General features: G+C 44.6%; 2 protein-coding genes and 1 long non-coding RNA gene across 4 annotated transcripts in view; 2 read left to right on the top strand and 1 right to left on the bottom strand.

The window, feature by feature from the left end:
• The window catches only part of arnt2 (aryl-hydrocarbon receptor nuclear translocator 2), a 106994-nt gene extending 85797 nt beyond the window's left edge, over positions 1-21197 (top strand). For both annotated transcript variants that reach the window (XM_034109052.2, XM_034109043.2), the window contains exons 16-19: positions 3840-3978; positions 10974-11124; positions 19964-20109; positions 20928-21197. In XM_034109052.2, the coding sequence (XP_033964943.1) occupies positions 3840-3978; positions 10974-11124; positions 19964-20109; positions 20928-21026 (535 nt within the window). In that variant the 3' untranslated portion in view covers positions 21027-21197. The remainder of the gene's footprint in view (positions 1-3839; positions 3979-10973; positions 11125-19963; positions 20110-20927) is intronic.
• LOC139435393 (uncharacterized) overlaps positions 1-21276 on the bottom strand; it is a 22035-nt gene extending 759 nt beyond the window's left edge. Inside the window, exons 1-3 of the long non-coding RNA XR_011644664.1 lie at positions 21191-21276; positions 684-763; positions 1-107 (exon numbers count right to left, since the gene is read on the bottom strand). The exon at positions 1-107 is cut by the window's left edge and continues 759 nt beyond it. This is a non-coding gene — a long non-coding RNA (uncharacterized lncRNA). The remainder of the gene's footprint in view (positions 108-683; positions 764-21190) is intronic.
• Positions 21277-69863: 48587 nt separating this feature from the next.
• On the top strand, positions 69864-130289 carry abhd17c (abhydrolase domain containing 17C, depalmitoylase). Its single transcript, XM_034107995.1, has 3 exons — positions 69864-70732; positions 100860-101039; positions 127782-130289. The coding sequence occupies exons 1-3, from the start codon at positions 70248-70250 to the stop codon at positions 127999-128001; spliced, it is 885 nt and encodes a 294-aa protein (XP_033963886.1). The 5' UTR covers positions 69864-70247; the 3' UTR covers positions 128002-130289.
• The last annotated feature ends 13890 nt before the right edge of the window (positions 130290-144179 follow it).

Genomic DNA, 144179 nt, shown 5'->3' with positions numbered 1-144179 from the left:
GTACTGGTCTTAAAATCTCATAACATCAGCTTTTAATGTTCCTCTTGGATGTTCTTCTTGACCCTCAGAGAAGGAGAAAATGTCGTGTCTTCCAGGCATGTCCTTTCCTAACAAAAATGACAGGAAACATAAAACATATTATTGCAGAACAAGTGTGTTATTTATGAAAGCGGTGTGTTTGTGTGTTTAGGGGCTGTAGATATCATTATTTTGTAATTGTAATGTTTTTTTAAATTTCAACAGTGAGCTACAAAGACAATCAAATTATGAATGAACAGTATGAAGTTCATCAACATTGAAATATATGTTATTATCAAAATAATATGTAACTGTTATCAAAAACGTAGTGCAACTGTAGAAGCTTGCTCTGTTGTCTCACTGAAAGAATAACTTTTACCACGTTTTTTACAGACAATATTGAGAGATAAATAGTAGCAGTTCTCACTATGTGTTAAATATCTTTGCCTTCAATACATTAAATTAGAAAGCTGACAGTCATATTGCTAAATATCTAAATGTAACCTTTTGCATGGAAAAAACTCAACTTAACTGATGTGTAGGTGATCTAGTATTTAGTATTGTTTAATGGAATGTATATCAGTGTATTCAAGTCAATACTTCATTTATTTAAACCAATATCTTTCTTGATTCTTTGTACAGTATGAAAAAAAGAGTCTTTGTACCTGTGCTGAAGTTCACTGCTGTGAGGAGTCCAGTTCTGTCTCTCACTCTCTGGTCCAGCCTGCCTGCATCACCTGGACACCTTAAACAAACAGATATATATGTAAAGTACCATGTGTACAAACAATATAACTGATTCTCTTCTGTTGAACATGTTGGATTGTGTATTGTCCGAGTCAGGGTCCTTTTTATTTCACTGTAACTTTGGAAGTTGTGTTACCAATGCTTACTGTTTATTTGATACCCATTTGGTAATGCAATTAATAAAAACAACAAGGTTTGGGTTCGTTCTTCAGATGACTGTGACGTTAACGTGTAAGCTCAATAATGAACTCCAGCTCAACCAACCATATTGTAATATCTAAGTAATCATCTTGAAATATGACATTAATAATTGTAATATACACACATCTTATTGTGAGGTTGATTTCACATACACTACTTCGACGTTAGCTTGTCTACATACTTAAGCATAGCCAATTTAAATTAACCTTAGCGATGCATACAGTTCCTACCTACATAATAAAATATCTCTAAGTTACAAGGATGACCTTATTTTATAAACCTCAAACAGAAGCCGTTTGTTGTACAGTATTATCCCACTTAACGCTTGTCTATTTCGTTTTAACCTTTATATATATATAGTCTATGATTTTAACTTGGAGGCTACTATTAGCATCGTTAGTACCGATGTAGCTACCACTCGCTTACACACTAACCCAGCGTTTCTCAAAGTGTGGGGCGTGCCCCACTGGTGGGGCGCAGAGATATGATTGGTGGGTCGTGAAAATAAAAAAATAATTAAAAAAAATAATAATTACAATAATTTTTTTCCCACACTGGTGGAATATCAAAACAATGGCCCGCCCGGGTGCAAAACGCATCAATGAAAGTGACCCTCTACCACACAAAACAACACCTGTAGATAACCCAATTTGTGTTCTTTGAAATTGAAAAGGATATTGTGTTTGTTAATTTCGTTGCAGTTGTATGTCTTAAGTGTAATTTGGCATGCTTTTATTTTGAAGGCGAGTTTACGCTGTTGACAGTTGTTGTTGCTATGGAAACAAGAAACGTTTCACAGCGGGAGGAACTTGTCATAAAGTCTGCGATAATAAAGCCCACCCATTTAGAGGGAAGATATGAATATGATTGGTCAATTGTACTGTCATTTGACATTACTCTCTCGTTCAGTTACTATAGCTGGCCCTCTGTGAATTCATAGCTGGCCGTCCAATCAGCTCCTGTCTTCACAGACTCGCAGAGAGGAGCTTCTTTCATTTAACCCTTCATATTCAAACAGAAACTGAATAGGCAGATTCAAAGGATTTATTTCTTTGGAAATGTTATTTTAAATACAATTTAATCAAGTTATTTTTGGTAAAACTTATGACAAATATTACTAAAAACATATTTTAAAAAAATATATAAAGAAAAATATAATTTGTTTTAATGTTTTTAAATATTATTTTGTAGAATATCTTAGGCCCTCAGAGACAGGCTCGTCACTGGTAAAAATCTCTCATACACACATGTGAAAGGCTCTCACAGACACACACAACAGCGTTGCAGTCGGGAAGAAAAGCAATGTGGAGCGAGAGAGAGAGAGAGAGAGAGAGCAAGAGAGAGAGAGCACACCTTTATCTATTTAATAAAGTTGTAAAAAATAAAGTAAGAAATCATTCCAATGTGTACTATAGGACAGTAAAAAGTTTAAAAGGGGAGGGATTAGTCAAATATGCATAAATAAAAAGAAAGAATGCTAACTAGGTAACATAAGATAAGAATAAACAAGTTTAAATTATTTGTTGTGATCATATTCTAAAGATGTTTGGATTATTGAAAAGTATACAGCTCCCTTTCATCTGAGTGTTGAGAGCTGTTTCCATAAATTCATGTTGGGCTCAAAGTAGGGCTGCTCGATTATGGCAAAAATCATAATCTCGATTATTTGGGTCAATAATTGATATCACGATTATTAAAAATGATTAACCATTTACTTTGAAAAACATCAATTTATTGAAGAAAATAATTTGAAAAGTATGTTTTTAACAGTTGATTACCCTGAACTTTAAGTATAATTCAACTGAAAAACCTATTTAAAAAAAATATAAAATCGTTTTATTTCGATTATGTTGTTTTCATAATCGTTGCAAGCCAAAATCGTAATTGCGATTAAAATACGATTAATTGAGCAGCCCTAGCTCAAAGTGCACCAGATTGATGCATTTAACTTCAACATTTAAAATAAATCTTCCTGGGGGTGCATGCCCCCGGACCCCCCTAGAGGATGTGACGTCCACCACCAAATAAAGCAGGTTAAAATAATTAAATTGCATACATTTTATTTTAGTAAACACTGAAAACGGGTCCCACAGACCCAAACAGCACTCAAAGGTTAAAGGTAGCATTATAATAATGTTAAAATGTGCTAAATATATACACTGCAAAAAAACAAAAAAGAGGAGTAAAAGTAGCTCACGACTTGTTTTATTTTTGAAATAAAAAGGTTGGAGACCCCTGTTATAGAACGATACATTTGACAATTTTAAGCTTGGCCTACCATTTTATTGGAGCGATGAGGAACAGGTGGGGCTTGAAAAGGCCCACCTGTTCAAAGTGGGGAATGACAGAAAAAGTTTGAGAACCACTGCACTAACCCAAGCCTTAACATTCATTACGTAGCTGATTAAAATCATTAACACATAAATAAAGTACTCGAATTTCACTTACCGCAAAACCGCATTCATGCACCGTCTGTTTTAACCGCAGAGCCAGTCACAATAGTCCGATATATAAGCATGAAGAACAAACAACCACGGCCGGCTTCAAATTGTGTTTCCTGGATGAACTGAGTAGGCAGAGTCCCTGTAGCTTCACGGACCAGCTAGCAGAGAGACAAGAAGCTAGCAGCAGCAGTCACTTGACAGAGCCGTCACTCAATGTGACCACACCCTAATATATGCATAACTTTAAGGCTTAATATTATATATATAATAACTCTTTTTTTTTTCGAGGGAAGGGCTTGGGAGTCAGAGGGCCTATGTATAAAAGTCACGGTTCACCACTGTGATGATGTCAGGCCTCAGCTGGGGTAGCACTGGAGGAAATATCATATTTCATATTTGTCTTGTGTGGGTCTCTCTTTGTGAACACAGCTCCTCAGTGATCCATGTCCCCGGTGTCAACGACATACAGCCATCAGGCTCGTCCAATCAGAATCTAGCTCAGATCTCCAGACAGCTAAACCCAGGGCAGGTGGCATGGTCAGGCAACCGCCCCCCCTTCTCTGGACAGGTAACACACACACACACACACACACACACACACACACATGAACACACAAACACCAGTGATAATACTGCATTCATTCAGCAACTCATTTTCTCCTGAAATTCTCTCTGGTGCCTGTTAGCAGACGTCCAGATCAAACCTATTAGTTATGTTTTAGATGTTGGTCAGGTTTTCAACATTTTCAATGTCCCGACAAATATGAGAAATTCTGATCAAACATTATGCAGATGATATAAAGAATGAGGCATTTCAGACTGTACCTTTATCGACTCCAACTGTGAGCCACCTCACATTGTCTATGAAGTCAAAAAACATTTCAGGTACTTTTTAACCTGGTTCTTAACTTTCATATGAATGGGAAAAAAGTATGTAATAGATATGTGCAACCAAACATTCTTGTCCATTATTCTATTCACCAAGTGTTTCAGTATAATATATTGTGTTAAATGTTGTATTTTGTCCCGAAACAAAACACATGTCCCCCTTTTTAGTTTTGAACACAGGCATGATTACAAGGTGAACACACGCTATGGGTTCTATTTCGTCCCTACTGACCGCCAGAGGCGGTGCTTTAGCACTGGATATGTCCATCGCGCGCATGCGCAGCTCGAGTACCAATAACAACAAAGTCACCTGTGACCCACGTGACACCGGCTATATCAGCCGGTATTGTCAGAGGATCTGTTCCTTTTCATCTTCTCGCTGCGCGAGGGTACCGTGGCTACGTTTTCGTAGCCTACAGCGTTCAGGTTTGAACGTTTGATCGGAGGGATTTCTCTGCAAACAGCTGGCCGCGTGAAGATTCGCGACTGACAGTCGGGGCTACGGGTCGCTAGACGCGTCCTCCAGGAGCTGCGCCGGCTGTGCAGAGCCTCGACAGACAGGTTTGTGTCAGCTTGTTGCTGGTGATGGCTGTGTTTCCACACCCGCTCCCAGCCAAGTTGTCCTGATTACCGTCTTATTGTTTGTGGCTTAGACTTTCTGGTGACGACAGTGTTCCCGCTTCCTCTCCCATAAAGTTGCCCTTATGCTCTTTTGAAAGTTCTGCTTGTGGCGTTGTGCCCGAGCTATCATTAGCATTTGAGTCCCAGCTTTGGCTGCGTCCCTCATTCGATTTAGTATGGAAAGCCAAGAGTGTCATACTTTAAACCCGTTTTTCGTTTAGATGCAGAAAGTAAGGTAAGTACTTTCTATTTTCTAGAAGCTATTATCTGGTCTTAACATTTGTGTTCTGACTTGGTCGCTTGATTGTTAGCAGCAGCCGCTTGGCTAACACCTTGCTGTTGAGCTTAACTATTAACTCAGGGCAGTGCTCCCGCTCCCTGTAGCATAGGGTTTGATTGCAGTAGCGCTAGTTCGTTGTATTACTGCTCCTAGTACTAGACTCCTAGCACTAGGATGATATGCAGAGAACATCTTCACGGCGGGTGCTGTGTGCTCGGCATGTGCGGTTACTACTGTAACCAGACACGGTTCTATGCGGGCTGTTCTCTTTCTTAGAAGCTAATTATCTGGTCTTAACATTGTGTTCTGACTTGGTTGCTTGATTGTTAGCAGCAGCCGCTTGGCTAACACCTTGCATGTACGGTTAAGCTTCATTATTTAACTCAGCCGGTGAGGGCAGTGCTCTCGCTGCCGCTCCCGGTAAACGCATGGTATGGTTGCAGTAGCGCTATATCGTGGTATTTACTGCTCCTAGTACTAGACTCCTAGCACTAGGACGATATGCAGAGAACAATCTTCACTGTGTGTGCCGTGTGCTCTGCATGTATGGCCATTAAGGAGGATTTCATCCTCCCAATATTATATTGTCTAGTGGGCAGCCGTTGGCTGACACTTTTAGGCACCGGCCACAGTTACTATTGTAACTAAGGTTCTAAGCCGTAAGTACTGGCCATAATTACTACTGTAACTACGGTTCCAAGCTGTGTAAGTACTGGCCATAGTTAATACTGTAACTACGGGGTTAAGCCGTAAGTACTGGCCATAGTTACTACTGTAACTACGGTTCCAAGCCGTGCACGTACTGGCCATAGGCAATAATGTAACTACGGCTCTATGCCGTGTAAGTACTGGCCATAGTTACTACTGTAACTACGGTTCTAAACCATGTAAGTACTGGCCATAGTTACTACTGTAACTACGGTTCCAAGCCGTGCAAGTACTGGCCAGAGTTACTACTGTAACTACGGCTCTATGCTGTGTAAGTATCCAAGCCGTGCAAGTACTGGCCAGAGTTACGACTGTAACTACGGTTCTAAGCCGTGTAAGTACTGGCCATAGTTACTACTGTAACTACGGTTAGATGCCGTGTGAGCCCTGGCCATGGTTACTGCTGTAACTACGGCTCTGTGCTATTCTATTCTTTAGAAGCTAGTTATCTGGTCTTAAACATGTGTGTTATTTGACTTGATCTCGCTTGATCATTAGCAGCAGCCGCTCGGCTAACGTCTTGCGTATACTGTTAGCTTCTTTATTTTACCCAGCTAGGTGAAGGCAGTGCTCTCGCTCCCGCTCCCTCTACCGGTAATGCGGATGTAGCTACATCCCTTTTTCTGTTCGGCGAGTAGTAGCACCACTCTACTCTTCCCGTTCAGCAGGTAGCCGGTGAAGGCTGTGTTCCCGCACCCGCTCCCGGTTACACTGCATCTGGCGTTCGACTCTAACTTAACCAGTGAAGGCAGTTCTCGCCCCCACTCCTGGTAGACGCCAAACGGCCTCGTTTTTCCGTTAAGCAGGTAGCCGGTGAAGGCTGTGTTCCCGCACCTGCTCCCAGTTACACTGCATCTGGCATTCGTCTCTAACTCAACCAGTGAAGGCAGTTCTCGCCCCCGCTCCTGGTAAACGCCGAACGGCCTCGTTTTTCCGTTAAGCAGGTAGCCGGTGAAGGCTGTGTTCCCGCACCCGCTCCCGGTTACACTGCATCTGGCATTCGTCTCTAACTCAACCAGTGAAGGCAGTTCTCGCCCCCGCTCCTGGTAGACGCGGAACTGCCTTGTTTCTCCGTTAAGCAGGTAGCCGGTGAAGACTGTGTTCCCGCACCCGCTCCCAGTTACACTGCATCTGGCATTCGTCTCTAACTCAACCAGTGAAGGCAGTTCTCGCCCCCGCTCCTGGTAGACGCCAAACTGCCTTGTTTTTCTGTTAAGCAGGTAGCTGGTGAAGGCTGTGTTCCCGCACCCGCTCCCGGTTACACTGCATCTGGCATTCGTCTCTAACTCAACCAGTGAAGGCAGTTCTCGCCCCCGCTCCTGGTAGACGCCAAACTGCCTTGTTTTTCTGTTAAGCAGGTAGCTGGTGAAGGCTGTGTTCCCGCACCCGCTCCCGGTTACGCTGCATCTGGCATTCGTCTCTAACTCAACCAGTGAAGGCAGTGTTCTCGCCCCCGCTCCTGGTAGACGCTCAACTGCCTTGTTTATTCTGTTAAGCAGGTAGCTGGTGAAGGCTGTGTTCCCGCACCCGCTCCCGGTTACGCTGCATCTGGCATTCGTCTTAATTTAACCAGTGAAGGCAGTGTTCTCGCCCCCGCTCCTGGTAGACGCTAAACTGCCTGGTTCCGTTAAGCAGGTAGCTGGTGAAGGCTGTGTTCCCGCACCCGCTCCCGGTTACGCTGCATCTGGCACTCGCCTCTAGCTCAGCCAGTGAAGGCAGTGTTTTCGCCCCCGCTCTTGGTAAACTGCCTTACTTACTAATCCAGCTAGGTGAAGGCAGTGATCTCGCTCCCGCTCCCTCTGCCGTAACGTGGGTGTAATTACATCCCTCTTTCTGTTCGGCGAGTAGCAGCAACGCTCTACTCTTTCCATTAAGCAGGTAGCTGGTGAAGGCTGTGTTCCCGCACCCGCTCCCGGCTACGCTGCATCTGGCTACCTACAGAATGGTTCATTCATGTAGCGCCTGTAGGGTTTCTCTTGAGCCCGAGGACGGCCACGACCTCTGCCCCTCCTGCCTCGGCCGCTTCTGGCGGTCAGTGGGGACGAAATTCGAGCATCTGAGGGAGGTTCTCACGGTAAACGCCTGCAGGAGCTGTAGCTGCATGCCTCGGGTGCTCAGAGTGGCTCGAATCACTGAGGTGGAACGTCTGGCAGCAGCCAACAGACACCTCTCCTTGTCACGTACTCCTCCAGATCAATTCGGCCGTTCCCGGCGACTTGAGGGAGCGATGGCTTTGTGTGCTCCCCCCAATAGAAGGACTAGAAATAGGCTGTCCTCTAAAGTGGATCGGCTAGCTGCCGATAGGGGCATGATGAAGTCGCCTCTTGGCCCTTCAGCCTGGGCCCGGTGTAGGGGCTGCTAGCGGGCCCCCAGTCGAGCCAGGGGAGCTGTTTAGATCAGCTGCCCTGGAGGCACGGGAGTGTGCCGCCCAAGCTAGGCAGACCAGGCAGCAGCACTCGGGTCCTCGCAGACCTGTGCCCACTCCCAGCAGGCCCAGGGGCCGCTCTAGCAGCCGCACTCAGCCGCTGGATTACAGGGGTGGTCTGCAGAGGTCTTAGCGGCCCACTCAACCGCCTCCCAATGATTTTCGTGCCCCATGTCGCCCGCCTTCCAGGCGGCCTCGTGCCCCAGAGCCTTACCGGAACCCCCCAAGAGGCTCCAGGGTCCGGGGGGCTGGGCTCTGGAATCCCGGGGGTGGTCGGCGGCTGCTTTCCCAGCAGCAGCTCAGTTTCTGGGCAGTCTGTACTTCCGTCCCTTGGGTGGTTTTCACCTTAACCCAGGGATACGGACCGCAGCTCCGGCCCCTAGCCTTCGGCTGGGTCTAATTGACAGTCGTCAGCGATCCGGCAGGGGCCCTACCTCTGGGCCAAGAGTTGTCCGTCCTTTTGTCCAAGGACGCAATCAACCCAGTAAGACCCTCTGCTTAGCCAGGGGGTTCTACTCGGCATACTTTCTCGTGAGCAAGAAAGTCGGCGGATTTCGCCCGATCTTGGACCTCAGAGGAATCAACAGATTCCTGAAGGTGCTGCCATTCTATATGCTGACTACTGCATACGCACAGGTGGAGTGGTTCCCAACCGAGGGATGCCTACTTCCACGTGGGCCGGACAAGAGGGTGCCTTATATTCAGTTCCTCCGGCCCTTGGGCAGACTGGCAGCTGCCTCGGCCGCTGGGCCCTTAGGCCCGCTGTCGTTGTGCCCCATGCAGATGTGGCTGAACAGCCTTCACTTGGACGCCAAGTGGCACAGGCACAGTGAAGTCAGGGTGTCGCAGCATTGCTCCACTCTCCGTCACGCTGGAGGGGCAGGGCCTATCTCTGGTAGGCGTGCCCATGGGCGCCATCCCATCCCGCCAGGAGACCATCACCATAGGTGCATGTCTCTCAGGGTGGGGTGCAGTGCGGCAGGGCAGGACCGTTCAGGGTCAGTGGTCTGCCCAGCAGAGTGCGCGCCGGGTCAACGTGCTAGAGCTTCGGGCCGTGCAGCTTGCACTCACGCACTTTCTACCCCAACTCGGGGGCAAGAATGTGCGTGTTCCTTGGGGACAGCATGTACATTGTTGCTTAGACAACAGTCCCTTCTAGATAGTGGACTTTCTCACTCCACTCTGAATTTATGTGGCTGCGATTCTGCCCAACATGTTCGGGTCGACGGCGCCACGGCGGGGTGCCACAGGTCGGTGTCCCTCTTTATGAGAGGGGCTTTACGGCAGCGTCCCCCTTGCACCCCGAGGGCTCCGGCTTGGGACCTGCCCTTGCTGCCGGATGCCCTATCACCTCCTCCCTTCGAGCCCCTGGCCCAGGTGGGGCTTAGGTGGCTGCCCACAAAGGCAGCATTTCTGCTTGCCATAGCCTCAGGGAAGTGAGTCGGGGAGTTGCATGTCCTCTCCATAAACAATACATGCCCGAGGTGGGACTCTCATGCGTTGCCCTTTGGGCAAATGTGGCATTCCCGCCCGGGGTCCTTCCACAAACTCACTTCAATCAGCCTGCCCAGCTGGCACGCTTTGACATTCAGGAGTACAGCACATCGAAGTTGCTGTGCCCGGGGGGTGCCCAAAGGGCGTATATCAAGGCTACTGCCTGTATACGGCAGGAGGAGCAACTCTTGATTTTGCCCTGGTGGCACTAAAGGAGGTTAGGCCCTCTAACCAGTGGCTTCCCCACTGGGTTGTCGATACCATCTCACAGGCTTACGGGGCCAGTGGCCGCCCCCTGCCACCAGGCTGAGATGCCACTCTACAAAGAGCATCTCAACATATTGGGCTGCCCTGAGAGGGGTGCCCCTGGAGACCATCTGCGCCGCGGCGTCGTGGGCGTCTTCTGGCACATTCTCCAGTTGTCATCAGGTCAATGTCGCCACTCCCCATTCTTTGGGCGTGGTCCTTTTGCCGAGCTCCGCTGCTTCCAGTGGTGAGCAAGGGGCTTGGATTCTTCATGACATTGTTGGTATAGGTCATCCAGTGCTAAAGCACCGCCTCTGGCGGTCAGTAGGGACGAAATAGAACGATAGTTACGGCTGTAACTACGGTTCTATGAGTCCCGGATGACCGCCAGAGTTCCCTGTCACTCAGAATTCTTGTGTGCTCGCGAGAAGATTCGGGGAACAGATCCTCTGACAATACCGGCTGATATAGCCGGTGTCACGTGGGTCACAGGTGACTGTTGTTATTGGTACTCGAGCTGCGCATGCGCGCGATGGACATATCCAGTGCTAAAGCACCGCCTCTGGCGGTCATCCGGGACTCATAGAACCGTAGTTACAGCCGTAACTATCGTTATCTTACTCTGGTTTTGCCACCTTCATTATAGAGAGTCAGGGAACGACCCCCCCCCCCCCTGGATTAGATTTTAGATGTTTTGAGTTTACTGCTTCTGGGTTGAGCAGATGGACCAAGATAATTTATTATAATTATTTTCATGTGAATAAAAAAATGAATTTTAACATCACTAACATTTTTGCCTTTTTTGTCAGGTACCCCAATAAAGACTAATGAGAGTGCACTGAGTGGTGAACCCTGTATCTTGTGTGATGCTAACCTCTGTGTATCCACCCTGTGTATGCAGTCCAGTAAAGCCCAGTCCAGCCCCTTTGGGATTGGTTCTGGCCACAGCTACCAGACGGACCCCGCCTCCTACAGCCCGCTGTCGTCTCCGGCCACTTCCTCCCCGAGCGGCAACGCCTACTCAGGACTGACCAACCGCAGCACAGCTTTTGGTGAGCCTCTCTCTCTTCGTTCTTATAAGCAGGGGTGCACATAACTTTCTTAGTGAGTTACTCAAATGAGTACCAGGAGACAATGTTTGGTACTCAGGGCTGCCCACGCAAGGTTATGTGTTCAGCCCATCTGTTTCGCGAACGTCGACGGGGGGGTTTGGCTGGGGGTGTGGTATTGAACGTTGATGGGAGGGGTGGGCGCTAGTGGAACATTCGCGTGGAACTCGCGCCAGAAGTTGTGGCACAATTCCGTTGTACACACCGACGTTAACAGCAGCCCCGTCTGTGTGCACGGCAACCGGCTCTGTCGTCCAGTGATCGAAGCGCCTTCTGGAAATGCTTCACAAGTCCGCCGGTACGCAAATGCACTTGGTGAGACAAGTGACGGTACGCATTTCAGATGTTTGCCGCACATGCGTACCTGCGTACCAGTTATGTGCACCCCTGATAATAAGACAGATACAAAATAAAGAAAAAAATCATTACAAACAACTAATAAACAAACAGAAAGAGTTATATCAATAATATCAACCATAAAACAATGAAACATGAACAGTGGTACCACTAAAATTACCTCAAATTAAAAGCCAAATTAAAAGATAGGTCTTTCTTTTACTTTTGCAAACTCCAATGGAGTTTGCTGTTCAAAGATCCAAGATTGTGAAATACTTTAGGCATTGGAGTTGTAGGTGTGCAAAATGAAAGGCGGTCCCTGATGTATGGAGGGTCCAGGTTCTGTAAAGCCTTGTAAATCATTAAAGCACTTTAAAATCAGTTCTGAAAGACAACGGTAACCAGCACAGGGGGAAAATGTGATACCTTTTTTTTGTGTTTGTTAAAATCCTGGCCGCAGCGTTCTGAATTAATTGCAATTTCTATAAATATTTTTTGGGGGGACAATAGTAATTAATTTATTTATATAATTTATTATTTTATTTATTTTGTTCTCTCCGTTTGGAAGTTTAACACTAAAATGTCCCAAACAAAGACTTTAAATGTTAAAATGTAAATCATTATTAAGTTTATTTACTAAGTCCACCTGATTACTAAACATGTACAGATCTGTTGTGGCAGGCAGTTATTTCTTAGTGAATGTTGTGTATCATAAACATAGTGTCCAGCATTTACTGTTGCAGGTCTACTTTAGACACAAAACAGCTGACTCACGAACCCCCTTACTCACATAAACGCTTCATCTCACACATTCCTTTTTAATCCCAACATTGAATTAAAGTTCTGCCATGAAGTTGACCTAAAAAAAGTCTGACTCTTTCTTGAATTATTATTTCTTGACAGTTTTTCCTTTTCTTAATCTATGCAAGTCATCGGACAGTTTTAGACAACCATTAGCAAACAAATAGCATAGATCTATCTTGTACATGGGTTAGGGTTTGAATGATGTTTGAAAGATAAAGCAGGTTTGTATATTTATTTCCCTTCTTACAAAGTAGACACAGTACTCATCGTTCAGTTAACAAATTGTGTTTACCACCCCAGCCCTACTCGTCCTGTGGGCACTGCTCATGTCTGTCCCAGTGTCCACACACCTGTGGAGCAGAAACACTTGGTCAAAACATGTATAGGTCAATATTTGATGACAGATTAAACAACATCACGAGTAGGGATGGGTATCGTTAAGGTTTTAACGGTACTACTACATGTATCGATATCGCTTATCGGTCCGGTCCTTTTAACAGTACTTTTATCGGTTCTTTCGGAGAACAAAATAATATAAACTAACTAAACAATTGTGAACAAAACTAACATTGCTTTTTATTAAATTAAATACATAATATTTCACATCAAAAGGAACAACAACGTTTTAACAAATGGTATTAAATAATCTGATGACAGAATTGTAAACAGAATAGCTGAAAACTTTAACAAAAATAAAGAATAACTCAGTTTCCTCTAATCATTAACCCATGTTGTATAATGTAGTTAACTCCGTGTGTTTGCTGCTAGCATACAGAACACCTGACCTTGGAAACCTTACTCGTGGACGGGGCTACAGAGCTGCCTAGACAAGACAGTGAAACCCGGTAGCATTCCTTCTCCGTCTGAATGTGGTGCACTTTTGATAAATGTTTAGACAAATTGCTCGTGTTACTGCCAATTGCTTCAGTGTTTGTAAAAGCAAAATAAATCATCATTTATTCCAAAAAGTACGTTCTATACCCTGCTTCACGTCGACATAAGGAACCTGTTTTCATTACCAACCCTACACCCGGTGATTCAATCGCTCTGTGGTTCCATGTGTTCTTCACTTATGAACAGTTGTGTTTTCTGCCTTATCTTGTAAGCTTTCCACTCGATGTGTTCAGCCTCCTTGTAAATGACATTCCTCCTCTGTGTCGTATCCTTCTGCTTCAGCGCCTCTGCCTCTCTGAGTGCGTGCTGATGAGATGAGCTTTATTATTGTGAAACGGCAGAATTGTTCCTCTGCAGGGGGGGGGGGGGGCAGACAGCTTATCAATCTGCTTCCAGATCCGAATACATTCCTGTTTTCTCTTTGAGAGTTTTCTTTGAGAGCTCTATTTCTGTTCACAAAAATGTTCAAAAAGAGTTAACCACAAAGCGATATATTAACTGAAAATACTAGGGAAATGTTTACAAAGAATGTTTTCTTCCACACTTTGCCCTGCTAACATCTCAGTAAATGAGCTAGGAGATCATATTTCATTCAAAATAAAAAAATGTATAGATGCCATTGCTCCAACTAGGGTAAAGAAGTGACTGGCAAGAAAATATCTCCATGGAGAAAGGCCATGACCGAGAGAACAGAGAACAGAGAACAGAGAATATAGAAAAGCTGAACGTAGGTGGCGAAAAACAAATCTCCAGCTTCACTTTGAAATCTATAAAGAGAGACTTGGCCTTTATAATTTGGAATTGAAAAACGCACGACAGTCTTTCTTCTCTGATATCATTGCCAAAAACAAAAACAACGCACGTGCCTTGTTTGCTACCGTCGACAGACTAACTAACCCCCCAGTGTCAGTAGTCTCTGAATTTCTATCCACAGGGCGTGCAATGATTTGCCTTCTTCACTGACAAAATTCAGAAAATCAGACAGCAGTCAGTGCCTCTGCATCAGGAACAGCAAATGTGTTGTCCCTATGTCCACCTAATATCAATTCAGACATCATGCCACAATTCCATCAGATTAATGATAAAAACCTAGAGGACATTATACAACTTCTGAAATCCTCCTCCTGCTGCCTTGATATTATTCCAACAGGGTTTTTCAAAAATGTTTTTCCTTGCATGGCCTCAGAACTACTTCATATAGTAAACAAATCTCTTCACTCTGGTATTTTTCTACAGGCCCTGAAAACTGCAATCATTAAACCGCTCTTAAAAAATAACAATCTAGATGCTTCAGTAATGAACAATTACAGGCCCATATCAAACCTCCCATTTCTAGGTAAAATCATTGAAAAAGTTGTTTTTCAACAATTTCTTGCATTTAAATAACTGTTTCGATGTGTTCCAGTCAGGCTTTCGTCCAAACCACAGCACTGAGACTGCTCTTGTAAAGGTCTTTAACGACATCCACTTAAACACAGACAGTGGCAGAACTTCAGTGTTAGTATTATTAGATCTCAGTGCTGCGTTTGACACTGTTGACCACAGCATATTACTAGACCGACTGGAAAACTGGGTGGGACTTTCGGAAACAGTTCTAAATTGGTTTGAAATCCTACTTAAAGGACAGAAACAACTTTGTTTCTATAGGTAAATACACATCTGAGTTGACAAATATGACAATGTGGGGTACCTCAAGGCCTCCATCTTGGGGCCTCTTCTCTTTAACATCTACATGCTACCACTGGCTCAGATAATGAAGAACAACAAAATAAGTTACCATAGCTATGCAGATGACACACAAATCTACGTAACAATTTCACCAGAAGACTATGCTCCAATTCAAACACTGAGTAAGTGCATTGAACAAATCAATGACTAGATGTGTCAGAACCGAAAAAAAAACACTGGTTCTTTCTTCTTTTTTTTGTAAACGTTGTTAATATGTTTTGGATGCATAGTGTTCTAGTATTTGTTCAGGCTGTTACATACAATTAGTCTCTGTTGCTACCTGCTGGTGAGTAAATATTAAAATCAGTTAAAATTGACAACCAGGATTTCTTTTTTAATGTGTCTGCCGGTCCTTGGCACAATAAAGGTTGGGAACCCCTGCTTCAGATGACACATGCTTTTAGTGGACAGGACTTTCCTCACATTCCCAGTGTTTTTTTTAATAATAACTCATTACCTTTTAGTAATAAGCCTCACTTTTTCTGATCCGGAGGTGTGAAGCATGGGCCGTAAAAAACATTTTGGAGCGGATCCAAATCTCAGTCAGTCAATCAATAAATTGTATATATTAGTGCTGTCAAAATTATCGCGTTAACGGCGGTAATTTTTTTTATTAATTGCGTTAAAATATTTAACGCATGTGCAGAATGGCCCGCCCCATACGTGCCACCAGTGGCAGCGCCAGGGTATGGCTGGGGTAGGCTACACCCATACCAAGAAATGGCTTAGCCCCACCATGAAAAATGATGTTAAAGTAAGCAAAATAAAGTCTGCCAACTCGCGCGGAGTAAATTGCACAGACAGCAGTTAGTAAGATTGATTTCAGTAGCCACGGTTTTGAAAACTTTTGTCACGTAGTGATCGTCTTCTCAATAGAACATCTTTGATAATGTCTTCTGGCCAATCAGAATCAAGATAACGGCGTGGTGTTGTTGCAGGAAGTCCCGACGGAGAATACTCTTGCTGTAGTACAGGGCAGAGCCATATAATAGTAATAATATGGCTCTGGTACAGGGGTGCACATAACTGGTACGCAGGTTATGGCGTAATCTGAAATGCGTACCGTCACTTGTGTCACAAAGCGCATTTGCGTACCGACGTACTTGTGAAGCTTTTCCAGAAGGCGGTTAGATCACCGGACGACAGAGTCGGTCTCCGTGTGCACATACAGGGCTGCTGTTAACGTCAGTCTGTACAACAGAATTGTGCCAAAACTACGCCAACCGGCTGCGGAGGGAGACTCCCCCCCTCTCTGGAGAACTGCGCTAAAACAGCTGATCACAACGTTCACACTCTGTGGTCACGAAGTACTCCACTAGCCGCCGCCGCCCCCCCCCTGTCGACTTTCCTGAAGTACTCCCCCGTTGATAGAACTCAACACGTAATGAATTAAGACCCCACGGTTTGATGATTGATAGGTGTGTGGGTTGTCTTTCATTTTGACATGCAGAAAAATGTTATAATAAACATAGATACTGTAGCGCCAGGAAAAGGGAGTCGGAGGCGGTGTATTCAGAACGGAGTTCCAATCTTTATTATCCATTTAGTTATAGAGAGGTCAACACAACGTCTGCTCTGCTTAACGAGCTAGCAGGAATTAGGGCTAACTCTACAGGTGTTCCCACTAAAAGGTCCGTGTGGCAACACAATAAGAGAGGTGAATTATGTCCAATGACGTGTCACCACACAAGCCCCCCCAGAATTCACGTATAAACAAAATCCGTATGGCGGGGAGGAACAATCCGCCTGCCCCCACGAGACCTGCGCACCGGAGTCGGTACAGCGACCTCCGCCCGTGCGGCCCCTGACAGAGGAGGGACCGGAACAAAAGGTCCACACTCCCTGACAGGAATCAAAGCCGGGGGTCGGCCCCGTCTCGGCGGCCGAGCCAGCACCACCGGCCGGTCCACGTCCAAGTGAGCAGCCTTCACCCGGTCAACCGAGACGTGCTCAGCCTTACCGCCCATGTCGACCACCCGGTGTTTTTCACCGTGTTCCAAAACCCGGAAAGGTCCGTCGTAAGGGGGCTGCAGGGGGCCTCTGTGTGCGTCGTGACGGATGAAGACGTGCCCAGCTGAGCGTAGCTCCGCGGGAACTTGAGACCCCGACGCACCGTGCTGAGTAGTCGGGACTGGAGCGAAAGCCTCCGCCGCGTCACGCAGAAAAACTCGCTGGGCCGTGGCAGACCAGGGAGCTGACGCATTTGGGAGGAAATCCCCCGGAACTCTCAGTGGCTGACCGTAGACCATCTCCGCTGTAGAACACTGCAGATCTTCCTTAGGTGCGGTCCTCAGGCCCAGCATCACCCAGGGCAGCTTGTCGACCCAGTTACCGTCCGTAAGGCCGGCCTTGAGGGACGCCTTCATGGAGCGATGAAAGCGCTCGCAGAGGCCGTTAGCCTGAGGGTGGTAAGCGGTAGTCCTGTGCAGCTTGACCCCCAAACCGCTTGCCACAGCGTTCCAGAGCTCGGACGTGAACTGAGAGCCCCTGTCTGAGGAAATGTCTGATGGGGTGCCAAAACGACAAACCCACGTTGCAATGAAGGCCCGGGCAACGTCTGCGGCTGATGTCGAAACGAGCGGAACTGCCTCCGGCCAACGGGTCGTTCTGTCCACCATGGTGAGGAGGTAGGAAAACCCCTGAGAGGAAGGCAACGGACCCACCAGGTCAATGTTGACATGATCAAACCTCCTCTCAGGCACCAGGAAACGCTCCAACGGGGCCTTCGTGTGGCGGTGCACCTTAGTGCGTTGACAAGCCACGCACTCCCTGGCCCAAGTCCTCACATCCTTTTTCAGCCCATGCCAGACGAACTTCGCGGCCACCAAGCGCACCGAAGGTTTAACGCCGGGGTGTGATAGGCCGTGCACCGCCTCGAACACAGAGCGCCTCCAGCTGGCAGGGACGACAGGCCGCGCCAGGCCCGTGGAAACATCACACAGGAGGGTAATGCCCGCGTCGCCGAACACTACGTCCTCCAAGCGCAGCCCCGCGCCCTCCACCTTCAGAGCCTGGACGCCGGGATCTGTGACCTGGTCCGCCGCCATGCGAGTATAGTCCAGGCCCAACTGGACGGCACCGATGACGACTCTGGAGAGGCAATCAGTGACCAGGTTCGACTTGCCAGCCACGTGCTTAATGTCCGTAGTGAACTCTGATATGTAGGAAAGCTGCCGCTGCTGACGTGCCGACCAAGGCTCCGCCACTTTTGACATGGCGAAGGTGAGCGGCTTGTGGTCGACAAACGCCGTAAATTCATGGCCTTCCAGCATGAAACGGAAGTGCCGCACGGCCAAATAAAGTCCAAGGAGCTCTCGGTCAAAGGCGCTGTACCTGCGTTCCCTGGGCGTCAGCTGGCGGCTGAAAAAGGCGAGCGGCTGCCAAGCGCCCTCCACCCACTGCTCGTGCACTGCGCCGACCGCGTAGTCCAACGCGTCCGTGGTGATGGAGATGGGAGCCGTAGATGATGGGTGTGCCAGCAAAGCCGCCTGAGCCAACGCGGTCTTGACCTCAGCAAAAGCGACGTCCGCCTCTGCTGTCCAGTCGATCGCCTGGACGGGGGTCTTGCCTTTCAAAGCTTCATACAGCGGCCGCATGATGTGTGCGGCCCGGGCGATGAAACGGTGGTAGAAGGTCACCATCCCCAGAAACTCACGGAGCGACCGGGCTGTGAGCGGGCGAGGAAAAGCCGCAACAGCCTCCACCTTCGCTGGCAGAGGTGTCGCACCGCCCTTGTTGACGCGGTGCCCCAGGAAATCAATGTCAGACACCCCGAACTGGCACTTTGCCGGATTGATGATTAATCCGTGTTCGTTAATTTTCCGGAAACTTTCTCGGAAACGTCGGGGTCACCAGTGTAGCGCCAGGAAAAGGGAGTCGGAGGCGGTGTATTCAGAACGGAGTTCCAATCTTTATTATCCATTTAGTTATAGAGAGGTCAACACAACGTCTGCTCTGCTTAACGAGCTAGCAGGAATTAGGGCTAACTCTACAGGTGTTCCCACTAAAAGGTCCGTGTGGCAACACAATAAGAGAGGTGAATTATGTCCAATGACGTGTCACCACAATACTGTGTTAAATGGATATATCCACCTTCTTTCATTTATCTTTCCATTCCCACAACAATATACATAAAGAAATGGCATATTTTGGACATAGTTCGAATGGTGATTAATCTGATTAATTAATTTTAATCGTTTGACAGCCCTAGTATTTATACATCCTAATGTCACAAACTACTCCTGTGTCTCAGGGGGGCCAACAGTGTGAACAGCCTCTGACCCCCTCTGTGCTGAGACCCTCGCAGCATACCAAGCAGCCCCAGACTGAACATCAACACATGTTAGAAACCTCTGGGAGTGAACAGGACACACAGACGGGCATTAGGTGTGTACAGTAGATAGATAGATTAAAAAGATAATTGTCAACATAGTCACCGAAAATAATCCTTTGCTGTGAAGCCCATACAATGACCTCCTGAGACAAAGTTAGTTGTATAAAGTCCCCTGTGTGCACGCGTCACATTATCTCATATAAGCCCCAATCAGGAGTGTGTTGTTCCACAAAAGAAAAAAAAGGTTGCATCTACAAAGTGTTGTTGTGACATGTTGTGAACTTCAACAAATATTACAAATCCATTTAAATGACAGGTTATTATGCAATAAACCAGGGGGGTGAATCGTTTTGCAAGGCACTGTATAATGGAGATTGAGGAATGACTTCCGGGACATGGAAGAATCTGAGGGGCAGTGAATGCACCATGAGCCTTGGCAGAGGTCTATGCTCTCATTCTTCAGATGATGTGGATACATTTCTAACTGGGGGAATACAATCTTTGAAAATGACATGACACAATCAGCTTAAAGTCAGATCTCCCTGCTGCTCTGATTCTCCTGGTGTGACAGTTTCCTGTCTAACAAATGATCTGTAGCCGAGCGCAGAGTGCACACAGCAGGGTGAGATCGGACCTCCGCCTGCTGTGGTTCCTCTGGATGTGTAACAGTCCCTCTGGTGTGTGCAGATGTGTCGGGGGAGGGCAGTCAGAGTGGAGCTCAGTTCCAGGGCCGTCCCAGCGAGGTGTGGTCCCAGTGGCAGAACCAGCACCACAGCCAGCAGGCGGGGGAGCAGCACACACACCCCAACCCCAGCCAGACAGAGGTGTTCCAGGTAAGACACACACGCACACATACACACACACGCGCACACACACACACACACACACTCGGTCACTCACTCACACTGCTGCAGGCTGCAGTTGAAATGCCCTCTGGTACCAATATTTATGTCCCTGATATCAGTGTTGGAAGAAGTACTCAGATCCTTTACTTAAGTACAAGTAATATGGTCTTAATATATTCCACTACAAGTCCTTATTTCAAAATTCTACTCAAGTAAAAGTACAGAAGTAATAGCATCAAAATATACTTAAAGTACAAAAAGTACTCATTCTGCGACCCGTTTCAGAATAATATAAAGTAGTAGTATAATGTCAAGTGTTTTCAGCTAAATATACTTCAGTTTCAACAGTGAAAGTACTTGGCATGCAGAATGGATCTTTTCACAGTCTTTTGTTATTATGGTTCTAATATTATCCTGTTTTTCTACATAGCATTAAAGTTGTACACAACTGCATTAAACCATCAGCAGATATGTGTTATTATGGGACAAAGTAACTGAGTGTTTAAATAAGTGCAGTGGCGTAAAAAGAACTATATTCGCCTCTGAAACGTAGAGAGTCGTTGCATGAAGTACGAATGTGTGGAAAAAGAAAACATTTGATCACCAAAATAAATATTTGATCACCAAAAATGTGTCAACAAAGTACAACACTTATGTAAATGTACTTGGTTACTGTCCACCACTGCCTGATATTACTTGAGTTATTTGCTTTTTTATATATTTCATTTGCATAAATAAGTTATAAAAGCACAGCATGTTGTGAAAGTGAACCTGACCATGTCCCTTTAATGTCTCTGTCTCTGCAGGACATGTTACCCATGGCTGGAGACCCCACCCAGGGAACAGCCAACTACAACATAGAGGATTTTGCTGACCTCGGCATGTTCCCCCCCTTCTCTGAGTAACACCCCCTTCCCACCCCACCCTCAGAACTGGACTGATGTCTCGTCGCTGTCTCATGTTTCTTTATTGCTGCATCCTGATGTGCAGCACAGTGAATGTCTGCGTCTCTTTTCATACACACTTCACTTATCAAGCCTGCAGTCTGTGTCTATGACCATACACATACCTCATCTCTGCAGGCAGGTGGCTTGCACATGCGTTCCTGCATCACTCCCTGTGTGCTGAGGAGCTCCTGCGGTCCAGAGGTCGGAACATTACATATAGCTGTACTCGTCAGACTAGTTTATTACTATTTTACTTCCTAGTTTTCAGATTTGACGAAGCAGAAATTCCAAAAAGATGATGATGAAATCCTTTCAGTCAGCGGTTCATGTCTGCAAGCATCTGCACCGAGAACCAAAATGTACGAGTGTTCCAACAAATAGCCTGCACCCACTGACGTAGACGAGCTCCCCCTGCGGTGCACGTCTGTTCGGAGTACATCATGTTTTCAGGTTTCAATGATAACTCAAACATTTGAAAGAACTCATGTATAAGTCCCTCACGCTGCGTGCTGTGCTGTCACTGACAGAGTGGTGCCGAGCGTTACCATGACACCCAGTCCCTCAGCATGTCCCTACTGACGAACTGATGGTGTTCACGTAGAGCTGGCACTTGCACTGCAACTTTACATTCCATTTCAAAAGGCTGAAGAAAAGAATTTAGAACTCAAGAGAAGTTGCACAAATCTTGCTCAACTGTGTGTGAGGAAACAACATTGGCGTACTCTGCAAATTGAGAAGTGTTCTTAAAGAGGCTCATTCTGCTTCCCTTCCTGCAGTGTGTTCAAAGGTTTGTGTGCATGTTAACGGTCTGCAGAGGATCAAGTCCCTCAGACAGAGGGTGGAAAGAGCAGCTGCAGCACAGGCAGTATGAGACCAATAAAGAGCTTCAGAACATTAAGCATGGAGACATGTAGAGACTACCTGCTGATATGCACCTGAACATCAGCAGGAGAGGACTCTTTAAAGTAGAGACACTACTACATACTGATATACACCTGAACATCAGCAGGAGAGGACTCTTTAAAGTAGAGACACTACATACTGATATACACCTGAACATCAGCAGGAGAGGCCTCTTTAAAGTAGAGAGACTACATACTGATATACACCTGAACATCAGCAGGAGAGGACTCTTTAAAGTAGAGACACTACATACTGATATACACCTGAACATCAGCAGGAGAGGACTCTTTAAAGTAGAGACACTACCTACTGATATACACCTGAACATCAGCAGGAGAGGACTCTTTAAAGTAGAGACACTACATACTGATATACACCTGAACATCAGCAGGAGAGGACTCTTAAAGTAGAGACACTGCATACTGATATACACCTGGACATCAGCAGGAGAGGACTCTTTAAAGTAGAGACACTACATACTGATATACACCTGAACATCAGCAGGAGAGGACTCTTTAAAGTAGAGACACTACATACTGATATACACCTGAACATCAGCAGGAGAGGACTCTTTAAAGTAGAGACACTACATACTGATATACACCTGAACATCAGCAGGAGAGGACTCTTTAAAGTAGAGACACTACTACATACTGATATACACCAGAACATCAGCAGGAGAGGACTCTTTAAAGTAGAGACACTACTACATACTGATATACACCTGAACATCAGCAGGAGAGGACTCTTTAAAGTAGAGACACTACATACTGATATACACCTGAACATCAGCAGGAGAGGACTCTTTAAAGTAGAGACACTGCATACTGATATACACCTGAACATCAGCAGGAGAGGACTCTTTAAAGTAGAGACACTACATACTGATATACACCTGAACATCAGCAGGAGAGGACTCTTTAAAGTAGAGACACTACTACATACTGATATACACCTGAACATCAGCAGGAGAGGACTCTTTAAAGTAGAGACACTACTACATACTGATATACACCTGAACATCAGCAGGAGAGGACTCTTTAAAGTAGAGACTACTACATACTGATATACACCTGAACATCAGCAGGAGAGGACTCTTTAAAGTAGAGACACTACATACTGATATACACCTGAACATCAGCAGGAGAGGACTCTTTAAAGTAGAGACACTACATACTGATATACACCTGCACATCAGCAGGAGAGGACTCTTTAAAGTAGAGACACTACATACTGATATAAACCTGAACATCAGCAGGAGAGGACTCTTTAAAGTAGAGACACTACATACTGATATACACCTGAACATCAGCAGGAGAGGACTCTTTAAAGTAGAGACACTACATACTGATATACACCTGAACATCAGCAGGAGAGGACTCTTTAAAGTAGAGACACTACATACTGATATACACCTGAACATCAGCAGGAGAGGACTCTTTAAAGTAGAGACACTACATACTGATATACACCTGAACATCAGCAGGAGAGGACTCTTTAAAGTAGAGACACTACATACTGATATACACCTGAACATCAGCAGGAGAGGACTCTTTAAAGTAGAGACACTACATACTGATATACACCTGAACATCAGCAGGAGAGGACTCTTTAAAGTAGAGACACTACATACTGATATACACCTGAACATCAGCAGGAGAGGACTCTTTAAAGTAGAGACACTACATACTGATATACACCTGAACATCAGCAGGAGAGGACTCTTTAAAGTAGAGACACTACATGCTGATATGCACCAGAAAAGAGCAGAATATGTCCTCTTTAAAAGAAGAGCTCAAGAGAAGCACTGCAGCTCTACGCCATGCTGAAAGAGCGGAGTATGTGTATCATCACAGTGAAGTATTTGTGTCGCCACTCTTTACTTCTAAGCAGGATTGTGTTACAGTGCTAAGCTAGCATGTTAACACACACACACAACCCACTGAGACACGCATCCTACCTGCTGGGGTCATCAGTCATAGCTCCCATGTCACATCACATGCACAATGTGACAGTGTTACTGAGCGATGTCATCAGAGCCAAAATCATGTTGAATTCAGTCATAAATAACTTGTGTAAACATACTGTATTAACCCACGACAGACAGTCAGCAGTATCAGCCTGCTGAAAGCTAAGTGCAGCCCCCCACAGACCAGCAGCCCCCCACAGACCAGCAGCCCCCACCTCCTCTGCTGATGCCTGCAGTGTTTGTACCGTCAGTTTTGATGTATTGCCAATCCCTGCACTCAGGGGCGTAACAAGGTTGTGATTGGCCCCGGTGCAAATATTGTTCTGGGGCCCCAATCGCCCCAAACATAAGCGCACGCACGGACATACACAAGCACTCAGAAGCGCCACATGTGTAGGCTATCAACAACAGCCTGCCCGGCCTCAGACCGCCACAGCCTGACGACGGCACAGAGAACTAAGACGTGGATTAAACCTGTTTCCTTGATGCTTGTCTCTGGGGAGTGGGCCGGTAGGCCTACATAGACCGGTTGCTATAATATAGCTTTTGATCTTGGCGTCGGGGGTCTCAATAGCGCCATAGAGTCCCCTATCGGTTGGAGCCCTTGGGGGAACTGTTGGACCACCACCGGGCACAGCCAAGTCGATAGCCTGCACTACATGCTGCCACTCACACACAGATGTATGTGATGTTTAAGACGTTGGCCTCCACCTGCCTGCAGCCTCTTCACACCATCGCTGCCAAACAGCAGCAGGGGGGGGGGTCTCCACCTGCTGCTGTCCTCACTCTCCACCCACCTTACTGTGTAAACTGTATGTAGTGATGTCCAGAACTCTGGAGAACCCAATGCCAGTATAGAAGATTCTGTGTATAAATGATAATAAATAAATAATGAAACTCATTGCAGGCCGTTGCTAAGCGAAGGCTTAAAGTGCACTTCATGAAGCTAACGGCTAATCTCACCAGCCTGCTTTAAAGGGAAGAACCGCCATACCGTGGGAGCGAAGCGCAGCGTCTCACCGTGAGTTTGGCCTTCAGCTGGCTACTTGACTTTATTACTTTATAATCTTTTCAACTATTAAGAGACTTAATAATACTTTCTAGCGGGGAGCTTTTACAGTACGGATTGTATAATGTCTCTGAGCGACGGATGGAGAACATGAACAGATATCAGAGCCCTTTTGCTAAAGATCTCAGATTGATGTGTTTTGTAAATAATGTGATTTTTATGTCGACTCGTGTTACTTTCACACAGTACATGTTTTTTGTGTAGGTTTTAATGATTGTGTGCAATGTGAGTACATATTTAAACTATCGGTATTTAGTTAGTCTGTTAATTGTACATTGAGTTCTAGAACCTGTGTAAATGTGACCCAATATTTTTGTGTAACAAATTGTGCTTGTGACATTAAATTCATATTGGTTACATGGCTTCTATTCAAAGTGTATTCTTCAATAACTTAGTCACCGCTTCACCTTCAGATCTGTTTTTGTTGTGCTTCATTCTCACCGACAAGACATATAACAATAATTGTGATGGTTTGTTACTGATTAAACTAACATTATGAAAAGCTGCTACATTTAGCTCCAATTTGACAAAATGAAACGGTACAATTATTGTTCAAGATGAATGCCTCGTAGTAAGGCATTCACAGTGAGTTCATTCGACCCATAATACTTGGTGTATTCTTACTCTAACTCTAGAGGAAGTGTCAAGAGTTGAACATCAAAAGTTCAACATATTTTTGGGAGTACTTATGCACATAATTAATTTATTTATTTAAGGCGGTATCTTTGAATTTATTAGTTTTACTCACAGTTGTGGATTCTGATAATGGCTTCATGTTCACTTGTAGTTAACTCAAATAAAATGAGATTCTTCCCAAACACATTCAACAAAGAAATATTCCCTTACAATAGTCACAAAACAAAAGAGGCAAAACTCAAACCAACTGATAAAAACATTTATCAGTTGGTCACACACACAAGCTGCTGCTGTGTGGACGTACTGTACGGTACGTCCACACAGCAGCTTCAGAAGAATCTTCCACCGTTCCAACGCTTCTTCTCTCCCATTGACTTTGAATGGGGATGACGTCACTTTGCCTCGCTTTTCGCCGAACTGCATTGTGGGGGAGCGAAGCGAAGATTTCCAGGATTTCCAGGATTCCAAGTTGAGCAATGTTCAACTTTTGAAGCTGAGCTGGAAGCGCCAGCCAATCAAACATGTTTTATGCAAATCTGACAGTTAGAAGCGCTAGCCAACAAACCGCGTGCAAGCAGGGAGAACCAGACCGCAGTTAATTTCCTCATATTCCAACGAGAAATTACGGTAGCAAATCACCCGGTTCTTTACGAACTTTTTTTGAAAAGCTGCTGTGTGGATGTACCAGAGATCAACAGCAACCGCCTGCTGACCCATCAGAGCTCAGTGTGCGGAGTTTTTAAAGCGATCAAGTCATATTACATGAGAAAGGAAATACAGAAAAAAGCTGCCGTTGCAGGAAAGACGGCCGGCAAAAATTACCGACTGTGTGAGACGTGAACATTATTAGAATATCACCTCCCATCTTCAGAGCAATCTGACTATTATAACATTAGCGTTAAGAAAGCTTACTTAAATATCTGTCACAACATAAGTATCAGAGTAACATTAGTACAGTCCGCGGCATATCACTCCATAATGTATCATATGTCTCCTGATCTTAGTCAGCTGAGCCGTATCTGGCCGTGCAACACTCAGTGTCACAGACTGGATGCAGAAGTATTATTTTAAGCACACACATTAAAGATGGGGTAGGTAAGTTTGAGAAACCGGCTCGAGATCGCTAGAATTGAAAATACAAAACCGGAGAAAATCCTGCCACTTCCTCACAGAGCCCCTCCTCCAACACACACGAAACGCGCACATGACCAATGAGGGCACAAGATAAGTTTGTGCCCCGATGGAAGGCTGACAGGCAGGTAGGCCATCCAATCCGTTTAGCACACCAGGCCTAAACGGATTGGTTGTACTTTTTACAGTACTACGGCTTCTACAGATGACATTTTTTTATGGATTTTGTTGTCAAAGCACTTCGATTTCATTGCTATCGGGATGTTAAGAGCATTCCATGGAATTATAACAAAAATTGGATCTCGAGCCGGTTTCTGAAACGTACCCCTACCCCATCTTTAAGTTGAGGAAACACTCGAGTCAAATGTAATGAAAGTCAGATGGTGTGTTAGACGGGCAGTGATATCATGAACCTGTTAATGTACGCATTCAAACACTTCTGTTCCCAGCTGTATTCACCTTGCAGGCTTTGATCCTGGATCAAGTGTTTAAGTCATGGATGTTTAAAGTTTAACTTCTTCATATGTCTGATATTATAGTTGACTTTTCATTCAGGAAGTATGACGCTGCGCTGTCAGTACGCTTCTCCATGTTTGTGATTGGTCGAATGCTCCAGATACCACCCCTTTCATGTGAACGCGCACCTAACTAGATAGGACACGGCTGGCTTGAGCGATCCACTTGATAACCCGCGTCGTAGGACCGTTTAGCGAGAGCGCGTATGTTTTGGATTAGGCCAACCGCAGGGGCGGCGGGTGCTGTAGGCTAGGGAAGGCTTAGCCTTCCCTAATATTTTGTCACTGCATCCTGGTAAAATACAAATAATGTGTGTGTCTTTGACATTAGCGCTGCTAGCCACCTGTGCCCTGTACTACGAAGCCAGTTCAACAGACCCTGGATATGTTTGAGTAACAACAAACTAACAACAAACTAACAAACGAGATCTCGCTAAGCGGTCCTACGACGCTGGTTATCAACTCGGTCAATCAAGCCAGAGTTTCTCTCTCCAGCTGAGAGCGCGTTCACGTGAAAGGGGCGGGGTTAGCAACATTTGACCAATCACAAACAGGGACAAGTGTACTGACAGCGCAGCGTCATACTTCATTAATGAAAAGTAAACTAATATTAGACAAATATCAACTTTAAACATCCATGACTTAAACATATAATCCAGGATACAAGCCACATAGTTGCACCTGCAAGGAGAATACAGACAACTGGTTAAAAAAAAAAAACTACCGAGTGTTTGAAAGCGTACAACAGTTTTATGATATCACTGCCCCGCCTAAGACACGAGTGATCTGACTTTAATTACATTTGAGTTGAGTGTTTCGTCAACTTAATGTGTTGCTTAAAATAATACTTCTGCATACAGTCTGTGACACTGTGAGTGTTGCACGGCCAGATACGGCTGGAGAAGCTGACTCAGATAAGGAAATATATGATATATTATATGATCGATGATCTGATTGATGATGTGATATGAATGATAAGTGCGACACGTCGGCGTCTTCTCTGCATACGGCAGTTTAAACTGTATTTCCTTTATCCTGTAATATGACTTGAGAGATTTAAACCCCACGAGACCTGCGCACCGGAGTCGGTACAGCGACCTCCGCCCGTGCGGCCCCTGACAGAGGAGGGACCGGAACAAAAGGTCCACACTCCCTGACAGGAATCAAAGCCGGGGGTCGGCCCCGTCTCGGCGGCCGAGCCAGCACCACCGGCCGGTCCACGTCCAAGTGAGCAGCCTTCACCCGGTCAACCGAGACGTGCTCAGCCTTACCGCCCATGTCGACCACCCGGTGTTTTTCACCGTGTTCCAAAACCCGGAAAGGTCCGTCGTAAGGGGGCTGCAGGGGGCCTCTGTGTGCGTCGTGACGGATGAAGACGTGCCCAGCTGAGCGTAGCTCCGCGGGAACTTGAGACCCCGACGCACCGTGCTGAGTAGTCGGGACTGGAGCGAAAGCCTCCGCCGCGTCACGCAGAAAAACTCGCTGGGCCGTGGCAGACCAGGGAGCTGACGCATTTGGGAGGAAATCCCCCGGAACTCTCAGTGGCTGACCGTAGACCATCTCCGCTGTAGAACACTGCAGATCTTCCTTAGGTGCGGTCCTCAGGCCCAGCATCACCCAGGGCAGCTTGTCGACCCAGTTACCGTCCGTAAGGCCGGCCTTGAGGGACGCCTTCATGGAGCGATGAAAGCGCTCGCAGAGGCCGTTAGCCTGAGGGTGGTAAGCGGTAGTCCTGTGCAGCTTGACCCCCAAACCGCTTGCCACAGCGTTCCAGAGCTCGGACGTGAACTGAGAGCCCCTGTCTGAGGAAATGTCTGATGGGTGCCAAAACGACAAACCCACGTTGCAATGAAGGCCCGGCAACGTCTGCGGCTGATGTCGAAACGAGCGGAACTGCCTCCGGCCAACGGGTCGTTCTGTCCACCATGGTGAGGAGGTAGGAAAACCCCTGAGAGGAAGGCAACGGACCCACCAGGTCAATGTTGACATGATCAAACCTCCTCTCAGGCACCAGGAAACGCTCCAACGGGGCCTTCGTGTGGCGGTGCACCTTAGTGCGTTGACAAGCCACGCACTCCCTGGCCCAAGTCCTCACTCCTTTTTCAGCCCATGCCAGACGAACTTCGCGGCCACCAAGCGCACCGAAGGTTTAACGCCGGGGTGTGATAGGCCGTGCACCGCCTCGAACACAGAGCGCCTCCAGCTGGCAGGGACGACAGGCCGCGCCAGGCCCGTGGAAACATCACACAGGAGGGTAATGCCCGCGTCGCCGAACACTACGTCCTCCAAGCGCAGCCCCGCGCCCTCCACCTTCAGAGCCTGGACGCCGGGATCTGTGACCTGGTCCGCCGCCATGCGAGTATAGTCCAGGCCCAACTGGACGGCACCGATGACGACTCTGGAGAGGCAATCAGTGACCAGGTTCGACTTGCCAGCCACGTGCTTAATGTCCGTAGTGAACTCTGATATGTAGGAAAGCTGCCGCTGCTGACGTGCCGACCAAGGCTCCGCCACTTTTGACATGGCGAATGTGAGCGGCTTGTGGTCGACAAACGCCGTAAATTCATGGCCTTCCAGCATGAAACGGAAGTGCCGCACGGCCAAATAAAGTCCAAGGAGCTCTCGGTCAAAGGCGCTGTACCTGCGTTCCCTGGGCGTCAGCTGGCGGCTGAAAAAGGCGAGCGGCCAAGCGCCCTCCACCCACTGCTCGTGCACTGCGCCGACCGCGTAGTCCAACGCGTCCGTGGTGATGGAGATGGGAGCCGTAGATGATGGGTGTGCCAGCAAAGCCGCCTGAGCCAACGCGGTCTTGACCTCAGCAAAAGCGACGTCCGCCTCTGCTGTCCAGTCGATCGCCTGGACGGGGGTCTTGCCTTTCAAAGCTTCATACAGCGGCCGCATGATGTGTGCGGCCCGGGCGATGAAAACGTGGTAGAAGGTCACCATCCCCAGAAACTCACGGAGCGACCGGGCTGTGAGCGGGTCTAGGAAAAGCCCGCAACAGCCTCCACCTTCGCTGGCAGAGGTGTCGCACCGCCCTTGTTGACGCGGTTTGCCCCAGGAAATCAATGTCAGACACCCCGAACTGGCACTTTGCCGGATTGATGATTAATCCGTGTTCGTTAATTTTCCGGAAACTTTCTCGGAAACGTCGGGGTCACCAGTGTAGCGCCAGGAAAAGGGTCGGAGGCGGTGTATTCAGAACGGAGTTCCAATCTTTATTATCCATTTAGTTATAGAGAGGTCAACACAACGTCTGCTCTGCTTAACGAGCTAGCAGGAATTAGGGCTAACTCTACAGGTGTTCCCACTAAAAGGTCCGTGTGGCAACACAATAAGAGAGGTGAATTATGTCCAATGACGTGTCACCACAATACTGTGTTAAATGGATATATCCACCTTCTTTCATTTATCTTTCCATTCCCACAACTATACATAAAGAAATGGCATATTTTGGACATAGTTCGAATGGTGATTAATCTGATTAATTAATTTTAATCGTTTGACACAGCCCTAGTATTTATACATCCTAATGTCACAAACTACTCCTGTGTCTCAGGGGGGCCAACAGTCGTGTGAACAGCCTCTGCCCCCTCTGTGCTGAGACCCTCGCAGCATACCAAGCAGCCCCAGACTGAACATCAACACATGTTAGAAACCTCTGGAGTGAACAGGACACACAGACGGCATTAGGTGTGTACAGTCGATAGATAGATTAAAAGATAATTGTCAACATAGTCACCGAAATAAATCCTTGCTGTGAAGCCCATACAATGACCTCCTGAGACAAAGTTAGTTGTATAAAGTCCCCTGTGTGCACGCGTCACATTATCTCATATAAGCCCCAATCAGGAGTGTGTTGTTCCACAAAGAAAAAAAAGGTTGCATCTACAAAGTGTTGTTTGTGACATGTTGTGAACTTCAAACAAATATTACAAATCATTTAAATGACAGGTTATTATGCAATAAACCAGGGGGGGTGATCGTTTTGCAAGGCACTGCTATACTGGAGATTGAGGAATGACTTCCGGGACATGGAAGAATCTGCGGGGCCAGTGAAGCACCATGAGCCTTGGCAGAGGTCTATGCTCTCATTCTTCAGATGATGTGGATACATTTCTAACTGGGGGAATACAATCTTTGAAAATGACATGACACAATCAGCTTCTTAAAGTCAGATCTCCCTGCTGCTCTGATTCTCCTGGTTTGTGACAGGTTTCCTGTCTAACAAATGATATGTAGCCGAGCGCAGAGTGCACACAGCAGGGTGAGATCGGACCTCCGCCTGCTGTGGTTCCTCTGGATGTGTAACAGTCCCTCTGGTGTGTGCAGATGTGTCGGGGGAGGGCAGTCAGAGTGGATGCTCAGTTCCAGGGCCGTCCCAGCGAGGTGTGGTCCCCAGTGGCAGAACCAGGCACCACAGCCAGCAGGCGGGGGAGCAGCACACACACCCCAACCCCAGCCAGGACAGAGGTGTTCCAGGTAAGACACACACGCACACATACACACAACACGCGCAACACACACACACACCACTCGGTCACTCACTCACACTGCGCAGGCTGCAGTTGAAATGCCCCTCTGGTACCAATATTTATGTCCCTGATATCAGGTGTTGGAAGAAGTACTCAGATCCTTTACTTAAGTACAAGTAATATGGTCTTAATATATTCCACTACAAGTCCTCTTATTTCAAAATTCTACTCAAGTAAAAGTACAGAAGTAATAGCATCAAAATATACTTAAAGTACAAAAAGTACTCATTCTGCGACCCGTTTCAGAATCATATAAAGTAGTAGTATAATGTCAAGTGTTTTCAGCTAATATACTTCAGTTTCAACAGTGAAAGTACTTGGCATGCAGAATGGATCTTTTCACAGTCTTTGTTATTATGGTTCTAATATTATCCTGTTTTTCTACCATAGCATTAAAGTTGTACACAACTGCATTAAACCATCAGCAGATATGTGTTATTATGGGACAAAGTAAACTGAGTGTTTAAATAAGTGCAGTGGCGTAAAAAGAACTATATTCGCCTCTGAAACGTAGAGAGTCGTTGCATGAAGTACGAATGTGTGGAAAAAGAAAACATTTGATCACCAAATAATATTTGATCACCAAAAATGTGTCAACAAAGTACAACACTTATGTAAATGTACTTGGTTACTGTCCACCACTGCCTGATATTACTTGAGTTATTTGCTTTTTTTATATATTTCATTTGCATAAATAAGTTATAAAGCACAGCATGTTGTGAAAGTGAACCTGACCATGTCCCTTTAATGTCTCTGGTCTCTGCAGGACATGTTACCCATGGCTGGAGACCCCCACCCAGGGAACAGCCAACTACAACATAGAGGATTTTGCTGACCTCGGCCTGTTCCCCCCCTTCTCTGGAGTAACACCCCCTTCCCACACCCACCCTCAGAACTGGACTGATGTCTCGTCGGCTGTCTCATGTTTCTTTATTGCTGCATCCTGATGTGCAGCACAGTGAATGTCTGCGTCTCTTTCATACACACTTCACTTATCAAGCCTGCAGTCGTGTCTATGACCATACACATACCTCATCTCTGCAGGCAGGTGGCTTGCACATGCGTTCCTGCATCACTCCCTGTGTGCTGAGGAGCTCCTGCGGTCCAGAGGTCGGAAACATTACATATAGCTGTACTCGTCAGACTAGTTTATTACTATTTTACTTCCTAGTTTTCAGATTTGACGAAGCAGAAATTCCAAAAAGATGATGATGAAATCCTTTCAGTCAGCGGTTCATGTCTGCAAGCATCTGCACCGAGAACCAAATGTACGAGTGTTCCAAACAAATAGCCTGCACCCACTGACGTAGACGAGCTCCCCCTGCGGTGCACGTCTGTTCGGAGTACATCATGTTTTCAGGTTTCAATGATAACTCAAACATTTGAAAGAACTCATGTATAAGTCCCTCACGCTGCGTGCTGTGCTGTCACTGACAGAGTGGTGCCGAGCGTTACCATGACACCCAGTCCCTCAGCATGTCCCTACTGACGAACTGATGGTGTTCACGTAGAGCTGGCACTTGCACTGCAACTTACATTCCATTTCAAAAGGCTGAAGAAAAGAATTTAGAACTCAAGAGAAGTTGCACAAATCTTGCTCAACTGTGTGTGTGAGGAAACAACATTGGCGTACTCTGCAAATTGAGAAGTGTTCTTAAAGAGGCTCATTCTGCTTCCCTTCCTGCAGTGTGTTCAAAGGTTTGTGTGCATGTTAACGGTCTGCAGAGGATCAAGTCCCTCAGACAGAGGGTGGAAAGAGCAGCTGCAGCACAGGCAGTATGAGACCAATAAAGAGCTTCAGAACATTAAGCATGGAGACATGTAGAGACTACCTGCTGATATGCACCTGAACATCAGCAGGAGAGGACTCTTTAAAGTAGGAGACACTACTACATACTGATATACACCTGAACATCAGCAGGAGAGGACTCTTTAAAGTAGAGACACTACATACTGATATACACCTGAACATCAGCAGGAGAGGCCTCTTTAAAGTAGAGAGACTACATACTGATATACACCTGAACATCAGCAGGAGAGGACTCTTTAAAGTAGAGACACTACATACTGATATACACCTGAACATCAGCAGGAGAGGACTCTTTAAAGTAGAGACACTACCTACTGATATACACCTGAACATCAGCAGGAGAGGACTCTTTAAAGTAGAGACACTACATACTGATATACACCTGAACATCAGCAGGAGAGGACTCTTTAAAGTAGAGACACTTGCATACTGATATACACCTGGACATCAGCAGGAGAGGACTCTTTAAAGTAGAGACACTACATACTGATATACACCTGAACATCAGCAGGAGAGGACTCTTTAAAGTAGAGACACTACATACTGATATACACCTGAACATCAGCAGGAGAGGACTCTTTAAAGTAGAGACACTACATACTGATATACACCTGAACATCAGCAGGAGAGGACTCTTTAAAGTAGAGACACTACTACATACTGATATACACCAGAACATCAGCAGGAGAGGACTCTTTAAAGTAGAGACACTACTACATACTGATATACACCTGAACATCAGCAGGAGAGGACTCTTTAAAGTAGAGACACTACATACTGATATACACCTGAACATCAGCAGGAGAGGACTCTTTAAAGTAGAGACACTGCATACTGATATACACCTGAACATCAGCAGGAGAGGACTCTTTAAAGTAGAGACACTACATACTGATATACACCTGAACATCAGCAGGAGAGGACTCTTTAAAGTAGAGACACTACTACATACTGATATACACCTGAACATCAGCAGGAGAGGACTCTTTAAAGTAGAGACACTACTACATACTGATATACACCTGAACATCAGCAGGAGAGGACTCTTTAAAGTAGAGACTACTACATACTGATATACACCTGAACATCAGCAGGAGAGGACTCTTTAAAGTAGAGACACTACATACTGATATACACCTGAACATCAGCAGGAGAGGACTCTTTAAAGTAGAGACACTACATACTGATATACACCTGCACATCAGCAGGAGAGGACTCTTTAAAGTAGAGACACTACATACTGATATAAACCTGAACATCAGCAGGAGAGGACTCTTTAAAGTAGAGACACTACATACTGATATACACCTGAACATCAGCAGGAGAGGACTCTTTAAAGTAGAGACACTACATACTGATATACACCTGAACATCAGCAGGAGAGGACTCTTTAAAGTAGAGACACTACATACTGATATACACCTGAACATCAGCAGGAGAGGACTCTTTAAAGTAGAGACACTACATACTGATATACACCTGAACATCAGCAGGAGAGGACTCTTTAAAGTAGAGACACTACATACTGATATACACCTGAACATCAGCAGGAGAGGACTCTTTAAAGTAGAGACACTACATACTGATATACACCTGAACATCAGCAGGAGAGGACTCTTTAAAGTAGAGACACTACATACTGATATACACCTGAACATCAGCAGGAGAGGACTCTTTAAAGTAGAGACACTACATACTGATATACACCTGAACATCAGCAGGAGAGGACTCTTTAAAGTAGAGACACTACATGCTGATATGCACCAGAAAAGAGCAGAATATGTCCTCTTTAAAAGAAGAGCTCAAGAGAAGCACTGCAGCTCTACGCCATGCTGAAAGAGCGGAGTATGTGTATCATCACAGTGAAGTATTTGTGTCGCCACTCTTTACTTCTAAGCAGGATTGTGTTACAGTGCTAAGCTAGCATGTTAACACACACACACAACCCACTGAGACACGCATCCTACCTGCTGGGGTCATCAGTCATAGCTCCCATGTCACATCACATGCACAATGTGACAGTGTTACTGAGCGATGTCATCAGAGCCAAAATCATGTTGAATTCAGTCATAAATAACTTGTGTAAACATACTGTATTAACCCACGACAGACAGTCAGCAGTATCAGCCTGCTGAAAGCTAAGTGCAGCCCCCCACAGACCAGCAGCCCCCCACAGACCAGCAGCCCCACCTCCTCTGCTGATGCCTGCAGTGTTTTGTACCGTCAGTTTTGATGTATTGCCAATCCCTGCACTCAGGGGCGTAACAAGGTTGTGATTGGCCCCGGTGCAAATATTGTTCTGGGGCCCCAATCGCCCCAAACATAAGCGCACGCACGGACATACACAAGCACTCAGAAGCGCCACATGTGTAGGCTATCAACAACAGCCTGCCCGGCCTCAGACCGCCACAGCCTGACGACGGCACAGAGAACTAAGACGTGGATTAAACCTGTTTCCTTGATGCTTGTCTCTGGGGAGTGGGCCGGTAGGCCTACATAGACCGGTTGCTATAATATAGCTTTTGATCTTGGCGTCGGGGGTCTCAATAGCGCCATAGAGTCCCCTATCGGTTGGAGCCCTTGGGGGAACTGTTGGACCACCACCGGGCACAGCCAAGTCGATAGCCTGCACTACATGCTGCCACTCACACACAGATGTATGTGATGTTTAAGACGTTGGCCTCCACCTGCCTGCAGCCTCTTCACACCATCGCTGCCAAACAGCAGCAGGGGGGGGGGTCTCCACCTGCTGCTGTCCTCACTCTCCACCCACCTTACTGTGTAAACTGTATGTAGTGATGTCCAGAACTCTGGAGAACCCAATGCCAGTATAGAAGATTCTGTGTATAAATGATAATAAATAAATAATGAAAACTCATTGCAGGCCGTTGCTAAGCGAAGGCTTAAAGTGCACTTCATGAAGCTAACGGCTAATCTCACCAGCCTGCTTTAAAGGGAAGAACCGCCATACCGTGGGAGCGAAGCGCAGCGTCTCACCGTGAGTTTGGCCTTCAGCTGGCTACTTGACTTTATTACTTTATAATCTTTTCAACTATTAAGAGACTTAATAATACTTTCTAGCGGGGAGCTTTTACAGTACGGATTGTATAATGTCTCTGAGCGACGGATGGAGAACATGAACAGATATCAGAGCCCTTTTGCTAAAGATCTCAGATTGATGTGTTTTGTAAATAATGTGATTTTTATGTCGACTCGTGTTACTTTCACACAGTACATGTTTTTTGTGTAGGTTTTAATGATTGTGTGCAATGTGAGTACATATTTAACTATCGGTATTTAGTTAGTCTGTTAATTGTACATTGAGTTCTAGACCTGTGTAAATGTGACCCAATATTTTTGTGTAACAAATTGTGCTTGTGACATTAAATTCATATTGGTTACATGGCTTCTATTCAAAGTGTATTCTTCAATAACTTAGTCACGCTTCACCTTCAGATCTGTTTTTGTTGTGCTTCATTCTCACCGACAAGACATATAACAATAATTGTGATGGTTTGTTACTGATTAAACTAACATTATGAAAAGCTGCTACATTTAGCTCCAATTTGACAAAATGAAACGGTACAATTATTGTTCAAGATGAATGCCTCGTAGTAAGGCATTCACAGTGAGTTCATTCGACCCATAATACTTGGTGTATTCTTACTCTAACTCTAGAGGAAGTGTCAAGAGTTGAACATCAAAAGTTCAACATATTTTTGGGAGTACTTATGCACATAATTAATTTATTTATTTAAGGCGGTATCTTTGAATTTATTAGTTTTACTCACAGTTGTGGATTCTGATAATGGCTTCATGTTCACTTGTAGTTAACTCAAATAAAATGAGATTCTTCCCAAACACATTCAACAAAGAAAATATTCCCTTACAATAGTCACAAAACAAAAGAGGCAAAACTCAAACCAACTGATAAAAACATTTATCAGTTGGTCACACACACAAGCTGCTGCTGTGTGGACGTACTGTACGGTACGTCCACACAGCAGCTTCAGAAGAATCTTCCACCGCTTCCAACGCTTCTCTCCCCATTGACTTTGAATGGGGATGACGTCACTTTGCCTCGCTTTTCGCCGAACTGCATTGTGGGGGAGCGAAGCGAAGATTTCCAGGATTTCCAGGATTCCAAAGTTGAGCAATGTTCAACTTTTGAAGCTGAGCTGGAAGCGCCAGCCAATCAAACATGTTTATGCAAATCTGACAGTAGAAGCGCTAGCCAATCAAACCGCGTGCAAGCAGGGAGAACCAGACCGCAGTTAATTTCCTCATATTCCAAACGAGAAATTACGGTAGCAAATCACCCGGTTCTTTACGACTTTTTTGAAAAGCTGCTGTGTGGATGTACCAGAGATCAACAGCACCGCCTGCTGACCAATCAGAGCTCAGTGTGCGGAGTTTAAAGCGATCAAGTCATATTACAGGAGAAAGGAAATACAGAAAAGCTGCCGTTGCAGGAAAGACGGCCGGCAAAAATTACCGACTGTGTGAACGTGAACATTATTAGAATATCACCTCCCATCTTCAGAGCAATCTGACTATTATAACATTAGCGTTAAGAAAGCTTACTTAAATATCTGTCACAACATAAGTATCAGAGTAACATTAAGTACAGTCCGCGGCATATCACTCCATAATGTATCATATGTCTCCTGATCTGAGTCAGCTGAGCCGTATCTGGCCGTGCAACACTCAGTGTCACAGACTGGATGCAGAAGTATTATTTTAAGCAACACATTAAAGATGGGGTAGGTAAGTTTGAGAAACCGGCTCGAGATCGCTAGAATTTGAAAATACAAAACCGGAGAAAATCTGCCACTTCCTCACAGAGCCCCTCCTCCAACACACACGAACGCGCACATGACCAATGAGGGCACAAGATAAGTTTGTGCCCCGATGGAAGGCTGACAGGCAGGTAGGCCATCCAATCCGTTTAGCACCAGGCTAAACGGATTGGTTGTACTTTTTACAGTACTACGGCTTCTACAGATGACATTTTTTTATGGATTTGTTGTCAAAGCACTTCAGATATTCATTGCTATCGGGATGTTAAGAGCATTCCATGGAATATAACAAAAATTGGATCTCGAGCCGGTTTCTGAAACGTACCTACCCCATCTTTAAGTTGAGGAAACACTCGAGTCAAATGTAATGAAAGTCAGATGGTGTGTTAGACGGGCAGTGATATCATGAACCTGTTAATGTACGCATTCAAACACTTCTGTTCCCAGCTGTATTCACCTTGCAGGCTTTGATCCTGGATCAAGTGTTTAAGTCATGGATGTTTAAAGTTTAACTTCTTCATATGTCTGATATTATAGTTGACTTTTCATTCAGGAAGTATGACGCTGCGCTGTCAGTACGCTTCTCCATGTTTGTGATTGGTCGAATGCTCCAGATACCACCCCTTTCATGTGAACGCGCACCTAACTAGATAGGACACGGCTGGCTTGAGCGATCCACTTGATAACCCGCGTCGTAGGACCGTTTAGCGAGAGCGCGTATGTTTTGGATTAGGCCAACCGCAGGGGCGGCGGGTGCTGTAGGCTAGGGAAGGCTAAGCCTTCCCAAATATTTTTGTCACTGCATCCTGGTAAAATACAAATATAATGTGTGTGTCTTTGACATTAGCGCTGCTAGCCACCTGTGCCCTGTACTACGAAGCCAGTTCAACAGACCCTGGATATGTTTGAGTAACAAACAAACTAACAACAAACTAACAAACGAGATCTCGCTAAGCGGTCCTACGACGCTGGTTATCAACTCGGTCAATCAAGCCAGAGTTTCTCTCTCCAGCTGAGAGCGCGTTCACGTGAAAGGGGCGGGGTTAGCAACATTTGACCAATCACAAACAGGGACAAGTGTACTGACAGCGCAGCGTCATACTTCATTAATGAAAAGTAAACTAATATTAGACAAATATCAACTTTAAACATCCATGACTTAAACATATAATCCAGGATACAAGCCACATAGTTGCACCTGCAAGGAGAATACAGAACAACTGGTTAAAAAAAAAAAACTACCGAGTGTTTGAAAGCGTACAACAGTTTTATGATATCACTGCCCCGCCTAAGACACGAGTGATCTGACTTTAATTACATTTGAGTTGAGTGTTTCGTCAACTTAATGTGTTGCTTAAAATAATACTTCTGCATACAGTCTGTGACACTGTGAGTGTTGCACGGCCAGATACGGCTGGAGAAGCTGACTCAGATAAGGAAATATATGATATATTATATGATCGATGATCTGATTGATGATGTGATATGAATGATAAGTGCGACACGTCGGCGTCTTCTCTGCATACGGCAGTTTAAACTGTATTTCCTTTATCCTGTAATATGACTTGAGAGATTTAAACTCTGCACACTGAGCTCTGATTGATACGATGGGCTCGTAAGAACTCAGATGCTCGATTCCGTTGCTTGGTAATATTCTTTATTATAAAGAAACCAAAGCTATCAATAATGACTTCTAGGTTCTACTAGGACTCTCCATAGAATCACTAGGTTCTACTAGGTAATGTAATATAGATCTCTGGCAAACAGGCATGGATATAACGATAACACAAAACGAACCAACACCAGACAAAGGGAGAGAAGGACTAAATATACATATTAGGTAATGGGGCACAGGTGGACACAATCAGGGGCGGGAACAACAATCAGTCTAGCAGGTGCCACACGGACAGGAAGTGCCGACACCTGGAGAGAGAGAGAGAGTATAGTAATTATCATCAACAGACCGATAGACAAAACACTAAAACACAACAGCTAACAGCATACTAGCACTAAACCCTGACAGTACCCCCCCTTTTACGGACGGCTCCAGACGTCCCTGAATAGTGAGACCGTAGTCTGTCAAAATCTGTGATAAGGGACTTGTCGACAATGAAGCTGCCCGGGATCCAGCATCTTTCCTCTATTCCATACCCTACCCAGTCGACCAGGAACTGTCTCCCTCTACCCCGCTTTCTTTCTGACAGAATCTTTTTTACTGTATAGACGATACCTCCGTCGATGACCCGGGGAGGTGGAGGTGGTGTGGAGGGGGGAACCAGTCTGCTCTCTAAAACTGGTTTCAGCTTGCTGACATGGAACGTGGGGTGGACCTTGAGGGACTTTGGGAGACATAGGCGAACAGCAACAGGATTAATCACTTTTGAAATGGGATATGGACCAACGAACCGAGGAGCCAGTTTCCTGGAGGGGACGTGCAGAGGAAGATCCTTGGTGGACAACCACACTCGTTGACCGACCTTGTATCTAGGAGATGGACGTCGCTTTCGGTCAGCCAACCTCTTCATGCCGGTCGCACTTCTGTGCAGCATCTGGCGAACTCCCTTCCATACCCGGCGACAGCGGCGAACCAGAGCATGTGCTGATGGTACGATAACTTCCTGCTCGAGCTCCGAGAACAATGGACACGGATGAAGTTTGTTGTCCCCCGCTGATTTCTGGGACAGTATAGCTCCAACGCCGTCGCTGGAGGCGTCCACTTCCACCACAAACTTTCGACTGTACCTGTCAACATCAGGTACAGTCAGGATGGGGGCTGTGGTGAACCTCCTCTTCAATTCCAGGAAAGATTTCTCTGCCTGTGGATTCTACACAAACTGAACATGGGGAGAGGTAAGGGCATGGAGAGGAGAGGCAATAGCACTGAAATTGCGTATGAAACGTCTGTAAAAGTTAGCAAACCCCAAAAATTGCTGAACTTTCTTTCTATTGTCTGGTGTTGGCCAATTAGCCACGTCTCTGACCTTAGCTGGGTCCATTTCCACCTTGTTAGGGGAAATCACAAAGCCCAAAAATGACACTGAGTTGACATGAAGCTCACATTTTTCGGCTTTCACAAACAAATGGTTAGCCAGGAGTCTTTGAAGTACCAGGTGAACATGGTTCACATGAGTATTCTCATGTGGAGAAAAGATGAGAATATCATCGAGATACACAAAACAGAAAACATTCAGAAAATCTCTTAACACATCATTAATGAGGGCTTGGAAAACAGCAGGTGCATTACAAAGTCCAAAAGGCATCACCAAATATTCGTAATGTCCCGTAGGTGTATTGAAACCTGTTTTCCACTCATCCCCCTCCCGGATGCACACAAGGTGATAAGCATTCCTTAAGTCAAGCTTGGTGAATATCTTGGCTCCCTGTAACAGTTTGAATGCCGTAGAGATGAGTGGAAGGGGATATCTGTTCTTAACTGTGATCTGATTTAGTGGACTGTAGTCAATACAGGGCCTCAATGTCCCGTCCTTTTTCCCCACGAAAAAGAAACCTGCCGCTGCTGGGGATGAAGATGTCCGAATCAAACCAGCCTTGAGTGAAGAATCGATATATTCCTTCATGGCCTCCCTTTCTGGCCCAGAAAGAGAGTACAACCGTCCCTTGGGAATAGTAGAGCCCGACAGAAGGTCTATGGGGCAATCGTACGGTCTATGGGGTGGCAAAGAAGTAGCTCGTGTTTTATTAAACACTTCCTTGATGTCTAAATAACACGCCGGAATTTTAGCCAAATCAGGAAAGTCAGAAGGCTTAGAAAAAGTGTCAGTGTTATTGCCTGACCCCTGCTTAGAGTTACTAGATCTATGCAATTTACTCAACCCTGTTTTACTGGTTAAACATGAACGAGAGCACTCAACTCCCCACCCTTTAACCTTTCCTGTCTGCCAGTCAACGTGAGGGTTGTGTTTAACAAGCCAGGGGTACCCCAAAATGATAGGATGTTGAGCAGAGTTAAATAAATGAAAACTTATTTGCTCACGATGTTCCTGATCTATGACTAATACCATGGGCTCAGTGCGATGAGTAATAGTACATAAAAGGCGGCCGTCCAAGGCACTAGCCTCTAAGGGTTGATCTAAAAGAACGACCTTTAAGTTTAAACTTTTAGCCAACTCCCAGTCTAACAAACTCTCATCAGCCCCAGAATCGACTAATGCATCCTGAGTCATAGTATTATCACCAAGTTTGATTTGTACCTGCATTCATTTTCTGACTGGAGAGTCGAAGGAAGTCACTCGGCTCACCAGCATCCTCCTTCCCGCTGATGAGCCCGATCTTTTACCGAACAGGCTGCCGAAACATGACCCTGCTGGCCGCAGTAGAAGCATCGCCGTTCCCGTAGACGGCGCTGACGCTCCTCCGGAGTGAGTCTGGCTCTACCGAGCTGCATCGGTTCCTCCGCAGCGATAGGGGGCGCTGGTCGCTCTGGAAATGAAGACTGGGAATTCCTCTGCCAAGCGTAGTATTCCCTCGGTAATTCCTGTCTGAAAGGTGGAGTGGATCCTGTATTCCTTCCTTTCTCCCGCTCTCTTTCAGCTAGACGTTGATCAACCCGGATAGCCATGGCGATGAGCGAGTCCACATCTTCGGGCAGCTGTAATGGAGCCAACTGATCCTTTATGGGATCCGATAATCCATGCAGGAAGGCATCAAAGAGAGCCGCTGAGTTCCACCCACTCTCCGCTGCCAAAGTACGGAACTCGATTGCGTAATCCATCACTCTCCTCTGCCGCTGCTTAATGTTCACCAGGGCTCTCGCTGCCTCTCTCCCGGGTGATGTCAAATCAAAAATCTTGCTCATGGTCTCCAAAAACAGTCTTAATGACTGACAAACAGGCGAGTTCCGGGACCACTCCGCTGTTGCCCAGGCTTCCGCTCTCCCCGTCAGATGAGAAACAATAAAATCTATCTTAGCTTGATCGGTGGGAAATGCTGCGGGCTGGTGTTTGAAGTGGAGATCGCACTGCACCAGGAAAGGACGACAGTTTCCAGATTCTCCGGAGAATTTCTCTGGCGAAGCGAGGCGGATCGTAGGCGAATGTACGGGGACTTGAATGGGAATATCAGCAGACCCGACCCCCGCTGGACCGGAAAACTGTGCCGCAGGAACACCAGGATTTGCCACGAGGTGAGTGAGTACTTCCCGCATCTTCTCAGCCAGTAGGTTTATTTCCGTTGACACGGTAGCTTGAAGGTTGTCTTGACGAACATTCAAACCCTGGACCCCTTGGTTAATTGCTGACAGCTGTTCCTCATGCTGATGAAGGAGTCTACCCTGCACCTGCAGGGCCGTTTTTAGCGTTGTAGAATCGGCTGAGTCCATCTTGTTAGGTTGGTTCGTTCTGATAAGATGGGCTCGTAAGAACTCAGATGCTCGATTCCGTTGCTTGGTAATATTCTTTATTATAAAGAAACCAAAAGCTATCAATAATGACTTCTAGGTTCTACTAGGACTCTCCATAGAATCACTAGGTTCTACTAGGTAATGTAATATAGATCTCTGGCAAACAGACATGGATATAACGATAACACAAAACGAACCAACACCAGACAAAGGGAGAGAAGGACTAAATATACATATTAGGTAATGGGGCACAGGTGGACACAATCAGGGGCGGGAACAACAATCAGTCTAGCAGGTGCCACACGGACAGGAAGTGCCGACACCTGGAGAGAGAGAGAGTATAGTAATTATCATCAACAGACCGATAGACAAAACACTAAAACACAACAGCTAACAGCATACTAGCACTAAACCCTGACACTGATTGGTCAGCAGGCGGTGCTTTCACTGAGTTGATCTCTTTTCTATAGACGCCGGAGCCGGGCAGCGTCAGGTAAAAAAAGTAATTTAGTCTTCCCAAACCTGAGCCTCACGCGCCGCCTATGGCCAACCGGCTAACTCAAACATATCCAGGTTAGGCAAGGCAAGGCAAGGCAAGGCAAGGCAAGGCAAGGCAAGGCAAGGCGCTTTACAAAAAATGAAAGACATTAAGAAAATGGCAGGTTAGGTTGAACCAGCTTCGTAGTACAGGCCTCTGGTCTCTGCTGCCCGGGTCCCCAGCATTAGCTAGCTGCGTGCTAGCGCCACTTCACCGGATCATGCCGCCACTCTACTCCCTGTCAGATCTCCACTCCTTTAATAACCGCCTGCGTCCGGACTGCATGGACATCCTCGCAGATAATGAAATACTCCGCTAACGGCGTCCCCCACACAGAGGCTCTGGCCGTAAGTTTTTATTTCATTCCACGTCTCCACACTCCATCCCGTCCATTCGGTCCTGTCACTCGCCCACACTACGCCATCACAACAAACAACATGTGAATCTGACCAATCTCCTTCCACTCCCCCGGTCCACACAACCCCTCCCAATGCAACGTCACCTCAGAGCAGCCCTGCTCAACACACGCTCCATCCACAATAAAAGCCACATTCTGAATGAATTCATTAAAGACAATAACCTGGACTTTCTGTATCTGACCGAAACATGGCAAAAACTATTTTTCTTTTTATCAAATCACCCCAGCAGGATTCACATACAAACCTCGCCCACAAGGGCGGGTGGTATAGCTGCTATTATCAGAAAGGAAATAAAGGCTACCATAATCCCCATCCCTGATGTTTCTTCATTTGAACACCTGATCTTTAAATTCTCTCTCTCTGGTCCCACTCCCCTGGTCACAGCCATCATCTACCGTCCCCCGACGCCAAACCCCTCCTTTCTCTCCGACCTCTCTGACATTCTCACTCAGCTTTCTGCCATATCCCTATCTGTTCTCCTCTTAGGTGATTTTAACATTCATGTTGACGACCCGACCTGCAAATGTGCCTCTGAATTTAAGGAAACCCTTCACTGCTGCAACTTCACTCAACACATCGACTTCCCAACACACAGCCGTGGTCACATCCTGGACTTGGTCTGCTCCACTGGTCTCACCATCCATCATCTGTCCAGCCTCAATCTCCACATCTCTGATCACCTGGCCATCATCATGGACATCAACATCCCCATCCCCGCCCAAAAGCAAAAACGCACAATAACCTACAGAAATCTCAAATCCATCTCACCTTCAGCAATCACTGCCTCCATTACCTGCAAGATGTCTGTCCCCCCCCCCCCACTTTCTGAAAACCCATCTGAACTTGTGGACTATTATAACAGCACCCTCTCCTTCTGTCTCAATGAACTGGCCCCCACAAAAACAAAAAATGTCTCTTTCATACACTCCGCCACCTGGTATACCCCCGAACTCCGCCAAATGGAATCAAGGAAACGTCAACTTGAACGCCAACACAAGAAAACCACACTAACAGTCCATCTTCAAATCTACAAAGACTGTCTCCAGCAGTACAGTAACGCACTCAAAGCAGCCCGGTCTAATTACTACTCACAACTCATTCAGTCTGGCTCCAGCAACCCCAAGCGTCTGTTCTCCACCATCAGCAAACTTCTCAAACCCTGTGACAACGCCACCTCGTCCTTCACCACCGAACAGTGCAACTCCTTCCTCTCGTTTTTACAAACCAAACATTTACAGCAATCTGACACCCTCATCAGCACCCCCACCTCCCCTCCTGGCTCCCCCCCTTCACCTCACAGCCCCTGTCCCACTTCTCCCCTGTGACCCCCATGCAACTGTCCGACTTCATGACTGGAATTAACTCCACCTGCACACTTGACCCAATGCCCTCCAAATGTGTTAAAGAGAGCCTCCCTGCCATCTCCCAACTCATCGCCACGATCGTTAACTCCTCCCTCAGATCTGGATCAGTTCCCCCCCTCTCTCAAACTGGCTGCTGTCACACCCATTCTCAAAAGACCTGGACTCACACCTAGGGTTGGGTACCGAGAACCAACATTTCGATTCCAACGGCATCATTTAGAAATGTGAATTTCGGTTCCGCTTTTCGATGCCTGAGGAAATGTTTCTCGCCGCTCTCCGTAGCCTACTGTATGACTGCGGCGAGGTGGGAAATGTAGCGTTGTACCTACACTTCCTACAGCGTAACCTGAGACCAGGGCCGGCCCGTTGCACTGGCGTTATAGATGTCTAGGGCGCCAGATCTGTGGAGGCGCTGAGCTGACAGCTCTGGGAGGGAAAACAAATGTTTTGACCGTTGGTGCTCATCCTAATTTTCGGCCTTGATGTAACAACATTCATAATTAAGTAAATGTAACACTCTTTTCACCCCGGTTACACGTTTCATTCGCCCTGTACGATGGGCGCTGCAAGTGATGAAAATGGGGGATGTTGGCTTATCTGGCAACCGCAGCTCACAGCCAAAGTGCGCGTGAGCTAGGGAGAAAGGGAGGGTGCACTGGAACCGGCGCTGTTGTTATTAGCATCTGGTGCTAGCTGCTCTAACGGAAGAGAAGATGTTTCTACAATGATGTGGAGGGAGAGTCCTCTCCAGTCAGACTGAGGCTGATAACTTCAGCTCAGTGAGGTAAAGGACTCTGAGTGTTTAGATAGTTCACTTTAGTCTCTAAGTTATCTCAGTGGGTCTCAAACGTTTTGATCACAATTTATGTAAAGACATATTTCCAAGGCTCTCCTTTATAATTATTGGGATACATTTTTTTAAATATTGAAGTTAAAAGCATCAATCTGGTGCACTTTGAGAGCAACATTAAGAGATCTATGGATACATCTCTCAACACCCATATGAAACAGAACTGTAAACAGATTTTCTATTTCTTTATAGACATTTTACAAATCACTCCCCTTTTAAAACAAACCGTTTGAGACCCACTGAGATAACTAGACTAAAGTTAACTATCTAAACACTGAGAGTCCTTTACTTCACCTGAGCTGAGGTTATCTGAGACTCACCGTCTGACAGGAGAGTTCTCCCTCCACCTTGTTGTTGAAAAAGCTCCTTATATCCGTTAGCTTGGCTAGCTAGCACCAGATGCTAACCACAACGATCTCCGGTAGATACCCACCGGTGCGCTCTCTCTCTCTCTCTCGCTCGCGCGCGCACACAAAATGGCTCGTGCCACACACACACAGAGCAGAGCTTGAATGCAACACAGACACCAGAGAAGCTAATTGTATTCACGAGGCTAGGCTCTTACGATCCATCTTTCACTTTGCTGTTAGCAAATAATTTGGTGCTCTAGCTAACAGGAAGTCACTCAAGTGTCACAAAGTAATTTAGACTATGGGTAGGTCAAAAATCGAATGGGTGCTGGCCATTGGCCTAATCATATCACCTGTGTTGGCTTTATGTTTTTGGTCAAAAATGTGTTTGTTTCACATTTGCATTGATGTAATCAATAATTTTTATAATTTAATAAAAATAATAATAATTTTCCAAAAACATATTTCTTGGGGGTGCTTTGGCAATCTGCTCCACCCTGGCGCCGCCCCTGACCTACAGTGAGATGGTAACAGGCATGTTACATTGGGGTGACGCATTCTGAGTTGAGGCAGAGCTCATCTGTGCCTCACCTCACCCCACAGGAACTGGCTGGAGCGCGCTCACAAAATAAGTGCTCGCGCTAAATTAGTGCCAGCCAGTTGATGTGAGGGCTACGAGAGGCAGAGCTCGTCCCTGCCTCACTTCTCATCGCTCCCCGTAGTTGTAGCAGAGCTCGGCAAATTAGCAGATTTTTACTATAAAAAGCGATTGGAATCAAACAGAAACCACATTTACAACACAGATCAGTGGAGACATTTTATTAGGAAGAGGACAGAGTTTGGTCTGAACAGTTATTGGATTTTATATTTTCACTTTAGACTTCACCTGCGCATTATCAGCGATGTTCTAGAAGCAGCTTGACTCATAAATCATATATAAGTATGAGTCCTGCAGCCCTTCAGCAGCCCACTCAGCTCCTCATAAGCCAGGAGAACTTTCCCTAAAGCTGTCGTGAGTGTGTGGAATGCCAAAGCTCAGATCTGTTTTTCACACCAACACAAACTGGCATCCTCTCCTGCTTGGCACTCTCACACCTTTCTTCAGTCTTGAACAAACTGGATGGTGATTTAACATCAAATAGTTTCCCGCATTCCTTCCTGACATGACATGCACTCCGATTAGCCTCTTGAATTCCCCTCTGACATCTGCAAACAGCTCTGCAGCATTCGTGATGGACTCGCACGGAGCATTTGGTTCCCGGGATGTTTTCATTCTGCGTCTACATGCTCCACGTCTCCTGCTGATTGTCGTAAGCTAAAGGTATTTATTTGACAACTCGAGTGTTGTAGATAGCATTGGAGAGGCATCTGGTCTTTATACAGCGCCCTGCCTCGGGCCCCAAACCATCACACAGACGCTCTGCTGTGTGTGTGTCGGAGTGTGCGTGTGAGATAGTGTTCAATTTGCATAAGCCACTAAGATGTTATGCAATGGGTGTGTGTGTGTGTGTGTGTGTGTGTGTGTGTGTGTGTGTGTGTGTGTGTGTGTGTGTGTGTGTGTGTGTGTGCGCGCATGTGTGTGTGTGTGCGCGCGCATGTGTGTGTGTGGGGGGGGGTGTGTGTGTGCATTGTGGTTGGCAGAGCATAGCTGCATGCTTGTCTACAGTCAGTGTGTCTCCATGCTGACAGCTCTATCTTAAATCACACTGCTGTGAGTCTCCTCCTAACAACAGCATTCAAACCACAGGGAGAGAAAAACAACCCACTGCCAGTTCACCTGCACACACGCACACACACACACACACACACACACACACACACACACACACACACACACACACACACACACACACACACACACACACACACACACACACACACACACACACACACATCACAACCTGATTAATCTCACCCGCTCCATCTTCCCTTCATATTCCCATCATGCCCAGGCAGCGCTCCGTGTCCTGTGGGGTGACAGCTGAGTGTAAGGTGTCTGACCACAGGCCTCATGTAGAAACGCTGAGTATGCTCAATAGCAGGTGAGCGCCAATTTCTCCTGTAATTATTAGACATTACTTACATGTTGTGAAAAGTATTCTCATAAATAATAAGGTTAACAGAAGGACACATTCAGTTTACACTTTACAGAGTGAACTGTCTGACAGGTCAGGCCTATCTCAGCTAACCTTCAGCTATATTTTTTTGTCAGACACACAATAAGTAGCAATATCTGCTTTTCCAAATGTAATGGCATCCATGACTGCACTCATGTTGTTTCTAGCACACCAAGTGAGAATAATTTGCAATCATTAATCCAAAGCATTCTTCATTTGATTAAAATCCTGGACACAATAGCGAATTAACTCATTGCAATTAAATAAATTGCAATACATCTTTACTAGACTTTTTTTTTGTAACTGTTCAGTCATGAGCTATTGCCTAAATGGCTTCCAGTTAGTCGTTGTTATGTGCGGTAGTGGGTGCTGGTGTTTGGGTGTGTGTGTGTGTGTGTGTCTTGTCTCCAGGTGCAGCCTCTCCCTCCAGGTGCAGCTTCTCCTCAGGTGCTCCCAACCAATCAGGGCCTCCATAAAGGACCTGAGAAAAGCTGCAGTCGCTCTAACCTTCTTCTCTGGCTGCTGCATGGTGTCTTGGCTCTGTGTGGGACCTGATTATATTTGTATCTTAATTTGCTTTGCACGTTGGCTGGTGGGCCGTTTTCTGCTTGTCCATCGTTGGTAATTAAACCTCCCTTTGTGGCTTCAGAAGATCAGTTTCCGCACTTTTTTCTCGTGCCTGGTCGTTTCTGTGTTACTTCCCTTCGTACCCCTGGATTAGGAGGGAACGTAACAGTCGTACTGCTAACAAGCTAGCACACAACAGAAGGCTTCTTCTTCAAGGCTTAGGAAAACAGACTGCAGTGCTTAGAGAATCGGCCTGCTATCACAATCAGAAATACTTAAAGGAATGGTATGCTCATGACACTCATTTTTAAAAAATTATCATCCGATAAAACAGACCAGTCTCTGCCAGTCTCTCTTTTTTTTTTTTAATCCGATGACATTATCAGTGATTTTAAACTGATTATATACCGAAATAACATCAACACTGTGGGCGCCGCCATTTCCCGGACGTGACGTAATCCATGCGTTTGGTTTTCGAAGACACGTTGATCTCCATGTTATTTACTATAGTTTCTCTCTTCAAATATGCCTCACTGTATTGCGAAATATTGCCATAATTCGGATAGGAACAATCCACGGAATGCTTAGTTCCATCTGTTGCCAAAAGGTAAGCATAAGAAGTACATTCGGAGGCAGTGGCTAGCGAAATGTGGCCGGCCCGAACCGAGAGATTTACAGGCTCATGTATGCAGCGAACATTTCAAATTTCCGGACGACTACTCTGAGAGTATGATCAAACATAACATGGGATTTAAAGAACAACCATTACTCAATGGAGATGCAGTACCATCGGTCTTTCTGGTGTCATCACCGACCAGGACACCAGTTCGGCCAGTTGAGAAATCGCCCTCTGCAAGTGTGAAGCGACGGAGGAGCAGAAGTAGTGCTCGGAGTAAGAATAAGGTATGTTATAGCGCATTTTGGTGGCCTTTCCATATAGCGTAGTACCGGCTAGTGTGTATTTCCCCCCAGTTTTTCCGGCCCCATAAAATCGTGATTCTATGGCCAGGGACAACGAAGCTGAGTATGCTAAACTAGAGAGGGAATCGCTAGCAAGGGTGGTACTACATGCATACATATAGTATCTTATATCATCTTCCCATTATACACACATGCATTTCCAAACATTTGGACTACCTATGTTGCAAATGTATTATCTTTTCAATTTATACACGGCATCTATTGCACGTCTGTCCGTCCTGGGAGAGGGATCCCTCCTCTGTTGCTCTCCCTGAGGTTTCTCCCATGTTCCCTTTAAACTGTGGGTTTTCTTCGGAAGTTTTTCCTTGTACGATGTGAGGGTCTTAGGACAGAGGGTGTCGTATTGTCATACTGATATGTATGGCTGAATTCCCCCATCCAATCTCTTCACATTGGTCAAAACTTGTTCCTCTGCTGACGAGTCCGAACTGAAATACTCCGCCATGTTTCCGTGTGTTGACAAAGTGAACGCATGGATGACGTCACGACCATCACGTGACTACTGAAAATGGCAAACATGGCGGCGGCCAGACGGAATATACAGGTCTTGATAAAAAAGAGCTATAAAATCATTATTTACCGGGGAATATCGCTGATTTCTTCAGGGTATGGTTTAAACATAACGTTTCACTAAATACTGAAGTTTTGATTAATTATCTAATGAGTGGACCATTCCTTTAAAGAGTCTGTGACACGGTTTTCCCCCATCATCCAAACCCATCAATTTGAGTACATATTGTCCCCTTGAAAACCGTTACTGAACTGATTTTGGATATTTGTACTTTGATAACCATTAATCTGCCTTCAATGTTGACAATTTTCTGGATCTTCTCGCGGATTCTTCAAGTCCCGCCAAATGATGGGTGACGTCATTGCGGGCACAGCGCTCCAGCTGCACCGTCCAGGATCCCAGCATCTGCATGTAAACCTTTATATATATACAGTCAGATGTAAACGCACGACGGCGCACACAGCAGCAAGCTCAGACAGCGATGACAGGTTAATGTTGAACGTGTCTGAGAGCTCATATGAGGCTGAAGGATCGCTTTATGTTGTATCTGTTAGAAGTTTAGGAATGAGGTGCGTCAATATGGGCGATCATACGGTCATGTAGCCAGTGGTGGAATGGGACTACAAATCATCCCAGGACTCTCGACCGGCCCACTTCGGTACCGCTAGTAAATTGTCAACGGGGGGAGCGGGGGATACAAATATAATGTATAATGTCTCTGTCTTTGACATTAGCGCTGCTAGCCACCTGTGCCCTGTACTACGAAGCCAGTTCAACAGACCCTGGATATGTTTGAGTAACAAACAAACTGACAACAAACTAACAAACGAGATCTCGCTAAGCGGTCCGACGACGCTGGTTATCAACTCGGTAAATCAAGCCAGGGTTTCTCTCTCCAGCTGAGAGCGCGTTCACGTCTAAGACACGAGTGGATCTGACTTTAATTACATTTGTCTCGAGTGTTTCGTCAACATAATGTGTTAAATAATACTTCTGCATCCAGTCTGTGACACTGTGAGTGTTGCACGGCCAGATGAGGCTGGAGAAGCTGACTCAGATAAGGAAATATATGATATATTATGATATTATATGATCGATGATCTGATTGATGATGTAATATGAATGATAAGTGCGACACGTCGGCGTCTTCTCTGCATACGGCAGTTTAAACTGTATTTCCTTTATCCTGTAATATGACTTGAGAGATTTAAACTCCGCACACTGAGTTCATCTCTTTTCAATAGACGCCGGAGGCGGGCAGCGTCAGGTAAAAGAAGTTATTTAGCCTTCTCAAACCTGAGCCTCACGCGCCGCCTATGGGGGATGTGCTAGTTACTTATCCGACCGGCCCACTTCGGTACCGGTCCATCGGGATTCGTCCCGATGGCCAGTCCGCCACTGCACCCAGCCCACGTAAACTGTCAACGGGGGGAGCCTCGCTGCGGGGAAACGGTGGACCTAGTGTCCCGATCGGAGTGGGAATAATAATAATAATCCGTGCATTTTATCCATTAATTTCCCCAACATTGTGGTAAAAAACCACACGTTTAATCCACGTTGGTGTACTACAACTACAAAAAGCATCGGTTTGTTTTCTCATCAGTAAATGCAGACCGGCTCAAACAAACGATTTTTAATCATCATCCTCACTCATCATTTAATGTATCATATGTTCGCCGAATTGACATGAAAGCACTAATAAATGTAGTTTCATCCACTTGAGTTTATAACCACAAAAATAATCGATTTGTTAATTTTGTTTTTATATCACATCCGACGGGAGGAAATTCAGCAGCTCTCACTCCCGATTTTTAATCATAATGTAATCATCATCTTCACCACGATCATTTATGTTTATGTCGCCGAATTGACATGAAAGCACTGACAAATATGAATATACTGTAGTCAACTTCATTAAAACGTTATTAACGTGCCTAAACTCAGTAATTCACCATTTCTACACATGACACAACACACTTTGTCCGTGTTTGGCTCTCGAAGCGTTCCCGCATTGACGTCACTTCCGGCTTCCCCCAAAACTTCAAAATGAGTGAAGGAATTTCCCCGCGATGTTCGAAATTATTGATATTTAACGAAACGGTATCGCTTTTTCTTTTTTAAACTGACGGTTCGAGATTACTAGTAGCCCAATATTTCATTGCACAACAGTTGTTGGGATGGTGTCACAGGCTCTTTAAGTTAAGGGAATTTGGGAAATAGATTTTCGTGGCAGCTGTTTCATTTAGGAATAAAATAAAGGGAGAGAGACGTTCAGGTAATTCAGGTGGTCTGAGAAAAAAACTAGACTCCAGCAATTTATCTTTGCTTTGTTTTCAGGATTAAGATAATCTAGGCCATAACAGGAGACTTTGGCTAATCGGAGATCAGTTCAGAAAGGTCCATTCCTATTGGCTGTTTTATTTCTGTGTGTTTTAAATGCAAATACATGTATGTCCCATCCTATTTTATGGTGAACGCAGGACACAACAGAGTAACATCCTGCAGGAAAAGCTGCTATTACAGAATTGGCAACCTAAAAAAGTAAGACTGATATAAAATCGGTGAAGCGTTGGAGATGGAGAGAAAACGTTGCTGATAGTTTAGCCTGATGGAGCTGAGAATGGCTGCCTCTTCCAATTCAATTGCCTATTCCAGAAACTACCCACTGTGCACATTCTGTCCTGGCTGTCTCCCTCACCTAAACGCTCCTGTGGAGAGACTGTTGGTGTCTTTCAAACCAACTCAGGAATGGTATGCCTCTTCAGACCATGAGCTCCCTTTTTATTCATTTCATATGGTTTGGCTGGTTGGATATTGCAGGTATTTGCCACTTGAGCTCATTCATTAAAGTCATGTCGCCTTGCACACCCAGCACCGCCTCACAGGGAGAACACTGAGGGTTCGGATCAGGATGCATTTTGTTTCAGAACCCTCAATAAATCATATCAGAATTAAAAACAGGCTTACAATACTGTTTAATAGTTGTTTTCCACATACAATATATGTAACTTAGTGTAGTGAGAAAGGCTTTGACAAACATATTACAAAGTAGGATATAAACATATGTGAACATTGTGTTTACAGTTAGGATAGAGAATTTAATAATGTAATTATAGAGAGATTTGCAAAGAATGAAAACACTCCAGTAAAGTACACGTATAGATGTAACTGTTTGACCCTGGGATCAGTGTGTGACCAGACGCACACTCACACCGTTGTCCCTTCTGGTCACAAATACACATATCCTGAGATCAGAGCAAACCCAGTTACAAACGATATTCCTAAATGAAAAAACAAACGCACTCTACTGTCCTCTGTGAGTCGATCCTGGTCTGACCTGTCGCTCTCCCCGATTATGTGAAGTCATCATGTTACATATAAACCTATAGACTGAGACTCTTTGACATGTTGACTCTTTGACATGTTGACTCTTTGACATGTTGACTCTTTGACTCTTTGACATGTTGACTCTTTGACATGTTGACTCTTTGACATGTTGACTTGTTGACTCTTTGACTCTTTGACATGTTGACTCTTTGACATGTTAACTCTTTGACATGTTGACTCTTTGACATGTTGACTCTTTGACTTGTTGACTCTTTGACTTGTTGAGTCTTTGACTTGTTGACTCTTTGACATGTTGACTCTTTGACATGTTGACTCTTTGACATGTTGACTCTTTGACTCTTTGACATGTAGTCAACATGTCAAAGAGTCAAAGAGTCAACATGTCAAAGAGTCCTTTGGAAAGATGCTGAACCCAAATTCCAAACTGTATGACATGTTGACTCTTTGACTCTTTGACATGTTGACTCTTTGACATGTTAACTCTTTGACATGTTGACTCTTTGGCATGTTGACTCTTTGACTTGTTGACTCTTTGACTTGTTGACTCTTTGACTTGTTGACTCTTTGACTCTTTGACATGTTGACTCTTTGACATGTATGTCAAAGAGTCAACATGTCAAAGAGTCCTTGGGAAAGATGCTGAACCCAAATTCCAAACTGTATGACATGTTGACTCTTTGACTCTTTGACATGTTGACTCTTTGACATGTTGACCCTTTGACTCTTTGACATGTTGACTCTTTGACATGTGACCCTTTGACTCTTTGACATGTTGACTCTTTGACTCTTTGACATGTTGACTCTTTGACATGTTGACCCTTTGACTCTTTGACATGTTGACTCTTTGACATGTTGACTCTTTGACATGTTGACTCTTTGACTCTTTGACATGTTGACTCTTTGACATGTTGATCCTTTGACTCTTTGACATGTTGACTCTTTGACATGTTGACTCTTTGACTCTTTGACATGTTGACTCTTTGACATGTTGACTCTTTGACATGTTGACTCTTTGACTCTTTGACATGTTGACTCTTTGACATGTTGACCCTTTGACTCTTTGACATGTTGACTCTTTGACATGTTGACCCTTTGACTCTTTGACATGTTGACTCTTTGACTCTTTGACATGTTGACTCTTTGACATGTTGACCCTTTGACTCTTTGACATGTTGACTCTTTGACATGTTGACTCTTTGACATGTTGACTCTTTGACTCTTTGACATGTTGACTCTTTGACATGTTGATCCTTTGACTCTTTGACATGTTGACTCTTTGACATGTTGACTCTTTGACTCTTTGACATGTTGACTCTTTGACATGTTGACTCTTTGACATGTTGACTCTTTGACTCTTTGACATGTTAACTCTTTGACATGTTGACTCTTTGACATGTTGACTATTTGACTCTTTGACATGTTGACTCTTTGATTCTTTGACATGTTGACTCTTTGACTCTTTGACATGTTGACTCTTTGATTCTTTGACATGTTGACTCTTTGACTCTGACTCTTTGACATGTTGACTCTTTGACATGTTGACTCTTTGATATGTTGACTCTTTGACATGTTGACTCTTTGACATGTTGACTCTTTGACATGTTGACTCTTTGACTCTTTGACATGTTGACTCTTTGACATGTTGACTCTTTGACATGTTGACTCGTTGACATGTTGACTCTTTGACATGTTGACTCTTTGACTCTGACTCTTTGACATGTTGACTCTTTGACATGTTGACTCTTTGACATGTTGACTCTTTGACATGTTGACTCTTTGACTCTTTGACATGTTGACTCTTTGACTCTTTGACATGTTGACTCTTTGACATGTTGACTCTTTGACATGTTGACTCTTTGACATGTTGACTCTTTGACTCTTTGACTTGTTGACTCTTTGACATGTTAACTCTTTGACATGTTGACTCTTTGACATGTTGACTCTTTGACTTGTTGACTCTTTGACATGTTGACTCTTTGACTTGTTGACTCTTTGACATGTTAACTCTTTGACATGTTGACTCTTTGACATGTTGACTCTTTGACTTGTTGACTCTTTGACATGTTGACTCTTTGACATGTTGACTCTTTGACATGTTGATTCTTTGACATGTTGACTCTTTGACATGTTGAGTCTTTGACTTGTTGACTCTTTGACATGTTGACTCTTTGACATGTTAACTCTTTGACATGTTAACTCTTTGACATGTTGACTCTTTGACATGTTGACTCTTTGACATGTTGACTGCAGCGGCCGAGATCAAATCCCTGGACCCTTCAATTGGAAGACACTTTCATCCCGACTCTTTTGGACTATGCATGTGTAGCACAAAAATGACTTAGTTTCCATTTTATTTCGCCGCTAAAATGACCATGGACTTTTGTTTTTGTCTACATTTTTCTGTGATTGAATTTTGTCCACATTATGTTTATTGTTAACTGATGCACCCCTTATTGGCCTTTTGGGGATATTGGTCTAAATTCAGTCCATGAGTATTAAGCCATTGGATGTAGGGTGGTGGTTGTTAGGGAAACAAGAGGTAGAGGTACATGGATTATATTCATGAGATTATTAGTTTGTATTTATGTAAAATGATTTCAATTTCGCCTTTTACAACTGAGTTTTTCATGTGTTTTTGCCACTTGTTATGAGTGGTCAGATCAACGCGCCTCCACATTAGTCGTCCATTTAGTCAGCAGTTTATTTAAAAGGAAAAGGATTCTTAGCCTTATAGCGTATCATAGGTAGCTTGTGTTTCATGCAGGTGAAAAGTGTTTGCCCTTCCACTCTTATGGCGCTTTTCCACTGCAGCTTTTTTTGCTTTGCCACCAGTGTTGTGCTAGTTACTTCATTTCAAAAGTAACTCAGTTACTTTACTGTTTACTGATTACTTACACCAAAAAGTAATGCGTTACTGTAAAAAGTAACTTTTTAGTTACTTAAAAAAAGGGCTCCCATTAATGCCCGTATAGCCTTAATTTCAGTACTGTTATTGCATTGGAGAATAATACAATCTGTTGATCAACTTGACATGCATTATATGCAATCTGGATAGCATCGATATTAGCTGGCTTTACATTTTTGTATATTCTTTCTCCAGGTAGTTGGAAAAAGTTTTCCGTCCCATATGCCGTGTGCCGCCCGGACATGGTATCATGCTAACTAGCTCCCTGAAAGCGGGTGACTCCACTGTAGCAATAGCCTGCATGTGTTCTACAACATACCGTGCAATGGCTTTATCGACTTTTTAGTTTAGTTAGTTCAGAACTAAACTAAAATTGCTTTCACCTTTAAAAACTAAATTAAGTTGAACCAACTTAATTTTAATAGTAAAGATGGAGTGATATTAAGTTGCATTTTGTTTAATTTAAGCTATTGCAATTTATTTATTTAAGTCCATACTACTCAAAAATGTCTATGCAAATTGTTACCTTAATTTGTTTGAGTATTAAAAACTCATTTATTTGATTCAAAAACAACATACACATTTAAGTTCCACTTTTTAACAGTTTATTTTAAAATGTTCTTTACACAATGACCTTTTTATAACAAATGTTCTCAAATATGAAAACAAAGTAAATATAAAAATTAAAATAATGGCATGAGCCTGCTTCCAACGTTTTTAACATCTCTTTTAGGTAGTTCAGGTTGAGTGCGTATATTAGCCTGATCAGCATGGCACAGGCTCTTGAGGCATCCAAGATTTGAAGGACTTTTGTTCATTTAATCACTATTCTTGCATCTGCACCCCTGGTCAAGACAGTCTTTAGCAGCAAAAATATATATATACATACTGTATTACATTACATGTTAGACGCTTTTATCCAAAGCGACTTACATACTCAATGCTGTGGGCAATCCCCACAGGAGCACTTTGGGGTGAAGTGTCTCAGGGACACAACGACATGCTGACTGAAGTGGAACTGTGTGCAACTCGATGTTGACAGGAAAGCAACTGGAGACTTCTAGAATTGTGTGAGTAACATTCTGTTTTTAGACTTCTCTGTTTCAGTGTGTGTACTCTGTATCAATGCTCTGTAGTTGATCTGACTGAAATTGTGATTTTAAATCTCAAAACCGCTACAGTATCTGTCAGGCAGAAACTTGGGACAGGTAATTTGACTGAAACACTGAACTAACTGCCTGCTAGGGTTAACTTTGATTTAAACATTTTTAGAATACTAAGAGCTTTAGCGTGTAACTGTATTAAGGGTTAAACTCATAACTTTATAACTTAGGGTTTAATGTAATTGATTTAAAAGACAATAACAAGTCAGGAGGAAGCCAGTCTCGATTTTCTTTTGAGGGCCACCAGCTGCAGAGAGTTAACTAATTAAAGGGACGTGGCCCCACAGCTGTGAGAACTCAGCAATCAGGTGTCCATTTTAGGTAGCACTTTCCTGGAGCGTCAGCGTCAGACAGGCAAAGACAATAGAGTCCTGCGGGAGTAAGACAGGCAAAGACAATAGAGTCCTGCGGGAGTCACGAGGGTGGCAAAGAGGAGGCAAATCCTACTTTGATTGAGCTAAGTATCGCTGGTGTTTTATTTTATTTGGTTGTTTAGTCCCTCATGCTATAATCATGTGTATTTTCTCCATTCCTGTTTATGTGTCTTCTCGCAATTATCACTGGCCCCGTGTATCTCGTAATCGATATAACCGGCCTGCTCTCGTCTATCCCACATGCTCCACTGACATCCAACATCTAGTTTCAGGTGGCCCGTGGAACTGCCAGTCAGCTGTTCCTAAGGCTGACTTCATCTCTGGCTACGCCTCCCTGCAGTCTCTGGATTTCCTTGCTCTCACTGAGACCTGGATTACTTCATCCAACACATCCACCCCAGCAGCTCTCTCCACAGCATATTCCTTCTCCCATACACCCAGACCCACTGGCAGAGGAGGTGGCACTGGTCTCCTGCTCTCTCCCAAATGGAGCTTTTCCCTCTTCAAGCTACCTAACTTCACTCCTTCCACCTTTGAATTCCATGCCGTCACAGTAACCCATCCTATACAATGAACCATTGTTGTTCTCTACCGTCCACCAGGCGCCTTGGGGGACTTCTTGGAGGAATTAGATCATCTCCTCTCACACATCCCTGAATCTGGCCCTCCCGCTGTACTTCTCGGAGACTTCAAACTCCAGACGGGGAAGATAGACGAACTAACATCTCTGTTAACCGCCTTTGCTTTCTCACTGTCTCCGTCCCCACCAACTCATAAAGCTGGCAATGTCCTTGATCTCATATTCTCAAGGAACTGCACTACTTCTAACTTCTCTGTAAACCCGCTCCACACATCCGATCACTTCTTCATTTCATTCTCTCTACCCCTTTCCAAACATAACAAACTAATCTCTTCTCATCCTGCACCTGTCCGCCGTAACCTTCGTTCCCTCTCCCCCTCTACCTTTGCCTCATCAGAGGAAGCCCTCCCTTCCTCTGACTCGTTCCAACTCCTGCCTCCAAACTATGCTGCAGAAACTCTCCTCTCTACTCTCTCATCCTCTCTGGACTCTCTCTGTCCTCTCACATCTCGGCAGGCTCGTCAGTCCCCTCCTGCTCCCTGGCTAAATGACGCACTGCGTGCTAATAGAACCGTCCTTCGGGCAGCAGAGCGGAAACGGTGGAAATCCAAACACCATGACGACCTCCTAACCTATCAGGCTCTCCTCTCCTCTTTCTCTGCTTCGATCTCTCAGGCAAAAAGCACTTTCTTTCAAGATAAGATCCAATCTTCCTATTCCAATCCTAAAAAACTATTTTCCATCTTCTCCTCCCTCCTGGACCCCCCCAAAGCCCCTTCCCCCTCCTCCCTTCTGTCAAGCGACTTTGTTAACCACTTTGAAAAAAAGGTTGATGATATTCGCTCTTCTTTTTCTGACTCACCTTTACTCACCGCTGGGTCACCAGACCCTCCTTCCACCCGCACACTAACCTCCTTTTCCCCTCTCTCTCCAAGTGAGGTTCTTACCCTCATTACCTCTGCCCGCCCTACCACCTGTCCTCTGGACCCTATCCCTTCAAACCTCCTTCAGACTATCGCTCCTGATATTCTACCGTTTCTCACCCATTTCATCAACACTAATCTAACTTCTGGTCACTTTCAAAACAGTCTCAAGGAGGCAAGAGTAAACCCTCTCCTAAAGAAACCCACTCTCAACCCGTCAGATGTTATAGACTACAGGCCTGTCTCTCTCCTCCCGTTCCTGTCTAAAACACTTGAACGCGCTGTCTTTAGACAACTCTCCTGCTATCTCCATCAGAACAACCTTCTGGATCCGCACCAGTCTGGTTTCAAGGCAGGTCACTCCACAGAAACTGCCCTCCTTGCTGTCACTGAGGAACTGCACACTGCTAAAGCAGCCTCCCTCTCCTCTGTCATCATCCTGTTGGACCTGTCTGCTGCATTCGACACGGTGAATCATCAGATCCTCCTTTACACTCTCCAAGAACTTGGAGTTTCAGGCTCTGCACTTTCCCTCCTCACCTCATACCTCAAAGACCGCACCTACAGGGTTACTTGGAGAGGGTCCGAGTCCGACCCTTGTCAATTAACTACAGGGGTCCCTCAGGGCTCTGTTCTTGGTCCCCTCCTCTTCTCCTTGTACACAAACTCGCTCGGATCAGTCATTAGCCCGCATGGTTTTTCATACCACTGCTATGCTGACGACACCCAATTAATTCTGTCCTTCCCCCGCTCAGAGACCCAGGTCGTCGCACGCATCTCTGCTTGTCTAGCTGACATCTCTCAGTGGATGTCTGATCATCACCTCAAGCACAACCTTGACAAGACTGAACTGCTTTTCCTTCCGGGAAAAGATTGTCCCACTCTTGATCTAACAATCAACATCGGCACCTCTGTTGTTTCCCCGACTCAGACTGCAAGGAATCTGGGAGTGACCCTAGATAACAACCTGTCCTTCACTGCAAACATCGCTGCAACAACCCGCTGCTGCAGATACACGCTTTACAACATCAGGAGGATGCGTCCCCAGCTGACCCAGAAAGCGACGCAGGTTCTGGTCCAGGCTCTCGTCATCTCACGCCTAGACTACTGCAACTCCCTCCTGGCTGGTCTACCTGCATGTGCCATCCGACCTCTGCAGCTCATCCAGAATGCAGCGGCTCGTCTGGTCTTCAACCTTCATAAATTCTCCCACACCACGAAGCTCCTCCGCTCCCTCCACTGGCTTCTGGTAACTGCTAGAATCCACTTCAAGACAATGGTACTTGCGTACCATGCTGCGAATGGATCTGGCCCTTCCTACATCCAGGACATGGTTAAACCGTACACCCCAGCGCATGCACTCCGCTCTGCATCAACCAAACGGCTCGCTGCGAAGGGGACCCAAGGGGACCCAAGTTCCCATCAGCAGAAACACGTGGGTTAGCTATCCCGGGTCCAAAATGGTGGAATGAGCTCCCCATTGATATCAGGACAGCAGAAAGCTTACACACCTTCCGGCGCAGACTGAAAACTCATCTCTTTCGACTCCACTTCGAGTGATAGAACTATTAACAAAGCACTTATATACTAATAAAGGACTGGCTTATCTAAAGCCAGTTGAGTAGCACTTGAATTGTTTTTGCTCTATGAAGTAGGGATGCCAACGATTATTCGATTATTCGAATATTCGTTACAGTCTCCATAATCGAATATTATTTTTAAAAATCGATTTTATTTATATATTTTATTTTATTATTTATATTTATATATATATATCCTAATAATAGTAATAGTATTAATAATTGTAAATGGTCATTGGTCACACCACCAGTTTGTTTTACTGTAAACTTGGAGGAAGCCTGCCTGCAGAGCAGACTGCTGCTGCAGCACGCTACACACCAACCCCGCCCCCGCCCCCCCTCTCCCTCACATGTGCGACTAAAGATGAACAAAGGTAAAAAGAGTTCCTAGTGGAACTACTTCGAACATACAAGTCCAAAGGAACTAAAACTGTCGTAAAACTGTTGAAATATAAGATTATGAAAAATACGCAACTAGAAAGACTACAAATCCCAGAGTCGCGTAAGTGATGTCATAACTGATGTCACAATTGTTTTCCTCCGCTAAATATAAGAGATAGCTAAAATAAGATAACTTTAACAAGATGCCTGTGTGCTTCGTACCAGGTTGTTATTATACCAGCAATGGGTCTTGCTCGTTCTTTCGCTTCCCGTCTGATGAAAGGACCAAAAGTGGCTGGATCAAGTTAGCTACCTAGCTAGTAGCAAGCACGTTAGTTAGCATTAGAGCCTTAGCCTTGTCATTTTTATTAGCCTTAACATGAAGTAACATCAAGTAACCCAAAATGTTAAACAGTATGAGTTAGTCATATTTTGTGAACCCTTTGAAGAGTACTGTCACACCGGTGTGATCATTCTATAATGCACCATTTAAGCCCGGGGGAGAAATGCTAATGCTACATTAGCACCGGCGATCTGTTCTACTTCATGCTATCTGCACAAATGGTTGACATTAAACATTAAAAAGATCAGGCAGTTCAGAGAGAATCAAAGGCAGGCAGGCAGCTTTGACATTCTTCTGGACGTGTTTCATGGTGATAGTGAGGGTAGTCAATCACTTTTTTGACAAGACAGTAGTGACGGCCATCTTGGTGACGTGTGTTGTTGTGCGGGACCAGAGATGTAGTTCATTGAGCGTTTCACACAAAAAAAATGTGTTACTTCACAGTTTTACGACACATTTTTTTTTTTTTGACTTGCAATATTATCTTTTAAATTGACACACATCATATGTGTAATTCGTGGCACAATTCAAACGGGATCGAAAGATAATCTTTCTTTCTCCATTGACTTCAATACATAATTTTTCCGAAATAAGGTCCCATGGAGCTCCTCCGGAAGGGGAGGGACTTCGCCACTCTATAGTTATACCCGAGTCACTAAACTGTAATGGGAACGCAGCATAAAGTGAGCCTGGCCTACCAAGGCCTAACCATACCGTACTAAGCCGTGCTAGGTCCTGCAGTGGAAAAGCGGCATTAGTGAACAACTGTTCACCTGTCCTACATTAAAGAGCCAATACCCGCCTACAGCTTCAACACTATCATTCATCGATAATCTAGGTCAGTGGTTCCCAACCTTTTTTCCCAAGAGCCCCCCTAAATGACTCCTGTTGGAAGTTGCGCCCCCCCCCCCTTGTGTTTGTGGGGGGGGGCGGGGTTAATTAAAGTTTCAAAGTCTCAAAATGCTACAACTGCTGTCACAAACTGGATGAATGATCTATTTTGTTAAAGGAGGATGAAAGCGTAATTAAGGAGCACTATTGGAGTGACTTTGATGGTTATTGGACTCAGGATTAATTCATTTGGATTCCCGCTGAATGAAGAAATTATAGGACGGCGCAAGTGGAAACAATTCACAAAGGGATTAAACTGTTTAAAACACATGCTCAAAGTAAGCCGGATTTTGCCGATGTGTTTATGTAGATTCAAAAGTCGTAAATAATCTACAAAATGGAGGAGACCGATCTAATTGGAGCAACTCTGACAAATAATCTGAAACCGGCATGGACAATGATTATGTTTTAAAAATGCGCTTATCCAGACAAGCCCGGTTTAGACACTTAACGCGCAGAAGAAACATTTATATTAAAGAAAAAATTATACATTTCTGTCTTTTTATGCCTATAATAGCTACTAACTTGAATTTGTATTCAAATTAATTAATCAATTATTTTTTATATTTTATTGTAATGTAGAGACAAGGCTTTTAGTGACAATCATGTATTGCGTTACAATTATATGTAAACGTTTTTTTTTTTTAAATAAATCTAAATATGATATTTGACCTCAAATCATCTGAGGCCTGGCGCCCCCCCTGCGATCTTTGGCGCGCCCCCCAGGTTGGGAACCACTGATCTAGGTAATAGCAGCATGAATCGCTACAATAATTAACATCAACACAGGGTCATCCAACATATAATCAGCATAATAAAATATACTACAAGAAATGCATTAGATCTCATCAGAAATAAAGATTAGGCAAATGGCTTCAACACCACTTTGAACACAAGCCAAGGGCCAACTATTTTTATTATATTGGAAAGACAGAAGAGATCTCTACAACTGATATCTCCAACACTCTGCAACTCATACCAAAACTATAGGGATTCATAAATAACACTACATGTAAGAGGGAAAATAACTATCATCCTGGTACAATGTGAACGTATAAAAATAAGGTTTAAAAATGGAGGTAATTACAGATGCTGGATCTTTGGTTGTTGGGTCGGTAGGGTGTGGACGATTGGAAGGGGGAACCTCTGAGTAGACCCTTATTGTTGCGTTCTAATCAAAACTCTTATTAGATTCACAACAGAAGAACAAAGGCGACTGTGGCTGCGAGGGAGTGTGGTCGTCTTTCAACTAGAAGGTTGTGGGTTCGATCCCAGCCCATGCAGTCAACATGTCGATGTATCCTTGGGCAAGATACTTAACCCTGAGTTGCTCCCGATGGCATGGCCATCTGTGTGTGAATGTGTCTGCATGTTAGGTCCTAGACTAGAGTAACATACACTGCTCTGTATGAATGGGTGTGAATGGGTGAAAGACATGTACTGTAGTATGAAAAGCGCTTTGAGGGGTCTTAAAGACTGGATTAAGCATAAGTACAGTCCATTTACCATTTACAAAGGTCTTCCTCTCGTAGTGTTTGATGCAGAGCTGCTGTCTTCTCTCACAGTTACTCAGTTATGATCCTCCCTCCCCTGCTGCTGATCTAAGACACTATGATGACAGAGGAACTGTGTGTGTGTGTGTGTGTGTGTGTGTGCGCCAAAACAGTCAGTAATCCTTGCTCTACGATGATCATAAACTGATGAGTGCTGATCTGCCATATATGCAGAGATGCTTTTATCGCAGCTGACTTGGGTTTAATCTCATTATGCCGATACGGCTGGGGTTATAGCACACATCTGACAGATGATGGAGGTGGACAACATTAAACACTTTAAAGGACAAAACCAAACCCCAGGAAGAGCCCAGGGCTCATACGTGTAAACCTAACTGGTAATAAACCTGTTTCTGATTCTGAAAGTTCACTTTCAGGAGGATTGTACTTCTTTATTTACCTCTATGACATAGTGACATCACTATTGCGGCTTTCACACCAGCGCTTTTCAGTTTCTAGCTCCGAGCGGGAGCTTTTCTGGTTCAGCTCCGGTTTCCCTTTTCAGCTCCCGCTCTGTGCACACCGCCCACTGGCGCCCCAGAGCTGCCCTTGCTGCGTCATGACGTCACCGTTTACATCGCTGATTTGCCCCCCAACGGCAGCCATTACGGCAGCTCACAACAACAACAACTGCGTCGGGTCGATGATCGTGTTGCTTTTAATCACACGAAGTCAGAATAAATTGAATAACGACTTCTCCAACCTTATACTTTTCTCCAGAGTGCCGTGGTTCATTGTTTATTAATGTGTTTCTGCAGCATTTACCGACCGCTGCAGTGCTGCTCTTCCACAGGAGTTTATTCTCCCGTTAGCTCCCGGTTAGCTCACACTGCAGCGGCCGCTCTAAAGTATTCACTGTCCAACTCACACAAGCAGCTGATGCATATCCCCAGTTCCCCTTAGCCTAAGTGAATGTGTGTCAGTCTGAATTGACACTGTTTGGTATCACAACGCTGTTATGAAAGTTTCTCTGGTATAAAACGGGTGATGTTAGCATAGCAACCGAAGCTAAACTGACTACTTGCATCCGATAGCTGCAATAATACAAAACAACACGTCTGTCTCTCTCCACAATGATCGATAACAGCGAACGGAGGGTCAAAGTAAGGCACAAATAAACAGAATCACACGAAGCCTGGTTAGTGTTGCCTGACTTTATAAAGTGTGTTTAGGCACTACTGCTTGTAGGCAGGCATAACAGTCGACCCATGGGAGGTGGGTTTAGTTTCCTGCACGCCTCGACGTAAGAGAGACGTAAGCGACGTCACCTCTTAGCTCCAAAGCTCTTGCCTCTGGACCGACAATTTGGAGCTGGAAATGAAGCGGATTCCGGAGCTAAGAGCCGGCGCAGCTCCGGTGTGAACTGGAAAACCCGGCGCTTTTCAGGCTCTAGCTCCGAGCCGGAGCTGAAAAGGCGCTGGTGTGAAAGGGGCATATGTAACACTCACGCTTCCAGGGGCAAGGGGCGGGACATCTCTAAGTGGTTGACCAATCACAACAGAGCCGACCAGCTAACCAATCAGAGCAGACTGGGCTCTGGTTTCAGACAGAGGGTGGAAAGAGGTGCTGCAGCACAGGCAGTATGAGAAAAATCAAGAGCTTTTTGAACATTAAAGCATGGAGACATGTAGAGACACTACATACTGATATACACCTGAATAGAGCCACCTTCAAATCAACAAGTGTTAAGAGTCCCTTTACTCAATGAAAAAACTATAGGTGATAGTGGTGTAGTTTACTGAACATTTCTTTGGTGTGTGTACATTATGATCCAAAAGGAAGTTCGTTGTGGTGTTAAATCGTGAATTATTTTATCTACACAAAAGAATTTTAGCAATATATTACAGGTCTTACAACATAACAAAATCATCTTTAGTAATGTTAATTTTTACTTACATTATTGATGCATCCACAGTAGCTAAACCTGCATGGCTGGAAAGTGTACTAACTAAAGTTAATAAGGCAAATACAAATCATATATTCGTTTCCTTCTAAATAAACTCTGACAGCAGCATGTCTGAGGCTCTGCTCCAGACTGTGGTACACAATATATCTGCAAGGGTGAGACATAGGTTAGGTGTGAGACTCATAAATATTCTACTAATGCTTGGAAAAAGCTTTACCCTATCTTCGCCAAATATCAGACATATGGTGTCGAGCAATTGGCAATTTATTCTTCTCTACTTGTCTTGAAGCTTGGCACAAACTCCATCTCTGCAGTCTGTTACATTAGAACAGCAGTGATTGCTCCCCCAGGCTATGACAAATGGAGAGGACTCCTGTTTCCATATGGATAGTAGTGACTGTGTAGATCCTCTTCTCCCTCTCAGGTGGCTTTGAAATGCTTCAACAGTCTAACGACACAGGCATCGCATGCCGTTTCCAGTAAAGGTGCAAATGGCCCACTGAAGGCCCAAGGGCAATGATCATATGCAGTCCTGACCTGGATGTAGGAAGAACCGGATCCCTTCACAGCACAGTAGGCCAATAAACGAGTGTCTGGAAGAGGACTCTGGAAGCCACTGGCAGCCAGTGAAAGGAGTGGAGGAGTGGTGTATTGTGGGAGAACTTAGAGATGTTAGAAACCATGAAGCTGCTGCATCCTGAATGGTCTGCAGAGGTTGGATGCCACTTGCAGGTAGAGCAGTCAAGATGGAGTTGCAGTTGTCAGGACGTGAGAGGACAAGAGCTTGGACCAGAACCTGCGTTGCCTATTGTGCAACATATGTGTACTTAGCAACACTACAATTTACATATGTTCCCTAAACGTCACATATGTAGTAGACCATTGTGAGGTCCAGCATTGCAACCTGTGACAAAATACGGCTACTCATATTCAAAGAATACTATAATAGTATTAATCAGAGCACTCATAAGACCTTATTATCAATAACAGAGCATTACTTCTGGGCTGCTGTGGCGCAGTGGACTAGTGCGTTGGTGTTTGGATCAGGTGAGCACATGTTCAAACCCCACTGCAGTCAGCATTTCGTTGTGTCCCTGAGACACTGCACCCCAAATTGCTCCTGTGGGGATTACCCACAGTGTTGAGTATGTGAGTCGCTTTGGATAAAAGAGTCTAACATCATGTAATAATTACCTATGTTTTGAGTTTAAAAGATTATCTAATTTCGAATCCACAGAAAATGTACTACTTCTGATGTTCTGTCAAGTGCTGTGTGCCTCGGGCTAGCTTAAGCTTTTTACCTCTTTAGTTACATGTGATGGCTTCGCTTTCACATTGTTTTTATAAAAGCATTACTTATCCCCAGGCCTCACCCATCTCCTATGCCAGCCCTCCTTAAAGTGGACCTATCATGCTATATTTGAAACATATATTGTAGGGCCATACCTATATAAAGTATATAAATATATATATTTTTTTCAAAATACCAAACAGATCCTGCATGTTAGCCATGCCTCATTTCGCTCTATTTGCTCTTTCCAGCCCTGTTTTTGCAGGGGGCTGATTCTGTGAGCTGCAACTGACCACGCCCCCCTGCAGGAGAGGGGAGTTGGCAGTTACTTTGGCATTAGGGCAGGGATATCTAGATACTTTCCAAGGTTTGACATAATGAATTGTGCTACTTTTAAAGCAAGCAACGATGTTTTCAAATCTGTAATCAAAAAGCTCCTCAAAAACACTATTGAAGCAGTTCCTGCCATTGCCACGTTAGTTCAAACAGTAACAACGGACTATTTTTCTTAGCGGATGCATGTCAATTTAAACCAATACAACTATTTTTTAAATCAATAAAATCATTTTCTAAATCCATAAAAGCATTTAAATTCATATTGGGAGTCATATCGTCACATCTCATACATACATTATTTGTGACATCTTACCACCTGATCAATATAAGGGTTTTGTGTTCTATAACTCACCCTTTTTTCTAATATTGCATCAAAGATATGAACTTGGTTTCTGTTATTTTATTTTTTTCCATTCCATAAATCTCCTTCACTAGATACTTCCACTGTGAGTTAATGAAGCTATTAAGTAATTACATTTTAAACAAATCCTTGTTATTTGTTTAATAATTGCTATTCTTAAAACAAGAAATAATTACGATTTTTTTTTAATTCCCTCTGGTGTTTTCCCAATTAATAAAGTTTGTGGGTTCTTGTTTAGAGACATTTCTCTTGTGTTTCCCAGAAGCCACACAAAACATTTCAAGACCAGAATATATGACAATGGTTTGCCTTCTTCTCACTGTATTCTGTACAGCATTTTGAAGTAGACTTAATGGTATGAAAAGATGCAATTAAGTATTCTAAAATAACATCCATCGACAAAAACCAAACCAATCCGGATATCCGGTTGTAACGGAAGGCCGGCTTCTCTCCATCCCAGAGAAATGGCCGTTCTCATTCTTACAAACACACTAGCAAAATATCTTGACGTTTAGCAGGTAATGCGTTCCAGGGACTGAACTTCTCAACCGACACTCGCCTCGCCGCTTCACCGTGTTGTGCTGTACAATACCGTGAATATAAATGTTGAGTTTTAGGTAAAGTATTTTCCTTAGGAAGGCTAGTTCTGCTGTTAGCTACCTGCCAACCTGCTAGCGTTAGCTCGTTAGCTGCCGAACCACTGGTCATCCTACTCTGCTCGGTATAGTCTGTTAATGGGAAACAAATAGGACCTGAACCACAAGAGGACCGCCTTCCCGTTTTAATAGGAGAGTTAAATCACCGGGTAACCCCGAGACTAAATGCCCGAACAAGGTCCCAGGATGAATGGCTTTTCTCTTGGTGAGCTGTGCTGGTTGTTCTGCTGTCCGCCCTGTCCGAGTCGCATCGCGGCCAAGCTAGCTTTCCTCCCCCCGGAGCCCACGTACTCGGTGCACACTGACACTGAAGGGGCAACTAGCTTACATCTAACCGAGCGGGCGGACTGGCAGTATTCTCAGCGGGAGCTCGATGCGGTGGAGGTGTTTACCACCAGAAGCAGCCGGGGTAACCGGGTCGGGTGCATGTTTGTGCGGTGCGCCCCGAACAGTCGCTACACGCTGCTGTTCTCCCATGGCAACGCCGTGGACCTCGGGCAGATGTGCAGCTTTTACATCGGCCTCGGCTCCAGAATCAACTGCAACGTGTTCTCCTACGATTACTCAGGCTACGGAGTCAGTACAGGGAAGCCTTCTGAGAAGAACCTGTATGCGGACATCGAGGCGGCCTGGCAGGTCTTGAGGAACAAGTGAGTATGAACCGTGTGTGTGGTGCACGAGCAAATGTCCTCCTTTAGTGTTCATACGCTACCCCCTTTACATGCTTATATTGATGAAGATATAAACTAAACTAGGCTCAGATCCCATCCAAACAGTCACTTGACATAGTGATGTTGGTTTTCAATGTAGTGACTCCCAGTGTCATGTGGTCAAATTTGGGCTATATGACAAATTGTGGTTTGCACACACTTTCAGGGCTTACATTTAGCACAGACTAATAGCTAGAAATCTTTTTATCTCTGTGGCAAAAAGTCTAAATCGTCCATCACTATGTGAAGGCGCTGATGGCAGTTCACTGCTGAGCCCGAAAAAAAAGAAAAGTTTTAACAACATGTTTATTTATTGACTTTTCATTCCTGTATAATCATTTTGCGCAAAGTTGGCACTGTTTGTCAGAGCACTTCATCCTTCTGGGATTTCATGAAGAACAGCTCCAACGCCTGTGTGTATGGGAACACCTCTGGTGCTGGTCCATTAACTGCCAGTGTTTCCCACAGATCTGTTAACCACATATCTGAAATAGCGGTAGTGGTGGTAGCGGGGTGAGGTGACGTGATGTGACGTGACGTGCAACAACATTAACCTTTCTGTTGGTCGCTTGTTAGCAGACCCTTCACGCGATGGCAGAGCGAACAGGTACAGGCAGGGCCCATAATGATAGCCCTATAGTTTAAATCTACTACCACACATGAACATATGGAAATGGGTTACTATTTAAAAAAATAAATAAATGTATTTATAAATGTATTTAGGAACCTATCCATGTGATTTTTAGTGGGGGTCGACCTCAAATCCTCTATGGGGGTCCAGGGGCATGCCCCCCGGTAAGATTTTATTTTTTATTTTGGAGTTAAATGCATCAATCTGGTGCATTTTGAGGGGAAAATATAGAGACTAGATCTATGGAAACACCTATATTAAACAGAACTGTATACATTTCAATAATCATAAAATCATGGCCATAACCAATAACATACCATTTCCAATATGAAAAAAACACTGAAACTTGTTTATTAATTTATTTTTGGTTCATTTATAGTTGTGAGTGTGTCTGTGCTCCTGAATCAGCCTCTCGTGTCTCCCTCCTCTCCCCCTGCTCCTCTTTGAGGCAGCAGCAAAGACTAGTTTTCTCTCAACAAGTTTTAAAAGTGTATCTTACCTTTTTTCACCTTAATATGTGTTTACATAACTGGTGACCACATCGTTAAATGTCTCCGGTACCGATAAAAAGACCAATAACGTTGGAGCTTAACGGCGCGTAAAACACATGTGATGACGTCACCAACGAATCGACGACTGAATTAGTTGGCAACTCATTTGGTAATCGATTAAGTCGATTAGTTGTTGCACCCCTACTTTGGAGGTAAAGATCTGTTGCTCAGTTCGCTTGACATTTTGATAATTGCCCATTGATTGTATTGTATTTGTTGTTTATGAAATGACATCTTTCCCATCAGGCTTTAAATAATCCCTTGTTTGTGTTGTAATGCCAGACTGTTCCCTGTAACCTCCAATCGTTTCTAAATGACCACAGTTACAGAGCATCACTGTTAAACAAAGGGATTTGGGTTGCCACGGCATTACAAGAGAGATTGTCTTTGTTGTTGTTGTTATCTTTTTCCCTATCACCATTTAGGTTGAAAAGATAGCTTGTCAATTCTCATGACTTTTTTTGTATCAGTGTTACACATGCCTTTACATCACTGTGAATGTGGGCTTTGTGTTTGAGACTAAGCTTCCTCTGCTTTTATTAGGAGATAAAACTAAAGCATTGCTTCTGTCCGTGTGGCCATGGCTCTGAGTCGGCTAGTGTTGGCCAAACAGGGAGTGTCACACTGCATTGGTGATGTGATCATTCCCAAGTGACCTAAACCAAGATTCCCATGCAATTAGGTATGAGGCTGGTATGCCGGCAGACCCTGACGTAGACAGATTGTTTACCTTGTTCACAGCTTACATGCTGTTTTCCATGAATCCAATTAAATAGAATCCAAAGATTTCAAATCATTCTATTTTTTGAAAGCATTCAACAGAGCATCTTTGGCGTGGCAGTGTTTAGTTGACTAACTCTTCCCTTTTTCTTTTTGCGATTATTGATGTTGGTGATAATGTGCCGTTACTGATTTTATTTTTAGGCAGGGTTGTTTTAAATGAATTTGCACCTGGCTTCACGTCTGAGAATACGGATGCTGTTTCATCGTTCACAAGGTGGCCTCTGGATGCCTCAGGCATTAGTCTGGGCATAGCCACCACCTCAAACTATTCACTCACTTGAATCCAAAGTGAGTTGTAATGCTAATGTCACTTCATTTCTAAAGCCTTTTTATGCAATGCCCCACAAGGCTGAATGAAGCAGCACGATACTGGCCAACCACTGATGATACGTTTCACAATTGAGCCCTTCTCCTGTTCAACTACACTTGAGGCTTTTTTCTATTAATATCAATACATCTGCAGTGTGCGAAAAAGTACACGTCCCACCGTCCGGGACGTGTTATTTACAATATCGGACAAGTAGATCTGTCAATTGACTTGTCCGGCGGACAAGTGACGTTTATTGACAAATTATTGATACATTCTATAACACATAGGTGTGAGCAAGCTCTCTGATTGGTCAATAGGCGTGTTTCATTCCACGATCAAACAGCGGTCAAATAGAACGTGCCTTTTCACAACAAGTCAGTATCCCTCCGCGTCTGAGAAAAACGGTATACCGTTGGGCCGAAAAGCAAACTGCCTGTAGTTTGCTTTTCGAACTGGAACAAGAAAGAAAATGCCCGAATCAGCAAAGGCTTTCTACCACCATCCAAGGAAGTCGGTGAAGCCTGGAGATGCGGTGTGGTATAGCATGGAGCCCTTGGGGGTGAACAGCCTGGGGTCCATGACGACCCGCATTAGTGAAGAGGCTGGCACTGCTACGCGTTACACAAACCATTGCGTCAGAAGCACCTGCATACAGCGGCTGGCGGAGGCAGGGTTGGAGGTCAGAGAAATCATGTCCGTTAGCGGGCATAAAAATGAGTCATCGCTTCGCAGCTACTGGGCTCCATCTCTGGACAACAGAAAGATGTGGAGCAACGCGCTTTTTGCCGGTCCGGGACACGCCATGAAACGGCCACTGGAGGAAAGCTCTTTCGATAACCTACCCGTGAACACCACAGCACACCTGCAAAAAAGTCTGGCATGGAGTTCATGGAGAGCTGTTTCAAAAATTGCACTTTTAATGGCAGCATGAACATCCACCTTCATTCTGAAGCCAAAATGTTAAATATGTAAATAAATAGCCTAATTCAAGAATTGTTGTCAATAAATTGTTTTCAATAAATTGGTTAATAATATATTATTTACTATAATTATATCAATAACTGTAAGCGGGGAAGCAGGAGTGTTCGATTGATCGGCTAGCGTTACCAAGGGAACTACTTTATAGGAACTACTTTCTGACGGAGATTAACTCAAGCAGAAATTCGCAAATTGTACGTGTCCGCCATTGTTCGTTTAGAAATGTTAGTTTCGGTTCTGCTTGTCGATTCCTAAGGAAATGCATCTCGCCGCTTTCTGTACAGTTAGACGGGAGCGGGGTGGGAAGTGTAGCACAGTGGCAGGGTTGGGAAGCAAAACTCGGTTCGGAGTAGGAACAAATAACAATTGTCCGGTACCGGGATTAAGAGTTGTGAGGACAGGAGGCGAGGCCGAGCCCGCGGACTGCAGCTCTCTCTCTCTCTATGCTCCGTATCAGCTGATCGCTGCACGGTGCAACTCAGCGTCTCTCTCTCTCTTTCTACACACAGCGGATCCGCTGCCCGTTTAACAGCCTCATCTTTGTCAAACGTTCTTATGTTCTTTCTCTAACACGTAATGAAGGTTATTAAGCGTTTTAGCTCCTGTGTTGTTAATATTGACCGCCATTTTCTTTATGAAGTGAAGCAGCCTCCCTGTGTGTGTCCTCGCGCTGTCCTCACATCCTCGGACCCCCAGACTCAGAGGAGCACAGGGATGTCAGTATTGTTTATGAAGCAGGGTATAGAAAGTACATTATTGAAATGAAAATACTATTTATTTACTTTTACAAACAGTGAGCAGCTGGGCAGCTGCAGCATGTGTATTGCAGGACATGTGTAAGCGTGCAAGAGTCTTTGAGTTGTAGAAAAGCGCTAGGCCTATAGGCTATAAATATAATTTATTATTATTATTAGGTTATGTCCTATGTGTTGGAGATGTGTGGTTGGACTCTGTCTCACAGGCAGGCTGCAGTGTAACATCAGAGGACACTGGGCCAGTTGTACATTCTCAAACTGCACCACTTAGAACTAACTAAACAATGCATAGATTATTTGTATATAATTGTATTCAATAACTGTAAGAAATTAAACAGTATGAAGTGTTTTGTAAATAGAAATACAGATTTGACTTAATGTTTTCATAAATATATTTTTCTCCCAGTTTGACTTATGTTTACCCTCTCAAAGAACCGGAATCGAGAACCGAAAATAACCGGAATCGAAAAGCAGAACCGGAATCGTTAAAATCCAAACGATATCCAACCCTATGTGTAATGCAGTAAAATCTTACCGCTCACTTACGTTAACGGTGTCGTAAAAAACGTGGAGAATGTAAAATACGATGACGAAGAAGAAGATTCCAGTGGCCCCAATTTTTGTCCATTCTGGACAAGTGATAAATGTATTCGGACAAGTAAATTGCCAAACTCACTTGTCCATGGACAAGTACTCTCTAAAAGCTTTTTCTCACACTGCATCTGTGCACAGAGCATTGAAAGATGTTTCTGTTTTTGAAACATGACTGAAATCATTTCTCAAATGACGCAAACATTAGACTGTTTTGACAGATGGTATTGTTCCCCAAAACACGTGTGACCTATCATCTTGATCGCATACCCCCTCTTAAGTTTTTAATCTGTCTGCAGTGTGTCCGGGTTAGTTTAGCAAGCTTCCTTTTTCAAGACATATTTGTCGCTATTGAGTGTAGCTTGGCATTTTAACTTTAAAGTTGTGTAACACACATGACTATTCTTTCCGACCAATCAGTGTTATTCAGAGTTTTAACCAAGCGGCAAACTCTGGGGAAGAGCCGGGACACCAATACGGAAGTGCCACACTCTGCAGTTCATCTAGTGGCCAGTAGGAGTAGGCTGCAGAAGGGAGCAATTTCCATAGACCCCCATGTTAAAATGCCCAACTTTACAGCAGAAATAAACATGTTTACATCGTGGTTCAAAAAACCATATTCTCTGTATAGTTAGATCCCCCCTTCATGACTACTGTTTGGGGGGTAAATTCTTTCTCAACCCATCTGTTTAATTAATATTAAACCTTAAAGCTTTTGCATAAATTAGGGCGTGGTCACTTTGATGGACATATACATGCCTCACTGTCAGCTAACAGCAACTTGTCCACTCTGCTAGGTAGGGTTGCCAACCGTCCCGTATTAGCCGGGACGCCCCGTATTTGAGCCAAAAGGGGCGTGTCCCGTACGGGACTTTGTTTGTCCCGGACTCCGGTGTAAAGGGAAAAATAAAAAATATTTTTCTGTTTGCGTGCAATGCAGTGTGTCTGGCTGCGTGTTTGTGTGCTGTATGCGAAGGGCTCTAGGACCGCTCAGTTGACAGGGGTGTGTGTGTGTGTGTGTGTGTGTGTGTGTGTGTGTGTGATTAAGTCTAATGATGATGTACCGTGCATGTTCACATCATGTATACTTTGCATTACTTAAAGGTGGGGTAGGTAAGTTTCAGAAACCGGCTCGAGTGCAGTAAAATTTGGAAGTACACAGCCGAAAAGAATCCGCCCCTTCCTTCAGACTTCCTTACAGAGCACCTCCTCCAACACACATGAACGCGCACATGACTTAGGTTGGCTATATAGTTCAGGGGAATTGTAAACCATACAAAACAGATAATTACCTGTCCAAGAGAAAAAGAGCGACCACGGCGTCAGATTTCAACTCGGTGTGTATTAGTGTTAATTTCGTTGACTAAAACTATGACGAAATATGTTCGTCAACGACCTTTTTTTCCATGACGAAAACGAGACGATGACGAGACGGCACCGACGGCAGTAAACAATAACTGTAACGAAATCAACATGCAATATCGTTGACGAAAAGTGACGAGACGGAAATGTAGTTTACTAAATAAAAACTATGCCAAAATCTCTCTTTACTTTCGTTGACGAAAAATGAGGAGAGGAAATATTATCAAAGATAACGTTAAATCTCTGATAGTCAGTTTTTCTCCCAGCAGTTCCATTTCCGGTGCTGCGGCTGGGCAGCAGCTGTGTGTGTGTGTTGCGCGCGGTGGTCTAACTCGTGGTCTAACTCGTGGTCTAACTCGTGGTCTAACTAACCTTATTTAACAGAAAATAAAATGGCAACAACAGGGCTTGGGAGCAATGGTCGCACTCGCGTTAACCGAATACCCCCCGTCAGCGCGAGTGATTGATAAATTGTGCACTCGACGTATAATAATGGATTATGACGGAAATGTTACGATCCTGTCCGTCAAAATGACCGACAACGAAAAAGTCTAAAGCCACCACTGCTTGGGAGAAAGAAACGATGTGATATTTGGGCCCATTTTCGCTACAATGAGGCGGAGAAAAAAAGCGAATGCATTGTTTTATCAGAAGGGAAGCAATGTGGCCATAACACAGCTCGTACAAACACCACACACCTGACCAGATAGTCTCTGCAAAGCTGCTTTCTTAATCATTCAACCTGGGTTTTTCATCAGATAAGGACAAGATTAGGGCTGCAACAAACGACTAATTTGATAGTCGATTAATCTATCGATTAATGAAACGATTAATCGACTATTCGGACTATTACGCCTTGCACAATTTCTCAAGCGCTCTTATTTAGCCATCAACTTTTAGATTTAGCTTGAGGTTGTTTTAGGCATGTGGAAACTAACAATGAAGACAATAAAGATGAATACTTGATTAAAAAAATACATATTATTAAATTAACTAAACAAATTGTTTACAAAATGAACATGGCTTTTCATTTAAATTAAATAAATAATATTTCACATCAAAAGAAACAACAGTGTTTTAGCAAATAATAAATAATGTGATAACAGAACTGTAAACAGAATAGCTGAAACTTTAACAAACTAACTAACTCAGTTTCCTCTAATCATCAACCCATGTTTGTATAATGGAGTTAGCTCCGTGTGTTGCTGCTAGCATACAGAACACCTGACGTGAAAACGTTACTAGTGGACGGGGCTACAGAGCTGCTAGAAAGACAGTCGAACCCGGTGCATTCCTCCGTCTGAATGTGGAGCACTTTTGCTAAATGTTTAGATAAATTGATCGTGTTACCGCCCTTACATGCTAAACTCTTATTGCACTTTTGGCAACGAGCATCAAGACGGATAAAGTTTAACCACACCTCGGAGCGGCGTTCTCTCCGCTGTCTCCGCAGTGTGTTGCTGCATGTAGCAGCCGCGTGTGTGTGAACTGCCCCGCCCCCTCCCACACAGACCAGGGAGAGATCTCGTCTGATCGAAAATACATCATAGACGCATTTGTTTGTCTTTTTGCATATTAGAAACGAGCTGGCCACACTAAGACTGCGATATAATGTTTTTGTATCAATAATACATGACATATATTTTTTAAATGTCCCCAGTACCGATAACGTTGTAGTTTAACGGCGCGTAAAACGCACGTGATGACGTCACCAACGAATCGACGACTGAATTAGTTGGCAACTAATTTGGTAATCGATTAAGTCGATTAGTTGTTGCACCCCTAGACAAGATATAATCTTATTTATATATATATATATACTAAAATGACAAATTATTGGTTTTGGCTAGACTAGTTTGACTGAAATGTTCTAATCTGATGACTAAAAAAGACTCAACCGTTTTCATTGACAAAAAGTAGACTAAAATAATTAGTTTTAGTCGACTAAAATAAGACTAAAATGCTCAGACTTTTAGTCGACTAAAATTTGACTAAATAAAAACAGGATGAAGGTGACTAAATATGACTAAAACTAAAAAGAAAATGTAACACAGGACTAAGACTAAAACTAAATTAAAAAATAGCTGACGAAAGTAACACTAGTGTGTATGGGGGTTATTCCCTATCTTTATTCAAGAGCGTGGTATTTAAATTTGAGAGCATACTTTATTGATTTCCTTCATTCAAACCCTGTCATCGCACCAAAGACAAACCAAAGAGTAACCGCCCTTACAGGACGCTGTAATAAGTAAAGGTGAACGCACCCGCAAGGACACCTGGCCTCCTATTGGTTGAGGGATTTTGACAGGATTGTTGCACAAATGTTTCGAGCACGCACAGAATAAATCTGAGAGCAGAACAAATCTGTAAGCAGCAATATATCTGAGTGCGAGCGTAGAGTTTGAGCAGAAGCAGAGCAAATCTAAGTGCAAGCAGGAACTATTTGAGTGCGAGGACAGGGTTTGAGGGAAATAAATACATAAAGTATGCTCTCAAATTTAAATACCACGCTCTTGAATAAAGATAGGGAATAACCCCCATGTGTTCCATCAGTAGTCGCCATCGTTGAAAAGCAACTCCGATATTGACTCTGGTTTGAATTCTCCTAGTTTCCACTTTGTTTTTGTTCCTAATTTGCTCCGTTACATTATTTCTTTTACCACCAGTAGACAATGTTGAACCTGACTCTGCCTTGGTGAAAGTGGCCGCCTGTTGCTGGCGAGTAATTGAAGTACTGCTGCAATGCACGCCCAATGACGGCACGCCCAATGAGGGCACGAGATACATTTGTGCGTGCACGAGATGGAAGGCTGACAGACAGGGCGGGTTGTACTTTTTACAGTATTACGGCTTCCACAGATGACATTTTTTTATGGCACTAAAGATATTCATTGCTATCGGGATGTTAAGAGCATTCCATGGAATATAACAAAAAGTGTATCTCGAGCCGGTTTCTGAAACGTACCTACCCCACCTTTAATACCATTTTTCAAATATTTTATATTTTAACATTTTGGACAAAATAGCCAATTGTACATCGAGGTGCCCAGATGTCCCTAGTGCCCACCTATCCGATTTGAACATGCTGATGTACAATGTGATGGAGTAGCCTAATGCAGGTGTAAGACCATTGTGTTTGTATTGTGTTATAGGTATGCATAGTTTTCTATGCATTTTGAGGGTTTTGGGGGGTTTGACCTCCAAAAACATTTCCGAACCCTAGTGGCTGGCTCCCCCAAAAGAGTTACATAACATAACCCTAACCCTAAAACCGAAATAAAGTAACAAAAAAAAGTAACTAAATCCGCCAGAAACCCGAAAATCTTCGCAGGCACACGCGTGCGGGGGACACATGCATGTGTCCCGTTCAGTGTTGCCAATTTGGCGACTTTGTCGTTAAATTTGGCGGCTTTCCTAACCCTCCGGCTACTTATTTTTGTCAAAAGCGACTAACGACTGATCTAACGACTTGTAGTGGTGTTATTAGGGACTTTTCTGGTGTTTGGAGACTCACGTATTGCCCCTCAGCCCTCCCATAGTACTCAGAGGCGCGCAGATTTACAGTTGCCTCCCGCAGCAGCTCAGCTGCAGTCAGAGCAGAGAGGAGACAGCCACACTCTCCCGCGTCGAGACAGCTTCAGTCACTTAATCACCTCGTCCACTGTGTGTGTGCCTCTCTGTGACAAGCTAAACATCCATGTAGGTCATCGTGTCACAGTCTAAACTGTATTCACAAAAGTACATAAAGTAGTGGGAATCAAACCCTGAGTTTAAAGGATGGTTGAAGCCATTTATTGGAGATGACACACGGGCATACTATACTGCCTTTATTGTAAGGGAGATTTCTACTAAAAACTACTAAAACTATTTCTATACTTTCTACTTTTTCTAATAGAGACATCTGATCTACTGTCGTCTGGATTTACTCTGGTGGTTTCAAGTTTTGATCCTTGAAGGGGGTGGAACGTTATTTTACCGCCATTACATGATATGCAAATTAGGCGACGGCGCCATTTAGGGACTTCTGGCGACTTTTCGGACAGCCAATAGCTACTTTCCTTACTATGGAGTTGGCAACACTGGTCCCGTTTCTCCATTTCTGGAAGTTGGCAACCCTACTGCTAGGCTACAACCATAGAGGCTACAACGTTAGTTCTATTTCGTCCCTACTGACCGCCAGAGGCGGTGCTTTAGCACTGGATATGTCCATCGCGCGCATGCACAGCTCGAGTACCAATAACAACAAAGTCACCTGTGACCCACGTGACACCGGCTATATCAGCCGGTGTCGTCAGAGGATCTGTTCCTTTCATCTTCTCGCTGCGCGAGGGTACCGTGGCTACATTTTTGTAGCCTACAGCGTTCAGGTTTGAACGTTGTATCTGAGGGATTTCTCTGCAAACAGCTGGCCGCGTGCAGCTTCGCGACTGACAGTCGGAGCTACGGGTCGTTAACGCGTCCTCCAGGAGCTGTGGCCGGCTGTGCGCTGTGCAGAGCCTCGACAGACAGGTTTGTGTCAGCTTGTTGCTGGTGATGGCTGTGTTTCCACACCCTCTCCCAGCCAAGTTGTCCTGACTACCGTCTTATTTTTTGTGGCTTAGACTTTCTGGTGACGACAGTGTTCCCGCTTCCTCTCCCATAAAGTTGCCCTTATGCTCTTTTGAAAGTTCTGCTCGTGGCGTTGTGCCCGAGCTATCATTAGCATTTGAGTCCCAGCTTTGGCTGCGTCCCTCATTCAATTTAGTATGGAAGCCCAGAGGGTCATACTTTAAACCCGTTTTTCGTTTAGATGCAGAAAGTAAGGTAAGTACTTTCTATTTATTAGAAGCTATTATCTGGTTTTAACATTTGTGTTCTGACTTGGTCGCTTGATTGTTAGCAGCAGCCGCTTGGCTAACACCTTGCTGTTGAGCTTAACTATTAACTCAGGGCAGTGCTCCCGTTCCCGGTAGCATAGGGTTTGATTGCAGTAGCGCTAGATCGTTGTATTACTGCTCCTAGTACTAGACTCCTAGCACTAGGATGATATGCAGAGAACATCTTCACGGCGGGTGCTGTGTGCTCGGAATGTGCGGTTACTACTGTAACCAGGCACGGTTTTATGCGGGATGTTCTCTTTCTTAGAAGCTAATTATCTGGTCTTAACATTGTGTTCTGACTTGGTTGCTTGATTGTTAGCAGCAGCCGCTTGGCTAACACCTTGCATGTACTGTTAAGCTTCATTATTTAACTCAGCCGGTGAGGGCAGTGCTCTCGCTCCCGGTAAACGCATGGTATGGTTGCAGTAGCGCTATATCGTTGTATTTACTGCTCCTAGTACGAGACTCCTAGCACTAGGACGATATGCAGAGAACAATCTTCACTGTGTGTGCTGTGTGCTCTGCATGTATGGCCATTAAGGAGGATTTCATCCTCCCAATATTATATTGTCTAGTGGGCAGCCGTTGGCTGACACTTTTAGGCACCGGCCACAGTTACTATTGTAACTACGGTTCTAAGCCGTAAGTACTGGCCATAGTTAATACTGTAACTACGGGGTTAAGCCGTAAGTACTGGCCATAGTTACTACTGTAACTATGGTGCCAAGCCGTGCACGTACTGGCCATAGGCAATACCGTAACTACGGCTCTATGCTGTGTAAGTACTGGCCATAGTTACTACTGTAACTACGGTTCCAAACCTTGCAAGTACTGGCCATAGTTACTACTGTAACTACGGTTCCAAACCTTGCAAGTACTGGCCATAGTTACTACTGTAACTACGGTTCCAAGCCGTGCAAGTACTGGCCAGAGTTACTACTGTAACTACGGCTCTATGCTGTGTAAGTGCTGGCCATAGTTACGACTGTAACTACGGTTCTCAGCCATGTAAGTACTGGCCATAGTTACTACTGTAAATACGGTTAGATGCCGTGTGAGCCCTGGCCATGGTTACTGCTGTAACTACGGCTCTGTCCTGTTCTCTTCTTTAGAAGCTAGTTATCTGGTCTTAAACATGTGTGTTATTTGACTCGATCTCGCTTGATCGTTAGCAGCAGCTGCTCGGCTAACGTCTTGCGTATACTGTTAAGCTTCTTAATTTTACCCAGCTAGGTGAAGGCAGTGCTCTCGCTCCCGCTCCCTCTACCGGTAATGCGGATGTAGCTACATCCCTTTTTCTGCACCACTCTACTCTTCCCGTTCAGCAGGTAGCCGGTGAAGGCTGTGTTCCCGCACCCGCTCCCGGTTACACTGTATCTGGCATTCGTCTCTAACTCAACCAGTGAAGGCAGTTCTCGCCCCCGTTCCTGGTAGACGCCAAACTGCCTCGTTTTTCCATTAAGCAGGTAGCTGGTGAAGGCTATGTTCCCGCACCCGCTCCTGGTTACGCTGCATCTGGCATTCGTCTCTAACTCGACCAGTGAAGGCAGTGTTCTCGCCCCCGCTCCTGGTAGACGCTAAACTGCCTTGTTTATTCCGTTAAGCAGGTAGCTGGTGAAGGCTGTGTTCCCGCACCCGCTCCCGGTTACGCTGCATCTGGCATTCGTCTTTAATTTAACCAGTGAAGGCAGTGTCCTCGCCCCCGCTCCTGGTAGACGCTAAACTGCCTGGTTTCCGTTAAGCAGGTAGCTGGTGAAGGCTGTGTTCCCGCACCCGCTCCCGGTTACGCTGCATCTGGCACTCGCCTCTAGCTCAGCCAGTGAAGGCAGTGTTCTCGCCCCCGCTCCTGGTAAACTGCCTTATTTACCATCTGCCGGTAACGTGGGTGTAATTACATCCCTATTTCTGTTGGGCGAGTAGTGGCGCGGCTCTACTCTTTCCGTTAAGCAGGTAGCTGGTGAAGGCTGTGTTCCCGCACCCGCTCCCGGTTACGCTGCATCTGGCATTCGTCTCTAACTCAACCAGTGAAGGTAGTGTTCTCGCCCCCGCTCCTGGTAGACGTGGAACTGCCCTGTTTTTCCGTTAAGCAGGTAGCGGGTGAAGGCTGTGTTCCCGCACCCGCTCCCGGTTATGCTGCATCTGGCATTCGTCTCTAACTCAGCCGGCAGTGTTCTCGCCCCCGCTCCTGGTAGACGCTGAACTGCCGTGTTTATTAATCCAGCCAGGTGAAGGCAGTGCTCTCGCTCCCGCTCCCTCTGCCGGTAACGTGGGTGTAATTACATCCCTCTTTCTGTTCGGCGAGTAGCAGCAACGCTCTACTCTTTCCATTAAGCAGGTAGCTGGTGAAGGCTGTGTTCCCGCACCCGCTCCCGGTTACGCTGCATCTGGCATTCGTCTCTAACTCAACCAGTGAAGGTAGTGTTCTCGCCCCCGCTCCTGGTAGACGTGGAACTGCCCTGTTTTTCCGTTAAGCAGGTAGCGGGTGAAGGCTGTGTTCCCGCACCCGCTCCCGGTTATGCTGCATCTGGCATTCGTCTCTAACTCAGCCGGCAGTGTTCTCGCCCCCGCTCCTGGTAGACGCTGAATTGCCGTGTTTATTAATCCAGCCAGGTGAAGGCAGTGCTCTCGCTCCCGCTCCCTCTGCCGGTAACGTGGGTGTAATTACATCCCTCTTTCTGTTCGGCGAGTAGCCGCAACGCTCTACTCTTTCCATTAAGCAGGTAGCTGGTGAAGGCTGTGTTCCCGCACCCGCTCCCGGTTACGCTGCATCTGGCATTCGTCTCTAACTCAACCAGTGAAGGTAGTGTTCTCGCCCCCGCTCCTGGTAGACGTGGAACTGCCCTGTTTTTCCGTTAAGCAGGTAGCGGGTGAAGGCTGTGTTCCCGCACCCGCTCCCGGTTATGCTGCATCTGGCATTCGTCTCTAACTCAGCCGGCAGTGTTCTCGCCCCCGCTCCTGGTAGACGCTGAACTGCCGTGTTTATTAATCCAGCCAGGTGAAGGCAGTGCTCTCGCTCCCGCTCCCTCTGCCGGTAACGTGGGTGTAATTACATCCCTCTTTCTGTTCGGCGAGTAGCAGCAACGCTCTACTCTTTCCATTAAGCAGGTAGCTGGTGAAGGCTGTGTTCCCGCACCCGCTCCCGGCTACGCTGCATCTGGCTACTTACAGAATGGTTCATTCATGTAGTGCCTGTATGGCTTCTCTTGAGCCCGAGGACGGCCACGACCGCTGCCCCTCCTGCCTCGGCCGCGGCAGTGAGGACGAAATTCGAGCATCTGAGGGAGGTTCTCACGGTAAACGCCTGCATGAGCTGTAGCTGCATGCCTCGGGTGCTCAGAGTGGCTAGAATCACTGAGGTGGAAAGTCTGGCAGCAGCCAACAGACACCTCTCCTTGTCACATCCTCCTCCAGATCAATTCGGCCGTTCCCGGTGACTTGAGGGAGCGATGGCTATGTGTGCTCCCCCCAATAGAAGGACTAGAAACAGGCTGTCCTCTAAAGTGGATCGGCTAGCTGCCGATAGGGGCATGATGAAGTCGCCTCTTGGCCCTTCAGTCTGGGCCCGGTGTAGGGGCTGCTAGCGGGCCCCCCCCCCCCCCTCCTTCGGTTGGCGCCCCTCCTTCGGTTGGCGCCCCTCCTTCGGCTGACGCACCTCCTTCGGTTGACTGAGAGTCCTCCGTAGCGTACCAGTCGAGCCAGGGGAGCTGTTTAGGTCAGCTGCCCTGGAGGCACTGGAGCGTGCCGCCCAAGCTAGGCAGACCAGGCAGCAGCACTCGGGTCCTCGCAGACCTGTGCCCACTCCCAGCAGGCCCAGGGGCCGCTCTAGCAGCCGCACTCAGCCGCCGGATTACAGGGGTGGTCTGCAGAGGTCTTAGCGGCCCACTCAACCGCCTCCCAATGACTTTCGTGCCCCATGTCGCCCGCCTTCCAGGCGGCCTCGTGCCCCAGAGCCTTACCGGACCCCCCCCAAGAGGCTCCAGGGTCTGGGCCCTGAAATCCCGGGGGTGGTCGGCGGCTGTTTTCCCAGCCGCAACTCAGTTTCTGGGCAGTCTGTACTTCCGTCCCTTGGGTGGTTTTCACCTTAACCCAGGGGTACGGACCGCAGCCCCGGCCCCTAGCCTTCGGCTGGGTCTAATTGACAGTCGTCAGCGATCCGGCAGGGGCCCTACCTCTGGGCCAAGAGTTGTCCGTCCTTCTGTCCAAGGACGCAATCAACCCAGTAAGACCCTCTGCTTAGCCAGGGGATTCTACTCGGCATACTTTCTCGTGAACAAGAAAGTCGGCGGATTTCGCCCGATCTTGGACCTCAGAGGAATCAACAGATTCCTGAAGGTGCTGCCATTCTATATGCTGACTACTGCATACGCACAGGTGGAGTGGTTCTCAACCGAGGGATGCCTACTTCCACGTGGGCCGGGCAAGAGGGTGCCTTATATTCAGTTCCTCCGGCCCTTGGGCAGACTGGCAGCTGCCTCGGCCGCTGGGCCCTTAGGCCCGCTGTCGTTGCGCCCCATGCAGATGTGGCTGAACAGCCTTCACTTGGACACCAAGTGGCACAGGCACAGGGAAGTCAGGGTGTCGCAGCATTGCTCCACTCTCCATCACGCTGGAGGGGCAGGGCCGATCTCCTGGTAGGCGTGCCCATGGGCGCCACCCCATCCCGCCAGGAGACCATCACCATAGGTGCATGTCTCTCAGGGTGGGGTGCAGTGCGGCAGGGGAGGACCGTTCAGGGTCAGCGGTCTGCCCAGCAGAGTGCGCGCCAGGTCAACGTGCTAGAGCTTCGGGCCGTGCAGCTTGCACTCACGCACTTTCTACCCCAACTGGGGGGCAAGCATGTGCGTGTTCCTTGGGGACAGCATGTACATTGTTGCTTAGACAACAGTCCCTTCTAGATAGTAGACGTTCTCACTCCACTCTGAATTTATGTGGCTGCGATTCTGCCCGACATGTTCGGGTCGACGGCGCCACGGCGGGGTGCCACAGGTCGGTGTCCCTCTTTATGAGAGGGGCTTTACGGCAGCGTCCCCCTTGCACCCCGAGGGCTCCGGCTTGGGACCTGCTCTTGCTGCCGGATGCCCTATCATCTCCTCCCTTCGAGCCCCTGGCCCAGGTGGGGCTTAGGTGGCTGCCCACAAAGGCTGCATTTCTGCTTGCCATAGCCTCAGGGAAGCGAGTCGGGGAGGTGCATGTCCTCTCCATAAACAATACATGCCTGAGGTGAGACTCGCAGGCGTGTGGCATTCCCGCCCGGGGTCCTTCCACAAACCCACTTCAATCAGCCTGCCCGGCACGCTTTGACATTCAGGAGTATGGCACGTCGAAGTTGCTGTGCCCTGGGGGTGCCCAAAGGCCGTATATCAAGGCTACTGCCTGTATACGGCAGGAGGAGCAACTCTTGATTTTGCCCTGGCGGCACTAAAGGAGGTTAGGCCCTCTAACCAGTGGCTGCCCCACTGGGTTGTCGATACCATCTCACAGGCTTACGGGCCAGTGGCCGCCCCCTGCCATCAGGCTGAGATGCCACTCTACAAGGAGCATCTCAACATATTGGGCTGCCCTGAGAGGGGTGCCCCTGGAGACCATCTGCGCCGCGGCGTCGTGGGCGTCTTCTGGCACATTCTCCAGTTGTCATCAGGTCAATGTCGCCACTCCCCTTTCTTTGGGCGTGGTCCTTTTGCCGAGCTCCGCTGCTTCCAGTGGTGAGCAAGGGCTTGGATTCTTCATGACATTGTTGGTATAAGTCATCCAGTACTAAAGCACCGCCTCTGGCGGTCAGTAGGGACGAAATAGAACGATAGTTACGGCTGCAACTACGGTTCTATGAGTCCCGGATGACCGCCAGAGTTCCCTGTCACTCAGAATTCTTGTGTGCTCGCGAGAATATTCGGGGAACAGATCCTCTGACGACACCGGCTGATATAGCCGGTGTCACGTGGGTCACAGGTGACTTTGTTGTTATTGGTACTCGAGCTGCGCATGCGCGCGATGGACATATCCAGTGCTAAAGCACCGCCTCTGGCGGTCATCCGGGACTCATAGAACCATAGTTACAGCCGTAACTATCGTTAGTTGTAGTTATTGTACTTGACCCTTTAGCCGTGATTGTGCCTTTTAAGGGAATATTGTTACAAATACCAGACAATTAAAATGTTGTGCTGTGCGCTTGAATGTACTAACAGAACTTCCAAGAAGTCTAAAATGATAATATTATACATGTTAACCCCGTTCGCAGGTGTTTGTGTGCTTGGTAGCTTAGCTTGCTACTCATTAGCCAGCTAAGGACGTAACCCTTTATGCATACATATACATTTTAGTTTATGATTCAGCCTTGGGTAAGACTTTTATAGTCTATGGCTATGACGCCCATAATGCTAAACGGGAGCAAATGTTAATAGGGGACCCGATTATCCCAGTGGTGGCCGCCGGAGCTAACGGAGCCACAGGGGGCTAGCTCCAGCCGGCGTCCCGGAGCTAGACCACTGCGGCTCCGTTAGGTCCGGGCGGTGGAGTCCGTCTTTTCTCAACGTGTGAATGACAAGCATTAAGAATAACAAAATATAGCTAATTCTCTTGCACATTGTCTCATTTGATTATGAATGTAACGTTTATATAGGGGAACTACACTGTTGGCAGTAACGTGGTATGCATGTATTTCATGTTAGCTTAGCTTCTTAGCCTGAGCTAGCTCTGTTTACCTCCAGTTCGGAGGCAGCAGGTCCCGCCTCGGCTCCGCCTCTTTGCCCTTATTTGGAGCAGGCGGGATTAGACTGTGACGTCACAGTCGAGCCGTTAGTGGCCGACTCCGCCTACTAAGGGCTTCTCGGCAACTCTGCAGAATCCTATGGGTGACGTCACGGACACTACGTCCATTTATATATACAGTCTATGGATTTAACCTTTGAAAGCACAGTGCAGTGTCTCTATACAGTATTTGTTGGTGAATACATGCTACAAGATCCTATTAGGGTCTCTGTGTCTTTATCACTTGCTGATAAAAATGAGGCACAAAGCTAGCTTCAACAACGGCTCAGGCTCACCTAAGGTGCAAAACCAGTTATAATGCATTGACAAGCTGCTCACCAGGGCTTCTGCTCATCTGATGTTTTAAAGAAAATCTGCTTTATTCCAGTCTTGCTGAAGCACCCCCAGATCATCAATTAACTCCACTATATCTCTTAGTAGTAGGGATGGGAATTTGAAAGCAAATGTATATTCGACCGAAATGTACATTAGGGGTCGACCGATTATCGGCCAGGCCGATTATCGGGACCGATATTCCTCATTTGACCGATTATCGGTATCGGCCTTTTTTTTATAAAATTGCCGATAACACTTTGGCTCTGATGCGGCCGTTTCTCTGTCTGCAGTCACCACTCTCTGTACACGAGCAATGTCCCGCCCACAGCGCTATCTGATAGGCTATTACTGAAGTGTCAATCAACAAGATTTTCCGGGCGGGAGCCAGCCATAGAGGCGGGACCTTCTCAGATTACAGGCAGGTGCTAAGAACGCAGACACAGACAGAGGCAAGCAGCAGCGCTGAGCGGCAGAGCCATACATGTGTTTCAAAGGTAAATCAGTTGAAAGTCGAAGTTCAATAAACATCCCAATCCCATATGCTGAAGTTGCAAAAATAGCACGATCTATTGATCCAATTCTATCAGCTTCCCAGTTACACAGTGACGCGGGAAGTCAGTCAGCGTGCAGCGTCTCACAGCGGAACTGTGGTGCGGAGGGGGGGCTGCGAGTGAAGCCTCGCAGTTTTTCAGGTTGATATGTGAAGCTCATTAGCTAATGTATTTAGCAAATGTTTAGAAGTGAGGCTACTAGTCTAACGTTAGGTCTACTGTAATAGCCTCACTTTTAATAGTTTGCAAAACATTAGCTAGCACTAGTGTTTTGCAGTTGCTAGCAGTTTATTGGGATTTTATGCTAGACAGACAGGCATTGGTTTGATATAATAAATTAAGCATTATTGTTAGTTAAGCATGTCAGCTTGCAGCCCCACTTCTTGTCTCTCTCTAACTCATAGCAGAAGGCTGCACTAAAGAGAAAGGGCACAGAGAGGAAACCAGTTGTAAGATGTTTAAAAGTTCATTAAACATAATATATGCTTAAATGCATTTCAAAGAAGTTGTGTTGAGTTGTGTTGGAGTTTGTGTTATTCTACATTTTGACACTATAGATTTTCTGATTTTACTGCAAATGTATATCGGTTCCAAATATCGGTTATCGGTCTCCTTGATTACTAATAATCGGTATCGGTATCGGCCTTGAAAAAGCCATATCGGTCGATCCCTAATGTACATATCCTATATAAAAAAAAAAATTAAAAATTGGGTAAAAAATGAAAAATGTTTTTTCCAAAAAAAAAGATTGTTTTACATTTATTTTTGGGGAAATAAATACATGTTCAAATAAGTATAGAAACCAAGTCGAATTTGTCAAATGTATTGAACTGGGGATCACAGTTTGACAGCTATACTGCCCTACAAAGGCAAAAGACCTTAACTCGCCAGAGTGTAGAACTGAGAAAAATGAATTGTAGGCAGAATATTGAAAATGTTGCAATTCTTTGTTTTTTTAATGAAGTTAAATATCTACATAAAAAATCTTGACCTTTTTTCAGAAGTTAATGTACTCTGCCTTTGCATTGTCTGCAAAATAACAAGGGGTAATACCAAGGCAAAAGGCATTAACTTCCATGTAATCGCTCACTTGGTTGCTGATCACAATATAAAATCAGTTTATGTTACTGATAACATCTACATAAAATGTAGTGATCATGGTGCAAATTAGGCTCAATATAATATAAACCTAAATAAAATATAATGCAAATGAGATGGAATTAACATGTATTTGAAGGTGACAAAGTTGCATTACCAACTCACATCATTATGACCTATTTTATAAACCCATTGTTGTATTGAATTGAAACAACACTAACACTCCTCTTCTTATTCCTTAAATTGCAAGTTACATCTGATTCTGCAATAATAGGTAACAATGCCCTAGGTTAAATATCGGTTAACGTTTTCAGATAAAACGTAGAGGGAATAAAACTTGATGATGTAGTGTGTATGTTTTCTAATAGTGTATAAAAGTCACATCCTACAAATACATTCACTTGCATAGAAAGTAAAATGTATAGTATTTAATGCAAATGCTGATGGTATACAAAATTAGAATTCATGTTCTTTCCATAAAGTTCTCTCCCATAAATTAGATAGTAGATTAAATCGAATGTGATGCAAATGCATTATTGGTAACAATTAATCTTATTCATATATTAGTGATGGTTATCCTTCTTGTTCTAACCTCTCATTATTCTTCATCAGTGTTGCTCACATGCAGGGAGCTCCAGAATAGCCTCCTGTTGGGTGGCATGAGGGGACCAAGCTTCTTGAGGATATCCCTCTTCTTGTGGCCTCAAGGTGGTGGGTATCTTTAGCTGACATTTCTTTTGCAGGAAATCCAGTTCTGTGAAGTCTTCCTCCTCATGGGATATTTTCACAAACATACTCCTTAATTTTTTTAGCTCCACCACCTCAACTTTCTTAGAATTAGAGTTTCCCACCACAGAGAGGAAGTCGTCAAAAATCATAGACCACTCCTCCTGGTCTGCTCTTCATCTCCTGCTCCACGCCATGATGGAAACTGTCCGCACTCATAAATGTGTGCCCTGGCTGGAAAAACTTAAGGGTGATGTCTTCAGTTGAGATGGTCTGTGAGTTGACTATAGACACAAGTGAAGAGAAAAGACAAAGTGCTTGATGTCCCGCTCCTTCTCCAATGCTGCTGCATAGGCTGATGTTATTTCTGCAGCACTCCGCCCTGCAATCCCCTCGTGCCAGACAACAGAGATGGTATTCTTTTTGTTGGTCTTTTTCCCAACTGACGTGAAGGTTTCATGATAAGCCACAATCCGTCTTGTGAAGACAGCTGACTTGACACCAGGCATTCGTGGGAGCATGATCACCTTCTGCAGATCTACACTTCCGGTCGATGTATCTTCAGGCCAGTCCCGTTCTGCATCGGACTGGTAGTGTAGCTTGCTCTCTCTTGCGGAATCTTTATGTATTTGCCACTTCTCACACTGCGGGCAGTAGTGTTGTCACAATACCAACATTTTGGTTTCGATACCGATACCAAGTCAAGAATTGCGATTCCGATTCTTTTTCGATACTTTTCTTAAAAAAAGGGAAACAGTCTTAAATATAATCAGGGATGCAAACTCATCAGGTATGACAAAGGTGACAAGGATCCGAGCCCCCCGACCCCACGGAATATCGGCTTTAAAATTAGGAATAACATGATTTTAGCAGTCAGAACAACTAAAGCAGCAGTGTTACTAAGAACAGAAACGCCAAAGAGTCACATCTAATATAAATATATATAAAAGCATTTATCTTAATTGTGTAGCAGTGAGTTTAACATTTTGGCAGCACTGTTGAGCATTTTGAAAATGTATTTTCATGCCTCTGTGCAAGGCTTAGTCTTTCTATCTGTATAGCCACTGGTGTAAAGTTCATCAACTCAACAAGTAAAGTAACTAAGTTCATAGACTCAAGTACTACTTGGGTACAATTTTGAGATACTTGTACTTTATTTAAGGGTGCATTCACACCTAATAGTCCGCTCTCTGGTGCGCACCAGATGACAGTTTGTTACATTGTTTCATTTTTCAGAAGGTTCGGTTTGCGTTCACACGGGCAAAACTCAAACGGACTATAAACTTTAAACACAAGTCATGTGCTCGGAAATGCTGTTCAACCATTGGTCAGACATTAAGGGGGTACAAACGCAAATCCCGGCAATTTCTAGCGGAGCCTCCGCCATGGAGCGTCGGCACTTTCGGCAGGTTATTCTCATGCTGCTGTTAGTCTGGAGATCAACAAACATATGATTATATAATCAGACAACGTCCGTTAAAAAACATTATTACATGGCTTTGTTGAATACTCGATTCTGATTGGTCAATTCAAAAAAACGTGACCCGTTTTTAATCCAGAACAGACAGACCGCTGTCAAGGATGTATTGACCGTTGTTAAGGACGCTCACATCTGCACAAAGAAGTCCGGTCGATTTAACTGTATACAGTTTGGCTGAAACTAACTGACAAGACAAGAGCGACAAGAAAACAGCGGAGAAGTAACGGACAGAAACCCTCCTTTTTACGCAGCGGTCCAGACATAGGTCAGACGGCGACACATATTCAGTTGCCAGTTACTTTGGCATTAGGGCAGGGATATCTAGATACTTCCCAAGGTTTGACATAATGAATTGTGCTACTTTTAAAGAAAGCAACGATTTTTTCAAATCTGTAATCATGAAGCTATCGAAGCAGTTTCTGCCATTGCTACGTTAGTTCAAACAGTAACAACGGACTATTTTTCTTAGCGGATGCATGTACATTTAAATACAACTATTTTTTAAATCAATAAAATAATTTTCTAAATCCACAAAAGCATTTCAATTAATATTGGGAGTCATGTCGTTACTTTGTTGAGAATGTGGCCATGTAATAAGCGGGATAATGTGCAGCAGCGCGGTCATTATGGGGAAAAGAACACCTTCATGTCGATCTAGATCCCTCCGCTTCGCGTCGGGCTCCTGATCAGTCTGTCGGTGTTCTTTTCCTGCTTATCCATGAGAGACCTTCTGCAGAGGAGGGGCGTTTCACCGACGACAGGTGTTCTTACTTTTATGTAGCTGAAGGAGAATTTTTACTTTACACGACACTGTTCAACACTTAATTCTGCTTTACTCTTTATCTAAACAACCGCGGATGTCTTGAAAGACTCTTTCGCTAAAGATCTTTGAAGATATCCGCGTTCTTGTGACACGTAAATACTGCGCTTCCTATGTTTTGGTGCGGACTGCGTTCACACCAGTAATGAACCGCTCCAGAGTTCGCAAGCAAGCGCTCCGAGACCACCTATTTTAGCGGACCAGAGTCCGGTTGTTTAGTTCACTTAAGAGGTCTCGGACTGCGTTCACACCGACCCAAATGAACCGCACCAAGCGGCTAAACGCACCAGGGTTCGATTCAACCGGACTATACAAGGCAGGTGTGAACGCACCCGAAGTATTTCATTGTTTCTTTTGCTACTTTGTACTTCTAATCCACTACAGTTCAGAGGTACATGGTGTACTTTTACACCACTACATGTATTAATACCTTTAGTTACTTCACAGATGTGGATGAATGATGTGAAATATAATCAAATGTTAAATCAGACTTTAGTTCCACCTGGAGTAAATCCACCAGCTACCCTGCAGTATACAAAGTCATTCAGACTAGCTGCACCTTCACCAGCTTTGAGAACACTTTCATGATCAATCATTATAAAACATATCATATATATTATTCTGAAATGGACCAATCTGCACAACGACTACTTTTACTGTCGCTACTTTAATACTTTTACTTGAGGAACATTTTGAATGCAGTACTTTTACTGTAACAGAATATTCCTACACTCTGGTGCTTCTAGTACAAGACCTGAGTACTTTTTACTCGCTACTTTAACTATATTTTGATGATAATACTTTTGTACTTTTATTTAAGGAACATTTTGATTGCAGGATAGTTCCTACATTCTGGTACTTCTACTTTAACTCAAGTACAAGACCTGGGTACTTCTACTTTTACTCAAGGACAAGATATATACTTATACCACCTCCGTTTATAGCCTATGAAAAAAACTAATAGAAAACGAAGGCTAAAGCTAACGTTAGCCGTTAGTTATGCTAGTTTGCTAGTTAAGTTTGCTCAACGATAATATTGCGACAGAAAAACTTTTCAGTGCACATCACGCTCTGCCGCTCCGACAGGGAGCTCTGCTCTGAACACCTGAACGGCCCGTTCACAGACTTCTGGCGTCTTTTTTGTCAACAAGCCGAGGCGCAGCGGCAGTTGCACTCCCACTTGCAGCCATGCTTCTCGTTTTCTCACATGCTCTGGCAGCTAGCGCGTGGCCGCGTGCAAGAGAGAGGGGAGGGACTGAGAACGTGCTTAAGAGGAGCGGGACTGCAGGCACGGCTGCAGGTGCAGGGAGTGGAAGCAGAGCGCTGAACACACACGGCTCTTATTAAAACGGCTCTTTTTCACGGGAGTACTTTTCCCCGTCATTCTTAAAGTACCGATACTAATGAAACGGAGGAATCGTACCGTTTTTAACGGCAGGGTATCGCGGTACCTTTCAAGTATCGGTACACCGTGCAACACTAGTGGGCAGTTTACTGCAGCCTCCACCTGGTGGTCAGCCTTCACATTCTGTTCCTGCAGCAGACAGCTCTCACACTGCTCTTCTCCAAGCTTAGTAAAGCTAATGTTCAAAGACTTCACAGCCTTTCGATATGACTCGTAGGAGCACTTGTTGTCCTTTTCTATGTAGTCAGCATACATGAGTTTCATGCTAATGTCACTGGGGAGGTAGCGGCGCCATGGGGCATGCTCCCTGCGGTAGTGGCTGACAGTCGGGTGGAAGGACTCAATGTGCTCATGCAATGGCTTCTGGTCCAGCTTGTTGGCTGGTGCATATCTCCCTCTCTGATCTTTCGGTGGAGCAAGAGGAGTTGAGATGTCTTTGCCCATCACTGAAAGGACCAGGCTGTCGTTGGTTGGGTGGTACCCTAAAGTTGAAAGAAAGAACATTTTGCACACCTGCTGTGGGACCTGGTCTTCATCTTTCAGCCTGTAGATGAAAGACCTGCCCCGCCGACTTGGTTTTCCATCACCACAGACTTTAGCGGTCGGTACCTGGCATACACTGAAGGAACGTTTCTCAGGGGATGGCACATCCCAGTACTTGCCCCAGATTTCTCTTCGTCTGTCCTCTGAACATTTCTCAGAGCATTTTCTTCTGCATTTGGGGCCACATGGTTGTCTTATTGGTGGTTTATGAGTGGGCTCTGGGGGGGAGGAGCAAGAGTGGGCTGTTGTACTGTGGCTTCAGCAATGGCAGGCTCTGATGCAGTCAGTGGAGCAAGGGTGAGGTATTCTGGGGCTGGAGCAATGGTGGGGTCTGGTGCTGTGGCTTGAGCAAGTGTAGGCTCTAGTGCAGTTAGTAGAAGGGTGGGCTCTAGTGCAGTCAGTGGAGGGGTGGGCTCTAGTGCAGTCAGTGGAGGGGTGGGCTCTAGTGCAGTCAGTGGAGGGGTGGGCTCTAGTGCAGTCAGTGGAGGGGTGGGCTCTAGTGCAGTCAGTGGAGGGGTGGGCTCTAGTGCAGTCAGTGGAAGGGTGGGCTCTAGTGCAGTCAGTGGAGGGGTGGGCTCTAGTGCAGTCAGTGGAAGGGTGGGCTCTATTGCAGTCAGTGGAAGGCTGGGCTCTTCAGGGGCTGGAGCAAGGATGGAGTCAGGTGTGCTGGTGATAAGCAGATAATCTGCTCTGTAAAACAGCTCATCATCAGTACTGATGTCATTGTAATTGGTCCACTCCTTCTCTTCTAGTTCTTCAGCAGGGGGCTGCATTTTGGCTGCATTTGGCTGAATTTCGCAAGGAACATCCACACAAGAAACTGAAATAAATAAATAAAGTAATAATTGGAGACATGCATGGAAAATGTATATTGTAATAGGCCTTTGTAAACATACACCCATCTGTGACTGTCACCCATCAGTTTTTTTCTAAATACATATATTATACATACATATAGTATATAATAATGCAGTGGCTCTAACTATTTATTTATTTAACTATTTATTGGCTCTAACGGTCAGAAAGAGATGTCAATCACCAAAATCGACCAATGGGTTCCAGAGAAACGGTAAAACCCCCATTTCCACCCAAATCACCTCAGAGGTGGAGTTTTTTTTTGCTAAACCTCTAAAAATGTCACATTTAACTTATTTTGCATCAATGATACAGGGTACTTATTATATGTTGTACTTTGGATTCCTAAAGCTTTTAGTCTACCTTACTCAGTGTGAGAAAAAGTTTTTAGAGAGTACTTGTCCATGGACAAGTGAGTTTGGCAATTTACTTGTCCGAATACATTTTTCATTTGTCCAGAATGGACAAAAATTGGGGCCACTGGAATCTTCTTCTTCGTCATCGTATTTTACATTCTCCACGGTTTTTACGACACCGCTCAACGTAAGTGAGCGGTAAGATTTTACTGCATTACACATAGGGTTGGATATCGTTTGGATTTTAACGATTCCGGTTCTGCTTTTCGATTCCGGTTATTTTCGGTTCTCGATTCCGGTTCTTTGAGAGGGTAAACATAAGTCAAACTGGGAGAAAAATATATTTATGAAAACATTAAGTCAAATCTGTATTCCTATTTACAAATCACTTCATACTGTTTAATTTCTTACGGTTATTGAATACAATTATATAAAAATAATCTCTGCATTGTTTAGTTAGTTCTAAGTGGTGCAGTTTGAGAATGTACAACTGGCCCAGTGTCCTCTGATGTTACACTGCAGCCTGCCTGTGAGACAGAGTCCAACCACACATCTCCAACACATAGGACATAACCTAATAATAATAATAATACATTATATTTATAGCCTATAGGCCTAGCGCTTTTCTACAACTCAAAGACGCTTGCACATGTCCTGCAATACACATGCTGCAGCTGCCCAGCTGCTCACTGTTTGTAAAAGTAAATAAATAGTATTTTCATTTCAATAATGTACTTTCTTTACCCTGCTTCATAAACAATACTGACATCCCTGTGCTCCTCCGAGTCTGGGGGTCCGGGGATGTGAGGACAGCGCGAGGACACACACAGGGAGGCTGCTTCACTTCATAAAGGAAATGGCGGTCAATATTAACAACACAGGAGCTAAAACGCTTAATAACCTTCATTATGTGTTAGAGAAAGAACATAAGAACGTTTGACAAAGATGAGGCTGTTAAACGGGCAGCGGATCCGCTGTGTGTAGAAAGAGAGAGAGACGCTGAGCTGCGCCGTGCAGCGATCAGCTGATACGGAGCATAGAGAGAGAGAGAGAGCTGCAGTCCGCGGGCTCGGCCTCGCCTCCTGTCCTCACAACTCTTATTAATCCCGGTACCGGACAATTGTTATTTGTTCCTACTCGGAACCGAGTTTTGCTTCCCAACCCTGCCACTGTGCTACACTTCCCGCCCGCTCCGCCCCGTCTAACTGTACAGAAAGCGGCGAGATGCATTTCCTTAGGAATCGACAAGCAGAACCGAAACTAACATTTCTAAACGAACAATGGCGGACACGTACAATTTGCGAATGAGTTCTGCCTTTTGTAAACTGAATGTATCAATAATTTGTCAATAAATCAGGCCGAAAAACGTCACTTGTCCGCCGGACAAGTCAATTGAAAGATCTACTTGTCCGATATTGTAAATAACACGTCCCGGACGGTGGGACGTGTACTTTTTCGCACACTTACTGTCCAAGGGTAGTTTTCACTATAAGTACAAAATAATTTTTGGACGGACACTATAATTTACAGTTTTTTACTATGTTCAATCTGAATTTTCTTTTAAAAATAAAAAACATCTATATTGATTCTGACTTTTCTACATCTAACTCACTGGTTTATCATTACTTTGAGAAAAGAGATTATTAATTTTACCCTTTTAGAAGGGTAGATATGGTCATTTGTTCTGGGAATGTCATTTTCGAGCCTGAGACATGAAAAACAGGCTTAGGGCTAAACAGGTTAAGAAAGAACATGTCAAGCTATATGCTGTATCAGAAACAATGCACGGCGTGTTTTGGGGGTAATATGCTGTGTGTTTACATTAGCAAGCATGCTAACCCTCAGAGATAACGCTGTACTGGGGAGAATATGTGTAAAGTAATGTGGTAAACCCTACGAAAGAGAAAGGTTTGAGCTCCATACAGAAATAAAGCTTGAAGTGGTTTGGAACATAATATGGCATTTATTCACAGCAGCGTTTAGCTGAGTTTCTCCCGGTAGAAAACTCTCTTCGCAGGGGAGAGCTGTATGACGCTGCAAATGGGCGTGGCTAGCAGCATCTGTTCCATTTAAACCTACGGTCACAGAATCAGCTTTTTTGGAACAGGGCTGCAAAAGAGAGGTATGAGGCTACAATGGGTGATCTGCACAGGCATGTTTTGTATAGATATGGCCCTACAATATATTTTTCAAATATAGCATAATAGGTCCCCTTTAAGAAACTAGAGCATGCTTTAGCAAAATGCCTTGCCCTTTTCTTTGTTTTCACCGCTCCTAAAGATAGATTGCATATTTGTTATTCATTTAGTTCTGTGTTAGTAATCGTTCTTACTGATGATCAGTGGTCTCCAGTCGTTCCAATACATGTTCTTTGTACGGATTTATCTGCATATTATTTATTTTAACTGCCAGCTTGAAGGGAAGAACTCACGGTCAAACTTGGAAATGTGATTTAAAAACAAACATTATTTCCTTGTCATGTATGTATGTATGTATGTATGTATGCATGAGCCCTTTTTTACAGTAGCATAGCCCTGTTATGGCTATAATCATAAATCGTTTGTAGGGACTGTAGGTTCTGCTACAGTAGGCCTCTGCACTCCCAGCCCTGTCAGGATGGGAGGTTTGCTCAAATCTTCCTCCCAAGGTTGGGAGTTCTGGCAAGGAACATCCCGTCCCAGGTTCTCCCTCTCTCTGCCTGACGGGCCTGTTTTCTGTCAGCGCTGATTTCCCCCCTGCTGTCCTTAAGAGGAGAAGTCGGGAGAAACCATGCCCATGTCCAGGTCATATATCAAATGGTTCTGTATTCTGCAACACACATTCTATACCTGACCCTACCGGACCACAGTTTTTTCCAAGTGCGCTCTAAAGAATTTAGATGTAGTCATTCATCTTTAGATGTTTGGTTATCAAGTTGCTGCTGAACACTGCACTACACAGATTGACACAGTTTTGTAGGAATGCTGCCTAAATGATAAGCAATGTGGGAATACAGCGGTGGTTAGAGCGGCGATATGTTGTCAATATATTGTTTCATAGAAACCTAACCCATGTGCAGCAAGATCATTTATGATAAAGTGCTCCCCTGCCAGAAACACACTTTTGGACACACACTCTTCGGCTACAGATATTTGGGCTCCATGGGGGTTGCCATAGATTCAAACTGGCGCAATCCTCAGATTAGAGATTGTTCAGTCAGGCCGACTAGACTAACGTATCCAGCTATAAGGTTTCCCCACAGGAAACTGCTGGGTAGATCTATAAATAAATAATAAACACAATGTTTGCACCTGACCCCACCCCAACACACCTCACACGCATGTATGCACAAACACTCAAAAGGCTTAAAGATGCCATGTCTGTGATTTTCAGAAATGTCTAGGTGCTATATAAATACTGTGAAAATCTAAAGACGCTTTCTCTGTGGAGAGCGCACACCTTTTTTCTTTTTTGAAACTGCCTTTGCACATTTCACTGTCAGGACGTCCATAAGGCTGTCATGTCTGAACTGTACAAAATATAGGTTGAAAGTGCCACTACAGCGTTGTTACAGTCGTCAGAATACAGATACGAAGGACCCAGAAACACTCACCAATCAGAGCATACATGGATTTTTCCTTACGGGTGTCTTAAAGGTGGGGTAGGTAAGTTTCAGAAACCGGCTCGAGTGCACTAACATTTGAAAGTACACAGCCGAAAAGAATGCGCCCCTTCCTTCAGACTTCCTGACAGAGCACCTCCAACACACATGAACGCGCACTTGACGTCAGCAGACTGGTGAAAGTGGCCGCCTGTTGCTGGCGAGTCATTGAAATACTGCTGCAATGCACGCCCAATGACGGCACGCCCAATGAGGGCACGAGATACATTTGTGCGTGCACGAGATGGAAGGCTGACAGACAGGGCGGCAATCAAATCCGCTTGGTCGTGCTTGTTACAGCGCTACGGCTTCCACAGATGACATTTTTTTTATAGATTTATTATCAAAGCACTTCAGATATTCATTGCTATCGGGATGTTAAGAGCATTCCATGGAATATAACAAGTGTATCTCAAGCCGGTTTCTCAAACTTACCTACCCCACCTTTAAGGAGAGAGGGTGAATACAGGTTAATCAGACAACAATATGAAAAAAAATTAAATTGTAGCATATTAATTAAAACTGGAAATATAAGTTATAAACCTGAAAATAAGTATCTCTTTAAAAGTATACTGAGTATTCCCGGTTTAAATGCATGTTTTGTTCTTGTCTTTATTCGTTTTAAATGTTTTTTCTTTTTCTGTATTAAATCAATGAACTAATTGTTCTGGCTTGTCCGTGTGCTGTGTACAGGTATGATGTAGCTCCGGAGAACATCATCTTGTACGGTCAGAGTATTGGGACGGTGCCCACCATCGACCTGGCTGCCCGCTATGAATGTGCTGCTGTTATCCTCCACTCACCACTCATGTCAGGGCTCCGGGTGGCCTTCCCTGACACACGCAAGACGTACTGCTTTGATGCCTTCCCCAGGTGAGTCTCACACACACGCCAGTATACATGCACACGGTAGCAGCAGCAACATTAGCAGTTAACAAACGTACCTTAAATCCTGCCGTCACGGTTGGAAACGCGACCAAAGTATGTTCCTACGTCAGAACAGTCTTACTGGTAAGCAGTGTTATTTGGCACCTGATTTTCTTTAGTTTTAACTGTACAGGTGCATCTCAATACAATTGAATATCGTGGAAAAGTTAATTCATTTAATTAATCCCATATTTCTGTATTAAAACTCATTTTAATTATCGGATATTTTGTAATATTCAAACTGAATTTGGGTTTTTCATATGCTGTAAGCTGTGATGATCAAGATTAAAACAAATAAAGGCTTTAAATAATGTACATTGTGTGTAATTAATCTATATAATATACAGTATACAAGTTTAACTTACTCATATACTGTCCGTCACGGACTGACGGACAACTTCTCACTTCAAAATATTTTAAAGAAATCTAGACCGCAAAATAATTAAACAAGCGAGTGCCTGTTTTTCCTGGCCAAGGACAGGTTCCTTGAACACAACACGAGCGTAACGTGTCATCACGTGGTGTATTGCTGACAGAGAGCACCGGAACGCCGCTTGAGTAAAAGCACGCGGCCACGCGCTAGCTGCCAGAGCATGTGAGAAAACGAGAAGCATGGCTGCAAGTGGGAGTGCAACTGCCGCTGCGCCTCGGCTTGTTGACAAAAAAGACGCCAGAAGTCTGTGAACGGGCCGTTCAGGTGTTCAGAGCAGAGCTCCCTGTCGGAGCGGCAGAGCGTGATGTGCACTGAAAAGTTTTTCTGTCGCAATATTATCGTTGAGCAAACTTAACTAGCAAACTAGCATCACTATCTGCTAACGTTAGCTTTAGCCTTCGTTTTCTATTAGTTTTTTTCATAGGCTATAAACGGAGGTGGAAAAAACAGGTATAAAATACTATATGACAGTAACAAAAAAGTTGTTAAAAATAACAAGAATAGAGTTTGAAAGGGGAGTGATTTGTAAAATATCCATAAAGAAAAAATAAATCTGCTTACAGTTCTGTTTCATCTGGGTGTTGAAAGATGTATCCGTAGATCTGTTCATGTTGCTCTCAAAGTGCACCAGATTGATGCTTTTAAATTCAACATTTAAAAAAAAATGATACAAGCGGCCGAGATGGGTTTTCTCCGCAGGGTGGCTGGTGTCTCCCTTATGGATAAGGTGAGAAGTTCGGTCATCCGGGAGGGACTCGGAGTTGAGCCGCTCCTCCTTCAAGTCGAAAGGAGCCAGTTGAGGTGTTTCGGGCACCTAGTTAGGATGCCACCTGAGCGCCTCTCTAGGGAGGTGTTCCAGGCATCTCCAGCTGGGAAGAGACCAAGGGGTAGGCCTAGGACCAGGTGGAGGGATTATATCTCTTCGCTGGCCTGGGAGCGCCTTGGGATCCCCCAGTCAGAGCTGGTTGATGTCGCCAGGGAAAGGAACGTTTGGGGCTCTCTGCTGGAACTGCTACCCCCGCAACCCGACCACGGATAAGCGGGAGAAGATGGATGGATGGATGGATGGATTTTTTTTTTAAAAATCTTCCCAGGGGAGCATGCCCCCGGATCCCGCTAGAGGAGGTTAGGACCCCCCCACTTACATCATGTCCACATAGATAGGAAGCTAAATACATTTGCACTATGTCCATATCTTTCTGTTTTGGTGGTCATGCCACACCGTGCACGTGCATGCATATGTGAGTCATGGTGAGATATCTGGATTAAGAGGTTGCTTTTTCTTTGCACAGCATGAAAGAAAGGCCAAATGAATGGGCTGTGATTTTAGTTTTTTTTAAGCAGGTCAATAATTTGTACGGCCCTCGGAGGATGTTGAAATGAAATGGCCCTTGAGAGGAAAAAGGTTATAAATAATAATAAAAACCGTTGATTTATAACTTAACATCTCTGTCTCCTATTGATCTGAGTATATTATAAAGAATAGCCAGGTAATTGAAGCATTATAGCACCGGCCTTGTCAGATGGTATATTACACTGTTTTTTTTCTGCTTCAAATTGTTCTCTCTTTTTTCACCATACCTGTGATTGCATCCCTGTATTTACAAATATCACAGCCTTCGTATAAATATACAGAAGTAATTTGGCATCTTTTTAATAATGCTTCATTCCAATCATTATTATTATTATTAAAGTTTTTGCCTGGAACAATATTTGGTTTGAATAATGTACAAAGTGGAGAAAGCTACCTCATAACCGTCGAGTCAATCATGGTCAAGATGTACAATTCTACCCATTTGAGCTTTGTTTCTTAGTGGCGCAACAATACCTCCTATAATAGTTGCTAAGAAAAGGAATGACCCCCTGGAAGAATGAACATGTGTTATGAAAAGTTCTCTTTTTGGTGTCTACATTTCCCTTTTCAGAGCATGCTATGTGCATGTGTGCCGAGTCGCAATACTTTGGTAGGAGCATTAAGAACATTTATAATGTATGCTAGCCGTAAAGGCTAGAAAAGCTGCAGCAGGTAACATGGAAGGCTCCTGAATATTGACTCATTCTCAATCATTTATCGGCCATAGGTCCTAGTCCTACTACGACAGCCACCACAATATTTGATGTGAGTCCTCGTCCCTCCTGGCCGCCCTACCTGCCATTTTTCTAGTTCCCTGCTCTGGCGCCACTGTAGCTGATACTCAAACCCTATTCCCTCAATAAGAGCTGGTGAGTTATTTCAGGTCTGTTCCAAACATAAAGTAATCAGTACATTACTCACAACTTTTATTCTATTATTTTCCACTGCTCTGTGCTAATTAGGGATGGGTATCGTTTGAAATGTATCGATTCCGGTTCTTATCGATTCCCTGTTTCGATTCCAAAATTGTAAAAGAAAGAGGTCAAACGTTTAGATAACAAAAATATCTTTATTCTTTTAAGCTTTAACTGACATTTTTACAAATACATTTTTTATTGCACAATAGCTGTGCTTTATTTTAACTGAGCTGTGCCTGTGGCAAGCTATTAACAGGCTTTACACTGTGCCTTGTCTTTTTCTTTTTTAGCGTAGTGGAGCCTCACTTTAGAGCGTTTACCGCGGTCCATCTTTGGTGTTATGAAGTGACTGAGCTCGTGAACTGTCTACGGGAGGGCGGGGGGCCTCGCTGCGGGGCAACTGTGGACCTCTGTCGTCTGTCAGCGCAGCTTACATGATGCCGTTTAAAAAAGTTAAGGGCGGTGCCGGCCGCCAGCGTACCGAGCCGGCCGTCAACGGCCCGCTGAGGACCGGCCATTCTGTGATTCTCCAGAACACACCGTTCTACCGGAGCGCCGTGGCGCAGACGGACCCGGTGGAATACAGGGTCTACCGCGTTTAGGAACCGTTAAGCAGAACCGAAATTGTGTATTTTGTATGGGTACCCGATACCCGGCATTTTCTTATCGGTTCTCATCTGGAACCGAGTTTCGGTTCCCAACCCTAGTGCTAAGCACACTAATAATTGACTCTCTGTGCACACTGTAGATGGGCTACTGCTGTGTGTTATAGATTCAGTGTGTAGACATTTTGACAAAGTGCTCAAACGGCAGTCTTTTTTTACTTTTTTTTCAACGACATGGCAATTTCACACAATTATTGTCCTAAACATGGTCTTATCAGTGCTTATCACCGTGCATGAGCAAACAAGCTTTCATTCTGACAGTGACTGCTTGATGACTAACTCTCATCCACAATATTAAGTGATGCTTTCTACTTGTAGGTCTACATTTATTATACTTATTCTTATTTTTGTGGCTGACTGTTTAGGATTGTGATAGACATATTTCTGCACAAAGCAATAATCTTAAAATATGAATGCAACAACGATGATTCTGTCAGAACCAACTAAGACTTAAACAGCATGTTACAGCTCAACAAAAAGCGGCCTATCTAAACTGAAGTTGAATGTGGAAATACTCCACTCTTATCTGACATACTCCATCCTAACCATGTCATGTCATCTAAATGATACGTGAAGTTATGATTGGTGAGTGCTTGTGTCTTGTATCTCTACTTGCACACAGCTCCATATGGTGTCGGTAGGGCCAACTCTTATAGTGTGTCTTATGTTTCTTTTATTGAAACCAAGCACAACATGAACTAAGCACACATAAAGCATACATTGTCATATTTGGGATCATGCTCTAAACCGGTGGCGTCAGCACCAGCCTCCGTCCTCCCCTCACCAGGATCTGTCTACTGCAGAGCCCAGAAATTCAGTATTTCATTATTAGTGTTGTTGTCGAAGTATCATGCCGACTCACTGCGCTCATAATAAGGTCACACAAGGGATCGGTGCTTGTGTGACCAAACTATGAACAGTCAGACGATGTTACAATCGAATGAGTCTGCAGTGTAGCATGGTAAGGAATATTAAGTGTAGTTTTTTGGGAAGTGTTGTAAGATTGTGTATTTGTGCGTATGATCTACAGGTGGTTGTGCTGTGTGGTTAAGCAGTTCATCTTTGACAGGTCTAGAAATGTCTGATTATAATCCTGATGCCAACTCTAAACTGGGATCTGAAATGGAAGTAGATGCTGGTTTAATGCCGGCTGAGAGCTGATGGTCAGCCCGCAGGACTCTGATTACACATGCTTCTCACAAGAGTAAAGCAGCTGATAAACTCTCCTGGCTATAGACACATATACATCTGCATATCCATATTTAGTGGTAGCAGTAAATGGAAAATAAAGGGCTGGGGAATCTGTTCAGCTGAGCAGCTGCTTCGAGCAGAGGGGCTGATGTTAGTTAGTGTGGGGAGATTAATGTAACCTGAAGACAGTTGCTCAATACTTCAAGTGGATTTAAATGAATGTCCTGTAATGTGGTGGAACATTTGCAGCTGTTAATACCGAATACAGCAGATCCACAATTTAAAAGGTGTTATTTTGTTATCATTCAAGTATTGTGTTAAAGGGGTCTGTTTCTTTAACTTCTAAATTAGCCTAATCTCTGACTTTTGTTGAATATGTTATGTCAGTGGTTAAAATGTTTTCTAATTGTAAAATGTCATATTTCATTGATAAGGAATTGTTAAAGCAGTCACCTATTGGGTAAATAAATGTTTTAGATTTCCTAATTAAATAATGTATAATTGTAGTGATTCAAAGCTGCTTCTAATCCAAGATTGAGGTACCATTGGTCATTTCTAATTGTACAGCACCTGTGTATGGATTTGTCTGGCATGAGAATAAGCAAATACATGATCTATATCCACTTATTTGCCAGTTTATTAGAAAACACATGGCTAACATGTGTCATTTAAACAGTCCTGCAATGAAGCCTGTTTTCATAAAGGTTATAATGTGAAGAACAAACTATATTATCCAAAATCATCAAGATTAATAAACACCCTTCTATAACAATACATGAATGTACCTAATCATTAATAATTGTAATGATTTAAGAGGTGAGGTTTATAAAAAGGTTGTGCTCCATGAACACAGATCTACAAATCTAATCTGCGGTCCCCAGTCCCCGCTCTGAACACACGCAGATGAGCCACTCTGACCGCACAGTCGGACATTTAGCCAACACTGTATACCATAGAATATTAGAGAAACCTCTCTTCTGTATATTGTATTTAATGTTCTTTATTTTCTTCCATCTATATTTGTGTTTGCCCACATATACGATTGAAGTGAGGTGCAGAGTAGGCATTACCTTGTATAAGGACATTTATGTTTAAATGTGCATAACAAAAACCACTCTGTCTTGACATGTATGCTGATGCCCTAAACAGTTGCAAACACTTGGCATGCTAAATGAGAAGGCTCTGTTTTTAAATGTAGCACTTAATAACACACAGCAAAATGTAATCTCTGCATTTAACGTTATCTTTGAAGTGGGCAGCAGTCTCCAAACTGGTCTGGCCAGAACCAGAACAGACCACCCATCCACGCGAAGTCCTGCCATAAATGTTGTCAGGCATGACGGTTTTGGAATTAAGAGTTTGAAATGACAAATGGGGGCATGCCCTTGCAAATTAAAACGATACATTGTTTTAATTAGTACACTCATTGTTTTAGTCATGCCACGTTTTCCCTGGAAGTTGTCTTGTTTTGCGTTTCTGTTATCATAATGGAGTGTGAGTGGGGGGATGAGATGTCCTCTGCAGAGAGCAGCAGCAGCAGCTCTCTGATGAGGCGTGATGCTGGGGTTTGGCCCACTTCTTGTTTTATGTTCAGCCCATATCGGATGCAGAGTTGTTCATGGTTGTTATTCACGGTTGCTACATATTTTTGAGTGCAACACTAGTCAACATTAGGGCTGCTCGATTATGTCAAAAATCATAATCTCGATTATTTGGGTCAATAATTGATATCACGATTATAAAAAACGATTATCCATTTACTTTGAAAACATCAATTTATTGGAGAAAAACAATTTGAACAGTATGTTTTTAACAGTTGATTACCCTGAACTTTAAGTATAACTGAACTGAAAAAACAATTAATAAAAAAAAATATCGTTTTTATATATAATTTCGATTACGTTGTTTTCGTAATCGTTGCAAGCCATAATCGTAATTGCAATTAAAATATGATTAATTGAGCAGCCCTAGTCTACACTGTTTCTGGGAACAGAGACAGGACATATGTCAAGGTCCAAAACAAGGATAACTAAATGATTTGTCTCCAGGTTGCAGTTTCAGAAAAAGTCCTGGCACAACTGGAAATCTAGTTTCAAATGCATAGAATTAAAAACTCCGTCCTCACTCTATACACATAACCTGAAGAAGGTCTGAGCACTAAACTTTATTTGTTTTATCTTTGTCAAGATGTAGCTTGCAATACATTTTCTAAACATGAATTTTTCCCGAGGGCCAGGATTCCGCATGAAAATTGTTGTCTTTCATTGCATTTGCTTTAAACGTAGGGGAGGTAAGAATGGAGAAACCAGCTCGAGTGCGCTAGAATTTGAAAGTACACAACCGAAAAAAAAATCTTCCCCTTCCTTCAGACTTCCTTACAGAGCTGCCCCGGCAGATCATTGGACATGCTTTTTACAGTGCCATGGCTTCCACAGATGAACTATTTGTATGTATTTATTGTCAAAGCCTTTAATTTATTCATTGCTACCGGAATTTAAGAGCATTCCATGTAATATAACAAAAAGTGTTTCTGAAGTGAATTACCTACCCCACCTTTTTAAATGAACAGCACAATGTATGCATGCTAGTAAGGGAAGAGATAGGGACATACAGGCTGGGGCCATAATTATAATAATTATAATTAATAATAATAATAACATATAACACTGTGCAGACGTGCAAGATTCTGCTGCAATATAATTCACTATTTGATATAACACTAACATTCCTGACAATGGACCTCAATAGTCATCCTTTATGGCAGGGCTATTCAATTACACATTCAGCTGGGCCAGATTTTATAACTACAAAATTCAGCTGGGCCAGACATTCAGCGGCCTGTAAAAAGCGGGTAATGACACATTTTAAACCAACACATATTACTGCGATGAAAAACATGCCATTTATATTCATTGTTCATCTAACAAAGGTACGTCAACAAGTGCATAAAAACACAACAAATTAGCATTAATTTAACAGAATCTGAGGCATCTCAAAGTGCATTAGGAAAAAAAAGTGCACAGCTGTAGCATTACATTTGTTTGCTTTAGAAGTCAAATATTCAGGTTTTTTTTTTTTCATCAGTACAGTGTCTGTTTCCACAGCACTGATTGTTTGAATAATTCAGTGATCCTGGATATACCTTCCAGAATCATTTAATGTTCTCCAGCCTCCCTTGTTGGTTTTTAATGTTAAAACAAAGTATTTGCTCTTGCATCAGTTAGGCAAAACTAGTATTTAATACATGACAAACATAATTCCTGGTAACAAAATAGTGGACCAGTTATACTTAGTCATGTAGAAATAATAATACTGTGACGCAGTATTGTTTGAGATTAAAAAAACTACGATGACAATAGCTGGTCTACCTCAAAGGTCACCCCAGCTCTGGTAATCTAACCATTGTGTGGTTGTTGCAAGCTTCAAGGCTAAATAACCCCTTTTTAAACAGGCTGTGACCAACTGGCACAACAGCAGCTCCAGTCTAAGGTGAGCGGAGTTTAGAGGAAAATGTGCTGCTGCAAAGAGTTGGAGTGGCTTGAGTCTACCTCTAAAGTCCGCTCACCTTAGACTGGAGCCGCTGTTGTGTCAGCTGCTCACAGCCTGTTTAAAGCTAAGGGGGTTATTGTAGTCCACGGGGAACCCGAAATGTTCCCACACAGCTGATTTAAAAGAAGCAGGTGGGTCTTCTAGCTCCTGTGCGTTATCTGAAATCGCCATACTAACTTCTCTTCTTCTTGTTAGGGCCCGAGCACGGAACGCTAGGACCCAACGGTGTCCTAGCACGAAGTGCGAGGAACCCATTGTTATTGGTGGAATTATTAGGGCCCGAGTGCGGAGCGCTAGGACCCAACGGCGTCCTAGCACGAAGTCCGAGGAACCTATTGTTATTGGTGGAATTTTTCTTATTTTTCTGCTACTGTTTCCTGTTTTTGAGGCCTTGAGGATGCTTAAAAAGTTGTATAATTTTGCACGTTCGCCAATGGGTTAAATATTCCAACCTGCTCACTAGCGCCACCCCCTCAAAATCCCATTTCTGAATATATTTACAAAGTCGCACCGTAACTCCGAATGACCTGAAATTTTGCACACATATCCGGGTGGACGTGATCGACAAATAATCCTCTCGGAACCCTAAGCTCCGCCTACCTTTTTTATTTGTATTAATTAGCATAAGGTTCAAAACCGTTAAATAAAATAAAATAAAAAATGCACTTACATTTTTGGTTTTTCAACACTAAACTTCGTATACAGCATCGGTCGAGGGTCAGACACATTACCGTAAAAAATGAGCATGTTCAGACGATAAATATTGCCGCCATTAATCAAAACGTACTCGCAAAAAGGCGGGGCTTAGAAAGAAATGCTTAAAAATAACACCACCAATTTATAACTCGAGAACGGATGGACGAATTATTATTATTAATTTTTTTTTTTAACCATCCATCCATCCATCTTCTCCCGCTTATCCGTGGTCGGGTCGCGGGGGTAGCAGTTCCAGCAGAGAGCCCCAAACTTTCTTTTCCCTGGCGACATCAACCAGCTCTGACTGGGGGATCCCAAGGCGCTCCCAGGCCAGCGAAGAGATATAATCCCTCCACCTGGTCCTAGGTCTACCCCTTGGTCTCTTCCCAGCTGGACGTGCCTGGAACACCTCCCTAGGGAGGCGCCCAGGTGGCATCCTAACTAGGTGTCCGAACCACCTCAACTGGCTTCTTTCGAAGCGAAGGAGGAGCGGCTCAACTCCGAGTCCCTCCCTGATGACCGAACTTCTCACCTTATCTCTAAGGGAGACACCAGCCACCCGGCGGAGGAAACCCATCTCGGCCGCTTGTATCCGCAATCTCGTTCTTTCGGTCATGACCCATCCTTCATGACCATAGGTGAGGGTAGGAACGAAAATGGCCCGGTAGACAGAGAGCTTTGCCTTCTAGCTCAGCTCCCTTTTCGTCACAACGGTGCGGTAAAGCGACTGCAATACCGCTCCCGCTGCTCCGATTCTCCGGCCCATCTCACGCTCCATTGTTCCCTCACTCGAGAACAAGACCCCGAGATACTTGAACTCCTTCACTTGGGGTAAGGACTCATTCCCTACTTGGAGTGGACAGTCCATCGGTTTCCTGCTGAGAACCATGGCCTCAGATTTGGAGGTGCTGATCCTCATCCCAGCCGCTTCACACTCGGTTGCGAACCAATCCAGTGAGTGCTGAAGCCATCAGAACCACATCATCTGCAAAAAGCAGTGGTGCAATCCTTAGTCCACCGAACTGCAGACCCCTACGACGACTACGCCTCGAAATCCGATCCATGTATATTACAAACAGGATTGGTGACAAAGCGCAGCCCTGGCGGAGGCCAACCCTCACCGGAAATGGATCCGACTTACTGCCGAGGACCCGGACACAGCTCTCGCTTTGGGAGTACAGAGATTGGATGGCCCTGAGTAGAGACCCCCTCACCCCATACTCCCGCAGCACCTCCCACAGTAACTCCCTGGGAACCCAGTCATACGCCTTCTCCAAGTCTACAAAACACATGTAGACCAGATAAGCGTACTCCCAGGCCCCCTCCAGGATCCTTGCGAGAGTAAAAAGCTGATCCGTCGTTCCACGACCAGGACGGAATCCGCATTGTTCCTCCTCAATCTGAGGTTCGACAATCGGCCTGACCCTCCTTTCGAGTACCTTGGAGTAAACTTTCCAGGGGAGGCTGAGTAGTGTGATGCCTCTGTAATTGGCACACACCCTCTGATCCCCCTTTTTGAAAAGGGGGACCACCACCCCGGTCTGCCACTCCTTCGGTACTGTTTCCGACTTCCACGCAACGTTGATGAGACGTGTCAACCATGACAGTCCCTCAACACCCAGAGCCTTCAGCATTTCCGGGCGGATCTCATCCACCCCCGGGGCTTTGCCACTGTGGAGTTGTTTGACGACCTCAGTGACCTCCCCCCGGGAGATTGGTGTTGATCCCCCGTCATACTCCAGCTCTGCCTCTAACATAGAGGGCGGAGTTGTCGAGTTCCTCAAAGTGTTCCTTCCAACGCCCCAACACTCCATCAGTTGAGGTCAACAACGTCCCATCCTTACTGTACACAGCTTGGATGGTTCCCTGCTTCCCCCTCCTGAGGTGTCGGACAGTTTTCCAGAACAACTTTGGTGCCGCCCGAAAGTCCTTCTCCATGTCTTCTCCAAACTTCTCCCACACCCGCTGCTTTGCCTCGGCCACGGATGAGGCTGCTGCCCTTCGGGCCTGTCGGTACCTTGCAACTGCCTCGGGAGTCCCCCGGGATAACAAATCCCTGAAGGCCTCCTTCTTCAGTCGGACGGCTTCCCTGACCACCGGTGTCCACCAGGAGGTTCGAGGGTTACCGCCCCTTGAGGCACCTAGGACCTTGAGACCACAGCTCCCCACCGCGGCTTCGGCAATAGAGGCTTTGAACACCGACCACTCTGGTTCAATGTCCCCAACCTCCACAGGAATGCCCGAAAAGCTCCGCCGGAGGTGTGAGTTGAAGGCCTCCTGAACTTGGGCCTCCTCCAGACGTTCCCAGTTCACCCGAACTACACGTTTGGGCTTACCAGGTCTATCCAGAGGCTTCCCCCGCCACTCGACCCAACTCACCACCAGATGGTGATCAGTTGACAACTCCGCCCCTCTCTTTACCTCTCAGGTCCGATGATACGATAACGAAATCGATCATGGACCTTCTGCCTAGGGTGCTCTGGTACCACGTACACTTATGAGCATCCTTATGTTCGAACATGGTGTTTGTTATGGCCAATCCATGACTAGCACAGAAGTCCAGTAACAAACCACCACTCCGGTTCAGATCAGGGGGGCCGTTCCTCCCAATCACGCCCCTCCAAGTGTCTCCATCATTGCCCACATGTGCGTTGAAGTCTCCCAGCAAGACTAAGGAGTCCCCTTCAGGAGCCCCATACAGGACTCTTTCCAGGGTCTCCAAGAAGGCTGAATACTCTGAACTGCTGTTGGGTGCATAAGCACACACAACAGTCAGAGTTTTCCCCCCCAAAACCCGCAGGCGTAGGGAGGCGACCCTCTCGTCCACTGGGGTAAACTCCAACAACGAAGCACCTAACCGGGGACTTGTGAGTATCCCCACACCCGCCCGGCGCCTCACACCTTGAGCAACTCCGGAGAAGAATAGAGTCCAACCCCTATCCAGAAGTAAGGTTCCAGAGCTGACGCTGTGCGTAGAGGTGAGCCCAACCAGATCCAACTGGTACCGCTCCACCTCCCGCACAAGCTCCGGCTCCTTCCCCCCCAGAGAGGTGACGTTCCACGTCCCCAAAGCCAGCTTCTGCCGCCCGGGTCTGGTCCGTCGAGACCCTCCGCTTTCACTGCCACCCTTCTGGCAGCGCACCCGACCCCATCGATGTTTCCCGTAGGTGGTGGGCCCGCGGGACGGAGAAGCGGAGGTGTTGCCCACGTTGCCTTTTCTGGGCTGGGCCCGGCCGGGCTCCGTGGCAAGCCCAGCCACCAGACGCTCGCCGACGAGTCCTCCTTCTGGGCCTGGCTCCAGAAGGGGACCTCGGGCTTCCTCCGGGCCGGGTATCCTCACTTCCTGTGTCGTCTTTCATGAGGTCTTTTGAACCAATCTTAGTCTGGCCCCTTGCCTGAGACCAATTTGCCATGGGAGACCCTACCAGGAACACAAGGTTCCAGACAACACAGCCTCCAGGTTCATCAGGGCACACAAACCTCTCTACCACGGTAAGGTGCTGGTTTTTACGACATCAATCAATGTTTATTTATATAGCCCAATATCACAAATGTTACATCTGTCTGTGGTCTTCACAGTGTGTACAGAATATCAGTATGACAATACGACACCCTCTGTCCTTAGACCCTCACATCGTACAAGGAAAAACTTCCGGAGAAAACCCACAGTTTAAAGGGAACATGGGAGAAACCTCGGGGAGAGCAACAGAGGAGGGATCCCTCTCCCAGGACGGACAGACGTGCAATAGATGCCGTGTGTGAATTGAAAAGATAATACATTTGCAACATAGGTAGTCCAAATGTTTGGAAATGTATGTGTGTATAATAGGAAGATGAATCCACGAGGATATCCATCCAGGACCTATGATCCAGGACCACAGCCACGACTCAAGATCCAGGGCTCGCGATCCAGGACACAGGACCGCAGGACCATCCATGACTCCGGATCCCGGCGTATTTAGACACCAAAAAGAAAGACATTTGGGGAAGCTGGGTTAATCGGAACATGAGAGTACACGGGTATAGACAGAGAGAAGGAAGAAGTAAGATGTCCCCCGACAAACTAAGCCTCTATCAGCAAAACTAGGGGCTGAATCTAATCAGCCCTAACTATAAGCTTTATCAAAAAGGAAGGTCTTAAGCGCACTCTTAAAAACGGATAGGCTGTCTGCCGCCCGAACACAAACTGGAAGCTGATTCCACAAATGTGGAGCTTGATAAGAAAAGACTCTGGCTCCCATTGTACTTTAATGGCGCGTTTCCACTGCAGGCCTCGCTTGGCCTCGCTCGGTTTGGTTAGGCCTTATTAGGCCCGGCTCACTTTAATGCTGCACTTCCATTACAGTTTATGAACTGGGGTAGTTACTATAGTAACGCAGTGTAGGCGGAGCCGTGACGTCATCTTCAATGAGAGCCCCAGAAAAACAACACAGCCGTTAGCTCTTAGCACTCAGAGCTCACAGCTCCTCATCTGTTCAGAAACTAGACAAAAGTTAAACAAGTACAAACCACAGACTGCCTGTGTCATGGCGAATACAGTCGCTGCTTTATTTACGTCTGTAGGCCGTTGTTGTGAGTGTGGACGTCGGAGCATATATAACGTTAGCTTAGCCAAGCTCCATTTAGAAAACACGTATTTTTTAAAAGGGTTTTTCGCCTGCCGTCTGTCTGCAGACTTGTCAAAGCATTAATTCATGGTCTTTACTAACCGGTATCAGTATGTTGTTACTTCGGCATCATTTTGAAACGTGTATTACAATTAAATCACGGTACAATATGTTCATCTTGTTGTAGTTGTAGCCCCTTTGCCAGCGATTGTCTTTTTCTTTTCTTTTTTGTATTTATTTATAGAAGGACCATGCATACAAAAACATTAATCTCAGCAAAGCGAAGAGATGCAATATGCCAAATTATAGCTAATAGCCAATTTCCATCTGCGGTCCTCAGACAGGTTCATAACAATCAATAAACAAATAATAACATTGCATGATCTCTATCAGTCAAACCATTTTAAAACCTCTCTAGTTTAGCATACTCAGCCTGACTCAGCCTGGTTGTTCCTGGCCCTAGAACCACGATTTTATGGGGTCAGAAAAACTGTGAATTAGGACCCGCTAGCCGGTACTAGGCCAAGTGGAAACGCAACCAAAAACGGTCCCGCACGGCTTGGCACGCTTAAAGCGAGCTACCCGCTGCAGTGGAAACGCCCCATTAGAGACTCTAGGAACAACCAACAACAATGCATTCTTGGAACGCAATGCCCTAGTAGGACAGTAGGGTATAATGAGTTCTTTAAGGTAAGATGGCGCCTGCCCATTAAGGGCTTTGTAGGAGAGAAGAAGAATTTTAAATTCTATCCTGTGTTCTATAGGGAGCCAGTGTAAGGCAGCCAGAACAGGAGTAATGTGGTCCCTTTTCCTAACTCTGGTTAGTACACGAGCTGCAGCATTTTGAATCAGCTGAAGCCACTTGACTGACTTCTTGGTACTCCCTGATAATAAGGAGTTACAATAATCCAGCCAGGGCTCGAGCTTAAGGACGTCCCGTCGTCCCGGGGCCGAAAAAAATAGTGTCGGGAGGATAAAAGATAATTTTGGGGAGAGTTAAAATAAAAATACCCTGCTAACTCTACTACAAACGGCGATGAAAATGAAACCGACTGCACGTTTTGTGTAGCACATTAAACCTCCTTGTCAACATAAACACACACGCACAAAACATTTAGAAACCCACGAAATATACACACACACACACACACACACACACACACACGTAGCTTCAGCTGTGCCGCTGTCAGCCAGCCGCCCAGCTGGCTGTGCCCGTGAATTCCTGGCCCGCAAATTCGGGGGTCTAGCTATGTACTGAGTGTGTGTATTTTGCGGGTTGAGTGATGTACAATGGCATCCCGTGGAGAAATTCCGAAATGTTTTACCATTACAGCACAAAAACGCACAGCAGAACCAGACCCTGGAGCGCCGGCCTCTTTATTTACTTACTCCTCTTCATCCCCTATGGGTAATAAGGCTGAGATGAGAACTCCATCGTATTTAGTCCTTAGCAATATGCTGCGCCTCTCCCCATGTAGGGATGGGTAACGAGCCCCGGTATTAAACGGGCCGGAATTATTAAAGACAGTGGTAACGTTAAGCCCCGACGTTATCGGACTTTTTATCGGTACTGGAGACATTTAAAAAATATGTCATATGTATTATTGCTACATACACATTATATCACAGTTTTAGTTTCACCAACTCCGTTTCTAATATGCAATAAGACTACAACATGCGTTGTATGATGTATTTTCGAGCTTTCCAATCCAGACGAGATCTCTCTCTCCCGTCTGTGTGCGAGGGGGCGGGGCCGTTTGTAAAAGTCTCCTGACTGACAGACGGTCATCCTGGTTAGTGGTTCCTCTGGGTTCTGTCTTCAGGACAGTGTTGGATTGTTTGTTAATTGGATGGGACTTGATTGGATTCAATATTAGAGAAATGTTCTCGTTTGTGTGTTTGTTTAAATATATTTGGCCTTTGTTTCTGTGATTGAATGATTTACTCAAATAAAAAGGTTGATGAATTATCATCTAATGATTTGTATGATGTTTTATTTATGTTAAAGGTCACTTTGAATGATTTTAACTAATGATAATGTAGAAAAACTAACATTTTAAATTCGGGACGGTCCACATTAATTTCGGGACGGCTTAGATTGTATTTCGGGGCGGTTTCGGGAGGATGGGGAAAAAAGTTAGTCGAGAGCCCTGGGTCCAGCCTTGAAGTAACAAATGCATGGACTAGTTTCTCTGCATCGTTTTGAGGCAAGATATGCCTGATTTTTGCAATGTTACGTAGATGGAAGTAGGCGGTCCTTGAAATTGATTTTATGTGGGCGTTAAAGGATAAATCCTGATCAAATATAACACCAAGATTCCTTACAGTCTCACTGGAGGCCAAATTAATAGTTGGTATATCTTTAGATAGTTTGTTTCGTAGATTCTTCGGGCCAAGTACAATAACTTCAGTTTTGGTCGTGTTTAACATCAAAAAGTTTAAGGTCATCCACGTTTTTAAGTCCTTGAGGCAGTCTTGAATTTTATTTAGAGGATTAATATCATCAGGCTTGATTGATAAATATAGTTGAGTATCATCCATTGTTGAGAGGAACGGAAGATTATAAATAGGTCTATAGTTGGCTAAAATCTCTGGATCGAGGTTGTGCTTTTTAAGAAGCGGTTTTATCACTGCTACTTTGAATGATTGTGGAACATAGCCTGATAATAAAGACATATTCATAATATTTAATAAAGAAGTGCTAATTAATGGAAAAACGTCCTTCAACAGCTTAGTTGGAATTGGGTCTAACATGCACGTTGATGGTTTAGAAGAGAGAATCATTGAATGTAATTGTTCAAGGTTTATGGCTGAAAAGCATTCTAGTTTACTATCTAGTGTAATATTAGAACTTACGTTTCCGGGAGCTGTTGATAACACTATACTGGTCAAAGGCAAGAGGTCATTAATTTTGTTTCTAAGAGTAACAATTTTATCGTTAAAAAAGCACATAAAATGTGCTATGGGAATAGAAGGCTCAATCGAGCTGTGGCTCTCCGTCAGCCTGGCTACAGTGCTGAAAAGACATCTTGCATTATTCTTATTCTCATCTATTAATGAAGAGTAGTAGGTGACCAAATACTTATTTTACCGAGGAATTTACCAATTAATTCATTAAAAATTCTACAATGTGATTTCCTGGATTCTTTCCCCCATTTTGTCTCTCATAGTTGAAGTTTACCTAGGATGAACATTACAGGCCTCATCTTTTTAAGTGGGAGAACTTGCACAATTGGTGGCTGACTAAATACTTTTTTGCCCCACTGTAGCTCCTCCAGAGAGACTCCTCTCTCCTCTAAATCAGTGTATCCTCAGTTACGGCTCCTACAGAGAGACTCCTCTCTCCTCTAAATCAGTGTATCCTCAGTTACGGCTCCTCCAGAGAGACTCCTCCTCTAAATCAGTGTATCCTCAGTTACGGCTCCTCCAGAGAGATTCCTCTCTCCTCTAAATCAGTGTATCCTCAGTTACGGCTCCTCCAGACAGCCTCCTCGATAATCGATCCTCGACGAGGCTGCCCTCCCAGACAGGCGCACGGACCCGAGGGCCCGCTCATCACTGCGCATATCTGTGACCGCAGTTTTAATATTTGTTTGTTTTGTTGTGTTTTCTAATGTTCAATGGGCTCGGACCCAGGGGGATAGGTCAGTTAAAGCTAATATTTAACACAGTGGTTCTCAACTGGTGGGTCGTGACCCCATTTCAAGTGGTTTTTTTGAAGGCCCGATTTTCTAACGCTGTGCATGCATTAGGTGTTGGAGAGAGAGAGAGAGGGAGAGAGAGAGAGAGAGAGGGGAGAGAGAGGGGGGAGAGAGAGAGAGAGAGGGGGGGGAGAGAGAGAGAGGGGGGGAGAGAGAGAGAGGTAGAGAGGGGGAGAGAGAGGGAGAGAGAGAATATTGGTAACATTTCACATTTGAAATAAATAAATACATTTCAGTTTTCCGCACTCTCGCGGGAATATCTCCGCAAGGTTAAGTTTCACTTTTGATTGCATGATATAGCCCAGCGCAACACCTTCATCACACATGATTTGTAATTTGTTCTAGAAAAACGATGTGTTTTTTGATATTTGTGGAGTTAGGTGGTCCGCGAGTGTTTTTTTATTGGTTAAGTGGTCCTTGGAATGAAAAGGTTTGAGAAACACTGGTGTAAACCCAGAGATCAAAGGTTTCCATGGTGTCTGCTCTGATTGGATGATGTCACTCACGTGTGTCTGGCTCCAATCTGCCTAGCAACACCATGACAACCAACTGCAGCACTGAGTCCCATAAGATTGCATTGAGGATTATATCTGACAATTTTGCCACCTGTTCAAAAACTATGGCTCTTAACAAAAAATGACCAGACCGTGAGCATCAGGGAACCCCAAAGAACTGAAATATGTTTTAGAATAATAATAAGGGGAATAAAGATTCGAAGTTCTATAGTGGAATGCTGTAAACAGCATTCGCACTAATAAAGAATTGAAGTACTATAGTGGAATGGTGTAAACAGCATTCGCACTAATGAACACACAATGAAATATGACCCCGGGTTTGATGATTGACAGGTCACAGAACAATTCACACAGACTATCTCCTCTTTACTCTTCTCTCTGAGGAGCAGCAAGTTCAGCAGTCAGAACAAAGTGAAACACAAACAATGCCATAACATATTATGTCGGGTAGTAATAGATTTATTTATTTTCTTCTCAGAGTGTATCAGAATGCGTAGTTTGTTAGTATTTTCTAAAAATCTCCTTGGAGATGTCACATTTTTCACGTGTGGTGAATTTGCAGGATTGGCTCAAAGTCTGCCTTTTTATTTTTATTTTAAAAGCATACTTTAGTTCTGTGAAGGGATATAAGTCATATATGCACTGTACCTCACTTTAATTAATATTGTATGCTGAAAAGCATATATATTACAGCACGATTTTTTGTTGAATAGATGAGTGGTTAAAAATTCCGGGTTGCGATTTATTGACAAAGGAAAAAGTGGGTCCCGAGGCCTGACCAGTTGAGAACCACTGATTTAACATTTGGGGAAGAATCAAAATAGGTATTTATTATTTCCAAGGTGCACTGCCTACACATGCCCCTGTATTCTCTACTCTACACTAAAAGAGTTTAGTGTTTCCTTTTTTTATAACAAAAATAACAATAAACAGTAGTTTTCTTTAATTTGTCATTCATGAATAAATGAAACGAACTGTTATCAAATATGTTTTGCGGCTCCAGACACATGCTTTAGGTAAAAAATGGAAAAGGAAAGTGGGCGAAATGGCTCTTGTGATAATAAAGGTGCAGACCCCTGCCCGAGGCCTATCAGCTGTTCAGTCAAAAACCCTGCTTTAACCAATAGGTTGCTAACAAGACACAACGGGAACTTGGCCTGGGTCTTCAGGAGTTGTATCCTTTTTCTCCAAAACAGCCTAAACTGCAAACACTGCACATACGGTGACTGCTGACTTCGTACTCATCCTCATACTCACACTCTTTCTCTATTTCTCTCACTCTCCATCCCACTTCGCTTCCCTCAATCATAGATTCGCTCTGAATCCTGAAGTCAGTCTCTCCAAACCAAGCGTTTGCCAGTATAACGGGGCTAATTTACTCCTAGGTGAGAGATTGCTCTGTGTAGCTGTGAGCTCATATTCATACAAATGTTGGGAGAGCATGTGTGAGAGCCACATCTGCCATAATTCAGTCAGTCTGTATACCCAGCTGTGAAGTAATAGTTGTATTAAATCTGGATTCAAATGAACTCACAATGATTTCCCTGCATTCATCTAGCAACTAACCTCTATCTGAGCAGAATGGCACGGCGAGGCTGAGCTGCTCCTCCCAGTTATGGGCCAGGATCTTTAGTGAGGAAATCGTATCCTGAGTACGGAGCGTTGCATAATTCCACCCGCACAACACATAAGGCGCGTTCACACCAAGTACTTTTCCCACAAAGGTTCCTGAATACCAGAGTTGGGTGTAACGCGTTACAAAGTAATAATATTACTTTTGTCTGTAACGGAGTAGTGTAAAGCGCTACTTTTATAATTCAGTAATCACACTACAGTTACTAACATTGCCCCGACACGCGTTACTTTGTTACTTACTAAAATCAGTCATCAAACCTCAACAAACACCTGCAAAGAACACATGCTAAGGTGAAGCTAAAGCACAGCTATTTGTTGTGTGTTTATATCACGTAGTCTGTTCTTCTTCTCTGTTTCCCGGTTGTTGCCTCTTTTGAATGACGAATACACACTACCGCCACCTGCTGGTAAGGTGAGTTATTGCCACTCACGCATGCGCAGTTCGTACGTGCTCGGTGTCTGGTTCCAGTGCAACACATGGCCAACATGCAGGAGAACATGCCGACGCAACAGCGTGAGCAGAGATAGACTGCGCAAAATATACAGATAGCAGGAGACAGAGGACAGCCACGGTCAGATAGGAACACATTCAGGATCTGGATCAGTCTTATGCGACAATGGAAACTGAACTAAAGAGAACATTTGAAACTTTAGCAGTCTGCGTGATCTGCCTGCAGGGAGAGGCGGGCCGGCCCTGCGAGTAAAGTAACGAGTACAGTAACGAGTTACTTTATGTAGAGAGTAACGAAGTAGTGTAATATATTACTTTATTTTAAAGTAATATGTAATATATTACTAACCCTAACCCTATTATTTGGCTGGGCGGATTGCAAACCGCGCCCCGTAAAACTCCAAAAATGTTTTGTGAAGCCGCCATTTTATTATCCTCGCATTAGCATTATTAGCATTAGCATTAGCCCAGAGCACAAACTCAGAGAGACTAACTTATGGCAACACAAAATAAAACATGGGAGCGGTGGAGATGAGGAGGTGTCGGTGTTCTGGCGATTTACTCGGAAGGCTTCAGTAGAAGCAGCTGGGAGTCCCAGCAGCTTCTACTGAAGCCTTCCCCAACTCCGGAGACTTCCGGCCGGGGACTCCGGGTGGCAGTATACGCCGTGAAGTTGTTTGCGGCCTGCCAGTAAACCCACAGCAGAAGAAGAAGTGACGTCAGCGGCTTCATTTGCCTAATCCTCCCCAGGAACTAATTTCGGTGTGAACGCGATCTGCTTTAGTTCATGAGAACTAAAAGAGTTCTCATGAACTAAGTTCTCAGGAACCTTTGTGGGAAAAGTACTTGGTGTGAACGCGCCTATAGCTGATCATCGTAGTGTCACCCAGTGAGACATGAACACCATGTTGGTGTTTTTCAGTGTTTCTAATCCCCAGCTTTTCTTCACATTAAGAATGTAGGATTAAAACATGTTAATTGGAACAAGACAGAATCCAAGTTTTCCCAAGCTGCAAATATATGCTAATATTGGTGATCAAGGGTAGTGCTGTGAAAATGCCTGAAAGTTCTCTTGTCGTGCCAACTCATCAATTTGAAACTGGACTTGTATGAACACGTTTATTGTGAGGCTGACAATTGAGTGGCCCGACCAAGCAAGGAGGCAGAGGCAGAACGTCCAAAATAGAAACCCGGTGTGGGAATTTATTACAGCATGAACCTAATGACACACAGAGCCTTAATCCTGCTGTTGTTTCCTTGAGCACAGCACAGCCTGCAGCCACAAGGATCTCACAAACACTACCTGCCTCTTTAACAGCAAAACCCCAGAGCCTAAATGCCCAACCCAATCAACCCAACAGGACACAGGTGAGGGGGGGGAGGAGACAACACAGGGCACCAGGTGCACACAATCAACGACAGACATGGGGAAAGGAACACTTTTCAACAACAAAAAACTAAACAACCCGTAACGGAGGCCGAGATCTATGAGCCCAGAGTTCACCTCCGTGACACCCAGCATGCTGCACTGTTTTCGCATCATGTAACATTGTCATCACATTTTTGTTGACAACATTTTTGAACTCCTGGTCCAAGATCCTACTCCCAATGTTCTTCTGTTTTGAAAAACCTTTGCTCTTATACCACATGTACAATCAAGCTCTGTTAGAAATTAGTTTTGGGCAGAGGTACATTTATCATGATCAGTTCAAATGTGATGTTTTCACAGTTAAGTAAAATATATGGGAGCAGTTTGGGGTTAATATATTGAATTTGAATTATGCCCATTTAATCTTCCTAGTTTATCATTTAAAGTTAAAAGTCCTGCCATTTTTTTATTTATTTTTTAAAGCAAAAGGGCTTTATGAAAATAACAAAGTAAGAAGAGATTCAACATTTTTGTATGTTTTTAAACTGACTTGGAACAAACATATTTTTTTAGGATTGGTTAAATACGTTAATAGCTTATTGAGCCAATAATGAAATGTGGCACTTAAAGAGCCTGTGACAGCATCCCAACAACTGTTGTGCAATGAAATATTGGGCTACTAGTAATCTCGAACAGTCAGTTTAAAAAAGAAAAAGCGATACCGTTCCGTTAAATATCAATAATTTCGAACATCGCGGGGAAATTCCTTCGACTCATTTTGAAGTTTTGGGGGAAGCCGGAAGTGACGTCAATGCGGGAACGCTTCACTGTGCGGCGAGAGAGCCAAACACGGACAAAGTGTGTTGTCATGCGTAGAAATGGTGAATTACTGAGATTAGGCACGTTAATAACGTTTTAATGAAGTTGACTACAGTATATTCATATGTGTCAGTGCTTTCATGTCAATTCGGCAAACATAAATGATCGTGGTGAAGATGATGATTACATTAGGATTAAAAATCGGGAGTGAGAGCTGCTGAATTTCCTCCCGTCGGATGTGATATAAAAACAAATCGATTATTTTTGTAGTTGTAAACTCAAGTGGATGAAACTACATTTATTTGTGCTTTCATGTCAATGCGGCGAACATATGATACATTAAATGATCGTGAGGATGATGATTAAAAATTGTTTGTTTGTGCCGGTCTGCATTTCCTGATGAGAAAACAAACCGATGCTTTTTGTAGTTGTAGTACACCAACATGGATTAAACGTGTGGTTTAATCCATGGTTTTTTAACACAATGTTGGGGACATTAATGGATAAAATGCACGGATTATTATTATTATTATTATTATTATTATTATTCCCACTCCGATCGGGACACTAGGTCCACCGTTTCCCCGCAGCGAGGCTCCCCCCGTTGACAGTTTACGTGGGCTGGGTGCAGTGGCGGACTGGCCATCGGGACGAATCCCGATGGGCCGGTACCGAAGTGGGCCGGTCGGATAAGTCACTAGCACATCCCCCATAGGCGGCGCGTGAGGCTCAGGTTTGAGAAGGCTAAATAACTTTTTTTACCTGACGCTGCCCGCCTCCGGCGTCTATAGAAAAGAGATCAACTCAGTGTGCGTAGTTTAAATCTCTCAAGTCATATTACAGGATAAAGGAAATACAGTTTAAACTGCCGTATGCAGAGAAGACGCCGACGTGTCGCACTTATCATTCATATTACATCATCGATCATATAATATCATAATATATCATATATTTCCTTATCTGAGTCAGCTTCTCCAGCCTCATCTGGCCGTGCAACACTCACAGTGTCACAGACTGTATGCAGAAGTATTATTTTAAGCAACACATTATGTTGACGAAATACTCGAGACAAATGTAATTTAAAGTCAGATCCACTCGTGTCTTAGACGTGAACGCGCTCTCAGCTGGAGAGAGAAACCCTGGCTTGATTTACCGAGTCATAGGACCGCTTAGCGAGATCTCGTTTGTTAGTTTGTTGTTGTTAGTTTGTTTGTAACTCAAACATATCCAGGGTCTGTTGAACTGGCTTCGTAGCACAGGGCACAGGTGGCTAGCAGCGCTAATGTCAAAGACACAGACATTATACATTATATTTGTATTTTACCAGGATGCAGTGACACAAATATTTACATATTTACTAGTGCTGTCAAAATTATCGCGTTAACGGCGGTAATTAATTTTTTGAATTAATTACGTTAAAATATTTAACGCATTTAACGCATGTGCAGAATGGCCCGCCCCATACGTGCCACCAGTGGCACCGCCAGGGTATGGCTGGGGTAGGCTACACCCATATCAAGAAATGGCTTAGCCCCACCATGAAAAATTATGTTAAAGTAAGCAAATTAAAGTCTGCCAACTCGCGCGGAGTAAATTGCACAGACAGCAGTTAGTAAGATTGATTTCAGTAGCCACGGTTTTGAAAACTTTTGTCACGAAGTGATCGTCTTCTCAATAGAACATCTTTGATAACGGCGTGGTGTTGTTGCAGGAAGTCCCGACGGAGAATACTTTTGCTGTAGTACAGGGGTGCACATAACTGGTACGCAGGTTATGTGCGTAATCTGAAATGTCACAAAGCGCATTTGCGTACCGACGTACTTGTGAAGCTTTTCCAGAAGGCGGTTAGATCACCGGACGACAGAGTCGGTCTCCGTGTGCACAGGGGCTGCTGTTAACGTCGGTCTGTACAACGGAATTGTGCCAAAACTACGCCAACCGGCTGCGGAGGGAGACTTCCCCCCTTCACTGGAGAACTGCTCTAAAACAGCTGATCACAACGTTCACACTCTGTGGTCACGAAGTACTCCACTAGCCACCGCCCCCTGTCGACTTTCCTGAAGTACTCCCCCGTTGATAGAAATCAACACGTAATGAAATCAGACCCCACGGTTTGATGATTGATAGGTGTGTGGGCTGTCTTTCATTTTGACAGACATTTTTTATAATAAACATAGATACTGTATGTTAAATGGATATATCCGCCTTCTTTCATTTATATTTCCATTCCCACAACAATATACATAAATAAATGGCATATTTTGGACATAGTTCGAATGGTGATTAATCATGATTAATACATTTTTAAGCTGTGATTAATCTGATTAAAAATTGTAATCGTTTGACAGCCCTAATATTTACATTTACTATCTACAGCACCCGCCGCCCCTGACATCCCCCACTCCCCCCGTTGACAATTTACTAGCGGTACCGAAGTGGGCCGGTCGAGAGTCCCGGGATGATTTTTAGTCCCATTCCACTACTGGCTACATGACCATATGATCGCCCATATTGACGCACCTCATTCCTAAACTTCTAACAGATACAACATAAACCGATCCTTCAGCCTCATATGAGCTCTCAGACACGTTCAAAATTAAACTGTCATCGCTGTCTGAGCTTGCTACTGTGTGCGCCATCGTGCGTTTACATGCAGAAGCTGGGATCCTGAATGGTGCAGCTGGAGCGCTGTGCCCGCAATGACGTCACACATAATTTGGCGGGACTTGAAGAATCCGCGAGAAGATCCAGAAAATGGTCCACATTGATGGGCAGATTAATGGTTATCAAAGTACAAATATCCAAAATCAGTTCAGTAATGGTTTTCAAGGGGACAATATTTACTCAAATTGATGGGTTTGGATGATGGGGGAAACTCGTGTCACAGGCTCTTTAAATGCTTTAAATGGAATACGTTTTGAGAGATTAAGTTATTGTATAAAGCTTTAAAAATGTACACTTTTCTGAAAAAGTATGGCCTTTTTTTTCTCTTGTATATTTACTATTGCTCCTTAAAGGTGGGTTAGGTAATTTTGGAGAAACCAGCTCGAGTGCGCTACAATTTGAAAATACACAGCCGGAAAAAATCTGCCACTTCCTTACAGAGCCCCTCCTCCAACACACACGAACGCACACATGACCAATGAGGGCACGAGATAAGTTTGTGCACAGATGGAAGGCTGACAGGCAGGTAGGCCATCCAGTTATTTTAGCCGGGCCGGCTCAGATGATTGGTCGTGCTTTTTACAGTACTACGGCTTCCACAGATGATATTTTTTTATGGATTTTTTGTCAAAGTACTTAAGATATTCATTGCTATCGGGATATTAAGAGCATTCCATGCAATATAACAAAAAGTGTATCTCGAGCCGGTTTCTCAAACTTACCTACCCCACCTTTAATAAATCTATGTAACACTCAGTGGTCTGAACATAGTTTGATCCTCCTCAGCAACGGTCTGTTCTCCTTGGCAACGGTTGCTTAACCTGTTAAGTCCGAGAGACCCCGGTACCGGGGCCCTCCCGCAGGAAACAGTGTCTGAGGGCATGTTCATTTAATAAACGATGAATGTTTTATATCCATGTAACGAGAAGAAACTCATCTAACTCATCATTTTAATTCTTTTTTCAAAAAAAACCCACAATGCTAACGCTGAGCCTCTAAATTAGCAACGAGCGAAAAATGCTAACAGATGACTGCACCGAAATTCACTCACAAAACCTTATTATTTATCTTTGGTGCACATCCAACACATCGTTTCACATCGTGAGGTAACACAGAATCGATGGGTGCAGACATTATCACTCAATGATACGAACTCGCGGAGATAATAACAAGAACAGACATCAAAACATGTGGCGCTAGGTAGCTAAAAACGCTAATATGGCTCACCTGTGTCGTAGTCTGGTCAAAAGTGGTCTTCAATGGCATTAAAACGATAAAAACGCTGCTGAAGTTAATCCATAGGTTAATCCAATGTGTCCCTTTGAATGATTTCTGATAATCCATAAGCAATAAACCTGCTTTTCCGTTTCTAGATGTCAGAGCTAGAAATATTTTCACTCTGGTGCAAAACTGGGTGTGCGAAGCCCCCACCTTTTTGTTTTAGACTGTGTGAGTGGGGAGATTCCCCTTCGATTCTATTGGCTCTAACGGTCAGAAAGAGATGTCAATCACCAAAATCGACCAATGGGTTCCAGAGAAACGGTAAAACCCCCATTTCCACCCAAATCACCTCAGAGGTGGAGGTTTTTTTTGCTAAACCTCTCCAAAAAGGTCAAATGTCACTTTGTTTTGCATCAATGATACAGGGTACTTATTATATGTTGTACTTTGGATTCCTAAAGCTTTTAGTCTACCTTACCATCATCCAAGGGTAGTTTTCACTGTAAGTAAAAAAGAATCTTTGGACGGACACTATAATTTCCAGTTTTTTACCATGTTTAATTTTCTTTAAAATAAAAAACATCTATATTGATTCTGACTTTTCTACATCTAACTCACAGGTTTATCATTACTTTGAAAACAAAGATTATTAATTTAATCCTTTTAGAAGGGTAGATATGGTCATTTGTTCTGGGAATGTCATTTTCGAGCCTGAGACATGAAAAACAGGCTCAGGGCTAAACTGGTTAAGGAAAATGAACAGACTCTAAAACGTCCAAAGGTCCAGAATTGAGTAGCCAGTTTAGCCGTGTAATTAAAGATAATCTAGTTGTCAGCCCATTGTCACAGATGAATGTTTTGAGTCGTCCCCTGACCCCCTGCTGTCTCTGTCTCCTCTCAGTATCGACAAGGTGTCCAAGGTGGCGTCCCCGGTGCTGGTGATCCACGGGACGGAGGATGAGGTGATCGACTTCTCCCACGGCCTGGCCATGTACGAGCGCTGCCCCCGGGCCGTGGAGCCCCTCTGGGTGGAGGGGGCCGGGCACAACGACATTGAACTGTACGCCCAGTACCTGGAGAGACTCAAGCAGTTCATCTCCTTCGAGCTGCCCTCCTCCTGAGGAGGTGGGGGCTCAGCACTGAGGCCAGGGATCATCTCAACACACTTATCATCTCCCAGCTTCTAGCATCGGGCAGGACTGGTTCTCTGTCCCAGAGCCCTTCGGGGGAGGAATGTGTAGGCGATTGGAAAAAGAGGGTTTTAGATTGTTGAGGTGCAGCCAGGAGTCGGGAGCCAGGACAGCCGGGGGGGCGGGGGGGCTCTGGCTGAACATGGGCTGTCCACCCCCTGGCAGCTGCTTTTCATGTGGACACCGTGTCTGGATTCACTCTGAACTCTCCTTCCCTTCCTCCTCTCACTCCGCCCCCCCTCCTGCTCCACAGCTCCAGTTGGTCACATGTCCATATTTCCCTCTGTTTCTCCTTTGTTTTTGACCAAGTCTTTGCAAGCTTGATTTTTGTATTCTTTTATACCAAGTGAAGGAAGCATCAATTTTTGCACCTTGAGACAAATGAAGTTTTTTACTTTTTCTGGATTTTTAAGTTACCATTCAGGGTTTACCAAACAATTGCACTTTTGACGTGCACATATTTTCAGGTAATGATTTTTTGCTTTTGTGTTTGAATATGAATGTTGATTTTCTTTTGTTATCTGCATTCCACGTTTTTTCTTAATTGCAGGTAGAACCTTTTTTCAGTGGGTGTGTACAGAAGCTGTTGACGAGAGTCTTTGTAGTCCTGATGCGTGCTGCTCTCATACAGGAAGACGGTAAACCTAACTTTATTAAACAATCTAGCAATTTCTCTAGCTCAAAGGTTCTCAAACTGTTCTGGGAGAGTCCAGTCTTTGAACTTTTGAAGCTCCTGGTTAAACCAGCATACAGACGGCAACTTAAACACAAAGACATTTAGAAAGAGTACAATAATTGTGCAGATGGTGCTTCATGGAAGTCTGCAGTAAAGATGGATATGAATCGAAGTTGTTTATTGAAATACATTTTGATTGGTGGATTATCTAAATGCAAAATGTAATGCTGATTTTACCAGACCACCTAACAATGAAAGTAAAATGCCTCAAAGGTCATTCAGTGAATGGATCTTATCAGCCTGTGTTGCAGAGTATAGATACTCCTTGCCATCGCAACAAACACGGACATATTGGTCCATAGCCCACAGTCTAACTAGCATGGATATTTTGGGGAGGCATTGACATCCTCACTCACTGTACCTTTACTGAAGAGAGAGCAGCAGGCATTCTGTTAACTGCAGATCATGTACTGATAAGACTTGACTCAGTACTGTAGGCTGAAGCTGTTCACCTGCAGACTGAACTGTGATCCTGCTCCATGTGAAGGTGTTCGAGGTCTGGGCGTCTTCACTCATTTCTCACTACTACTACTAAAAAGCCTTATGTTCGTAAACATTTCAGCCAGTCCTGTGAACCACAGCAGGCTCCGTGGTCTTAAAACTGCTGCTATTCATCAGAGGTATCAGTCAATCACTGTGGAAGCCAGACGGCTGAATCCTGAGGTGAGAGCAAGGTACTAAAACCAGGTTCAGCTCTCCTCCACCTCCTCCGTCTGCTGAGCTGTGATGGCATTATCTTCACCCAGCTGAACTCCAAAGACCTGACGGAACCACCGTGAGGAAATCTGAAGTGTGCAACGCATGCAATCACCTCCAACCTTTGTATCAATTGTATCTCAATCATTTCTTATTTTCCCCTTGCAAAGTAAAACACTAAACCATTACGCTAAACACTAAATCATGTTAAACAATCACAATAGAGTAAAAGAGACACGATCCCGTGCCTGCTGATTAGAGGGATTGTTGGAGGGATATTTCAAAGCAACTTGTGTGATCGATGATTGGTCCGTTTACTGCTGTGAAGTGGTTTGTCATTTGAGTGTCTGTTTTTATGATTTCAATGTCGGGATGATGTTTTGAATGACGAGCCCCTGATCATCTCTACTGTTCGTCTTGTGGCTCCTCTTTTTTAACCCCACTCAGTCCTGATTATTGTTTTGATACTGACATTTTTACGAGGTTTTTCCAGTCTAACTCTTGATAGGTTTACACTGTCTCCGGAGCTGGTTTGTACGATACTCCTCTGTAATGATATATCTTCACTATACATATTAGCCCTCACGCAGGGCCATCTAGTATTGTTGCTTTTAACACTGGAATCACAATATGCAGATGAAGCTCGCAGTATCGGATGTTGGTGATGTGTAAATCAGATGAGCCTTAAACATGTTGTGAAGCAGATTGTCATACATGTGGTAGTTGCAGGAAGGCAGCACAATGGATGTTTTAATGATTATAATGGAATAAAGAATGCATGAAAGTGTATGTCTGACCTTGTTTTTTTGCTACGTTGAAGGCCTCGCTTCACACAAGAAACTGAACACTGAACAGTTTTGAGATGGCTAACTATTTAGATAGCTACATATCTTTGTAGGAAAGGAAGAAAATATACTCTTCATATTTTAGCTGGAGCAACCCCTTTTTTTAGAAGATCATCATCTTGACTATTAGGTGCATCTTATTTTTTTGTATTTGTATGTATTTATAGAAGGACCATGCATACAAATACATTAATCTCAGCAAAGAGAAGAGATGCATTATGCCAGATTATAGCTAATTTCCATCAGGTTCATGACAATCAATAAACAAATAATAACGCATGACCTCTATCAGTCAAATGATTTTAAAACCTGATTTAAGTACAGCTCAATAAATTAATACATAGTACACTTGAAATACACTTACATGATCTCGGTCACTCAAATAATTATAAAGCCTGATTTAAATACAGGTTACGAACATAATACTTAGTACACTTCAAATACACTTAACATTTTGACCAATCCAGTAGTGGATAGGCTTTAAATTAATCTATTCAAGCCCTTTCAATGAATGTGGAACCTTTGCATTTAGTTTAGGTTTTGTTGAAATGTGCGTACGCAAGGTCTGAGGCAGTTGTTAATGAACTCAGAGTACAACAAATAAACAAATGTCTCTTTAATTGATCACATAAAAGAAGCTTGTCCAGGGGCAGAATGATGCCCTAACTTCAGTCTTCAAATGAAAAAGAAGAGTTATATCTCGGGTCTGAGTCTCTTCAGACATTCTGGATCCTCATCTGAAGCCGTCCACACGAGACTAAACCGATTTCGAACCGAATGGCCCAATTTTTGAGAGAGCGAAACGTCACAGATTACCCGTAATGCCTTTCAGAGCAGAAGAACCCCTATGTGCAGTCATAGAGCATGCGCCCCTTAAGCCCCACCCCCCGAGCGCCCACTCTCGGCTCACTAGAATGAATGGAGAGAGAAAATAAATCTAGATTCGGCTTTTAGTGCATTTTACTAGTGATGGCGAGATGAAGCCTTATGAAGCTTTGAAGCTTTCCAGCCAATTGGTTCGCAAAAGGGTTCATCTCATGAGGCTTCATCATGGGCTTCATTTGAACACAAACCCCCCTGCTGGTCAAAGTGTGTAAAACAGGCAGATTGGACATCTCAACAGTGTGCTCTATCTCATACCGAGTCCCCAATGAGTAAAGCCTTAGAATAACTCTAAACAACGAACATTAAATCATATTTTCATGTTAACAATATTGTATTTATTACAGTTTAATGATTGTGATTGAAAAGCCTAAGGAGGCTGGTAAACATTGCAAAGAGCGATTTGTATTCCTTAATAATATTCATAAACGTAACCATGTTGTAGCCTGAGAAAGGCTAAACCATATCAAAGAATACATTTATTAACTACATTATCTCATTTAGCTGTAGCTTTTATAACCAACAAAAAATAGGTATTGTTCAGTCGTTGAACCAGGGACCCTGCGGTCATGAGTCAACTGCTTTCTAGCTGAGCCACAGCACACACACTAAAGCTCCCTGAAAACACTGCAACATATGTATTCCTGTATTTATTGATGTTTTTATTCCTACATTTATTTATGCTTGTATCTATTTATACTTATGACATGTTCCAACCTCTATAAGTGAGGGTCTGAGCTCTCTTAATTCCATCGTGTCCCTGGGCCCGGGTACAGGAGGGGTTATATTTTTATTATACATCCATGGGTATTATGAGCGTCGTGGTTCAACGGTTCAACCGATCTGAATCGCTTCCTGAAGCAGTCACGTGGTATCGACAGGCAGCGAGGCTTCGTTTGTCATCGGTGACGTCACTGGCCCAAAACGATACAAGCCTCGGTACATGCTTCACAAAAAGCTTCGGGGATTACTCGACACACGCTCCGAAGCCTCGGCGCAATACGTAACATCACTACATTTTACAATTTAAAAGACTTTATAGGCGCTTTCACACCAAGTACTTTTCCCAGGAATAGTTCCCAGAACTTAGTTCCCTGGAAATCTTTAGTTCCGGAACTATCTAGATTCTAGTAGATCGCGTTCACACCGGAATAAGTCCCTGAGGGAAGATTATGCAAAAGAAACCGCTGACGTCACTTCTTCTTCTTCTGCTGTGGGTTTACTGGCAGGCCGCAAACAACTTCACGGCGTATACTGCCACCCCAAGTCCCCGGCCGGAAGTCCCTGGAGTTGGGGAAGGCTTCAGTAGAAGCTGCTGGGACTCCCAGCAGCTTCTACTGAAGCCTTCCGAGTGGCTGAATAGGACTACAGAAATTGTCGAGGCCGTTGTACGTCATTACGCCTAACACATAAACACTCCCGCTAAATTTGTTTTCCCCTGTGCTCTGCTTGAAAGCAAGTACCTGCCTATCTTTAGTATATATATATCTGACCAATAGAATCTGTATTTTTGAAATTGTCATTTTTAACACCGTAGTTTTACAAATAATAGAACAATTAATTACAAGTGTTTTACCATTTTACTCGGCAGTTCGTTTCGTTGGCTAACGTTAGCTAAAGCTAGCGCTACTAGTTAGCTACGCAATGGTTTGTTGCTTTGCTCCGGGTTGCAGCCACAGGTCTTCTTATGAAACGTGCTCGTTCTATCGTTTCCCGGCCACTGTTTTCCAAAGGAGAGTCTGGATTCGTGCCATGAGGTAAGCTGACGTTACATTTGTGTCCATGTCACGTGAAATGTAAATGATGGGTAGTGACTGTATCGCTGTTTTAGAGATGGCGCTGCTGAAAAGACCGCAACATAAGTAAAGATAATGAATACATCCTATTAAAACCTGTGTGGCTTATATGATAAGTCTAATTAGTACAAGCAGCATAACGTTTCACCATGTGACTAAAGATTGTAGTCAGGGAAATCAGTTTGACATATTGAACTAATAACAAATCACCTCTGGCTGGCAGAGAACTCTCTGCTCCATAGCTTCTCTTGGACATGTACATTTTACATTTATATTCAATTTAATATTCCATCCCTCACATACTTTTGTATATATAATAACTTATATTTTGTTTTTCTTCTTATGCTGCTGCAACACAAACATTTCCCAAATTGGGATTAATACAGTAATATCTTATCTTAATTAATTAATAAATATAACTATTATAATTAGTGTAGCAGCTGACACCTATTTTCAATATGGATTAATCTACCATTTATTTCTTTAGTTCAATTTTCATCTATAAAAATGTCAAAATAGTGAAAATGTTCACGAGACAAAGTGCAAGGTTATGTCTTTAGATGTTTTGTTTTGCCTATGTACTGTATGTCTTAATGCTCTTATATGTGACGGTGTGACTTCCATGAAACTAATATTGTATATCTTCCCAACAGACGAGCTGACAGGAAGCCTAACACTCTAACAACCACAACATTGCAAAGGCGAGTAAATGTAAATTAAAAAACGATTCACAATTTTCTAATTTCTTCTTCTTTCTTGCAGTGAGGTGAAGCTGACCTTGCACTTGGTGCCAGTAAGGATGCTCCTCACGCAGGCTGAATGTTTCTCCCTCCTTACTGACACAGAAGCCCTTGATTTGCAATGCTTCACTAATGCGGCTTTCACACCAGCGCTTTTCAGTTTCTAGCTCCGAGCGGGAGCTTTTCTGGTTCAGCTCCGGTTTCCCTTTTCAGCTCCCGCTCTGTTCACACGGCCCACTGGCGCCCCAGAGCTGCCCTTGCTGCGTCATGACGTCACCGTTTACATCGCTGATTTGCTCCCCAACGGCAGCTCACACCAACAACAACTGCGTCGGGTCGATGATCGTGTTGCTTTTAATCACACGAAGCCAGAATAAATTGAATAACGACTTCTCCAACCTTATACTTTTCTCCAGAGTGCCGTGGTTCATTGTTTATTAATGTGTTTCTGCAGCATTTACCGACCGCTGCAGTGCTGCTCTTCCACGGGAGTTTATTCTCCCGTTAGCTCCGGTTAGCTCACACTGCAGCGGCCACTCTAAAGTATTCACTGTCCGACTCACACAAGCAGCTGATGCATATCCCCAGTTCCCCTTAGCCTAAGTGAATGTGTGTCTGAATTGACACTGTTTGGTATCACAACGCTGTTATGAAAGTTTCTCTGGTATAAAACGGGTGATGTTAGCATAGCAACCGAAGCTAAACTGACTACTTGCATCCGATAGCTGCAATAATACCAAACAACACGTCTGCCTCTCTCCACAATGATCGATAACAGTGAACGGATGGTCAAAGTAAGGAACAAATGAACAGAATCACACGAAGCCTGGTTAGTGTTGCCTGACTTTATAAAGTGTGTTTATAGGCACTACTGCTTGTAGGCAGGCATAACAGTCGACCCATGTTCAGGGGAGGTGGCTTTAGTTTCCTGCACGCCTCGACGTAAGAGAGACGTAAGCGACGCCACCTCTTAGCTCCAAAGCTCTTGCCTCTGGACCGACAATTTTTTGGAGCTGGAAATGAAGCGGATTCCGGAGCTAAGAGCCGGCGCCGCTGCGGTGTGAACAGGAAAACCCGGCGCTTTTCAGGCTCTAGCTCCGAGCCGGAGCTGAAAAGGCGCTGGTGTGAAAGGGGCATAATTGTCATGTCCCTGGCTCCGTAGGGACACTTTACCTCCAGCACAGCGGGAGACCCTACCAGACCATCTGGAGATGCCCCCAACACTCCTGATTGGGAGAGCCACAAACCTGACTCATGGACCTGCATCTGGGTTGCAGTGGTGAATGCCCTGACGCCCTCACATTCATTCATAGTCCCCCAATGTACAGACAATGCACCATCAAGGGCCTGTTGTTGCCCTAGCACCCTGGCACTAAGGGAAGCAGTCACACGCTTTGACTTTACTTAGCAACGGCGTGTGGCCGAAAGTATAGCGCAGCGTTATGCATATTTATATGAGGGGTCAAAATCCCATGCTCATAAAATGCTCATATATTTGTTTCTCTTCATTCCCACGGCCCAAAATAAATAAATAGATATACCAATTTTAGGCACCAAAACGAAGTTTGAGCAGTGTGGGTTTTATAATTAACAGAGTTACACAAATTTCAAAACGCAAAGTGTAATAACTGCAGTGGCCTTCCTGTCACTGAGAATAACAAAGATCCTCAGTGAAGCACGAGTCCATATTTCTCACTACATTGTAAGTACAACTTATTAAAAAGATCAGTTCAATGGAACTAATGTCGTCTTACGGTACGTCCACACAGCAGCTTTTCAAAAATCTTGAAAATCTTGGAGCTGGGCGTGTCTGACAGCTTGGGGATTTTTTGCGAGCAATGCGACCAACAACCAATCGCATGAATCTCCCGCCCCCGACATACAAAGCAAAAAACCCCGGGGGTTTTATGCGAGCAATATATATATATATATAAACTCCCCAAACAGGCGAAAACCTACCAGTTTCCCCCACTGTCTCTGCCACCTCCCTCCATGCCTGGTTCCTCCGGTTTGTATCCCGTTAATAGTTCTGGTCGTAAAGAACCGGGTGATTTGCTACCGTAATTTCTCGTTTGGAATATGAGGAAATGAACTGCGGTCTGGTTCTCCCTGCTTACACGCGGTTTGATTGGCTAGCGCTTCTACTGTCAGATTTGCATAAACGTGTTTGATTGGCTGACGCTTCCAGCTCGGCTTCAAAAGTTAAACATTGCTCAACTTTGAAATCCTGGACATCTTTGCTTCGCTCCCCCACAATGCAGTTCGGCGAAAAGCGAGGCAAAGTGACGTCATCCCCATTCAAAGTCAATGGGCAGAGAAGCGGTGGAAGTTTCTTCTGAAGCTGCTGTGTGGACATCCCGTTAGTGTTATTGCATGATGTTAAAATTGGTTTGCCATGAATTTAGTGATGGAATGTAACATTTGAAATGTAGCATTTAAGTGTTTCTCAGTTACAATGTTGTTGTTTTAATAAATGATGGTGCAGCACTGTAGGCCTTACTGTACCTTTTTATATAGGCATTTTTTCCTTAACAAATAGTTTTTCCGTTAATCAGGGGGTACTTGGCTGAATCTTTTTTTCAAAGGGGGTACATTATTGAAAAAAGAGAACCACTGCCCATGTCAGGTTCCTCAGTGATGTGGACACTGAGGAACCTGAAGCTGCTGACTCTCTCTACCGTAGTCCCATTGATGACGATGGGGGCGTGTCCCTCTCTCTGCTGCTTCCTGTAATCCACTATAGAGAGGCGAAGTCACGCCCATCTACTTCCGGCCCATGGGACCCCGGAAGCGAAAAATTAACATTGAATTCAATGGAGAGAGAACACGTATCTTTTGATCCCGTTTGAATTGTGCCACGAACTACACATATGATGTTTGTCAATCTTAAACAATAAGTTCCATGTCAAAAAAGTCACATTTTGTCGTAAAACTGTTGAAATATAAGACTATGAAAAATACGCGACTACAAAGACTACAACTATTTTTTAAATCAATAAAATAATTGTCTAAATCCACAAAAGCATTTCAATTAATATTGGGAGTCATGTCGTTACTTTGTTGGGAATGTGGCCGTGTAATAAGCGGCATAATGTGCAGCAGCGCGGTCATTATGGGGAAAAGAACACCTTCATGCCGATCTAGATCCCTCCACTTCACGTCGGGCTCCTGATCAGCCTGTCGGTGTTCTTTTCCTGCTTATCCATGAGAGACGTTCTGCAGAGGAGGGGCGTTTCACCGACGACAGGTGTTCTTACTTTTATGTAGCTGACGGAGAATGTTTACTTTACACGACACTGTTCAACACTTAATTCTGCTTTACTCTTTAACTAAACAACCGCGGATGTTTTGAAAGACTCTTTCACTAAAGATTTTTGAAGATATCCGCGTTCTTGTGACACGTAAATACTGCGCTTCCTATGTTTTGGTGCGGACTGCGTTCACACCAGCAATGAACCGCTCCAGAGTTCACTAGCAAGCGCTCCGAGACCACCTATTTTAGCGGACCAGAGTCCGGTTGTTTAGTTCACTTCAGAGGTCTCGGACTGCGTTCACACCGACCCAAATGAACCGCACCAAGCGGCTAAACGCACCAGGGTTCGATTCAACCGGACTATACAAGGCAGGTGTGAACGCACCCTTAAACAATTATTTCCATGTAAAAAAAGTCACAGTTTGTCGTAAAACTGTCGAAATATAAGACTATGGAAAATACGCAACTAGAAAGACTACAAATCCCAGAGTCGCGTAAGTGATGTCACAATTGTTTTCCTCCACTAAGAGATAGCTAAGATCAGCGCCATATAGATATAATCTATCTATATGGCGCTGGCTAAGATAAGATAACTTTAACAAGATGCCTGTGTGCTTAGTACCAGGTTGTTATCATACCAGCAATGGGTCTTGCTCGTTCTTTCGCTTCCCGTCTGATGAAAGGACCAGGGGCCTCATGTATAACGCCGTGCGTAGGATTCACGTGGGAAAGTTGCTTACGTAGTAGAAATCCGAAAAATAGGTCCATACATTTTCCGCCACTTCCCGATTCACCAAACATTGCGCACCGGCGAGGAAAGTGCGTACAGCACTTCCTACGCCGGTTTCCCTTACTTTCACGTAACGCCCATATTTGCCTATAAATAGTCAAAGAAACGCCCATTCATTCATTCATTCTGACTGACTGCATGAAGAAGAGCAGGAAATGACGACAGAACAGCTAAAAAAGACGTCTCACACCGTGTCAGATTTTGGTTCTTTTGGGGAGGTGGAGATAAATCATATTGTTTGGTGGATGCAGTTTGAACAGAGTAGCAGCATGGAGGTCGGATCGTCACCAAAATAAATAAATAAATGGCCCGAAAAAGGTTAATGACAAAAACAATACACATAGCCTTCCTCAGGCAGTGTGTTTGTACCGGGGACAGGAGACCCCCCCCCCCCTTGATGAGAAACTGTAAGAAGTGATCGGGGAATCTCTCCGGAGTGGAGTCATGACGACTGGATCTGAATTATGTTTTTGTATTCGGTGGTTTGTGTCCCAGCTGTCGATCAGCTGTGCGCAGCGTCTCCACTGCACCATGTGTGTCTCAACGCCACCGCAACAACTCTACCTACCACATAAATGAAATAAAACTAATGTGTTGTGTTATATCAGCTGTACAATTGACCACACATTGTGTTCTTAGTTTCCATACCTCCTGTGTTTTACGAGCGACTTATCAAGTCTTAGCAAACGGCATTAAACACGATTAAACGTGATAGTATATAAAACCATGCTCGTATCTACAACCTATAGAAATGCAACACGGCGTCAGTTTAGACGTAATTCTGTCTGCGGAAAGCAGGAGCTTTCCGCATAATTTATGAGAAAACATTTCATAACATTAACACAACATATTCGAGGTGGTTTTCAATAACATATCCGTATTTATTTATTTCTCCAAGTTATGTGTTTGTGTGCACTGAGGAGTCTCAAACAGGCGTTTGTTTAATCATTTTAAGATTGGCTTTAATCAATGTTTGAAAATGAATTCTTCATATATGATAAATGAGAGCAGTTTCTCGTCTCTCCCGTTGTTGTGCTTAGTGCGTACGCATGGGTTAGAGTTTGCGTGGAGGACCGCACGTTTTCCCGTCAAGTTAGTATTTTATAAATCGCAAACATTGCGTAGAAACTGCCGTACACCATTTTCTTTTGCGTATATCCCTTTATAAATGAGGCCCCAGGAGTGGCTGGATCAAGTTAGCTAGTAGCTAGCACGTTAGTTAGCATTACAGCCTTGTCATTTTTATTAGCCTTAATATGAAGTAACATCAAGTAACCCAACATGTTAAACAGTAAGAGTAGTAGTCATATTTCGTGAACCCTTTGAAGAGTACTGTCACCGGTGTGTTCATTCTATAATACACCCTTTAAGCCCGGGGGAGAAATGCTAACGCTAGCATCGGCGATCGCCGATCTGTTCTACTTCACGCTATCTGCACAAATGGTTGACATTAAACATTAAAAAGATTAGGCAGTTCAGAGAGAATCAAAGGGAGGCAGGGAGGCAACTTTGACATTCTTCTGGACGTGTTTCATTGTGGTGATAGTGAGGGTAGCTAATCCTTTTGTTGACAAGACAGTAGTGACGGCCATCTTGGTGACGTGTGTTGTTCTGCGAGACCAGAGATGTAGTTCATTGAGTGTTTCACACAAACAAATGTGTAACTTCACAGTTTTACGACACATTTTTTTTTTTTTGACTTTCAAAATTATCTTTTAAATTGACAAACATCATATGTGTAATTCGTGGCACAATTCAAACGGGATCGAAAGATAACCTTTCTCTCTCTTGACTTCAATACATAATCTTTTCGAAATTGGAGGTCCACCGGAAGGGGAGGGACTTCGCCACTCTATCAGCTCCTTGGTTTAGCGGGGATGGAGGTTGCTGTATTGGCACCAAGATATCAGGGCTCCGTGAATTGTTTGTCGAAACTTAAACGATCTGTTTAATACCTTTAAAAAAACCGGTACATAATATTGAATGAGTCATATTCTAATCTGTCCTCACCTTAATAACATCTGCCAGTAAACACAGAAGTGGGTTGTGTGGCTTAAACTCAATTCAAAAGAAAGAATGACATGTTCAGTCATGTTTTATAGACACGTGTTTACCCTTAGTAATACCCTTAATCAAACTAAGGTTACATTGAAATACACTTGTATGCCGTGCATGGAGAGTATGCACTGTACTGTATAGCAGATCTGACATAAGTATTGGTATAACGACACACACATATTATATTTTTTACCTGTCTATATTCAGGTATTTCTGTAAAGCCGGCAGACAAGATAAGACTTGAAAGCTGGTGTGTATGTGGGTGTGTGGGTGTGGGGGTGTGGGTGTGTGTGCGTGTGGCCTAGCATTACTATACTTGTGGGGACCTAAATCTGTTTACACAGTCACGTGTGGGGACTCTCCACCCTTATGGGGACAAAATGGAGGTCCCCATGAGGGGAATCATTCATTTTAGGGTGAAGACTTGGTAATGGTTAGGCATGTGTTGGTTATGGTTAAGGTTAGGATAAGTCTCCATGAAATGCATGTAAGTCAATATAATGTCCCCTGAAGTGATGTATACATGGTATGTGTGTGCGTATGTGTGTGCGTGTGCATGTGTGTGTGTGCGTGTTTGTGAGAGCTTTGCTGGAGGCAGCATGCTGCTCTCTGTCAGGAGAGATACACAACTAATCCTGGAGATGCAGTGTGTGCATGTTTTGACGCTGATCATTCAGAATTTGGGATGTTCTGCTGCTTCACAGCAACATCCCAGTTTGTGGATTATTTTGAGTAACCAGGTTATACATTCTGGATAGAGATATTGCTACTGAGTTTTTAATGTGTTACTTTGGCTTTTTGCGCACCACTGGTCAACGTCTGTGTAGTGTTGGGGTAAAGTGTCCCTTCACATCTTAAATCTTTGCCCCGTGATCGGAAACGGGTTTAACTGTGTGGGAGAGAAACTCCCTCTGGAGGGGATTCTAACCTCTGCAGACCATTTACATGCACTACAATCTAGAACACACGACAGGAAAGAGAAAACCCCCACAAAGCAGAATATGGCCTCTTAAAATAAACCAACATGAAACAGACCTTTATACAAACACATTATAACAAACAAGACAAACAATTACAAAATCTTAATCTAAAAACAAAATAGTAATTTCATTTATTTAATAAACACACACACACACACACACACACACACACACACACACACACACACACACACACACACACACACACACACACACACACACACACACACACACACACACACACACACACACACACACACACACACACACACACACACACACACACACACACACACACACACACACACACACACACACACACACACACACACACACCTCCCTCTCCACCCTTCCTTGAAAACCAAATGTGAGCCAAATATTGTGATAACATCCTGTTACAGTCACACAGCAGTCCATTGTAAACAACAACAATGGGGGTGCAGGCAGTAAACAGCATGCGCGTGGAGTGGTCAGTGCAGTCAGGTTATAATGAGTGTGTGGCGCTGAGACCTAGTTATTTGGCTGGTAGCCAACACGCTGATGACAGAGGAGAATGAAGCGCGTGTGTCCATCACATGACATCAGAAGACACCACATGACATGTGGAGGATTTGCATCGGACTGATACGCAGAGTGAAGCAGGTAGGACCCAAGCGCAGATAACACTTGATAACACCTTTATTTCAAGGAGTAGACTTGGAACAAACAAAACACTCTACGGTGAACTAGGTCACAAACAAAAGAAGCACCAACACTGAGCGCAGGAAGAGACGACTACATACAGGGAGGGGTGATCCCGAGACGAGGAACAGCCGCGCAGGGGAGCAGACACAGGTGAACACGATCAGACAAGTAGACACCAGGGAACTAAGGACGGGAGGAAGACACAGGGACAAGGACCCAGAGGAAAACATGACCGCAAACACCCACACATACAAAACTACCAGCGTGACATAAACCCAGGAGTGTGACAAGCTAACTGATTGGTTAGTCATCACAGCATGTCTTTTCCAGATGTATTGTAAAGATCAAGAATATCCCAAAAACATTCTTGTGACAGCCCCATCGAGTGTCCGTGGGACTGGTGACTATTATCCATCTGAAGCGACGCTTTTTTTAAACTTCAAAAGCCATGATGACCCAAGTCCACTCACCTCCCCTACCACTTTGGGACGTGTGCTCCAGGAAGAACAGGGACCATGGAAGACACGTTAGTTACAGGTGCATCATGGCACAGCCTCGACAGTGACTGCCAATGGAATGCCACCTGGCCGTGTGCAGCTGAGCTGGGCTGGCCCTGGAGGAGAGCCTTCAGCCGGCATGGCAGTCCCTCACAATGTGGCCCTGTGCTGCATCTCCAATGTGTCAGTCTGCATGTGGCAGCCGGACATGAGGAGAACCAATCAGAGCTTCACTTCACTGTGAGTTCTTTTGAAATGCCACAGGAAAAGCAACGTTCAAAGGTGGTTACATTAAACGTACTTTTCAAAGTGCAGCAGTGTATCTAGAACAGTCTTCTGAATATACATGTCCTATAGGAAGCTACAGCATTGAGCAGGTGTTCACTGACACAGGAGGACTCTCAGCTCTGAGGTTACTAAGGTTACTGAGAGGGTCTAGTCTGTCACCTGCACATGTCCCCACATGTGTTCCTGACCCTGCACCCCCACTGTTCATCAGCACGAGTCACCGCACTGCGAGGGGGACCCAAGCTCCCATCAGCAGAAGCACGTGGGTTTGCTGTCTCCAAGATGGTGGAATGAGCTCCCATTGACATCAGGACAGCAGAAAGCTTACACACCTTCCAGACTGAAAACTCATCTCTTTCGACTCCACCTCGAGGATAGAACTGCTAACAAAGAACTGCTAACAGAGCACTTATAAAGGACTGGCTTATCTAAAGCCAGTTGAGCAGCACTTGAAATGTTAGGCTCTATGAAGCCTGATGTACTTTATGATTCTGTTTTCTTCAAGCTTGTATTGTGTCGGTCGAACGCACTTATTGTAAGTCTCTCTGGATAAAAGCCTCAGCTAAATGTCATGTGATGAGGCAGAAGAGATGCCGTTTGCATGAAGCAGCTCTCCCTGTGCCACTGGCTCTGTCCCTCTGTCGTCTCACCGCAGTGAGGACACCACGTGGTATACGTGTATACGTGTGTACATTCTGATCCAATCAGGTTGTCTTCTTTACAGCCTCACAATGTGGCTCTGCACAGATCCTGCAGTGAGGTCAGCTGTGTAGCCGTGGCTCTGCCATGATGTGCCATCTCAGGTGTGTAACGCGTATCCATCAGTGTTTATGTAAACTACACTTTGTTTATGCAACTCCAGCCACTGTGAGACTTTTAGAAACGACATTTGTTGGTGCTGTGAAATGTAACTGCACACTAAATGTAAATGTACAGTTAATATTCCACTATGGTAAAGAACAGAGGCAAAGCAAGTTTATTTATATAGCACTTTTCAACGCAAGGCAATTCAAAGTGCTTTACAAAAAAAATGAAAGACATTAAGCATTAAAAAAGAAAAGCTAATAAAATAAACATTAAGGAAAAATACATGAGGTGTCCCAATGTACTACTAAGGCCACTCCAACAGACCCGATATATGTGTGTGTGTGTGTGTGGGTGTGTGTGTGTGTGTGTGTGTGTGTGTGTGTGTGTGTGTGTGTGTGTTCCACTTTGAAAGCCCTTAATTGATTTTAGGTTTTCATCTGGAAAGAGATGTGGACGAGAGCTACATTTGCAGCTGGTACATCCGACATAATTATACAAAATAACGAATGAGGTTCTTCCCATAAACGCTGTCGACTGCACTCCTCTCATTGGAGTCCAGTTGGCCGCTTTATCTCACTTCTTAAATCAAATCAAAACGTTTTGATTAAAAAGTTGATATGTGTTTATTTTAAATGAACATGCACCTCCAGTGAAAGCAACAGGACAATTACACATCAGCATGGAGGGGCCGCAGTGTGTGTGTGTGTGTGTGTGTGTGTGTGTGTGTGTGTGTGTGTGTCCAGCCATATCTCCTGTACCTGTCTTGTTTCAGTCTCTTGCCCTGCCATGTGTTGAAGCCTGCTGCCCCCCCTGTCCCATACGTGAGCCTCCCTCCTGCCTGCCTACTCCAGATGTGGACAGCTGCATTTTATGTGAGTCGTAAACACATTTTATCTCCATGTCCTGTTGCTGTACTGTTGCTTTTGCATCTGGGTCCCCCCCCCAAAACCTCCCTGCCTCGCAGAACAGGCTGTCCTCAGTGCGGGGGTCCAAACCCCCGACCCTGCTTGTCAGACAGAGCCTGTCTCAATAAACATGTTTGTTACAGTGTGTGCTG

The sequence above is a fragment of the Pseudochaenichthys georgianus genome, chromosome 3, assembly GCF_902827115.2.
Source record: "Pseudochaenichthys georgianus chromosome 3, fPseGeo1.2, whole genome shotgun sequence".
NCBI lineage: Eukaryota > Metazoa > Chordata > Actinopteri > Perciformes > Channichthyidae > Pseudochaenichthys > Pseudochaenichthys georgianus.
The sequence above is the reverse complement of the archived record's forward strand: the minus strand, read 5'-3'. Positions and strand labels throughout refer to the sequence as shown.

What these genes read in the sequence shown, in the direction of transcription:
- abhd17c (XM_034107995.1), top strand. Translation starts at nt 70,248, where the DNA reads ATGCCCGAACAAGGTCCCAGGATGAATGGCTTTTCTCTTGGTGAGCTG. An exon ending in TGGCAGGTCTTGAGGAACAA is followed by an intron (nt 70,733 to 100,859) that starts GTGAGTATGAAC and finishes TGCTGTGTACAG; the next exon opens with GTATGATGTAGCTCCGGAGA. An exon ending in TGCTTTGATGCCTTCCCCAG is followed by an intron (nt 101,040 to 127,781) that starts GTGAGTCTCACA and finishes GTCTCCTCTCAG; the next exon opens with TATCGACAAGGTGTCCAAGG.